Source organism: Scomber scombrus, chromosome 6 (genome assembly GCF_963691925.1).
Source record: "Scomber scombrus chromosome 6, fScoSco1.1, whole genome shotgun sequence".
Taxonomy (NCBI): Eukaryota; Metazoa; Chordata; class Actinopteri; order Scombriformes; family Scombridae; genus Scomber; species Scomber scombrus.
Window position 1 is genome coordinate 12,490,813 of NC_084975.1, and position 115,940 is coordinate 12,606,752.

Below are 115,940 nucleotides of genomic sequence, written 5' to 3' on the forward strand. Positions count from 1 at the left end.
TCTTAAACAGAGTACAAGGTTGAGGGGGCTGCTGAAATATTAAGCAGAAAGAATTGCATCAACACCACAGTGTAGGCTACTTCAAAGCTGATGACATTCCAGAAATATTCCCAAGCTTTTCCCCTTAATATTGCTCAAAATAGAGACTCTACTGAATTAACCTCATTTCAAATTCAATAATCTATCTGATAAGACATTAAATTGCTATAGTGCATCATCTAATTTGCATTCATCTTCCCTCTGTATGCAAGACAAAACACAATATTGCTTAAAATTACACAACTGTGCTGTGCTGTAAACTTAAATGGGCAGCTACAATCCAAGTTAGGGAATAAAATTTAATTCAAGTTATATATCCTGCGGGTGGGAGATAATATATCAACACAAAGCGAAAGAGGAAATGCACTGCAATGCTTGACAAGAACATTTCCTGCCTCCTCCTCCACTTTTCATTAATGCAGCTAAGTTTACAAACAACACATGCCCCAGTTTAGCGCCTTTGAGGTGTTTGTTGAGCATGTGTGCCATTTCCCCTGATGCCCTTCATCACACAGGGAGCTGGGTTGTGCAGGAAGGTGTGACCCAAAGTGTCACCCACGTGACTGCATGGTGCCAGGTGGACCGGGCATGTGATGTCAGCGCCAGGTGCCAGGTGGGCATCATCTCAATAATGCATCATGCCCAGCACTGGCACTGGCAGGCGCACCACTTTGAAGTGTTCCAGAAACATCTGTAGCTTGAGTTTTTAATCACCTTGCCTGTACCTCCCTGCTTCCCATCAATCCGTCTCCACTCCTTCACAGCCTACATCCCTCTTTCCCACTTCCCTGCGAAGAAATTAATGAGAAGCCGTCTTAGTTTGTCTTTGAGCTTGTGTGTTAGTGTGCGCTTGTGAACATGTTTATGTGCATATTTACAAACGTTTATCCACAGAGCCACAAGCTGCAAAATTCAATCAACAGGATAAACAAAATTCAGAACAGCTCCTTTCTTGTGGATGTTTGTGGAATATTCAGCAAGGCAAGAATTATCAAAGAGTTCTGCTAGATGACACAAATTTTCCATCGGCCAAATAGCAATCGGCTGTAACTGCAGGTTCCAGCACTCCACAGGATGTGAATACTAATAGTCTCCTCCCAAAAAACTGATCAAACTAAACAATGCTGTAATGAAGAGCTGGACATCAATCAAGCCATAGAATGGAGGGTATATTTAACTAAACTTTTTTTTTTAAGTCAAATCTGGATAATAATGATAATGAGATGAGTTGAGAAAAACCCTGAGAGAGATAGGTAAATAGAGGAAAGCATTTATGAAAAAGTGGAACATATATCTAACATGTGGCAAGAGTCCAATAAACTCCAGATGTGAGAGGGAGACCACACTGCATAATATCTCTACTATACTACCATATAATGAATAGCCAATTCAACAGGGGGCCTTAAACACATTACCTTACACTAAACGTGTACACATTCAACTCACTCACACACAAATTGACACTCTGCTAGTATTACAATGTTTCCACCCAGAACACTACAAACACATGCACATGAACTCTTGGCCCTTCAGGGTTGTACAAACTGGCAATTGCCAACTAGCTGCGTGCTGGAAGCTGTTGGCTGCCACTGGATTGGCCAGCATGGTGCGCTTGATTAATTAGCGTGTCATCCACATACAGAAGAGACTATTAGTGTTCATCTGCAAACATTTAGAAAACTGGAGAGGGGACGAATGAATGAAAGGGCAATGAAGGGCAATGACCTCTGCATGTTAGATATAAGAGTCACATTTTGCTTGTTCATCTTCCAGAGCTTGGGAAGAAGAATGAGAGAAAGGGGGCAGTAAATATTAGAAGAGAGGATAAAGGTATCAGGGACAAAAAGTGACAGCAGAAGAAAGACAGAATCTATTCATAATATACCTTTGCTCAGGTAACGCTGTTTCTTATGACACCCATTGTAGACATAAAGGATTTATGGTTGGGGGTAGGAAGGGCGTGCCCAAAGGAGACAATAGTACAGGTTACATTCACGATAATGTCTCATAGATCTCCGTAAACGGCACATGGCAGACAGTGAGGCGTCTGTTGGCTCTCCTTTTCATCTTTCAAGTGCATTTCATGTAGATGTAAGTGTGGCTGCTGAATGCATGTACAGAGATGTTCCTATAGACATAGATGGAGAAACAGAAAAGGTAACCAAATCCATGCACCCAACAAAGACGTTGCTGTGAGGGTAACACAAGAAGGATGGCTACATGTGCAGAGTATGAATGTGGCTTGTAGTCACATGCACATGAGGATAAAGTCTCATAATTATCCAGATGCAAGAGAACACTTGTGCATGTCTCCGAGGCTGTGTGTGGACTTTGGAGTGTGGTACACTTGAGCCCCTGCCACTTCTGTATGCGAATGGATGGGCTCTCACATGCACATACATATGTTTCACTGCCCAGCATGTTTATGTATCATGATCAGTGGTCGGCTGGTGTTCATTTCAAATGTCACTACTGTATGTAGGCTGTACAGTGACATGCCCATGAGAGAGGCTGTGAAGGGAATACTCACCAGGGGAAACCGGCTTCTCTCTCTCACACACACACAGCCCCACACACACAGATACTTGGGCAGAGAGCTGCAACTCCACTGCCCCCTGCTGGTTAGAAAAATGTTTTCACTCTATGCCCCCAACCTTCTCCACAGGTACATAATTGATATGGCTATGGAAACACTTGACTGTCCCTCTGCAATTACGACAATACACGCTTTCATCCAAATTTTGTCAGGCATAATCTCTGCAGAGAAACATACATCTCACACTGTCTCCCACGTCTCACCTCTCTCTACTGACATAATGAAATCACATCCACAGTCATCTGACCCAGTTTGCTTCTATTTCTTCTCAGTGGTGCTGCAGCCTTCAAGCTCTAGACAGCACAGTTTCTGTTAACAGTGAAATATGCTGGAGCCTAGAATAAAGATGGATTTCTGTACCCCATTATGAGTCTTAAGACAGAAAATTGGATCCCTGCACCGCACAGCAAAGAACCACTTCAACAAATCTGACTTTTTTTCTTCTTTTTTTTTTTTACATTGAAGCACTTAACAGAGAAAAGGAGCAGACAATGCAGCTGTAACTAAAGTGGTTAGCTTCAGAAGAAAACAGCAAAGACATATTTGTTATTTTTCATCCATATACACCTGTACACATACACACACATTCAGACACAAAACAAGCATTTCCTCTTTAATCATAGCTTTTTACCATTGCAAAGAACATAATTGCAGTATAAGAAGCAAACTGTTAGTAATCATGTAGAGGGTTTGGCTGTGGCGTGGGATAATTAGGTTGGCTGTGTGCGCCTCACTAATCACAGGGACATTTAATGGCAGCGTGGGGTGAAGGACTAAAACAACTACATTTAGCTGTAATAAATTCACTAATCACTCATTCAGCATGCACAATCCCTGTTGTCTCTCTGCCTCATTATCAGCTTGAGCTTTGAGAAACACAACAAATATGGAGTACAAGAATAGAACAGTATCCTCCTTTGTCATCACTCCATTGTGTGGGCTTCATTAAAATGTATCAGTGGCATCTTTTGCTGTTTACATTTGTATAAGCTATATTGAGCACCAGATGAGAATTACTTAACAGGTGGTCATTGCATTTTCCAAGCTTTGTCGTGCATTTACTGGAGTTGTTGCTGTTGCTGTTTACAGTGCTGTAAACTGCAGGCACTGCTGAATACAAGCTTTAAATATCTTAGTTATTTGACTAAGCAGTATTTATGTCTTTACACTTTTCCAATTTAAGCGCCAGTTAATCCCCCAACTGACCCTCAGTCATTCCTACTTTATATTCTGTTGATTCCTGAATAAACAAAAAAGAACACCATTTTAAAATCACAACTATTTGCCAATACCCATTTAGCTATTAAGAGCAGTTGCTTGTGGGTCTGACTGCATAGGTGACCTTTACCTTATTATCTGTCACACACTGGCTGAGTACCCTTGAAAATGACTCACACAAAGCAAGCCCTTCTCTCTAGCCAATTGGAAATCTGCTTCTGGCAATGTCATTGACTCAAGTCTCCAGGACCATGCTATGTGTGCAGACTAAATGATCTACTGGACTTACTTGAAAGAGAAATACATCATGTACATTAGGGTGCATGGAGCCTGTTTTTCCCAACGACACAAGCAGAAACACTAACCTTTTCACATCTCTCTCATGCATTGAGGGTAACCAGAAGAATGTGAGAGATTAGGGGGACCAAATCTGATGGGACACATACTGTTCCTGGAGGAGGCAGACTTTGAATGTATGGCAGCAGTAACTGTAAATGGTTTCAAAGCGATGACTGATCTCAGCGAAACCTGAGCTATCAGCTGTTATCTTATCACTTTTGCTGCATATCCATTCTCTTATTTTTCTCTTCATTCCAAATAATCAGCAGTGGAAGATATGTATATTTCACTCAAGAATGTCAAAATAAATGAATCTGTTAATGAAGAGTAAATTAACTAAATCAAATCAAGTCTGTAGTCCTCTACATTCTGAGTTCAGTGTAACCATTGATCAGAGATCATACTATATCATGTATGATGGACAGAAATCTAAAAAAATTGACCAAACCATTCCAAAAAAAGAAAAAAAAGAATGACTTCGAAAAAAGTCTGTATACTTTCAGAAGTTGGTATATTAAAGATCTCTTTGTGCCAATGGGTAATCATTGTGGTTCTTGTGATCCAAATGTGTAAAATGCGCTTGTGAGCAATCAGATGGAATTTATCAAGGAGCTTATAATATCACTGAAAAAATCATCCCGAGCTCTGAATGGCACCTAATGTATAGAGGAGAGAGATTCATTTTGTGCCAAATAACAGGGGTTATATGTGGCGTGTGGAGAATCTTATACTGATTCTCTCTTAGTCTGTTGCATGTAAAAGTAGATTTGATCACATCTATGGCCTTCTGACAACAATCGGAAATATTCTCTGTCACATTTGTTGGAAATATTTAGCAGCTCATACATATGAAATATATATGTTCGTATCAATGCTCTCCACTTTGAGGATGATGAATCTCTCCATGATACGTGTAACAATTCTAATTGGTAAATGAGTTACCTGAGAAGAAATGAAATGCCTCATTTGCAGATATCCAAAGAAATTATCCTCAGGGACATTAAACCTGTCTTGTAATCGTAGAAAGTAAAATACTGTAAAAGCAAATTATTTTCAAAAGGTACAAAGAAGATGAAAGCTGATTGTGTACCTCTCTTTCTCGCAGTGGGAGCTTCCTGTGCTGCTTAGGCTTCATTCATATGAGGCATATGAGCCCTTCAAGGAAATTCCCCTCCAGATGCTGTCTGTATTTCATTTCTGGCAAAGTCAGCCACTTGAGTGGAGAATGCAATGGTTGCAACAATATGACTGAAGCCATCCTTTTCTTTTAAGTCCAGAATGAATTAGTAGGTCTACATGTTAAAATCAGCGTGTTGCTTTGCAGCAATGAGCGGGCAAGCCTGTGGAGTCTGTCTGTGGCTGAAGCACATGGGACACAGAGTTAGAGGGTATAACCTTCTCTTCTATGCTAAACTGTAGTTGTCTAATCCGGTGTCAAAGATGTTTAATTAATATATATCAAAATTCCAAGATCTTTGCACATATCTAATATAAAGAGTGGAAGAATTACTCAAATTTGTTCCTGTGACAGTCTGATGCTGACAGCCTAGGGCAGGTTTCACTGTCCTAGGCATTTCAGCTTCAATCATTGAATCTCAGGTCAAACACAGAGTTCTGAAAAAGAAAACAAAAATAAATTTATTTATTTAACATGTTATTCAACAAATTACTCAGGCAATATTTGAGCAGCACTAGGCAAACATAATGGTTGTTATTCTTATAGTATAACAAACACTTTTACAGCGTACAAGCTGTGAGACATAATCTTCATTTAGTCATTTCAGCTACTTTTATGAATTTGTTTATTCATTATCATTATCGCTTAAAGATATAATTTGTCTTGACTTTAGAGTCAGTGTAAGCAGGACATTCATACTGAAGAACAATTAGTGTTAACTACAACCGTTGGTGTTTCCTCTACAAGACCAGTCAGCATGCATGGCAGGTTTATAGATGAACAAAGGCATGTAACAAAGTGGATATGTTTGAGAGGAGGTCTGCATGTGTCTTGTTCAAAGCACTCTTGTATGATATCAGCGTCCTGTTCAACAACACTGTCATGGCCAATGTCACATCACCTCTTTGTGGCAGCAGCAGTAAAAAGTGATTAGAAGAGAAAAGATTCACATGCTCTCCATTAATGTTTCCATGGTCTTCACTAGCTTAATAGTCTGCAGGTCAGGCTACAGAGTTCAAGTGGCCTGCAGCTCTGCAGAGAGCAGTAAAAACCCATTAATCATCAGATAAACAGACTGATGGCTTCTGGATGTCTGCTTTTGTGCTTTTAAAATGAACAAAACAAGTATTTCTGACAGTCAGAGGACAGAATGATAGTGGAAATCAGGTGTTTTGTTTAGCTCTTTATAAACTATGAGGTATCACGTTTTACAGTCTACAAAAGGAATCTATTAAATCCGTAGAATAGAAATGTGAACACAAATCACAACTAAATTACGGAGCTTAAATTACTTATCCCCACACCTTTGGCATTAAACATTAGTTAAAGTAACTGTATTATAGCTGTCACAGGAGCAGTGTGATAATAGCTTAAATTGCTTGCATAATTCCATGGAAATTAGGCTAATCTTTCTTTGAAAGATCCTCTAGGACCTAACAATTCAAGAAACAAATTGTGCTGCTTCTTCAGGCAATGTGCTATACATGCCACAATTCTGATAATAACAATTTGTACAGTGGCATTTAGGAGAGACTGGTGGTACAATAGTTCAGACTGGAGACTGTTCAAATGACACAAACAAGAACATACCATGATCTTGTTTGAACAGCAGCTTCAAAGTCACAGTGCAGTAACTTGCAGCAGCTTTTGTCTTTGTCTCAGAGGGAGGGATGGAGAGAGCCCGAGGGGGAGAAGTGGAGGTGAGGTGCAGGAGAAGAGATGGATGGAGAATAGGAAGGAGGCAACAGACGTGGACGATGCAGGGGTGGCTCAGGCTGTCGGGAGCGAACAACAGTGGCAGATGCATTACCAGCGACATCTCCATCCCCACTGACACTGGACTCTGTCTCTGCCACACACACACACATACACACGTGCACAAACACATGCGTCTAAGTTGATTGAAGCCAGCAGTTTGGCCCCTCACCAGGCACAGGGGGTAATGACTGTCACCTTCTTTCCCCATCAGCCCCCTGCCACACACACACACACACACACACACACACACACACACACACACACACACACACACACACACACACACACACACACACACACATATGTACACAGAGATACATATACACATATAACAGCTATTCTCTCTCCTACTTTCTCCTCCACTCTCCTGCTCTTTGAAATGTCAGGCTGGCAGGGGGTTGTGTGGGGTTCCTCCGGAGAGCAATAAAAGCTGATTGGAGTTAAAACAGTTGGTCAGGCCTCCCCGCCCCAGCATCTGTTGGATTACAGTCAGCCAACCTGTCATCTGTGAAATGAAGGCTAGTATGGGAGGAGAGGGGAAAGGCCACATGAGGGGACAGACAGACAGAGATAGAGAGATAGAGAGATGGATGCGTGAGACAGAGAGAGTAAGGGATGGGCACACAAATTGGTTTAGTAAAGGCTATGGTGTAAATTAATAGGACATAATGTGGAAAATGAAGTCCACTATTAGTTGAAGGAAAAACAAGCAAAGACAGACAGAGGGATCAAAGGCAAAAACAAGGATGGGTGAGGGGTTAGATGGAGGAAAGGACAGACATACCTGACCTTTAGATGAATCATTTCATCTCTCTGTCCTCTAGTATCACCGCCTCTGAACACTAGGGGTGAGGATCAATTCCTTTGACCCCCTCTGCCCCCCACAACCCCCTACCCCGCTTACCCCTCTGTCTCATCCCTCTCCCCTGATCTCTCTCCGTCACCCACTGCTGAACCCACCCACCGCCTCCACCTGCTATGTCCCCCTGAACCCACCCACCGCCTCCACCTGCTATGTCCCCCTGAGGGAATCATTTTCACTCTAACAACTTCAATTAACCTTACCCCTTCATGCACGCAAACACACACGCGCCCATGCACACCCACAGACACTGGATAGACTATGCTTGCACATCTCCACTCCCATATCAATCACAGGTGTTAAGGTCACTGGACTGGGAGACAGAAGCCTCACAGAGCTTCTCCAGTAACATGTTAAAGAATGTGAGGCTACCTGCCACAGTCTGGGAACGCAGTGTATACACTGTCCTTAGAAAAATAACAATGACACTGTCATAAATCCTCTGAAATAATTATAGCTGGGATGGCCTAAGGAAATATATTTTATTTCATGCTTGAAGAAATGGTAAATATCAGTTTCATTTCCTGCTCCAGGATTAACTTTTGGAGGTCATGGGTGGAGACACCTCAACGTTTGGAGGAGACATATATGTTCAGTGAAAGTATGGTAAAAAGAAAAGAGAATTCTACACACACACACACATACAAACACACACACACTGTCGAGATTCCTGGAATTACACCGTAGCCTTTTGACACCGAAACTGCAAGAATTAATCAAAATCTGCTGCACTGTGCTTGAATCTCAAAGAGACAAATGAAATAAGCATGAATTAGAGGGCCACTTTTACAGGAGACTTGGATCATTGTTTCTGAAGCCAGTGGGGGGGGGGGACTAATCTGATGCATACACACACAGTTTGCCAAATTTGCTGGTATAAAGCAAATCTGCAATTGAAAGATTGGTGAGTTTCCCAGTTGCACAACAGATTCCAAGGTCTTTGGTGTTCCATTAAAAACTCCTGTTTGTGTTTCTATGCGCATGCAAGCTCATGCACATGTGTGCATGTGTAGGGTGTTTAGTGTATACTTGCATGCATGCAGATGAAATTGTGTTTGTGTGTTTCCAAAAACCGAGAGGGAGGGGGGAGGTTAAATTCACACAGCTGTTCTTGAAATCAGACTTGTCTGGTGTGCGAATGCCTGCAGGCAGGAAACTCATATCTACCCTTCCACTCGTTTTCATCATCATTTAGCTACACTATAACAATGCCAGGCTGCTATTTAGGCAGTAAAGTCCAAAACTAACAAGTGCCAACACTGTTTTAATAAGCTGTAATGATGGGAGAAGGGATATCGTCAATCATAATACACATACACATAATGCAGTACACTCAGAGAGTAATGATACCATATTGACTCCAAACCTCTATTTATTCAGCTGGTTAGCTGCACTGGTGCTTATATTTTCAATAATAACTTCGAGACGAGGATGCAACCTGCCTGATCATGGCTTCAATTAGCGCTGGATAAGGACCAGGGGACTAGGGCTGATTTTACATCTGACTATAATAATATGCAATATTAAAGGATTAAGACTGCAGGAAAAAACAAAGTACACTCGATTTAATATACTTGTATAACACGCGTAAATGTATGCGAAGACACAACCTTCAATCCTGCAGGAAAACACACCCAATCAATCTACAACTGCCACATCCTTTCCCTGCAACCAGCGGAGCTCTCCCTGGGCTTATCAGTGCATAATTGCTGTTGATTGGTGTATTAGTGCTCTGGTTAATCTGCCTGTGGGTGGCTAATAAAGGAGCTCCATCAGGGATGTTATCAATTGTAGGCAGAAGGTGTGCATGGAGCGAGTCTGGAAGCTAAGAAAAGGAAGGAGAGGGAGGGCTGGGAGCAGGGAGAGAGGGGAGGAGGGGGATATGAAGGAAAGTAAAGTGAGGAGGAGAAATGACTGTGGGATGAAAGGGAAAGAGGAATAAAAATGTTTGATTCATGTTGAAAGACAGGGAAGGGCAAATCACCAAGAAACAACCAGACAGACAGGATTGTGGCTTTAAATGGCCTTGGTTCAGGATGTGGCCATCTGAGGTAAAGTAAGGTAACATCAGTAGGTTGGACGTTGTTCTGACAGAATTGTGAAAGTGATCTCAGTCTCCGGAGAATCCTTTGAAGATTGATGTGGGCTTGTTCCTTGGCCTCAGTTCTATTTCTAAACAGAGGCTGGAGGAAGAAGAGGCTGTGGCGAGGTGATTAGATTCCTCTCTATTAGGCAGCAGGCTGAGACAGGTGGGATATCACCCACACACCCACACGACACACCTCAGTCCCAATGCTCTGTGCAATAACAGTGTGTTGGCAACTGACCCTGTGGTGTGAGAGGGGAGAAGCTAACATGACAAACTAGTGTTTCTTTATACCGCTGGGGAGGCTGGCAGTGATTGAATTGGCACACGCTCCAGAGAACGTTGACAGTGGTGGTAGAAGATGAAGACAAAGACAAGTAATTCAGTAGCAAGGACAAGAACAAGTTGCTTAGAGTCTGGGAAAGTTTGGAGTACATCGCTGCAGGCAAACTGAGGACATTTAACAAAAGGAGATGAAGTAAGAGCTCACATACATCTAATGGGACCTCATCTGTCTCCAACAGTCTTTTATACTGTCATAGCATCTACACACATTTTAGTGAAGTTTTCATTATTTTTCAGGTCACGGGATATGTGATATATGTTCAAACTGAAGAGTTGGGATGACCATTTGAGGGGAACTGTCCTATATGGAAATATTTGCTAACTTTGATTTAATAAAGGAGGTTTAGCTTTTGAAATACATTGTTGAACATGTTTTCTTCAGATTTCACCATCACTAAGATAGCATGAAAAACTGTTGTTATATATGATGATGAATATTCCATCACTTAAAAAAATCTTGCATATGAACTGATCACATAATTATAAAAATAATTTTCTGCTGGACAGAAAGGTTTGTCATACAGATTGATCTTTGTGAGTTTAGTATGAGCAAAGAGTAATTGAATATACTGAATAACGACAACCTTCACTATCTGGTAATGGTTCATGATACTGAGAAAGAAAGTGCCTGTGCCTTTGAATTAAAATTCAAATCCAGGCAGTAATGTTATCTGAGAGAAAAAAAGGCCTGGAGGTTGCTCTGTTGCTTTTATGATAGCTCCTCCTGCTGGTGAGTTGCTTGTACTGAGCTATTAATTTTAACATGGACAGGAGATACAGAACAAATTGGAATTCATTTAAACCCTTCAACCAACCCTCAACCCTGTCATTGTGTTCTGTCAAAACTCTGCACAGATTTGTATGAAAGGACACGAAGCACAGATGGCTTAATCAATAGGCGGAGATGATAGTTTGAAGACTCCTGACTAGTTTTGATGACAAAAATAAAACATTTTCTGCAACACGTAACAGATTATAGTAAACTTTGTCATTTTTGGTAATCAGCACGACAGGCAAAACAATACTTAATGTAAGTTGAAAATGGCCAAATATTAGCTTGAAAATATAAAGACAATCAGTAAACACATTATTTATTTTATTTAAGTTTTTGGGGGGCATTTCATACATGTCATAATCTGAGTACATGCTTTAAAACTCCAGCTTTAATACGGCTGACTCTTATTGAAGCAGTCTATCACTCACAGTATCTGGGCTCCATCAAAGGAAATCTATCATTACGTTGCCTTTACATGACATTTAGTCCTATCTTTAAATTGTATGAATCAGTCACAATAAAAATTAAAGCCGCAAGCGGCGATGGCGGGCCCTCGCTCACCCATGCCACCGCGGAGGCCTGAGGCATGGCGGGGCTGTGGCGTGAAGCAGAAAGTGAGAAAAAACCTGGAAGGAGGCCAAAAATGCAATGTTTCGTTCATCCAGTAGGGGGCAGTCACAGGTAGTTACACATATGGTCTGGTGTGGTCTGGTGTGTTAAGGGCGGCCACTCATCAGTCATGTGAAGTTTGGAGTGAATTGGACAAAGCATGAAGGAGTTATGAGAGGTTGATGGTTCATCCACCAGGGGGCAGTAATGGGATGCATGCAGGTGTGTTCAGGGTCAGTCCCTCATCACACATGTGAAGTTTCGTGGAAATCGGACAATGTTGATGCAAAAAATGGCACTTCCTGTTTCCACTAGGGGGCGACATGATCGACACCCTTATCAGATGGAAGAGGTCTCCACACTGGACCTGTGTATCAATTTTCATGATGATACGTGTTCAATAAAGCCATCAAAAAGCCAAACGTATTTTCATGGCGAGGAATTGATGGTAGCCACGCCCCCACAGGGACGCCATTACTCGTAGCTTCACAGTGTTCATAATGTAGCTTCACCAACTGGTTCTGCATGTTTTAGAAGTGGAATGAGGTTGATGGGGTCAACTATGTATTTTTCATGAATTTAAGTTCACTTCCTGTTACCACCGGGGAGCACTATGAGTTACGTGGGAAGTTAATATATCGGGACGTTCAGGGCGGAGCCATCATCATGTCCAGCAAGTTTGAAGCTGATTGGATGAAGTATGTGGGCGTGAGAGCCACTCGTATGTACATGGCGAGCACGCCAAAGTTAGTTGAGCCCTGGCAGACACGCCCTTTGACCTACGGATGCGCAGAGCACAACTTAAGCTCAGCTAGGTCTGGAGATGTTGCGTACCTAATTTGAACTTGATCGGGCGAACGCTGTGGGAGGAGTTAATTTTAGGCGGGAAAAATCAAAACCAAAATGGCCGACTTCCTGTTGGGTTGAGGTCATGAGGTCAAGAGGCTTTTTTGCATATGTGGGTATAATACATATGTTTACCGAATTTTGTGAGCATAGGACAAAGTTAGCAAAATTCCCTATGGGCATTTTTGGACTTTGTAGGGGGCGCTATTCCGCCATTCTGCATCGACCATGTGCGACCACCCAAAAATATCGAATTTCGGATGAGGCCAGACGTCCGTGCAAAAGTATAAGCATTTTCGCATTTGGGAAAGGGGCGAAATTGGGGCACGAATTGTCGGAAGAATAATAATAATAATAATTAAAGCCGCAAGCGGCGATGGCGGGCCCTCGCTCACCCATGCCACCGCGGAGGTCTGAGGCATGGCGGGGCTGTGGCGTGAAGCAGAAAGTGAGAAAAAACCTGGAAGGAGGCCAAAAATGCAATGTTTCGTTCATCCAGTAGGGGGCAGTCACAGGTAGTTACACATATGGTCTGGTGTGGTCTGGTGTGTTCAGGGCGGCCACTCATCAGTCATGTGAAGTTTGGAGTGAATTGGACAAAGCATGAGGGAGTTATGAGCAGTTAATGGTTCATCCACCAAGGGGCAGTCAGCACATGTGGTGTGGTGCATTCAGGGGCGGCCCCTCATCACTCGTGAAGATGGAGCGAATCGGACAAAGCAAGAGGGAGTTATGAGCATTTGATGGTTCATCCACCAGGGGGCAGTAATGGGATGCGTGCAGGTGTGTTCAGGGTCAGTCCCTCATCACACATGTGAAGTTTCGTGGAAATGGGACAAAGCATGAGGGAGTTATGAGCAGTTGATGGTTCATCCACCAGGGGGCAGTAATGGGATGCATGCAGGTGTGTTCAGGGTCAGTCCCTCATCACACATGTGAAGTTTCGTGGAAATCGGACAATGTTGATGCAAAAAATGGCACTTCCTGTTTCCACTAGGGGGCGACATGAGCGACACCCCTATCAGATGGAAGAGGTCTCCACCCTGGACCTGTGTATCAATTTTCATGATGATACGTGTTCAATAAAGCCATCAAAAAGCCAAACGTATTTTCATGGCGAGGAATTGATGGTAGTCACGCCCCCACAGGGACGCCATTACTCGTAGCTTCACAGTGTTCATAATGTAGCTTCACCAACTGGTTCTGCATGTTTTAGAAGTGGAATGAAGTTGATGGGGTCAACTATGTATTTTTCATGAATTTAAATGGTAAATGAACTGTACTTATATAGCGCCTTTCTAGTTTTTTCAACCACTCAAAGCGCTTTACACTACAACTCATTCACCGCATTCACACACATTCATACACTGATGGCAGGCAGCTACCACGCAGGGTGCACATCAGGAGGAATCTAACCATTAACTCGCATTCATACACCGTTGGCACAGCAACGGGAGCAACTAGGGGTTAAGTGTCTTGCCCAAGGACACATCGACATGTAGACTGGAGGAGCCGGGAATCGAACCGCCAATCTTCCAATTGGAGGACGACCGCTCTACCTCCTGAGCCACAGCCGCCCCATTTAAGTTCACTTCCTGTTACCACCGGGGGGCGCTATGAGTTACGTGGGAAGTTAATATATCGGGACGTTCAGGGCGGAGCCATCATCATGTCCAGCAAGTTTGAAGCTGATTGGATGAAGTATGTGGGCGTGAGAGCCTCTCGTATGTACATGGCGAGCACGCCAAAGTTAGTTGAGCCCTGGCAGACACGCCCTTTGACCTACGGATGCGCAGAGCACAACTTAAGCTCAGCTAGGTCTGGAGATGTTGCGTACCTAATTTGAACTTGATCGGGCGAACGCTGTGGGAGGAGTTAATTTTAGGCGGGAAAAATCAAAACCAAAATGGCCGACTTCCTGTTGGGTTGAGGTCATGAGGTCAAGAGGCTTTTTTACATATGTGGGTATAAAACATATGTGTACCGAATTTTTTGAGCATAGGACAAAGTTAGCGAAATTCCCTATGGGCATTTTTGGACTTTGTAGGGGGCGCTATTCCGCCATTCTGCGTCGACCATGTGCGACCACCCAAAAATATTGAATTTCGGATGAGGCCGGACGTCCGTGCAAAAGTATAAGCATTTTCGCATTTGGGAAAGGGGCGAAATTGGGGCACGAAATGTCGGAAGAATAATAATAATAATAATAAACATTACAATTTCAATAGGGCTTTCGCCAGGCGACTTGCAGTCGCCGCTCGGGCCCTAAATAGAAACCATACATCCACCTGAGGACCTGGATTCAAAGCATCATGTCTCTAAATATGTGGCCTGCTGTGTCCTTTGGCAAGATGCTAAAAACTGAAAAGTGCCAGTGATGCTGTTCTGTGGCTGTAATATGACCTGCTTGTGAATAAAGACAAAACAAAAAGTGACATATTTATGATATATTCATTTTCAAAAACATATTTATAGGGATTAAACCCATTTTAAAGTATTGGCTTTAAAACTGAAAAGAGGGAACAGAGATTTCAGTGGGAGCTAAATCTTGTGTATTCATAAAGTACAAAATGAATGATTTTGGAGCTGTTTCAGAGCTATATTTGAAACTGAAAGCTGTTTTCCACTCCACACCTGAGATTCACTCCAAACTGAGCACAGCTATTTGCATAATGGAAACGTTAATCTGCTTGGATTTGCTTCTCAAAGGAGTTACAGACAAAACATTATAAACACAAAGCTGTTACACTTTACCATTTTGATTATTCAAGCATACTCATAGTCCCCTTCAAATCAAAAATATGTTATCTGTCCAGTGTGTAGAATGTGGTCATTTGTCTGACCTAAGACTACACTTCTTTGAACAAATTAGTTATTAGTTATTTTATTTAAAAGTGGCTGTTTTTCTGATGTTGGATGACTCATTATAAAATTCTAAATAATCACATAACTTTGCATACATCCGAACAGAGAATATTATAGAAGATGTAATTCCGATGAAGCCTACAGTATCTGGAGCTGGACATTCATGTTTTGATTCCTTGTGTAGGACCGATAGTTGACCCAGAGTTGTGAAAGAAAAAAAATCAAATGCTATGTTGTAATCCATATGCAAGTCCTGCGTCAGTTCAATCAGCCAAAGGAAATTTTCCAGATGAGTAATACAAACGGTTTGTTACGTTACACTGTTCAGGGTTGAGTAATGGACTTCTGTTGTGTTAACCAAAACCAGACAGGAGGTGGCACTAACAGGCTGTTGAATGATGACATAATAAACCCTCCTCTCGTGTTCTTTCTCAGGGAACATCATTTGAGCTCATGCTGCCTAAAACCAAGATACGTGTTTTAGTTGTATTTTAACATATACCACTTAATGGTGATTACATTAAAATAAAAATATATTCTGCTATTACATTATTGTTTATTTCCCCTGTCTTTTCTTATTGTACATCATATATTGGATATTAGTCATTAGGCTAATTAACATAAACATGAATATAGTAATATATTAATATAACATTAATATAGATTATAACACCAATTTGCATCCGAACTAAGTGAGTAAACACTGTTGGCCTACATGTTGGGAAGTAACTATTACACGTGGATTTTTACACTCCACAACAACCAAGAAAACTCACCATACATCCTGCAATGAAGTGTTGCTAAATAACAGCCTATAGAACAGATGTGGTTGACTATAAATTAATATGATAGAAATACAAAAGAGGTGATGTTGACATATTTCATCAGCATCTTACTAACCATCCCGGTCTACAAGCGTGGGCGGTCTGTCAATTAAGTTGAGGGTTGTTTTTTTTTGGCATTTTAATTAAGCTGTCACGTGTGCATTTATGGAGGAGGCTATAAAGCGTCTCCGGGATAATATTTTGATTCTAGGTCATAGCTGAAAGTTATTACCGAAAATATATTAAAATATAAAAAAATATTGATTACCACGATACTGCTCTATGAAGAGTATCACGTGTGTGAATACAGATTGCCGCACCTATCCTGTCTTGGACGTGACAGGAGCCACGCTCAGCCACAGACCCGCCCGATCTCACGTCACGGAGGAGGTTGTCTTTAAATACCGGGATACTCAACTTCCTAGGCACCACTTCTGCGGAAAAGCTGCACACAGGAGGAGCCGCCACATTCCAGCTCGTGTTTCTAGCCTTCTAACTAAAGCCTCAAGGTAAGACAACCCGTCTGGATAAAATATCAAACAATCCATCGTCCATAGACTGCTCCTCTGGCTTCTGCGATCTTACATTGTGAGTAGTTTTTTCAGTCTGCATTGATAAACGTGCGCTCAGAGAGGACTCCAACAACATGATGCGCATTTAAAGAGGATACGGAGTGGGGCGTGTCACTCAGTAATCAATAGCATTGATTGGTTGTGTCTGAGGCTATCATCGACTTCGGTTTTTTGAAAATTAATCTTATCAGGCCATGTGCCGCTTGTTGGGTGTGAAAATGAGCAACAGAGAGGAAACAGGATGTAGGCCTGTATAAGTTTTCTACTTGTTGCAAAAGCGATCATCATCATCATCATCGTCAAAATCATCGGTTAAATGAATGGGGTGAAAGAAAGAATGGATTGATGTTATGGACAGATGACAATTATTGAAACATTACAGTTTTATTCATACTGGGATCCGTGTGTATAAGATTTAAGCAGCTTATGCCATGATAATTTCTAAATAAGAAGTCAGAGCTGATCGTGGTTTGAATCTAACATCAGAGGGATTCTCATTGATGGAATATCCGCAGTGTTACACAAGTGGTTACGCAGGTCCTTTGCTGCCCGTGGTGGTCCAGGCAGCAGTCTTGAACCTGGTTCAGGAAACGCAGCACATTCTTGATGGAAATGATGTGGGTGCTGCAGGCATGTTATCATAGGTGTTTCACTGTTTTGCCAGACCTACACAGAAGTCACTTTTAGTATCATGTAAATGGGATCTTTGAAATATTGATCTACTATAACACTCTAATTAGGAAATGTAAGCTACTCAATCAGTCTAATGCTATTGGCACAGCATTGTGGATGAACTGCCAGCCACAGCCTGTTGGCAGCTGTTGGTGAAATTCATCTCGCATGCGTCTCTTTGAGTAGTGCAGAAGCAAGATATGTTCACAGTACTCTGCAAAATAGTCAAATGAAAGATCAAATGGTGAACTCCAGCCATGATACCTGACACCCCATCAGATCACAGCAAGGCCTTCACTGGCCTGCTGGTGACCACATGAAGTAAATGTTATAATGTACAAGGAAATATGATAATACAAGCATTCACATAGCAGGTTTAGTCGTCCAGTTGTGTGGCAGCTACCTACTTAAAATCTCAGATATTAATGTAATCCAAAACTTGACACCAAACACACATCTCTCTGTAACTATATCATATTAAGTTATTTCAGCTACTAATAATCCTCCTTGTAATCCTCATTCAATCATGCTACTAAGGAAGTTATAGTACATCCTATTTCAACAGTATAGGAGGGACTATCAGTGGTACTGTACCACCAAAGGCTCCTCTTGTTAGGCGTAAACGCAGCTCACCTCAGGGGTCAGATGTGGTATATAGTAATCTCCCAGCTCACCTCTGAGTGAAAGATAATTGGATAACAAGATATTCTGTATGACTGTCCCACTTACTATATCCTACTATTGTGTGCAAACTCACCACAGAGAGGTCTTAAATATCCTCAAGGCAGGTATTACAGTGTATTACTCCTGCTAGGCACAGCACTACATGCTTCTTTGCACCTCACAGTGGAGAACCAGCCTAGTCATGCTAGTAAAAGCCTTCTCATGTGTGCACATTCAGCCAGGCCTGCTCAAGCAGGAAACATAAATAGTAGTGTGTTGCGTCATCTGTGGATGGTCTGTGTTGCACAGAGACAGGCTGCAGTACTTTCCAGGCAGTGGTTGCCATGGAGACCCATAGAGGCGCAGTAAAGCAATAAGTATTATAGGAACCATTTATGGAAGTAATTATGATTAAGAGTGGTGGTCATGAAACAGTTTGACTAAACTCTTGTGGTTGTTAGAAGTTGTGTCTTGGTGTAATGAAAAGGGCATACATTCATTGCGTCATGGGTATGAAGTGAGTCACACATGGATTTCCATTTTATTGGTTCAGTCAGTGTGGCACAAGACAGCAGTCACGTACACCCTTGTGTGGGCCTGTTAGTACAAACTCATTCAAGCTGTGACATGCATTATGCAGCACTGTTGCTGTTCCGCTCTCACCTTCCCTCTTCCCCATTTATATTTTCTGTACCTGCTTACCTACTTTTTTCCATCACCTCTTCATTCTCCCTGTATTTTTCTTATTCTTCCCCCATGACTTTCACTCATTCTCCTCCCATGCCTCTTGATTTTCCGCAGATGACCACCAAGGAGAAACTGATCACCCATGTGATGAAGGAGGAGCCCACTGGCACCAGGAACAAGGTGACAGTGGTGGGTGTCGGTATGGTGGGCATGGCCTCCGCCATCAGCGTCCTGCTCAAGGTGAGACAAAAGAAAGAGAAATGTGAGACGTGAAGTGAGAAAGGAGTAATGTTTGGTTGTTATCAGTAAAGAAGCGATGAAAGGATTAGAAAAACCCTTGAAAACAGCTAAATTGGATATCCATGAAAGGGAACAGCATGTTAGAAGGATTTGCAAAAATGTCTCTGATCTAGGAGCCAAACTTGCAAAGTCTGCATTCATGCAGTGTGTAGTTAGGGTTAGTGGCAGAAAATGCTACGTATGATTTATAAGAGTAAAAAATCACTGTTTATTGCTTTCTTCTAGTCAATGTCTTCTAGTCAGTGCTTAAAGGCACCAGCATCCAGTAGCACAAACAATATGATTTCTACTGATTAGTACCTCCCTCTTTGTTTGAGGGAGTGCTAACAAGTAAAATCAACCTCTGTATGTTTGGTAGGAGTCAAACATTACATCCCTGTATGTTGCCCACAATTTACAAGCTGGGTCTCTGTCGGCTGAGGAACAACAGCATCACTGGGAAACCAGGTCACAAGTCTTAGAAATAACAATGCGGCTGAATAGTCAAGGCTTGAGATGAATGGTGCTGTTTCTCACCTTTTCATATCCCTGTTATTCACTGAAAGTAACAAAGAGGTTATTCACTTTCAGCAAGCCTCACTGTAACTCAGTCTTAATACTTTACTGTATAAAGTGTATGCAAGGAGACTAATGTTTGTACGCACTGTATATGTTAACCAGGACTTGTGCGATGAGCTGGCTCTGGTTGATGTGATGGAGGACAAGTTGAAGGGTGAGGTCATGGATCTGCAGCACGGATCCCTCTTCCTCAAGACACACAAGATTGTGGGCGACAAAGGTGAGAATGTACAAAAGTAACTGTAGTATATCACTTCTGAAAAATTGGGTTATTCTGCTGTGATTGTCCAGCACTACTGTCATAAAGAGTTTTTGTCTGTAGTTGTGACAAAATATCTTCTTTTTTTTTCATCAATTTACTAGACTACAGTGTGACAGCTCACTCCAAGGTGGTGGTGGTGACTGCTGGTGCCCGTCAGCAGGAGGGTGAGAGCCGTCTTAACCTGGTGCAGCGCAACGTCAACATCTTCAAGTTCATCATCCCCAACATCGTCAAGTACAGCCCCAACTGCATCATGCTGGTGGTCTCCAACCCAGGTTAGACAGACAGGGGTATGAATGGGTGAGGATGGATGGTAGTGTGAATGGATACTGGAGTAATCTGTGTAATCCATATGACGTAAATATAATTCTTCTATCTTCTCAGTGGACATCCTGACCTATGTGGCCTGGAAGCTCAGTGGCCTGCCCCGTCACCGTGTCATTGGCTCTGGCACCAACCTGGACTCTGCCCGTTTCCGTCACATCATGGGAGAGCAGCTCCACCTCCACCCTTCCAGCTGCCACGGCTGGATCATTGGCGAGCACGGAGACTCCAGTGGTATGCAACTCTGACTAAAAATCTAATCCGTTCTAGCCTTACACTACATACTTTGTTGGTCTGTGGAACATTGTGTAATACAACTACATCATTTACATGTCTTATGTTGCCTTTGTCTATAAGATTTGTGTTCAAGATGAACTAATTTATTACTATTCTTTGTTTGCTTCTCATAGTGCCTGTGTGGAGTGGTGTGAATGTTGCCGGAGTTTCTCTTCAGGCCCTCAACCCAAAAATGGGGACTGACGGTGATGCTGAGAAATGGAAGGACGTACACAAGCAGGTGGTTGCTGGGTGAGTACAGTTTCTTTCTCGGTATTCCATCAATGAGCTCTCACCTTCATCAATTTAATCTGGAAAGCAAGCAGCAATGTGTGCACAGGCCATCTGTCCAGTATTGAGGTGGGAGCTATAAACATGATGGTTTATTGACACAGATCTTGAGGGTTAAATGAACCATATTCATGCTTGCCTGTTAAAACAAAGAATAAAAACAGTCAGAGTTGGATCAAATGGAGCTGAGCATCCCTGGTGAGAAATTAGAATAGGGCTGTGAGCCAGAGGCAGGTATACAGTGTTTCACCACAGTACCATTATACAGTAGTGCTCATGACCTCATCTACACTCCTGGGTCTGACAGTATTAAATCCTGGTCAAAGACAGGTTCACCATGATGTATTCATGTTATCTAATCTGCAGAGCTGAAGGTCTGCTGTTGGATTTGATATTTGAGTTGTATCTTGTGAAAGTGAAGTGATGCAACAGGTTTTCACTTCTGTAAACTTACTGTACCAGTATTTCATTGTCAGCCAGCAGACATGTCTTATCTTGCAAAGAGACTAGGCAGGTCAGCCATGTACAACACAATACAGCACGTGCTTTATGGTTTAAGTTTGCAAAGGTTTCTGGTATGAAATAAAATATTTAAAAAGAGGGACAGAGACAGGGGGTAAAATGAACACTAGGATGTCTCAACAGAGAAGAAAGAACGTTATCAAAGGTACAAAGTAAGGATAGGCCTTATTTTAAATAGACATACAGTACATAACTTTTAAATGTATGAAATGGGGATACATCCATGGCTGTTCATGTTTCTCTATAGAGTTAGTTTGAAAACATTCTTACATAACTAAACATCTCCAGTCCAGATTGAGTTAAATTTTTCTCTGACTGTGTGTGCGCTGCAGAGCCTATGATGTTATCAAGCTGAAGGGCTACACTTCCTGGGCCATTGGTATGTCTGTGGCTGACCTGGTGGAAAGCATCATGAAGAACCTGCACAAAGTGCACCCAGTGTCCACACTGGTCAAGGTGAGAACTCTAGGACATGCATTTCACTGTCAGGCAAATCCAGGATGATTATATTCAACCTATTCACTAACTTACAAAAAATGGATATTTTTGTAACGTTTTCCTTGCTGTCTCCCTTGTGTCCTTTCTTTATCTGATAGGGCATGCATGGAGTGAAGGATGACGTCTTCCTGAGCGTCCCCTGTGTCCTGGGCAACAGCGGTCTGACAGATATCATTCACATGACACTGAAGCCCGAGGAGGAGAAGCAGTTGGTGCAGAGCGCTGAGACCCTGTGGGGTGTACAGAAGGAGCTCACCCTGTAAAGAGCACTCCTCTGAATTCCCCCGTCCGCTCTGAAACCACACAATACTGTGTGGTTAACTCCCTCCTACTGTACCGTCTGTGTCCTTCGCAGCAACAGGCTAATGAGACCACTTGAATATCTTAAAAAGCCAAGTGTTTGTAGCTAAACAAGTAGAAACTACACATTACCATCAGATATTCACATATGGGTGTCATTTTCCTTTGCTGCCTCCCATCCGCCTTCCTCCCTCCATGACTGAATTCTTGGAAACACAGCTCTTAACTTGAGCCTTTGAGCTCAGCCTGTGTTGGAGGGAAGGGGTATGTATGTATCTGTTGTCTCGTCTTTCCAAAAGATATAGGGCCTCTGAATATTGAGAGTAAATACCCTATACCGTTTGTCACTGTGTACTGTTGCTGCTTCTTCTGTACACTCCCTGTGCATAGTTTGTATTTATTCTGTGATTGTTGCCAGTTGGTTTTTTTCCACTTGGTAATCTCTGTTTATTTTATTTTTTTCGGAGTATAATGGAGACATTCCATTCTCTATGAGGAGGGCTTCCTATCCACCTACAGTCGTAACAACACTGCTGCATATCACTGGGCCAAACTCCTGTGATACCAAAGTACCTTATCATTTGAGAAAATCAATGCTACACCTACTTTTTTGGCAGTGAAGCTTTTGTAAACAAACTTACCGGTAACCACAAGTGCACTGACAAAACTGTTTAAAAGGCAAGGTTAAAGGGGTTTGTAATAAGGTGATCTGCCACAATTTCACATAGCAAAGAGATAACAGAGAGCCAATGGAAAGAGTCAGCTTGGATCATGACAGTCGGGTTATGAATCATAACAGAAGTTAACAATGAAGGTGTTGTTCGCACAACCAAGATACCCTTAAAAGGTTTTGTATTTATTTTTCTCCACCTGACTCCTGAAAAAGGACATCAAGTTCTGAGAAGAAAATATGGTATTACTTAAAGCTGTTAATACTGTTGATATATTGATGTCCCATCATCAGAAATGGTCTGTTAACCACCTGACTAACTAAGGCACTGTACCCGTCATGGCACGTGGATATTTATTTTTATTTGCTGTAACATCAAATAAACCTGCCAGGATAATGATACAAGACTGTCCTTTGTCCTTTCCTGTTTTTGCCATCCAGCCTAGCTAAAGGCAGTTTGTATGTATGTGTACAGAGCAGCTGAATCAGTACATACCTACACATCAACACAAAACAGATCAGAGGTTTTTATGCAGGTGAACAAAATGTGGTCACTAAATTCTATACATATCATGGCTAGGTGAGTTTTCTGTGATTTGATCTACCCTGCTGCTGCATGGCAGACAAACTAACTTAGTAAAGTGTCCATCCCATGATTATAAAAACGATATATTATAATTGACCTAGGCCAGTTCCCGTGACAGTCAGCACTGCTGACAGACTTCTGAATTCAATGACAAAGGCAAAAAAATGAGCCATTAAATCAGATTTATTTTATTATAACTGATTTACATAAATCTACAGATATAAAAGAACTGGTGGTCTATGGTTGAAATGAAAACAAGAAAAAAATAACAGTAGATATTCTATCATACAATTCAAAGTGCATTTAGTAAAAGGCTAATTTAAATGAGACCTGTTCGCAAATATTACATAAGTTAAGTTTTGATTAGTACAATAGTTCTTTTTGTACCCTCCAACAGTCGCGCTTTATACACACCCTTTTCCTTTATTTCACTGAAAACCTAAACTTCTCATCAGAGCTGAGAATGAGTAGACCGCACAAGGAAAACAGAAGAAAAAGAAAAATACAGAATTTCCTTTGTAACACCTTAGAATTAATTATGTCAAGACTGTCATCCACCTCAAACAGAGTAAAACAACTACTGTACATGATTGACTGGTTAACGCAGCCTAGAAGTCAAACTGGAGTGTGGACCTGAGCAGCTGACATACAATGAAAGATCCTCACACACACTAGCGTAAAGAGACACACAGGACAGGGAAAAACATAATGGACAAGTGCCATGGGAGCTTAAATCTAGCACCATAACAGACCCAAACGAGACAGTGAAGAAACAAGGTTTAGGTTAATCATCACTTCTACTGTATAAAAAGTGACTCAATGGCTATGTGACCCAGACCTTATACAGCAATAAATCATGAGACTGACCCCTAACCTTCCTGAAAGGTTGCCCTGGGTATTAATATCAGACCCTAACCTTTTCACCAGGAGGGGTGTGGACATACAGGGCCCTCTACAAAGCCCCACTTTACCGGCCCCTAACAATTTGTGCTTACTAGCCAAAAGACTTTGTCTGGCAAATGGATGGTTAACAGAACCTGTGGGCTATCCTCGAGTGCAGCATATACAGGTCAACACACTAGCTCACTCTGTACGCCAACCCAATCAAACCCTCAAACACTGTCACACAGAGGTCTCACGCCTCACTTTTACCAATATGACATGTGTGTTAAGCATATTTTTGTGTCAACCACAGTAACTGGTGCACAACATGGTGACTTTTTATATTATATTGGGGCAAAAAAGTAACGGTGTCATATGCGGGTCATGACTGTAACTGCAAACGCAAACTGATCTTATGTGTTACATCGTACTAGATTTTTACTAGAAATTTCCCTGTGTTAAACAACACAGTTCTTTATAAATGTTGTATTTTCAACTATTCTCCACCATTGCTATTCAGATTTCTGTCTCAGAAGAACAGATTTTTATTAAGAATTAAAAATGAGGTTGGATGTTTGAACTACAAGAAGACATTCAAAGGGAATAAAAGTAATGGGGAAGAGAAGAGAGCAAGAAAGCATGGAGATATGAATTATTCCAGGTAGTCAGTGTGGGTCAGTAGAGGTCACTAAGGCCAGCAGTCTTGCGGGCTTTCTGCATGAGGGCACGGAGCTGGAACTGCTTCCTGGACAGAAGGCGTACGTGCTGAAACAGAAGAGAAAAAGAGTCAACAACGCTTAAAACCACAGATGACTTAAGTGAATGTATGCTTGTGTTGCTGATGCAGTAGTTTGTAGTTGTGTTGAAATGGCCACCTTGAGAAAAACCTCCAGGTCTATGACGCCCCTGCGCAGGGCCTCTCCCAGGTAGAAGATAGTGTCCTCAATTGCATTTTCCTCAGCATACAGGTTCAGGATCTGCTTGTACAGTGGAGCTGTGGGCACAATGACGTCATCGATGTCATTGTTCTCCGATTGGTTCTCCATCTTCTCCAAGGCGTCACTTAGCTCCTCGTCCTTTCTCTTCAGCAACTCAATGTTCCTGTCAACCTCGTTCTAGTGGAAACATCATCACAGCAACACAAAATAAATCTTCTTATTAAAAAAGAAATAATGCTAAAAGAGACCTGATAAAAGTAGAGGACAGAAAAAAGAAAATGCAGATTTAACATGGGAAATTCTCACCACTTCCTGGTCCAGTCTTGAGACCATGTCCTCGAGTTTCTGATGTCCCTTCTTGAGGTCTTCCTCTGTTCGTTTCAGAGCATCCAGCTCTGCCTGAGCTCTGTCCATTTCCTCCTTCATCCTCCAGCGAAGTTTGTCACTTACAGCTGAAATCAGGGATGCACGGATGGTGTCCTCACCTATGGTACCATCTCTGCTTGGACCTTATAAAGAAAGATATTTTGAAGCGATGTGAGACAGTGGATAGTCAATGTCCTGTCCTCAACAAGGTATAAGGTACCTGTCTTCAAAATAAAAATCTGAAAAATCAGGTAAAATAAATGACAACTTAGACTAAATACAGATCTATACAGACTATCTGTTTTTGCGATAGGAATAAAAAGATTACAGTGTTTGAATTCTTAAAACACTAGAGATATGGGGCACTATTGAAATGTGAAATGTTAGCTAGTATTACAGGTGCCAAAAGAAGCCTCACAGAGACACCAGCTGCTTCAAGATCAAGTAAGTTAAATGTGAATAGATGAGTGACAAATTAAATTTAAAAAAACATCACGTGTAAAGGATTGGTTAGGACACCATAAACCACACGAAGAGCTTAGATGCCACTTGGTTTAGATTACCCAAGTCTCTGGAACTCTACTGAAGGGATTAACGCCATTCTTCCAAAGGATATTCCCTTGTTTGGGGTTTGATGACACTGGTAGGGAGCATTATCTATCCAACATCTACCAACAGTGTTCAGTTGTGTTGAGATCTGGTGACTGTGGAGATCAAACATCTGGTTCCTATCCTTATCACAGTTATTAAACTATTCAGTGACACCCCCCCATGCCCTGTATGGAAACATCTGTATTCACTACATTTCTACACTCATTTTGTTGTTAATGTTTTTTCTTTAATTTGTCATCCATCTGTAATTACCTGCCATTTGATGCAGTGGTTATAACTTAAATGATATACAAGATAACAAGTGTTATTGGATTGTCCCTACAGATGGCTGTGAGAATAAAGGGAGGATGCTTACGACACACAGAGTAACTAGAAATAAAGCACTGTACAGTATAGTAGTACAATCCATAGAAAATACCCACAATAAACCCTATTTTTGGAAAATGTATGATTCAGCGTATTTTTTGAGACTTTGACAGAGAAGAGCAGACTTAAGTGTAAGGTCATTTTAAGGTTATTTGTGATGGTATATTGGAATGGAATAAATTCAAACGTTCTTCTGATATTTTGTTCCCAGTATATATACAGCAATGGGGGGAAAAAACTATACCCTAAACCCAAAGCTGATAAATACCAGGTTATGTAATAGTAAATGTCTTCAGAGTCAAGACCACGGCACGGACAGTACAGTCTGGAGTCAGCACTACAAATGTCAGAGTTGATTCAGTCTTGAGATCTGAGCAGTCTACAGGCAAAGTCTACTAAATATAGGAGACCACTAAAGCTCCTCCAGCAGGCCAGTCCCTGACCAGCATTTCACTGCTGCTAACTGATGCTGGGACAGCACATGGGTCCCTGATCATAGCTCTGTCTTTGTGTGGAGTTACTGTTCCCATCCTAAATATAGTGCTGTGTGCTTCAGAGGTATAAGGCGTGCAGGGCTACAGGGGGGACTGTTGCTTTTCCTTCAAGTCTACTGTATCCTTTGGCCTTTAATGCTCCCAACTCTAGTTACACTATCGACCTTTCACTGGCAGCTCAGCGCGCCACCAAAGTCAGAGGGTGAGAGAGTTTGAGTCAGAAGGTCAAGTGTCTTAATACAGGGTTAACTAAAGGCCCTGGGATGATGTGCAGGTTTTGTTTTGTCTTGTCTGGGGTGAATTAACCATTGGCTTAATATTTAATCACTGTGTTGCAATATCACGATACACCAGAAACTGTTTAGTATTGGATGAAGCAAAACGCACACTGTATTTATTTGTTGGTTTACATGTGGATCTAAGAGAGACGTGTATGAAGAAGTGTAGACAGTAACAGCTTCTGAGTGAACAGATTCATCTGTATTTTCTGTTTGTGTTGTTTGTAGAAACATACATATTTAAACTATAAAATGCACCCATGAGACAGAGAAACAAAAAATGTAATACATACCCACAGTGGAGACTGGAGTCTGAGTGGGGTAGTGTGCAGGGCCAGCAGTGGCTGGGTAAGAGTTGCCAGTGGGATATTGGTAACCTGGATAGCCTCTGCAAATAGTTACACGATCAACAAACAGTTAATGCTTTATATTTCCCATTCTCAAACATTTCTATCTCTAACTTTACGCAACAAGCGCAAATGAACAGTCTTTCAGTCATGAATATATTCAATGAACATGCCACTGGGGAAACCACAAGAGTAAACATGCTAGGACAGGTCTATTGCGAAACTGTGGGTGTGTTATCCGGTGGAGAAAGTTGATGAACTGCTTGGTAAAAATTTTACCCTGGGTTTGGATTTGGTCCATAGGGCGAGACTGCAGGCATGCCAGGCATGTAGGAAGCTGAGGTAGAGAGAGATAGTTCACAATCAGGTCTGAGACCACATAGATCAAAAAATATTTTTTCTGTGATGTGCTAGAGTGGTACCTGAGCTCCACCTGGTGCTTAAGGATATAAATGCATCATTTAAAATAAGATGCAATGTTAAGGCAAATGCACCAATACACATCAGAAACAATATAAACTTCCCAGTGCAAATATATATTTTAAAGGGATCCTGACATTCTAATGTTAAACTAGCTCTAATCTCTGTTTTATAGATGACATGTTCAAACATCATAGCAAATCCACTTGGGATTAATGATTTTACTACTTGTAAATCTACTTGAAACATTTTAAAATACAAACTTCTACTAATCTACAATGGAAAAAAACACCACTACTTTTAAACATATATCCTTAGCATAACAAAATTATAGTGTTCACTTTTTTGTCAACTATTTAAAAGATGTGTTGATTCAACTTTATAGGCAATTTCAAAGCTTCTTGTGGTGCTTAATTGAATTGTTTTTTCCCCCTAATATTTAGAAAACTGGGTGGACAAACTATCTAAAACATCTTTTAATATACAAGAGATATTTCCAGTATGTTAAAACTTGTATTAACATCATTTGGCTTCATATGAAAAGAGTCTCTTGGTGAATTTATGTGACTCACGGTTAGGGGGTCCAGCAGCTTGAAAGGCTTGGTAAGGGTTTTGAGCGGTGGGACGAGAAAACACAGGAGGCTCCTCTCCAAATACCACAATCATCACCTGAATGAGACCATACAGGTCTGACTGAGGCTGTAAAAAATACAAAGAGTTTAAATATTTATTAAAAGCTACACTTACAATTGTCCTTTTTTGTATTAATTAGCACTCATATAAAAAAAGTGTCCAGAGCTATGATTATGTTGCATCAGCAAATGTAATCACTGCCTGAATTAAGATGTTTTGTATATCACTGACTCCAGTGAGAGGAGGTCAGAGTGGATGGGAAGTGTACAAGACTCTGCCAACAGAGACTCAGGTTTGCATCTTGAGTGCTGTCTGCGGTTAGGTTTAGGCTAGATTCAAAGTCAGTTTCTATACGTTTCCCTCAGCTTAAGACTGAAGACAAACTGTGAGCTTTCATTGTTATAGCTGGGGAGAAATAAATTAGAGTTGAAAAAATCCCTGCAATGTAGAACCAATCCAAAGTCTTTAGGGCAACCCTTCATAATGGAGCGGTGACATGCAGTTCACTACGGAGGAGAATCTGAGGAAATGTTGGTATTTTCAGTCAGGCTTGTCCTTAACATAATGTTAGAGAATTAGGCTTGTTAGTGGCTGTATTTGCTGCTGTTCAAGAAAGTATTTAGAAATCTCCACACAATCAATAGGTGGGGAGATTGTCTAGTATCGCAAGACTAGGTTTAGGCAACAAAATCACTTTTGTTAAGGTGAGAAGAGATTAAAAAAAGATTGTGTCATGTATCTATAAATGACAGGAACTTCTGTCTGTCTTTTATTCGCATATCTCTCGAACCGTTCATCCGATTGATTTCAAACGTGACAGGTGTCTTGCTACAGGCAGGAGTAAGTGCAGTGCCACGTTGACGTTGTTTGGATAAGAAATGTAAAAGATATAGATAAATATATCGGTAAAAGAAGCACACATTTGCTGTTGCCGCTCTAGCCGCTGGTCACTCCCCCTCTCACACAGCACACTGAGCACAGCGCAGGACAATAGTTAGAGAGGGTATAAGGCAGCTAAGCTTTGGCAGCTAAAATGTGAAATACACTTCAGACCCTCAAAAAAATAGATGAAAATGAAAACACTTTATATAGCCCAGGCTACTTTGTAGTAAAAACACACGCAGACATCCCAACTCTCCCAGAAGTTCCGGGAGTCTCCCGCATATTGATAGCGGCACCTTGACGCCCGCAAATGAGATATAATCCTGGAATCTGGATCGAGCAAGCAAGAGTGCGCTGTAGAGAGTGACTGCGCGTGTGTGTGTTTGTGTGACTATCAATGCAGTGCGTGTGGGGGCAAAGCGTCCTGATAGCTCTGTGTCGCAGATTATTAGACTAATCGCACCCCCCTAACGGACCGAATTTTGCTGTAGTTTCTATTAGATAGATCAGATATTTTGGTGGATTTTCACATTATGCTGAGAGAAAATGTAAATCAGCAGCATTACATTTCCAGCTAAACAAACATATTTGCTGTTGCACTTAAGTTAAATATGAAGTTCATTTCTAGGAGAGAGGGTGTGGTATACTGTATGTTAAAAATGTCACTGCTCCACTCAAACCTTTTATGAAAAGGGTTTTGCAAATATTTTATACTGTTTTCATTACTCCTGTTTAATCTATATTTTTACATTGCATGCTGTTTTCACACATAAGCAGTCAATAATTAATACTGATAAATTATAATATTTGACGACACCACACTCACGTGCTTCCACTCATGTAGATAAGGCAGGTAGATCTTGCCATTGGCATCAATATGTTTGCCAGTTTTGATCATCATGGCACTGGTAGGTTTGACAAAACATATGGGAGGGTTGTAGGGGTATGTGTCCAATAACCACAGACACACTGGGATGTTGTAGACATTGCCTACAGAAAAAAAATATGACTGTTTTAAGTCCCATCAATATCACCAACCCACTATTACACAGACAAGCGGTATGCTATTATAAGGCACTCTAATATACTGTTCATGAAACTACAGGGGATCTCTAAATTAAGTATGTCAATTATGACATATTGTAAATTTTACATTTACAGCCCTGCAACCTCATGCTGATATTTTGCAACATGGCAATGTATGTTAGTAGTCCCAACATCAAAGTTGAGACACTGTAGCTTGGGTTTGAAGCTCATTATGAAATATTCTATTAGAAAACATATTTTAGATTTAATTTACACCTTGATGTCAGAACAGTGGGGAAACTGGCAGATGAAGGAAATGGTGCAACATGCTTTTTAATGGAAAGATTGTTCTAAAATCATGTGCTTTGGTTCGAGCAGATTCCATCTCCACCTCCCCAAGTGACACACAACAAGTCATTTACTTACCACAGTACTATTGGGTGTTTGTTTCAAAAAGTGTGAGATAAAAAGAACAAGAGCTACAGAGGCCGGTGAAAGAGTGAAAGCGTAGGTGAGAAAAAAGCAAAAGGAAACAGAAACTGGCACTTAACCTATAATGTATCATATGTTTTCATAAACAACCATGAATAAACCAACAAATAAAAAAGTTACCTCTGTAGCTTACTGGAACTGTTCCTGTTAAACTCATCAGGTCTCTTGTGGAGCCATCGTTGAACACTGAAATACAAGAAAATCCCATGACAACTAGCACAACAAATTGTATTGGTTTAATATATCACAATAAATAATTGAGCCATGGCAAAAACAGCAGATCAAAATCATTCAGTTTACCATAAGCATCCATAACTGGCTTCAAGTCTTTGTACTGGGAGATCACATTGGTTATCTCACGAACAGTCAGGTCTCTGTATTTGTATTGCTGAACAATGACACAAAACAGAGCAGAGAGATGATTATGTATTTTAATATGCTGAAAGGTTGAAACACAATTGTGAACACACATCTCCCAGAAAATAAAGTGTTGACTTATTAACTGGTGTAATTAAGCAGCCAAAGTTCTTGCCTATGAAGTAAATTCAACATTACCCACAGTATGCAGCAGCTCACTTGCTGTGTGTACACATTGTTTCATGCCAATTGCTAAGAACACAATCTGGGATCCAAAAAGGTGTCCTCGTTACCAATTAATGATTACATTAATACGGATAGATATAGGTTTAAATACTTAACTTGTGAGGAAAAACAAGACACTTAGCATCACAAATAACAGGAAATGTCAACTTGCTAAAGCTAGCTAATAGCATCATGTTTGGTATCGGACATTAACGTTAGCTGGGGTAGTGACTAAGCGGTAAAATGGCATGTTCACCTTCAGCATTTTCTTTAGTTGTCCTTCATTGACAACTGCCATGGTTTCTGAATGTTTGTTTTAACCGTCCGCTTGAAAGATGAGTAAACAGCTGACTTTTTAATCCAGCAGGAGGGGCAGCTAACACAAGCTAACGCTAGCTAGCAGGACTTGCGTGAATGCTAGGCTAACGTTAGCCCAGCCTCGGGCCTGGCTACGGTGAAGAAAATGATTTGGTTTCTTTATCAAAACCCTTCAGTCAAACAGGATGAATGCCTCTACTATTCAACGCTATTCGATGAAATAATGGATAACAGACAAAAGGTACTTTAACGGTAGTTCAAATAAGCCTAAACACAAATCTACGATCGTCAACAAAAGAAATGTCCGGCATCCCACTTAATTTCTTCCGGTCCGCAGGTGACGTCACGTGCCAGGCGAATGTTTACCAAGGTATGGTCAGGGGAATTACTAAGAGGAACAAATCACTCTATTTACCTAATGGCCAACTATTTAGTAATGAAGATTTTCTTACACGAAAAGCATTCCCTATCAAATTGAAAGAATTTAGTTCAGTAATAAACTCCATTCCCAGCGGAATGATAGAATTAATGAAAAGCTATAAAAAACAGAATGTGCAACATACCACTGTTAACACTCTTTATATAAATGGTATTGACATCCTGTGTAGAAAATGCACAAATAAACATATCAGAGAATGTTTATATAATGCTAGGAAAATAACACCACGAGGGACATTTTTTTGGAATGCTATTTTTGTGGATATTAATTGGCACAAGGCGTGGCTTATTCCTTTAAAATTTTGTGTTACAAATAAAATCAGAGAATTACATTAAAAAATACTACATAACATATACCCATCTAACACATATATCTCAAAATTCCTTGACATCGATAACAAATGTACCTTTTGTAAATCTGAACCTGAAAGTGTAACTCACTTGTTTTATGGTTGCTCATATAGCAGTACATTTTGGAAAGAACTTGAGAGCTATATACTGTGCAAAACAAAACATAAAATCAACATTGAAGGGAAGAACATTATTAATTATTTCGAATTCAAAGAAAATAAATTATGTACTATTGTCAATCTTTATATTTTATTATGAACATTTCACATCCATAAATGTAAATTTCAAAACTCATCTCCATTATTAAAGTTGTTTTTGATTGAAGTTAATTATTATAGTGACCGGGACTGATAGTGGCCTAAAGTATTCCCAGAGAATCAACAGAAAAACTAGTAATATTTTTATTTTAATCTGTTCACTTCCTTTACACTAGTTTAAGGACAGCTTGTATCAAGACGAGGAATGTGTCAACTACACAGTCATGTGATATATTGACATTGTCACAGTAAAATTCTCAAAACTCAATAATCACTTACCGACTCTAACTGAGGTATTACTGTTTTTTTTGTTTTTTTTAAACGATTCCTCACAGCCCAGTGTAGCCCTTTATCTGACTGAGGATTTCACCCTTGATATAATTAAATATCAATTCGATATCCTTCAAGCCTGGAGAGAGAGAGAGAGAGAGAGAGAGAGAGAGAGAGAGAGAGAGAGAGAGAGAGAGAGAGAGAGAGCAGTTAACACCAACTCTCTGAACACACTAATAGCTGTACCCTAACAGTAATCCTAAAGTAACGGAAGGTAATCAAGTTACATTACTTTAATATTATGGTACTTGGATTACGTTACTGACAACCATCCCAAACCTGCTTGCCACAGAGATGAAGACATCCTGTCAGGAATTGAAGAATTGGCAGTAGATGTTCTACTGCAACAACTGGGAACAAGGTTGGTTTGGTTCAAGTCTTACTATTGCAGATACTGATCTTTATTGATTTGTGTTATTGATTGTTGATATTGACTGTACTTTTTGAACTGTCTTTCTTATTTTGCCCAAATTGTCCTTGTGATTTCAGTCAGGGCTCAAGAGCCAAAGCAACATGTGGACTCAGCAAAACTGCACACACTCCCTGATCTGTGGCTGAGGGACGGTGAAAAGTTTTTGTCTTTCAGGTACGTAGTTATGCACTTTATAATAATAATAAAGTAAAACAGTGTGTCTTCACAATCACATTGTTCACTTTGGACATATCAGGTGGAAAAATAAGAAAGTATTTCCTATCCTTCATTTATCAACAACAACAACAACAGCCTGGGCCTGCACCCCGTGTCAGAATGCGGCCTTCTCCCACGGGCTGCCCCGGATGCCGAGACATAACCTTTCCCACCTGTCACCCTTGCACCCGTGTCAGAACAAGAGTTTTTTAAGTAATCTGATTTCTCTCCCAAAAGTAAACAGATTACTTGTAATCCGATTACTCTCCCAAAGTAATCTCATTACCTTTATGTGTTGTAATACAGCTGATACAGTCTAATACTATTAAACTTTAATCTCACTGTATCTTTATGAAACCTTGTGACAATTAGCTGCAGTTGCACTTTTAGAGATTACGATAATGTATTTGGGAGGTTTGCTGTGCAGGTACAAAATAAGTATTACATCAGTGTGTCTTATATAACTGCAAATATCTGTGCCACATATGTATTTCTATGTCAATATAGAAAGGTAAATATGATGATCGAGCTCTGACATAGATACAAGGTATTCCAGCTCACTCTGGTCTCACAAAAACCACCAAACCGCCCAGATATTAGAAGTCAGAGGAGGATCACTTCCCAACCGTTTTTTCTCGAACATATTTTCAGTCACTAAATAAACAAGACTATTAATTAAACTTAAAGATTAAAAATCTACCCATGACTGAGCAAAGCTGTTATTTTGGCTGGCCTGGCTCAGTTGATGTATTGCTTTGGTTGATTTTGATAACTATCCTGAACCACCAGCTGTTTTTGCACCCTGTTATCATCATCATCATCATTGCCACATTATTTTAACACCTTCAGCGTTGTGAAAAAAAGAAAACAACAGACCGGGGTCCCCATGTTTCCCTTGGAATGAGTTGGCTTATTTGCCCAAAACAGAACTGACAACATGTTCATGTCTGCTATGTATTATAGTCTAATACAACAGCCTTGCAGTAAATTCTCACTTCATGAAGGTTCTGTTATTTAGCTTCACCTCATTGATATAATGGGGTGGACACAAGATTAGAAATCCCTGTCTGTATGTTGCAGTACACTTCAACAGTAGTAGAATCTGGCACCTTTAAAATGATCATAGATTTGAAACAACACTGAAAAAGTTTAAACAAAAACTGAATATTATCAACTTCATAAATGGAGGATTTGTTGACAGTAAAAAAAGTGAAAGACACAGACAGGATTTAAAATAAAAATCTTTATTGCGCTCTTGCCTTGATGACAACATCCAGTCGTGTGGGGACAGCCTTCTCAGTGGCGGCCCCAAAGCTGTGTAACAGCTTACCTTTCCAGGTTAGAGCTGCACAGTCTGTTGAGCACTTTAAGACACTGTTGAAAACCCATCTTTTCTCCTTGGCGTTCAGTCCCAGCTAGGCGAGAATCCTTGGCTTCTTACTTTTACTCTTTTTTAAATTGAGCTCTTACTATTCCTTTATTGTTTTATTTTTAAAATGTATTATTATATTTGTGTATGATTATATTGTATTTTAATAACTGTACAGCACTTTTGTTCAACTGAGGTTGTTTTTAAATGTGCTTTATAAAGAAAGCTTGACTTGACTTGACTTGACTTGACAGTCTCAGAATATGGGAAAACGGGTCCTTTTTCTTTTGTTTGCCAGTGATTTCATTTTTTATTATTCTAAATACGAAAGAAAATCTAATCATTTTTAAATTTCTTTTTTCCTTTTTAACCAGAAAAAAGAAAAACAACTCGTATTTCAATTTAATCTTTTGTATTTTAAAACCAAAATCAAATAACTACATGTTCCTGAAAAGAAAATCGAATGACCAAAAGATACACGGACCATTCCCGCACCCATTGTGGCAGACAACCACAACGCTGAGGCATGCACACAGAATGATCATCATCTTGTGCATGTATACTCTTTAATAGACAGGGTATTACCAGGCTACAAAATGAATCGGACCATTATCTGATTAAAATTATGGATTTCACTGGGTTTTAAAATTGTTGGAAACATTTGGGATAATATAAGTAGCTACACAACTGACCAAAATACATAACATAGGTCTTGTTGTTTTTAGACATTTTAAAGTGGAATAGTTTCATATTATAATTTCAACATACTGGCATTCAAATACCAAAGTAGTTTGTCAAGGGGCTTGAGGAAGCCCCCCCACTGGGGCGAGAAAACACAGGTGGATCATCTCCAAACAGCACAATCATCACCTGAATGAGACCATTCAAGTCCGACTGAGGCTGTAAAAAAAAGAAAAGAAAGAAAAGGACAAGTTTTATTAACCAAAATAATAAATGCAGAATTCCATTTGCAATGATCAACAGGGTGGACCAAAGCTCAAATATTATTGCATATACTGTGAGACCTGCATACCAAACCTGTCTCCTAGAAATGACATTCATATACAACTAAATTGTTTCCTCAATTACATATTAATATTTATGATAATTAATACTGATAGATTATAATATTTGAAGACGCAATACTTACGTGCTTCCACTCATGTAAATAAGGCAGGTAGATCTTGCCAATGGCATCAATATGTTTGCCAGTTTTGATCATCATGGCACTGGTAGGTTTGACAAAACATATGGGAGGGTTGTAGGGGTATGTGTCCAATAACCACAGGCACACTGGGATGTTGTAGACATTGCCTACAGAAAACACATACTATGTTAACATGACTGTTTTAAGTCTCATCATTGTCATCACCCCACTAATACAATTGACAAAACCTTTGTTTTTTTGAAGCAATCTCTTGTTTTTTGTTTACAAGACAACAGGGGATCTCTAAATGAAGTTAACCACAATTATGACATATTGTACAATTTCAATTTTACCTCATGCTGATATTTAGCAACATGGCAATGTATGTTAATAGTCCCAATCTCAAAGCTGAGACACTGTAGCTTGAGTTTGAAGCTCATTATGAAATATTCTGTTAGAAAATGTACACCTTGATGTCAGAACAGTGGGAAAACTGGCAGATGAAGGAAATGGTGCAACATACTTGTTATTGAAAAGATAGTTCTAGAAATCATGTGTCTTGGTTCAGGCAGATTCCATCTTTACCTCCCAAAAAAACACACAAAACTGCATTTTCTTACCTCAGTAGTTACAGTAGGTTAGTGTGGAAGTTTGTTTCAAAAAGTGCAAGATTAAGAAAATAAGAGCCAGAGAAGCCGCAAAAGAGAATAAAAACTGGCACTAAACTTTTTTTGTCCAACCCTTTCACATTCTGTTATGGAATAATATATCATATTTTTTCATAGACAACCTTGTTATTACATATACAGAGAAAAGCATTACCTCTGTAGCTCACTGGGATTGTTCCTGTTAAACTAATCAGGTCTCTTGTGGAGCCATCGTTGAACACTGAAATACAAAAAAATCCTATTACATCTAGCACAACAAATTGTATTGTATATATATGTAAGCATACAAACTATAACTGTGACAAGACAAAAGCAGAAGACCGAAATGATTCGGTTTACCATAAGCATCCATAACTGACTTCAAGTCTTTGTACTGGGAGATCACATTGGTTATCTCACAAACAGTCAGATCTATGTGTTTGTATCGCTGAACAATGACAAAAAAACAAAAGCAAAGACAGTGTATGTTAGTATGTTTAAAGGTTGAGACACAATTGTGGATCCTCATCTAGATTGTATTACTTTTAATTCTCTTTCTGTTTTTATTGTAGAAGTATCCTACTATCATGATTTTATTTATTTAATTTTGTTCTGCTTTTATTACTTATTGTTAATTTATATGCACAGTTTTTATTAATTTATTTGCTCGACATATATTTTTTCTTATATTTGGCACTTTTCTGTTGAACTCTCCTTCTCTTGTCGAAAATGATGATAAACCGCCCTTCAGCCGAGTCGAGTGCAATACATGGGATAAGTGCAATACTGTGTAGATCAGGAGTGACTGAGTACACTTTCCTCTGTTGTTGTATTTTCTGTTCACGTTCTTTGTTGGTGTATTATGTGTCTGTGTTTGCAGCCCTGGTAGTACTGCTGTCTACAACAAATTTCCCGCAAGGCACAATAAAGTTTATCCTTATCCTTATCTGACAGAAAAAAGGTTGACATATTAACTGGTTAACCACCTTTAGCATGCAGTGGCTCACTTGCTGTGTTTGTTTCCTGCTAGGTCCATAAAAACCCAATCTAGGATCGAAATATAAAATGGGTTCGCTTTTTTTTTTCTATAATTCTTCTATCACAACTTATACTTGACCACCACTTTCCCGGTATTTTTCGTCTTATCCTGTAAAAGGTTTGATGGCATCAGTAATGTTGGTATCAGGTTTAAAAGATTTTTTAGCAGTGACTGATTAACTGTTTAACTGTTAAGAGCCCCACAAAATGTTCGTATTTCTTTAAAGCAAAAAGTTACAATCATGTGACAGTTATATGAATATGACTGTAACTTTGTAATATGTAAGATGGCAACAGTCAGAGAGGCTTTACAACGGCTCTTGAAAATATGGCGTCACTATCGGAAAAACAAAACCTAGAATACAGCTGTGTACAAATCTAGAAATGGTGAACTTGTGAAAATGTTTACAGTTAATTGACATTTAATTGGTGTTAACTGGGTAAATTATCAACACAGCTATACTAAACTGCAAAGCGTTTAATGCACCTTTATTAAACCAAAATGTTTAAAATACTAAGCTTGTCAGGAAAAACAAGCCATTTATCATTACAAACTACAGGAAATGTCAACCTGCAAACACTAATGTCACGTTTGGTATAGAGGACATTAGTTAAGATAGGTTCTTAATGGTTAATTAGCAAGTTTACCATCAGCTTTTTCTTCAGGTTACCTTTGCTGACAACTGTCATTTTTGCCGTTTTTGAAACAGGATCAGCTTGAACTGAAAACAGAATATATACTCTTATATTCTGAGAACAGCACAGATATTTTTGGAGGAATTGTGTAATTGCACAATCTGACATTATTCCAGCAAATAAACATGAGTTATTACCTGTCTTAGATATTTCTCTAATATCCTGCATCATGCGTTCTGGATTCTCTCTCAAAGCAGAAATGGAATTTGTCACAAAATCAAAACACATGTGTAGCTGGACATTGACATCAGAGGACAGGTCAGGTTCTGGACAGTCAGACGTAGACTGGTAGCTCTGAAAACATTTAAAAAGAGAAACACAACATAAACTAGAGTCTTATACACAAAATAGTGTAGCCTATATATGTATTTGTGTGCCTGATCACCTGCAGGAAGTGAATATCATCTTCAGAGAGTGAGAGCTGCTTCAGTTCATCCTCTCTCTTCCTCAGCTCAGAGATGTCCTCTTCCAGCCAATCCACGAGCACCTCAGCTCGGCTCATTGCAGCTTTCTCCTGATCTTGAATTTGTTCCTTCACAGCACACCGCCTTTTATCCGCCTTCAGGACTGTCTCTGCATAGGCTTTCTCGTTTTGATCATCTGCTGCATCTGCAGAACACTGACAATAAAACAGAAAATTAGGAATAATATCATTACTTTGACTTTATTTTAAGGAATAGGACACTAGATATTATGTGCATTTAAGTCAGTTTAAAAACATACAAGACAGTTTACCTTCAGTGCTTTCATTTTCTGTCTTAACTGCTGGAGCTGCTTCTCCTTCTCCTGTATCCCCTGCTGGTATGTTTGTGTTTTCATTCCAAATTGTTTCTGAAAATAAAATCATGTTGTTCACTGTTGAATCAAGTGGTGCAAAAAACAGTGTTACATGTCACTGACCTAAGAAACAGTACAATATTGTTATTAAGAATTTGTTTATCAATGGTTAACCTCATCAGTGGAGAAAGTTTCGAGGAGCCCAGGATGTCTTCCATCCTGGGATGAAAATGTTTATTGAAGTTTGGCCAAGGAGAATCAAAGTATTATCAACACATCCGTCTGATGCATGATGCCACCCTGATTCTGAGGAAATTGTCCTCCGTGGATAGTCTTCAAGCCTTCACAGATGTGTGAATTGTGTGTGCAATTGGAACATTTATTTCCTATGCTGTGCACAGACACTTGCAGGGAAATGACACCTAATTTTTTTAAATTTTTTTTTTAAACTTACAACTTGAATGTAGGGAGGCAGTATCCTCTGACCTTGGGTGCTATCGTAATACCGTAACACTGTTATCAAAGTGACCTTACCTTCACTGTCTCAAGGAGAAAGACAGTATGTCTCTCTGCCAAGATGATAATGCAGCCTTTACTGTGAACTCAAGGCCCATGCTTGACCTTAAATATGGAAAATTCCCTAACACAGTATAGTGTGTCTTCCTGATTCTCCATGTAATCAATACACAACATGTAGAGCAGGTAGAGATTTTTGACAATCATGAAATTGAATTTGCAAAAATAAATATTCTTACTTGTTTCTCTTTCCTCTCTTCTTCAGCTGAAACAGTGTCATGACCTTTGTGCTCATCCATCACACAAAGTTGGCAAATGCATCGTTGATCACTTCGACAATAGACTTCCATCAGCTTGTCATGCTTAGTGCAGATCTTCTCTTGTAAGGAAGTAGAAACTTCCACCAGCTTGTGCCTTTTGAAAGCTGCAGACTCATAGTGGGGCTGCAGGTGAGTTGCACAGTAAGATGCCAGACACACCAGACTTAACAGCTTTCAGCTTCTTAACAGTGCATACATCACACTCCACATCTCCTGGACCGACTTCATCCCTCACAGGAGCAGAGGGCTGTGCCCCAAGTTTCCCTGCCAAATCAGCCAGCACTGTGTTCTTGTTCAGCACAGGTCTGCTGGGGAAAGTGTGTCTACACTGAGGACAGCTGTAAACACCACCCCGATTCTCCAGGTCCCAGCAGCCATTTATACAGTCCATACAGTAGCTGTGGCCACAATGAAGAGTCACAGGATTCTTCAGGATATTCAAGCATATCGAGCAGGATAAAGTATCTGGTTCTATGTAGCTTGCTGCCATCTTGGCGATAACAGTCTCTCTTTCATTTAGGTTGAAACCAAAACTCTGTAAAACTCTGAAATAAGGGAAGTTACTATCAAAGCAGACTACACGACACAGTGGGTGTTTTTCATTATGTTAGCGTCTTGCTTCCTCATGTGTCAGCTCCTCCCAGGAAGGATGTGAAAGAAGTGACTATGCAATGTGAGGATAGAGAAATTTAATTCACCAAACAGGATATTCTGTCCTTGCACAGCACCTCAACTGTCAAATATGTAGAAGTCAGCTATCAATATGTATTATAAACTCTACAGTTTTAACTTAAAATGTTTGTACAATAAATTCAAACGTTAAACTTACTTAATAATTTATACATAACTGGAAGGGAAACCCATGCAATACACAAGCCAGAGTGAGTGAGTGAAAGAGAGAAAGAGAGAGAGAGAGAGAGAGAGAGAGAGAGAGAGAGAGAGAGAGAGAGAGAGAGAGAGAGAGAGAGAGAGAGAGAGAGAGAGAGAGAGAGAGAGAGAGAGAGAGAGAGAGAGAGAGAGAGAGAGAGAGTGAGAGAGTGTAGTGGTGATCAAGCATGCTAGAGAGTTTAGGTTATTTCTGATTGTTTCAAGTTGCTTACTCTCTAAAGGACACACAATCCTGTGGGGAGGTGCCCGGATGAATGCAGAGCTTTAACCTGGCAGCAGCTGTGGCTTCTCTGCTGTCTGTATGGAGTTCAGCCCTGCCCTTGGTCAAGCAGACACAGAAACCTGCTGCTCTTTACATCCATGACACAGCTTGGATGTATAAAGAGAACTGTATACACTCTGTTCATTCTTATGAAAGTTGCTCAGCGGTGTGTGAAGCCAGAAGGGTCTATCTCCCGGCTTGTATTTGCCATAGGTGCATTTGATCAGTTGATTGTTTCTTTTTGCATTTCAAGCACTACCTGTGCCTGGGTATTTGCCTGAGGAACACCTTACAGTTTGCAACATCGCAAAAAATTGATACCTTCTAGGGAACTAGTGTTGTTGTTTTTTGTTTTGTACTCAGTTCTTACATTTGTTTGGGATTTTAGTGAATCTAAAATAAACAGTTCAAATGTCACACCATTTTCTGGTGGGAAATGCTACAAGTGGAGTTTCCCGCTGCTGGTCATTAGAAAGAATGTATATTTAAGGCACTTCCATATTGGCTTCACTTTTGATACCTTGAGCTACCTGCTTGAAATAATAAGAAAATACATGCAGAGAGCAAGGTTTCTACAGATACATACAGTGCCACACACTTCAATTGGGTCATAAGTGATTCTTTTTGTACGAGTCTGCATTTTTTTTTTTTTTTTTTTTTTTTTTTTTTTTTTTAAAGGAAAATCCAGCATAGTTTACCGTTAATGAAATAGGCCTATATATTAAATGTCACAATGCACTCTGTGGGAAATGTGTGTGGAACTGTCAAATGACTGCCAGTTTATTAATTTGACAATAAATCCAAGGTCTGAAGGTATGGCCCTGCATTCGGGTTTTGTGACTGAATTTAGAGAATGTTTTGAGCCTATCCAATTTATAAACAATGTGTGCATATACAGTCAGTATGCTCATATAAGTCTGATTTTTCTTGACCTTTTCTGTTAAGTTATTTAATATTTTACGTTTATCCTATGTCCTGTTACCATTTTATCAACACATTGAAAATGAAGTTATAGCCTACCTGTTATCTTCATTTTTATTATGACACCCAAGTGTTTTTTTTGCTATATTGTCTTAGTGTCACATGTTCTAAATGACAATTTCTATAAATAAGTATATGAGAGGAAAATGTGTGGGTGTGCTTCTCAATCACAAAAACAGAGCTGTCGATCAGTTTCATCCAGTGTCCGATTCAATTCAGCCACACAAGCGTAATGCCAATAGTTGGCCCGCAGATGGCGCCATTTTGACTATCAAATGCTTCGAGACAGTGAACTATTGTTTTATATTGACCTAGCGCCACAGACAGCTTTTTCTCCCCTATCACTAATGGAAACATGTTTTTTGTTTTCCCGGTTGGGAGTGCTTTCATATTTAATCTTTAAGCATGGCAGTGTGCTGAAAACATGACAATAGTTTGTCTGTGTGTCGTTGTGTATCAATTTAAAAAACGTGAGAGACTAAACGATGAGACAGTCTGAAGAAAGCGACAGAGGAAACGTGAAGACGCGAGCTTTAGGCAGAACGCGAGATTTCTTTGATCACCAAGGAAAAGAGGGCAGCGTTCGGTATCTTTGCATGTGTGTTTCTTCTCCAAGTCGTGTGTGTGCTGAACAGAGAGGATTTTACACGATGAACTTGCCGGAGATGCTCAGAAAACGCTCCCCCCCCCCCCCCCCCCCCCCCAAGATAAACGGGTTCTGTCCAGTATGCACCTCTGGGTGTCTCTGTTGGGTCTTCCCCCTGTGGTGGATCAGTGAAACTGTGATGCTGCTGCCCCTCAAGGTAACTTAAGACAAGAAGAGAGGGGTGGGCAGTGAAAGCGGATAATGAGCAATCAATGAACAAATATGAACTGTAAACATTACAAAGCACCCATTAAAACCTCCAGCAGATACAGGACCAGTTCCCCTTCAGAAGCTGTCCCTCTGCTGGTAGTTGAACTGTTGTGTTATCAAACTGGACTTTACATCTCACATTCCTCTTTTAATCCCAGCACTGGTCACTTTAATATATCACCAAACTGTACTTAACACTGTACATAATTTAATTATTTATGGCACATCACATTTCATTTTTTGCACTTGTCACCATTTCTCAGTCCATATTTCGTTTGTGCAGTCAATATTTCATTTAAAGTTCTATATCCCATTTCAAAACTATTATTATTCCATTCGGTAAATATATTTGAATTTTCTCCATTTAATTTTAGTACAACTTTATTTGCTTATTTCATGATTTCATTATTATTACCTGAATCTTGTTATATGTCTGTTCTTCTATGTTGCGTTTGTTGGAGTGAATGCCAGGACATTCTTTATGTTTGCATACTTGGCTAATAAAGAGGATCTGATTCTGAATGTGATTACGACTACAAGAAAAGTGTAAGGGAATAATAAGACCTCCAAACTAAATGAAAGAGAGATTTGGCCCTCAGTGTGAACCATAGCCATGGGTACATGTACAATACAAAACCAAAGATGAAAAAGATATTCAGTGTCTACACCGACATTTTTCTATTAAAAGTGCTTCCCACAATGACAAGCACAAACATGTTTAATGTGGCTCTTAATTCATAACACCAGCATTAGTTATTGTAACAACAAATTGTATTATATCAATATATGATCCTATTTTTTGGAATAGTTTTGACTATACTGTCTATGGGAAAAGCTGTGTGAAATGTAGGTTTTACCCTATGCATCTTTTTTTAATACAAAATAGTCACAATTTTCAACAGTAACATTATCAAACAAAACAACATTTTTTCCAATGATTAACAATTTTTCAACCTAATTGATGCTCATAATTGAGGAAATAGTACAAAAAAATAAAACTAATGTATATTAAACAGATTCTTCTCCACGGAGTCGGTCTGCACTGTGTGTGTCTGAAAATATTCTCTGGTCAAAAGTCCAAAGCATTTGTGGATAAGAACACAACGATTGTCTGTGAGTGTAGTTCAGATGACACTTTATGAACTGCTCATAAAGTAATACATGTTTATTAAAACACTGGCATTGAAAAGCAAAAGTAGACTGTCACAAACATATGAAAAACTTTTTTTTCACAACGGATGCAATACAGTCCGTATCATACACAGATGATTATGTTTTCCTTAGTTGCTGTTCGACATTTACAGTCCAAATGATTAAAAAATAAACTTAATTTTGGAAAATAAACTATTTGTCTGCAGTTATTAATTATCTATAAACATTTAAATGGATACCATCTGACACTGTGCACAGGATAAAACTTGTTATAGGCAACACAAACAAATACAGAGAACAAATAATTGTTAAAGTCCACAAAAGACTAACAATTTGTTTCATTTTCTTGCTGACCTTCTTCTCTGGCCAAAGACAAATACAAACTTCCGTCTGCCATTGAAAGTACTTCTGCTTGCCTGTGATACTGTTGCCAACCTAAAAAAAAAGAAAAAAAGAATCTTACGTTAGGAAAGGTAAAGAGTAATATCAGGCCAAAATATATGAGTACTGAACCTAGTTTCACACTTGATCAGGTGTGGCCTAGATATGAATCTTGGATGTCTTATCAACACCAGTCTCTATCTAGGACACCTGCTAGTGTTGTTGTTTTGGAAATGCAGAGACTTGCTTTCTGCCAGTCTGATTGTTACTTACAAGAGGCTTGTTGAAGCTCTGGATACTGCTTACATAATGGAGGAAATTCTCCAAATGTCGCAGCCATCACCTGCAGTAGGTTCACTAGGTCACACTCACCCTGAGAAGGGAATGGAAGAAGTCACACCAGTGTCACATGATTGTAAAGCTCTAAATGACACTGTGCTGCTCTAATAAAGTTTAGATTCTCTCACCTGTTTCCACTCCTGCAGGTACGGCAGCTTGACTTCACCATCGCTGGAGATAAACTTTCCTGTTACTATCCACATGTCAGGCGTAGGTCTGACGTAGCAGATGGGGGCAGTCTGGGGGTAGCTATCCTCAACCCACAGGCATATAGGGATGTTGTAGCTCCGGTCTTTTATGAGAACAGGGGAACATTTTTAATATCTTGAGAGATTCTGAGCGTTACTTGTTTTTAATTAGACTTAATTGGAATGTATATCAAAGCCAACTTTCATTGATAACAATATAAAATGCAAACAGGTTTACCTTTACCTTTAAACATGACAGGAATAGTTCCGCTTAGACGCATCAAGACCTTTGTGGTTCCGTCATTGTAAACTGTACAGAAATTCAAAAAATGACATTTAGAGTACTTGTATACATTTTCCACAGGATGAATAATTGCAGTAATACGTTTGGAGTTGTTGTTTTGCTTTTTACCATATTTATCCATCATGGGTTGAAGAGTTTTGAAGTGAGTCAGTGCCATATATATTTCATGGGCCACATATTTGCGAAGATATGTCTTCATAAAAGATAAAACAAACAAACAAGGACAATAAATTAAAAAAACACAACAGTGAAAAAATATAACCACCAGTATGTGTGTTTATTGCTGTTTAGGTTTAATTCAGAGAAAATATACATTTTTGATGATTATTCTTACCTTAGGGAGCATTTTCTTGATTGTTTCTTTGTAGTATGGCATGATTATGGATCATTTGAAAAGCAATACGTTAGAGCTTTGCATCTTCGATCACCAACAGTCAACAACCCTTGGCCTTCCTGCTGTCTTAGGTTTATGGATAACCTCTTCTCCTTTATGACCATGAAGAGCCAATAACACAACAGCCTCACAATTATGCAAACCCTGTGCCAAAAAGCCATGACTAGGTTACAGTACATGGCTTGAACAAACATGACAGGAGTAAACAGTGACTCAATAAACCAACATATTGCAGTTTCTATTTATAATGATTATCTATGAGTGGTAGAAGAGCCATGTTTTGTATTTTTTTGGAATTGTGCGACTGTCTAGTGAGTCTCTTCAAATAAGGAATCTGCTACTTCTATCTACATGTTTTTCTTGTCTTACTTCTTTGACATGTATTCAGCTTTGCAATAATATTCTCAGAGGGGTTAACCTTTGTTTGTGGTATTTTGTTTTTCTTTAAATAATTATCAATATCTATCAATTCATACCAAGACAAATATTTACTGCGACAGGAAAACATGAGAAAAATCAGCATTCAAAATGTAAATCCTTCACTAGGTTTATGAAAAAAAAAGAAAAGGGTCCGCCCTGTTCACGTGGGAAATCTAAAACATCCCATAAATGGCACTGCTGATGGTAAAACTGTTGTGTAAAAACAAGGTTTATGACCGTCCTTTGAACCATCATCACGGATGTATTTGCCCAGATTGCACAAACCAAAGGTTATGATACCACCCATTATGATACTGTTGTACAAACAGGGAAAATATTTGTCGAGAACAATTCTATGCTGTTCTGTACCGGTTGATTATTCATTTTCAGCAAATAATTTGGTATATTTCTTAATATGTCACCATGTATGCTTGGTTATTTACCCACATATGCTTAAACATGATACACAAAACAGCCAGTAGGTGGCAGCAAATTTCAAATTTGAGAGGAAAGTTTGACAGTAATGGAACCAAGACAGTTTCATCTTGACATCTTTATTCCTGTCCTGCAATACATTTGCCTTTTTTTTTTTAAAGAGTAAATACAACTTAAATAGCTAAACAGTTGACATTTTCACAAATTCTTTCCACACCTCCATTCCACAGTTTTCAAGGGAGAAACAAGCCCTTGAGCCCACTGTATCCTTGTGCAAAACTCCCAATGGTCCATACAGTCTTTGTCATGCTTGCCAGGTTTTCTGACATGTATACTTATGGTTTTGCTGGCTGAGTATCCTTGTGGCAACATGACACCGATATTCTGATGCAATGGGAATTTAATGCATAGATTTGTGGAATCGTTGTATTATTACGGATGTACTGTATAAAGATTGACAGGGAGAGGACAAGAATACTATCAGGACTGTACTTACATGTTACAAACTTCACACTTTTTTTTCCATTAAGTGGTTTGAGTACAATGGGTGAAAAATAAAATGTTAGGAGCAATACAGTCACACGTAGGACCTAGGATCAACTCCAAAAGTATGGGAATCCTGCATTATTTCAAGATTGTAAATTTTAAACACAAGGCTTCTTAAAAACAATATCTAAAGACACATTCACAGTTCGTATCCTTCCTCCAAGCAGAGGAATGAACGGTTAACTGATTTAAACAACTTGACCACTATCATCCACACAGTAACTAGACTGATCATAATTCTTTGAGTCATGTTATGAGTGAAAAGAAGAGTCACTTTAACTGTACAAAATCAACTGGGTCAGAAATAAAAACTTGCTTTTGACGTTTTTCACTGAAGAGGTCCGAGATGTCTTTGAGGTTTGCATCTGAAGCATGTTGCCAAAACCTGCCTGTAGTGTCTGGAACATCCATTATAATACATGACAAATTCTGCACACTCTAATTTGGGGGACTTAAAAAGGTACACATTCTAGTAATTAACAACATGTTTCAATGTAATGTCAAGATTTTTTTAAAGGATATTCACCACCAGACCACCTAAATTGAACATTTAAGTAAGGCAAATTGGTTTAAACAGGGTTTTGTCCTAAGAACTGTTACTAACTTTTGGTGTGTTTCAGTCATGTTAAACAGGATCACATTCAGACACACGTCATTACAGATAAACCCTTAAAAAAAGAGAAAAAAATCAAGTGTAGTGTTTTGGGGGTTCGTCTTGCCATTCAAATTCTGTACAGCGCATATTTAAATTCAACACGCCTTTGTATTTCTTAAGTTGCACACGAACAAACAAAACAATGAGGCAAAACAACAAAAAACTGTCTCAGGTAGAGCTTGCTGCATACACGAGGTACAAACTAGCTAACATATAAGGCAAAGTAAACACAGAGCAGTCTTTTTCATTTTAGGCAGCAAATCAATGCAGTTGTGGAGAGCGCAAACTAGTCCGTATGGAGACACAAAGCACTGCACCCCCATAACCCCAATATCCATCACCTATTACACACAATATTCCCACATTTACAGTAAATATGACATGATTAGCACCTGACCTGTTATTGTTCCGTTGAAGAGCAGAAGTGGCAGAGAAAGAGGAGCTGTTTGAGGATAGTATGGTGTGTGGGAAAACTGAAGTTTGACTATTCTGAGGCAGGACTTGTGCGTTACACTCTGGTGATATCCCTAACCCTCGTTTCCAGGACTATTTCATGCGACCTTCCTGAACCCTGATTCCTGAGCCTTAGTAACTATGAGGAACGATTCTTGCAACCTAAAAACAAGCTGTAATCACCATGTAGTAAATAACAATTATACACCTTAACGTTGCTGAAATGAAAGCAGGGAAAAGCAACTGGTGTCTAAAACCGTTAACTGTCGTTGTATAAGTATCCTACAGGCAATCACTCCAGCTTTAGCAACTGAGAGGATGACAACAGCTACATTTTCATGCACTGTACCCCTTCTTCCTAAACCAAAGTAAAATAAAGTAGTCATTAGGTGTTTTTCCCCCCAATACTTTGTATAAAGTGGACAGTAAAGAATCCTATTGCACCAGCACCTATGTACACTAGCCATTACTATTATTATTCCACAAAGACAACTCTTAGTAAAGAAACATCTGCAAGAAGAAAAGGCAGCTGAATTCTGGAGAAAACAGGTTCATCCATCTTTATATTCTCCTTTCTGCAGATCAATGGGAATCCCAACTACATCAGGCAGGTCGTGAAAAATGTCAAACCAGGTGCCATCTGAAATGAACACCCTTGTTCACATAGTGCTCAGCGACTTTCAAATCCTCCAATCACAAAAGATGTTCCACATCAGAAAACAAAATCAGATTTTTTTTTACTGCTAGGCTAACTGTTAAACAACAACAAGAAATTATAATCATTCCCATGTCAGCTTCCAATCCCAAATGCAGGTAGAGTGGGATGGATGGGGGGGTGGGGGGGTTATTTATGTGAGAGGTGTTGGGGCAACTAAATGTCCATTCCAGTCCATTCCATTTAAGTCAAGTCGGTCCTTCCAGTGGGACGCCAGGGGAGAGTGGAATTAGGCTTTCAAGGTGGGAGGAGGTCAGAGACGCCCCCTTTAAGACCAGTGTTGAGACTGAAAACAATAAGTTAGCAGGAAACTTGTGGAGCTACCCAGCGAGACCGCACTGGAGTTGACAAGAGTCATTAGTGGTGTTGCTCACAGGTCAACGTGGACCAAAAAAAGGGGGCCGGACCAGGCTAGTTCAGCTAGCCACTTAGGCAACAGTCCAAATCCTCCTTTCCATAAAGTCTATGGTTCAGTCAGCTCTGGTGGTTTCCTTGAGAGCTTTTTCTTACATCATCCTCTTTTTGAAAAAAGTTTATATGTCATCATTGAGTAGTTTTATCTTTCTATCTCGAAGTCCATGCTGTCACTACGCGCTGTAGCATTTCTCCTCAACGTGCAACGGTGAACTGTGGGGTGAAAAGTCAAAAAGGGGGAGAGATGTTAGCGCAGTTTTGTTGTATCTTATAAAAATGAAATATGGGAAGAGTAGAAGAGATGATTTCCAGTTTTACTTTAAATAAAATGTCATGTGTCCATAAAAATACATTAAAGTTTCAGCATTACCATCTCACCTGCATCATGACACCACACAGCGACAGCTCATACAGTCCTGACCACTCTCATCGGGCGGGTTCAGCTTCCTCAGCTTATGTTGTCTGATTTCCCTGACCAGTGTGTAGAAGGCGTCCTCTACTCCCTGTAAACATACAGGAAGGTTAAAGAACAACCTGGGCACTCACAATGGTCAGTTATAAGTAGAGTGCACCAAATGCACATCTAATAAATGGTAGCTAAGCCTACAGGTTTGTAGCTAAACCTATTGAGGCTTGGCAATATTACCATATTCCAACCCTGATCATTTCAGTTACTGTTAATCAAGAAATCATAATGACTGCAGTTTTTCCTCTATAACTGTGCTGACCTGCTGGGCCACTACACCAATGAGAACCCCTACCAGGCCAAAAGAAAATTATCCATTCATTAACGCCAAATATCCATTCATTTAGAAATCAAGTGTTTGAGAGCCTCTGTGCAGTGCTGTTCTGAAACACGAGTCAACCTGTTGTTGCCTGGGAAACTCGTGTAGCTCCTTTAAGGAATAGGGCAGGGCGTAATGTGTGAGTAAATGTGTGTGTTTGAGCAAGCAGCAGAAAAGTGACGTGAATGCGAATTGAGCAGAAGAAAAGGTTAGCGATAAGTTGTCAATCCGGCAGTAAATGTAAAGTCCAGACTACAGTGTGTCAGTTAATTCATTCTGCAGCTTCTCAATACGAAGCAAACTCTCATCAGCTGTCTCTTGGAAAAGTGAAGAGAGTTAGACCCAAAGTTTGCAACAATGGGTTGGCCTAACCTGACCAGGCTCACTTAAGGTGGACTGACCTTCTCTCCCGAGTTTTGCTCAGCACATCCCCCCTCCCACCTCCTGGCTATGAGTCATTGCCTGCGGCATAATAAAATGTTCCCAGCAACACAAATCACATCATACTGCGGGGCATTCACAGTTCCTCATGTGCATGGATACACGTGCAAAATGTACAATTACAGAGTCTGTACAAGGGGGCAGGGTTTTGTGCTCGGAGAAATCAGAGGAAAAATTAAGACATCAGTGGAATATGTCAGGTGATTAAAGGTAAGGGGAAGAAGGGGGATATTGTGCATGTACAAAAATGTGAGTATACACTTCTTGTCCACTACCTACCTGTCGTGTCTTGGCAGAGGTCTCAATGTAAGGGATGCCGTAGGAGCGGGCGAGTTCATGGGCTTGCCTTGTGTCCACTGTGCGTGCCGGGAGGTCACATTTGTTTCCCACAAGCACCATTGGAACATCATCTGAGTCCTTTACACGTTTAATCTGTTCTCTGTAAGTTGAAAAACCCCCCAACAAAAAAAAGAAAGAAAAAAAAGAGAAAATGGTCAACATAATGATATAATTTGTAAATCTGTTTCCTTAACCTGTCCCAACACTGCATTTCGTCATGGTGACGTGTCTCTTATCTGGGATCTGCTTCATAAACAGCAGCAGCCCTGCCACTGGAGAGCAAACCACCCTGGGAGCTCTAGGACCCTGAGGAAGAGCCAGGGCCCGCCGGTGCTGGGCTGTGCTGCACTGCTGAAAGAGGGAGGGGGAGGGATGGACAACAGGCAGGCGGCAAACAGCATTACATCATCACTACAGCAGCCAGTGCCAAACGCCAGGCAGCCAGGGGGAAACTGAGCGAGAGGAGTGGGTCAGATCAATCTATCAGCTCAGCTCTTCTTCTCCCTCAACGACAGTACAGCAGGATGCATCCACCACAGTGAGCCAAGCCCATCTGCAGTCAACACTGCTAATGGTGTTTGTGCCCACTTTTGCTCAAGTCTTGATGACATGGTACCCGGTTTAGACTACAGACTAGTTATGTGCTGTAAAGGCAGGTATTTCAAGTCTAATAGGTTTATTAAAGTGCCAATAAACAACAAGTGCAGATATAATCTTCCTGGTGCATTCTTGTGTATGGTTCAGTATGAACCATGTAGTGCCATATGCTCTTTAGTGCCAGTCAAAAAGCCTCAAACTCTCTTTGCCTCTAAAACAGACAGCAGATCTTTAAATAACTGGACAGCTCTAACCGACCCACCACCCCCAGCATCCAGCATAAGATCATGCATCCTTTCACAAGTTGCATGATGATTTTACAGTTATGCCAGCAGTGGTATTAAACCAGGCACCTAAAAAAAAGGCTGGGCTGCGATGGCAGCGAGCCAAATAATTGTGTGTGTAATATACTCAATAACCCTGTAAAACCGTAGAGGAGGTGGGAAACTTAATATGCAGCCTCTTTTACTTGCCATGTGCAAGACTGGCAAGTGGGTGTCTAATGTGATGAGAAAGACAAAATGTGGCAAAGAGAGAGAACAGTCATCTCCGGTTGAAATAACCCCCCCTCCCTTTCTCTCTCTCTTTCTCCTTCTCTGTCCTTGGGAGTGCTACCTCTCCCCCGCTCCCCTAATTGAGTCAGGATCGATTTCATTGGCATCGTGCTGCAATCCTCCAGTTGGGGGCTAAGCTTTCTTTAGCCGTGTTAAACGCTACAGCATGACATCACCCAACTACTGCAGAGAGCTGGCACACACACACACACACACACACACACACACACACACACACACACACACACACACACACACACACACACACACACACACACACACACACACACACACACACACACACACACACACACACACACACACACACACACACACACACACACACACACACACACACACACACACACACACATATATACACACATGCCTCTCCCTCCAGACCCCTGGGAGTCCCTGTAACACATACTGCATATACAAGTACACACACACACACACACCTTAGAAGAACATAAATGATTTTGTGTCTGAACTCCACCCCTGACTGGCCATTCGACCTGACCAGAAAATACACATGCTCCCATCAGCATCAACAGATCCCATAATGCTCAATATCAGTGCCATGATGGGTGATATTCCTGTTCTCTTTCTTTGCCTCAGACCTGTACTGGTGGATGTCCTCAAAGGACTTGGTGTTGTTGATGGCGAAGACACAGAGGAAGCCCTCTCCTGTCCTCATGTACTGGTCCCTCATGGCACTGTACTCCTCCTGACCTGCAGTGTCCAGGATATCTAGCAGGCAGGTCTCCCCGTCAATCACCACCTGTTTCCTGTAGGAATCCTGCAGGAAAAAAAGAGGGAGAAGACACAAGGCAAATGTAAGAGAGAGAGAAATCTGTGACAAAAAACAGACGCAAAACACAATGTTCAGGTGGGATTTGACAGTCGGCCAGCAGAGGCAACTGAGTCCATCATTGTGGGATGTCACATCCTTGGCCTCGGTCACTCAATGCGACGCAGCAAGCAGGCTTGCGTTTGCACACACAAACACACAATGACACACAGATGTAATATTGATTGATAAGCTGATATCCGTCACTAATTCCCTATCCACTTACAGGTCAGACTAACACTGAGAGATCAGAGGAGCAGGGTATCGGAGCCAATGTTTAGCCTTCCAACACGCAGCCACAAAAACATGGGAGTGCCTTCCCTTTGTTTGTTAGAGCATAGGGGCCAGGAATGCAAATACACAAAAAGGACATTGTCTGGCCAGAGGCAGGCGTGGTGAGAAAGAGAGAGCGAGAGAGAGAGAGAGAGAGAGAGAGAGAGAGAGAGAGAGAGAGAGAGAGAGAGAGAGAGAGAGAGAGAGAGAGAGAGAGGAGACAGAGGGAGAAAAAGAGAAAAGAGTAAAAAACTCTCACTGGCTTCCTCTACCCTTTGCAAAGTCTGCAATGTCTCTCAGTGTCTTGTTTTCATGACAACAAAAAAAAATTACAAAGAGGGGCGGAGTGAATGTTTCTTTTTAAAACAAAACTAGGAATTTCTGACCATTTGGGAGGATTGCCACAGCATTTGATTAAACTAAATTAACTTAGTTTTGTCAGAACTGTCGTAATAGGGCACAGACAACATTTTTCAGCAGTGACTGACTGTGGACATTTGTATTTAACATGTACAACAATGCTTGCATGCACTTCTGCCGTGTAAGTTTAGCAGTGGTGTACAACCACTCCATTGAGCAGGGTGCTCAATGCTTCTCTACCTTCCTACCAACACCCAAGATACCTCCCTGCAGAATAATCTGTAAAACATGCAGAGGAGAGTCATACCTCTATGGTGGGGTCATATTCATCCACAAAGTGGTTCTGGATGAGCTGGATGGTGAGTGCACTTTTGCCAACGCCTCCAGCTCCCACCACCACCAGCTTATACTCCGTCATCTTTGCCGCTGCTGCTCACCACACACACCAATGCTGGAAAGAAGAAAAGGGGAGAGAGAAAGGTTAGCGCTCTGCTTAAACCTGGTAATGTCCGTGCATGTTTTTTGTCAAACATGGAAGCTTTGACAAGCTTCTCTCTGCTGCTTCTGGATGGCTGTAATGTAGTTTATAACCAGTGGCGCACACAAAATGTACAGCTATTAACAGTATTGTCCAGTGGTGAGAAACACCAGTGGTTTGTGTGTGTGTAGTGGGTGTGTAGTGGGTGCTGAGGTTGAGACCCTCAAAGGGGAATGTTAAAAATGTGCTGAAGGTACTCAATGTTCCAATCCTGTCCCGCTCAGTGTGAGCAGCAGAGTGTGTGTGTGTGAGAGTGTGTGTGTGTGCGTATGAGAGGGAGGGCGAAGGAGAAAAAGGAGGGGCATGACACCGGCAGACTGATCCTCATCACTCAGGCTTCACGTTACTGATGGCTACCTTTGAATCCATGGTGATAGACACCGAAGCATATGGCAGAAATCAGAAAATCACCAAAAGAACAAAAACAGAAGCATAAACAGAAAGGCTAAAAAACATTTAATAAAAAGATGTTGAGGAGGTCAAAAGTTAAATATCTTCAGCCTTTTCTTTCTCCTTTTCCACCATGAGCTAAATCAATTCACTATCATAACAAAGCTGGGCCGCTTCTACGAACTGTTTCTTGATGCTCTGCCTTGGTTCTTCCATAGGGATCAATCCATAGCAACAGATCGAGAGGCCTAGAAGAGGATTTTATGACTCCAGGTGTGCCTTCAGTTGCCCCCAATGGACCCATTCGTTGCATCGAATAGGTCTAGTCGATGCAACAGAGCTACCCTGATCATAAATCAAAGCATGTTATTAAAGAAACATGTGGGTCTCTTGAGAAAACATGAGTTATATCCATTTTATGTTGGAATAAAAGGTACACAGGTACGCACTACCTTTACAAGAATACCCACTCTTGATCTAGTGGGTATTTGACAACAGAACAGGAAAAGCAAAGTATTACTAACACTGAGAGTTAAAAGTACTGACTTGGAAGCTATATTGTCAAAAAATATACTAGAACATTTGGAAAGCCTACAAGACATTGTTGCCTTTGGAAATGTATTTGAAATTCATAACTAAAACGACATTTATGAAAAACAGCCTGTTAAATCCATTTAGCTTTAAATATTTTCTACAACTCAGGTGGAGGGTTATACATTTCCACCCCATCTAACAATTGTTAGAGCAGCAGATGGCAGCAGAATGGATGAACAGAGCATTGAGACACAAAGATTAACTGACCAATGATTTTGTTAGTCTATAACGTTGGAGAACTGGTGAGTATGTATTGTAGATTTGGTGAAAAGCTTGTGTCATTTGTGCCATTACAGAGGTAACCCTTGAGTCAGCTGGAACCACACACGTAAATCCATGCATCAACACGACACAAGCCAATACAAAAGACACACACACACACACACACACACACACACACACACACACACACACACACACACACACACACACACACACACACACACACACACACACACACACACACACACACACACACACACACACACACACACACACACACACACACACACACACACACACACACACACACACACACACACACAGAGAGAGAGAGAGAGAGGTCCCCTGACATCACCACCACCACAACACTGCTGGCCAGTGAAATTCCAGGCCTGTTGAATCAACGGGGAGAAAAAGCAGTCATATGGGTGTTGCCACTGCATACAGTGGTAACGTGTGACTCAGCTTTACTGCAAATTTACCGCAAAGTTACTAAATTCATGACCTGAGAATGACCTGACACCAGCCCAGTATTTGACAAGATGGCACATGATGAGTCAGAGAGTTAGAAAGACAAGAGGCTAGCAGAGATTTCACAAGATGAAATAAAATACAAGCCAGGGCTAGTGTGACCAAACGGGCCTCCAGCAGTCTTCACCACAGGTGAAGACTGCTGGAGGCCCGTGGCAACCGTAGGAACCTCCTGTGATTATATCCTCAGTTCAATATCGTATTGACAACAATGAGTGGCTAGGTGACGTCATGACGGCGATGTCATCTTTTAAACCAGAGCTCAGAGGAAAATCACTGGGGATTCCTGTGTAACGCAGTGATTGGGAGTGGCAATTTAGTTTCACTTTCTGTTTGACAGTAGTGAACTCGCTTCCAGACGTTCTTACAGTTCCCCATCAACGACGATGTAATTTACAATAAAACCACTTGGATTCAGCTGCTGGCTTGACAGCAATACCGGATATAAGTGTTGAATTGACTGTCAACACAAGCATTCAGTAATGACATCAGAATCTTATTACACCCTTTTAGGCATTGTTATCAACATCTGTCCCACTTGGGGAAGACTCAAATTTATCTTCCTCAAAACTAGTCTCAGACCATGCAGTTCAAACTGAAACAAGGTCACACATTTCCGCCTGCTCATCGACAGTGTCTCACTTTGCTGTAGCAGAAAATCACTAACCTGCCCCACCTGCTGCAGTGTGTAATCAATCTGTCAGGATTTCATGAGCACTACAGGTCACATATGCTGTTTTTACCTTCTCCGGGGCACCAACTGTCATCCCTTACATAAAAATCCACAACATGTAGCTCTGTTATTCAAGCTCCTCTCGCACTGATCAGCAGTGAACACCAGCGCTTTGGCTAGCCTGAGCCCAACACATGCACGCCCTCTCTCTAGTGGTTCATCTCCCATGGGAACACACACACACACGATTTTTACAGAAAGAGAGGAGTAACAGGTGACATGCACACAGTGTCTGGACAGTTTCATTAAATGACAGCACAACGTTCAACCAAAAGTACCTTTATAAAGTTAATTCAGTGGGGGAGGGGAGAGTCAAAAGTAAGTGTGCTCCTATATTTGTCTCTGGGTGTGGTGTTGTATTAATAGAAGCTGCATTACCTCTGCAAGAACCTCTGTGTTATTTGTGTCTGAGCTGTGTGTGACTGTGCTGATGTGGGGCCAGACTAAGATTAGCCAAGAGTAAGACTGGCTCACTGATGTCAATGATTGACAGAAAGACAGACTTGCTAACTGAGGACACAGTCATTTACCTGCTCACACACACACACACACACACACACACACACACACACACACACACACACACACACACACACACACACACACACACACACACACACACACACACACACACACACACACACACACACACACACACACACACACACACACACACACACACACACACACACACACACACACGCGCGATCCAATAAGCCATTGCTCGGCCTTAATGGAACAGGTAGCTATGACCGCCATCCCCAATATCAACAATGGCCTCCTTGTAAAAACACCCTTACTGCTGTAACTCTCAAGCACAACAGGAAGGGAATTATCCTGACCCCTGAATCTTGTGGCCAAACATTTTGCTTCCTTTTCCCTCACCGTAAATAAATCAACCTGGTACACACAGTGCAGCTCACCCTGGCTGTAGTACAGAGGCCATGGCAGAGCCGCGGAGCAAGTCTCACTCCTTAGAGCCTCCTCTAACCAAATAAACAGCAGCTGTGCGAAGAAGAGACTCGTACAGAGCACACAGACGCTGGAACACCTTTGGTCACTGTAGGCTGCAAGCTGAAGACGGGGCAAAGGCTCACCAGAGCTAATCTAATAAATGTAATGTAACAATTGGTAGAAACAGCATAGACACTAAAAAAAAAGTTAAAATGTGGTCAGGTCTTTGAGATTAGATGAAGTAGACTTTTGATCCAGTTTACTGTAACAGGGGATAACGTGTGCCATAATAGATGATGGCTGCAGCCTGCAACTAATTTTTATTATTATTATTATTTATTCAGCTGCTTAATGTGTAACTTTTAAGACTCACACTTAAATGTACATTTTTCATTTTATATCTAATTGCTTAGTCCATAACATGTCATGAAATTGTGAAAAACGCCAGTAAAAAGTCTTCAAATAAGACTCGATCTTACATGTGTATTGGCGTATATATTGCAGCCGCTAAGTAACAAGAAACTGCAGCACAGAAACCCCCAAGATACTGTGTGTTTGAGGTCATTTAGAAATGCCACCATTTTGAGAGAGCACATTTTTCAACTCTAAAATTTCTCGCTAGCAGGCATATTTTGTTCGCAAGTCTTACATTACCTCAATTAATCCTAATACTAGAGTGGAAAAATTAACATTTTGTCCGCTCAATCATCGTGGTGTTATTTACAGTCCAGGCAGCCAGATGGGTGCTGACCAAATGGGCTGAAACTAGTCAGCGATTTTTCCTGATGGATATTTGTTCTCCTCCTCCTGTTTTCCGTCTGTGACCTTCTACCCTGATTCACTCTACTATAACTTGCCACACGTACATCACAGCACAATGCTTCATCTTATCCATTGTCAGCTACAAGAAACAGGTCTGTCATAGTATTAGTAATGTTTACTGCTAAATCTGATGTCCCCAGTCTCACTAGCATACACACATCCAACCCAAACATTACTTATATATAAGCGGGGCTGCAACCAACATTTTGTGTTATTGATTAAGCTGCCAATTTTTTAGATTAATCATTCAGTCAAGAAAACTCTGGAAAACAGTAAAAGTAAAAATTCCCAGAACACAGAACAAAATGGCTTGTTTGATCCATTTGACAGCGAATCATTATCAAAATTAGAGCTGCAATGATTAACCAATTAGTCAATCAACAGAAAATTATTTTCTTTATCCATTAATCAACTAATTGTTATTTCTTTAAAATGCCATAAAATTTTGAAAAATGTCTGTTATAGTTTCAAACAGCCCAAGGTAACGTTATCAGATTGCTTGTTGTTTTCAACCAAAAGTCGAAAACCCCAAAAGATTAAAATACTTATTAAATACTCATACATGTAAGAAGCTGGGAAAAGTGAATATTTGGTTTTTTCTTCTTAATGAATTTTTATTGACTAATTCTTGCAGCTTTAATACTAATATTCTCTCGTTCCAGCTTCTTAAATGTGAATATTTCCTGATTTCTTCCGGTTTTTTATGTTAAATTGAATTTCTTTGTGTTTTTGAATCCTGGTTGGAACAAAAGAAGACATTGGAGATTGCAGCTTTGGATTAATTAATTAATTAATTAATTAATAGAGAAAATAATAATCAACAGATTAGTCAATATTAAAATAGTTATTGTGAGTTGCAGCCCTAATCAAAATAGTTGAAGATTTGTAATATTGTTGATGAATTTGCATGCTAATAATGTACAGGAACAGGAACTGACGAGTAGAAAAGATGGGAAATGTAGGACGCACAAATAAAAATGAAAGACGTTGACGTGCACCCTCACAAACACTCACAGCTCTCCTGATTTTTTAAAAACGGTTGGGTACTGCGTTTTTCCACATAACCAGATTTCATGTGTCCACCTGCCAAACCATTGAAATTTACAGCCTAAAATGCAAATTCAGCACACCTGTGCCTGCTACCAGGAGACTGGAGGAAGGAAAACAGACAGCCGTGCCATCTCCTCTCAAACTAGGCCATGTCAGCAGCTGATTAATAATCCACATATACATATGGAGATGAATAGCAATCTTCATCATTGACAGAGATGCTGTCACTTTCTCAGAGCCTCTTGCTGTCAGCGCCGGCTTGTACCGAGCTGGTCTTTGTGTAGATAAAGAGGTAGGACAAAAAACATATCCACTGGAGATGACAATCACTGGTGTCTTTTTACATATTTCATCCACAAGTACGGACAAAGCAAAAGGACGTTCTGTCCAAGTTTTTCTGTTCAGTACACACTGATGGTTATCCTGCCCATACGGCGGTGCCACCGCCCCACATCCTCTTCTGCAGTCCTGATTTTCATATTGTACAGCAATTACTGTCAGTGCCTGGTTAACCTGTGCTACAGTCCTTATGTGGCTCAGACATGCAAGAGTTGGCCACACTGACACATGTACACACATCCACACATGCTCCATCTTTTCATTTATACACTATTTGTACATTTCTGACTAAATTAACAATCACATAGAAAAGGGACTCCAGTGTTTGCACTAGGTTGACTGCTTTAGGGTGGCAGGATGGGCTGCCAGGGAGGGGGATAGGGACCTGATCCAACAGCTAAAGGAGTCATATTTTACAAGTCTTCACATATTTTATTTTATTTCCAAGTGATCCACTCAGACCAATTATTTATGCAGAGTCAATGTCATGAGAGGAAAGAAACTAACCCAACCGGAAATGACAGTGTTTCAGGTGGAGGGCTCTCAGTGTCAACCGTTTCCCAGTCAACGACACAGACGTTGACTCATGATTCAGAATAGCGCCGCACAGAGGCTCCCAAATGCAAAGGATTATTGATTTCCCACTGAATGGATATTTGGCGTTTTTTGGCATTAAAAGGCAAAAAAAAAGATTTTTTTCAGGGAAGGCAAGGGTTCTTGTTGGCCGTCAGACTTGCAAAATTTATAGAGAAACACTGGGCTCCTATACTAGCATAACAAATAAATTCAAAGAAGGATAGAGTTGGATTTCCTCCATCACTGTTCACATAAATGATGCTAGCCTGGCTGTGACTGTAGTGTTGCGGTGACCTATGCCTGCTCCAAAATCTTTGCATGGTTGTTGCCTTTTTGATCAAGGAGAACTATACAATATGTCTGTGTTTAGGGTTATTTATAGTTCGCCACCTCCAGCCTGCAAAATTAACAGTTCGTTTTGAAACCCTAGAGCCCCGCCTGGACCATGAGGATAATCTTACATGACAGATTACGGAGGGTGCGAGCACAAAGCACAGAGAGGGGTGATGGGAGGAGTGGCTGAGGGAAAGGGCCACTCTTACTATATGCCAAGGGCACAGCAAACCACAGGAGGGAGGGTCGACCTGGAAACTGAAAAATAAAGAAAGAAATCAATAATACAAAATGTCAACACCCTCTGAGCCTCGCTTTTTTCCTCGCCAATTCAGCTGTAATGCTCTGATCACTACAGTCAATGAACATTTCTTTGACTTTTCCACTTTTTTGACTCCAGACCGGGAAAACTATTTCATCACTTCAATAGAACACATGAACGGTCATCTTCCTCAACATGCATTCTGCTCTCCATTAAAGTGCTTAATTGGTTAAAGAATCCATACTGGCAGAGCCACAAGCCCACTGCAGAGATAATAGATTTTTAATGGAGAGATGATGGTAAGGAGACCCTCTCTGGGGAGGTATCACGGTCGAATACGGAGACTCCACGACCCATCCTAGTGCCTCAATAGCCCACCGCACCCTCCCACTGCTCTCCAATGACATCATCCTTCTAAACAGCATCCAAACATAAGTGTTGACAGGCAGATGAGCACTCACTATTATGCTCTCTGAGGCCAATGCAACACAAGTGCATGCAGACTTCAGGCAATTCTTAACTGTAAAGTAAATCTAATTGTTAGACGATACATTTAAAATATTAATTCAATAATTTTCTAAGGCATTCCTCCTTAAGGGAGTGCAAGCCAGAGAAAATAGTAAAACATGAATGAAACCATAATTTCACTCCAAGAGAAAATTCTTGAGTAAACAATCCCCCCTCCCAACATTTTCTCCCTCACAAACATTTATGCAAAGGAGCTTCTGCATGCATCAGTGTGTTTGTGTGGACACTTAAACAAGCCGCTCTTAAAAGACACTGGAGTCCAGATGACCTTTTCCCTACTGGGTCATCCTTTTAGACTGGCGAGCAGGGTGAGACTGTGGAAGCAGCAGCAGAGATGAAAAAGGCCAGATGACCTCCACACAAAGGACTGCCAGTTAGAGGAGCCATGAGGTTCACCATCAGACACCAAACACCCCCAAAACTCATCAGTGATCTGTCTTGGGGTCAGAAGAAATGGGTTTTAGTTTATAAAAGCACTCTTCTCAGGGCCCCCATCAACCTGCAGAGTATCTCGCCTAATGTGCAATCAGTTTGCAGAATTACTAACTTTAATTAGGAACACATACAGTGTAGTCAAGAATATGACAATGCTTCCTTAATATCAAAAAAGGCCAGAAACATCTGAAATCCTCACACCTACACATTTAACAAGTTTAATCCCTGCAGATGAACGCAGTCTTAAGCGTCACTCTTATATCTGGCGTGCTGCTGGGCTACAGCTGTTCACAGAAAGGGACAACACATATGCATCACACCTCTATCACAGGCCGGACTAGTTCCAGCTGTTTTCCAGCTGCCTTAATTCTTGCCTTGACTCTGTCAAATTCACACAACAGACCCTGGACCTCCTTCATGGACTCAAATGTACTCCAGCCTGCATAAACATGGAAAAACTATAAAGTTTTTACATGTTATTCATCCATTATGCTTTGGTCAGCAGCAGTCATGTTGTAAATAGAAAGTTTGGATAGGAACATATGCCAAAAAATACACCAATAAGCACAAAGATTAGCCACTCTTTGTTAAAGTGTAGTAGACTCTAACTTTGTTTGACGCCACTTTGGATAATGAATGAACTCTGATGTAGATTTATGTCATCTTGCGATGTCTAAATTGTGTCTCCTCCTGCCTTTCAGCCCCTGTGGTCATAATTTGAGAGGCTGCTTATTAGACATTAGTGATATATTTGTCATATTTCCCCTTCCCAACCTTTTAAACAGTTTTGACAGCGTCCAGAGAAGAAAATATTCCCGGTCAGATATCTAAACAGCCTCGTAAAGGAATCCAACTTCCGCAGTGATACATTCAGCTTTGACTCAGTGACGGGGCGTCACCCTGCTTGTCTGTGTGGCCGCTATCGGCAGCAGCAACCTCATACTCTCGTCTAGATTGTCTTTACAATGGAAAAAAAGAGATAATTTCCCCACGAAAACAACGTCTTCATAAATGCCTCCGCTTTCTCTTTTAAAGGTGAGATTAGGAGGAAATCAACTACTGCTCCTTACCCAAGTTTTAACACCCAAACTCAAGGGAGGCAGATATTCAAAATAGATAATTGTTTCGGGAGAAAAAACGGACCCAATCTAAGGCACACATCTATATAAACCGTGTAGCCGTGCAAACACGTAGCTACAAGTAAAATACAGCAGGCGTGAGTTACAGAGCTCGACAGATAATAGCTCGCCGGGCGTGAATTGAAATGTAATGAAAGCTACAGCTATCCTTTTTTAACTGTGGACCGCAATCTCCAGCGGTGTCCAAAAGCAATGAAAGCGTTTTAAAGCGGACCTATTATTAGACAAAAAACAGTCACAGCCGACATATTTCGGACACAGGAATGTGCTTTGCATACTTACAACAAGCAGAGCTCTAATTAGCGACAAGAGCGACGTTTGGTCCAACCGGAGGAGAAGAAGAAGAAGAAGAAGAAGAAAAAAAAACCTTTCAACTCTAATCAGAGAAAAACAAAATGTTCTTGGTCTGATTCCCGCGGTCTTCGGATATCTGCACCTTATTATTCTCCCCCAGAAACTGTTGAGCTTTTTTAGTGGCTAAAATGCAGCAAGCGGCACCGAGGCGTTCATTGGTTCTGGGTGAAACGAGCCCGCGTTGAACAATGTGCTTCCACAGACAGAGGAGAGGAGAGGGGATGAGGAGTGTGTGTGGAGCCCACGCCCAGCTCTATCACACATAGATCCGCCCCGGCTGCCATCCATGTTACTGACTGCTGCCTTCACGTGCTGTAGGAAAAACAAAGAAAACATCTCACATTTTTGTGTACCACAGCTTTATAACACGTCACATTTCATATTCATCGTTGTCTCTGTATCACAGGCAGGGTTGGGAAGGTTACTTTGGAAATGTAATACATTACAGATTACTAGTCGTCACCCTATTAAAAATGTAATAAGTAATGTTAATATTTCAATTACTGAATCAAAGTAATGTAACTTATTACATTTGATTGATGAAAAAATTAGGGAAAACCCTCCTCTTGAGCAAAATCTTAAAGGTCTGACTTCAGATTTAACCCCCTTTAACCCTCATCAACATTTTCATAAGTAACTGTAATTTAATTGCACATTTTTTTCTCAGTAACTGTAACGGATTACAGTTAAGTTTATTTTATAATTAAATTACGTGTAACTAGTTGCTGGTTAGTTACATGTAACTAGTTATTCCCCAGTACTGCATATTCATCATTTTTCTCTGTATCACAAGGTTGATTGGACTTCTTAAGAGGCAAGAAGAAATGCCCATTTTATGTATTTCATCTATAAAGCTCTATTCTTAAAGCTTCCTCATATCTCTTATTTCATTTAAATCTGGTAACTGCAGCACACCATCCAGTAACATAAACACACGTGACGTAGGCCTACCCAACTTGCAGGAACTGATCATATCCCACAATCCTCCACCCGCACCCTCAGATCCAGCAGCTTGCTCCTCTGGGCCCCTAGTACTAAGCACCGCACCATGGGAGATTGAGCCTTCTGCTCTGCTGCACAACACTTGTGGAACAGCTTTCATGGAACAGTTTTTCTCTTTCAAAAGAGATATCAATCTCAATGAGCCTTCCTGATAAGATTGATTAAATGTTAGTGTTTTAAATGACCTAAATGGTGTTTCAAAGAAACTTTTCTTCAAAACTGAAATAATTGTCAATTGTTATAATATATAGTAATATTATTATATATTTCATATTCATATTGTTATTTCAAATTATTTTTTTTATTGTACAGTCAAGTTTCAAGGTATTTAATCAACAACATATGTTTCAATCAACCTTAAAACCCCCAACATGTCATGTCATGAAATGCCCCAAATTACCAGAAATATTACAGAGGATATGACGCAGCATCCTCTGGGTCTTGAGGACCAGATAGCCTACAGTAGTTATTACTTGGTCTGGATTATAGATAATTGACCATTTTATGCAGTCAATCTTTCAGTCTTTCAATCTTTGTTTGACATAAAGAAACTGACAAAATGACAAAATTGACTGTTTCCTTTTTAGTAGGCTGAAAGAAAATATATGCCATATGGCTGCTGCTTATTTGCTCTTCTTCATTATGCCACTGCATCGGAAAGTAACTCTGGCTCTTAAAAGAACATTCTTCAAACATTTGTTATGGCAGGACAGTATAGGCTACAAATCTCAAGTTACTACAACATGAATTGAATAGCTCATATCTTAAAGCAACATAGGTTTTAACGAGTATTTGAAGGCAGCACTAGACCACTTTGAGTGGGTGACGGGTTTAGTTGTAGACAAATTTACAACAAAATGTGCTAATACATCTTTGCTAATAACAGTAGCAATATTCGACAACGATATAATTATCGTATCATAATATAGGCTAATATTAATAATAAACATTATTATACTGTGTAGTTTCTGAGTGTGCTGCCTTCAAAAACAGAGGGATATGGATCATTACGTTACGAAACATTTTAATATGAATGTGAAAATACCAATTTAAAAAGTATTTATTACAACGTGTCAGGCATTAGTCTTGTGAATCTGGTGTATTTTATAGCCTGAAAGCTTTCCTATCAGCGCTAACTAATACAGTGCCAGTACACTACATATCCCAGACACCAACGGGCCTCTCAGTGCCGTATCCAGGAAGTCGCCGGTGGTTGTCATGCAAACTTTTGCTTGTCAGAGTGCTTTGAGTCTGAAAAAAATGCCTGGACTATCTTTTTAGACTGCAGTTTCTTGCAACAGGTCAAATATATTTAAAGTAAAACAATTACGTAATGTTCCGTTTGAAGTACACGTCGTTAGCATGAATTTATAGTGGAATAGTAATGAATTTGTTGAACTTTGCAGTAAATGCAGGTTTGTTAGCGTGATATTTGGTAAGCTAGCGTTATATTTTATTTCCACTATTCGACCCAGTTGTTAAATATTTGCGTCTTTATTTTTAGGTAGCTTTGAGAAATGAGTAGCTATCATGGCTCTGTGCCCCAAGAGATCCGACCTGGTACAGCAAGGGTCCTGGTGACTGAGCTGAGTGGATCAGGCAACATCAACCCAACTCCTGCCATGAAACCCTGTGAAGACTCTGACACTGCAGTGGAGCTTTACCTCTCTCCACAAAAGCTGGTCAGTCTGCAGAAGTGCCTAAGGATACAGTTAGTGTTCATCCGACTGATACAACCTGTTCTCCCTTGTTTGTGTGAATCATGTGGTTAGTCTATGTGCATAATTAGCAGGTACTCTAACTATTATCTGAGATTAGTTGTTTTCATTTTGGTGTACTTTACAGCAGTGGTTTAGGCATTTATGTGGCTTTGTTTCAAGTTGTGTGTGAACCAGGGTTGAAGAATAACATTACACATGCCAACATTTTGGCCTGCCTGATTCTGGATTTGTGAGGTGTATATAGATATGTGGGAGTTTTTAAAAATCTGATAACGATATAGTGGCAAACACCAATGTTTTTAAACACACTATGGAACAAGGGAATACGTTTGTTTGTGTTGTTTGAACTCATGTTTCAAGGTGAAGTTGATAAAACGGATTCATTTCACATCACAGGTCACACCAAGGGCTTCACAGAATTTATGGTATATGTTTGTGACTAATATTACTGTCAATGATTAAACTATTATGTTGGATTTGGTCGATAATTGATGAGATATTGTTCAGTATTAAACAGTACAAGTAAGCTGGTGTACTCTACTTTAGTTCATTTCTGTCCCTCACAGAAATCCCTGTGTGGAACTTCGGACCTCTCCCAGGTGACCTCGCTGGAGATCTGCGTAGACACACAAGAAAACCCACTGGGTAACTTTGGTAAGATATACAGTAAATCAAGTGTCCACACACATTTTAAATTATGGCTTACTATTTCAAAACATACAGCACAGGTGCAAAGTATATATTCTTGTATGTATTTTTTATATCCAGTGTTCTTTATGTGGACATACACTCAGAAACTCCTATTATATGTAAATTTAGATTTAAAAGCTGAAAGCCTTACATAAAAACTTTTACACTCTTTGTAGTGGTGATGTTTAACAGGTATGTATAATGAAGACGTAGACTGTCATGAACAGAATTAGATAAGATCCAAATAAAGACATCAGATATGACGCACACAATGTATCAGAGCAAGATTTCCTGTCGGGTGTGCCAACTTAAGTGCAAGATGGGTGAGCCCATAATAATAGAGGAACATCTTCATTATGTTCACCTTTGTCCTCTGAAAATCCTAGATTTCACAACTAGTGCAGGCATGTCTATACATGAGCAGGTACTTTTCCTTTTGGCCATTCTAGGTTGAACACCTGATGAGGTACATTTAAAATCAAACCAACTGGCCAGTTTAAGACCCAGTCAAGTAACCACCCAACTCAACTGTGACATGAAATAGAGAGAAATGGCTTATCTGATCATTTTGTAGGTGCCTACCTGCCCAAGCTGGTGCAGCTCAAAATGAACAACAGCACGATCTTGTCAGTAAGGTAAGTGTAAAGTTATATAACTGTCATCCTCTTGTTTTCTTCCTGGTTTGTCTTGAAAAGCAACCTGTTCTCAGAAGCGTATGCATGTGCACACACACAAACAAACACACAGTGGTTTACTTAAGTCACTTATGGGGTATTTACATTAATTTCCTGGAGACATACCCTAACCGTAACCACTATTTGCTTAACTCTAACCGCTAATCCTCACCCTAATCTTAACCGCTGATTCAAAAATCAGTGTTTTACCAATTGGGAACATGCCTTTTGCCCCAATTGCACAAGCTGTCCTCAGGTCTTAAGTCTAGTATGTGTCCCTGAAAGTGACTTAAGTCATTCCCAGACACACACACAAACACACAAATGACATATTATGTTGACATTACCGAATGAAATATTATAGACATGCAGCAACTCCAGAAACAAAAAAGTAAAATCCACCCCATTTCATATTTAGCTAATGTTTTGAGGTAAAGCAAGCAGGTCCAGGTCTTTCCATAAGTGATGGTGGACCCATGGGAATTACTGTCCTGCTTCACACTGGTCACATGTGTACAAGAAGGCACTCTTTAGAGGAGAGGCATTTGAAGCTACAAAAAGACAGCGTTTAGAAGCAGAAGCAATTGAAGCTACAAAAAGACAGCGTTTAGAAGCACAAGAAAAGATCAGAAGTCACTACTAGGATCTCTACCTGATTCAAAAGTGTGGTGTGTTTACAGTGCAGGTGTTGAGCTCTGCTCTGCATCTTCCAAGGTTTTCCAACTGGGACTTGCAATATAAGGTTTCTATATAGAAGGTGCATGTTGCTGCTTGTAAACCAGACACCAACAGATCTGCCGTTCAGTACTGTCTTGAGATAGATACATGTTGAGAACCGGTTCACCCACCTGTATCACAATAGGACACAGAGGGATTTGTGGTATCTCAGTTTTCACATTTCTGCATTTGGACAGTCCCAGAAAAAGACAGAAATATGCACAGTCTCTCTTGTCCTTTGATTGCAGCTGTGTCATCAAAATCGGATAGAAGAAATGCAATAAACATTCAGGAAGGGACATACGCACCAACACACACATTGTAAATTGACCTTATAATGGGACAGGTGTACAATAGTTACCCGAGAGACGGTTGGGTGGACAAGACAGTACAAACAGAATGATAGGGAGATGTCTGCTCCACCCTGAGAGCAACAGAGCAGAGTCAGCCGGACGTGCACTGCCTCTGATAGCATTTCCTGCTCTGGGCTGAGGGAGCTGTAGTGCAGTGGGTGTTACAGGGTGGGAGATATATTTGTTGAGACTTTGCTGGTAGGGTCGGCACAGGGGTGTGCTGTAGAGACAAATGGAAGGCAGAAGAGAGGCCTGCATATTGGGGAAGAAAGAGTAGAATCTAGCTTTAGTGGCCAAGGGACAGGGTAGCCTTTCCCATGATTCATGGGCCCCCCCCAAAAAAAAATAAATATTGTGCTTTTTTTGTCTCCCTTAGAGACCTGGGAACCACCCTGTTCCACCTGCAGGTGCTATGGATGTCTCGCTGCTGCCTACAAGACCTAGATGGCATTTCAACTCTCTCCTCTCTCAAGGTAGAGTTTATTGGTAACATATTGCTTCATAAAAAAGCAAAAAAATTCAACAGCTAAACTTACCTTCCTTATTTTTTAAAAGTCTTAAAGGGTATATTGATCAAAACAAAGAAATTCAATTAATTCTCATTTACATTTTTTAAAATCAGCCCTCAGATGTGTAAATGTGTAATTTTCACCACATTCCACTGGTGAAAATGTCTACAAAAGTTTAGTCCAAGTGATATCATTTCAATAGCACATGCTTTCCCACCTCTGATATACAGCTATATGACATATTATTAAAATGTAAGTAATGATATAATATCTATATCTGTCTCTCTCACTCACTTACAGGTAACGTTCTGTGTGTTTAACATATTCCCATTCTGTATCCACAGTATTGATCTATGTTAGACTAAATATCTGTTTTTTAATGAATTTTCAGAAGGCTAGTATTTCTTTCCCTCCATCTCTTAATGTTTGTCCTCCACTCTGTACTACGCTGTATGTTTCAGGAGTTGTACTTGGCCTATAACAGTGTGTCAGACCTGAGTCAGGTTGGCATGCTGGAGAACCTGCAGCTGTTAGATCTGGAGGGAAATGATGTTGACGACCTGGTCCAGGTTCAGTACCTGGGGTTGTGTAACAAACTCCGGACCCTCACCCTGGGGGGGAACCCTGTGTGTATACGCCCAAACCCCACTGCAACCCAGGTAGGTTAATGCTGTGCTTATGTTATTATAAGAATACTTCTGAATTTAATACATTAATCACCACCTGCGAAAAATGATGACGCTTGAATAAAGCTTCACAGATCAGGTTTAACTCTAAATGTTGGCTTTTTTTTTTCAACAGACCTATCTGTCTGTCCTTGTTCATCCTCTGTGATTCAGCAGACACAGTTATTTTATAAATAAGCATTGTTCCAAAGAGAGTGGAGAGCAATTGAAGACATCAGGGAGAGCCAGAATGAGCTGCAAAAGTCATGTATCTGCCTGTGCTCTACTTAAGACAAACAGTTGTCTTTAATCAGCAATTTTGTGATCATACTGGGTTGATAATGCAAGTTGAACATATGGAGATTTGTGTGTTTATCGGTTCTCTGTGTGTGTCCCTTATACATTTACATAGTGTGAGCATGACAGCAGAATACACTTGCAATCTGGGATCCACGCCACTTAAAGCAGCCAGTGGTGCAAGGGTCAGAGCCACAGCAACCTGGCAGTAGAAATAACAAAATAGAGAACGGTTGGAGCTGAATAAAGCTTGAGCAAGAATCTTGGCAGAGTTACTGAAAAGGAAGTGTTGTATTCAGTTGATGTTGTAAAAGCTAACTTGCAAATGGAACTTGTGGTACTGATACACATATCATTTAACAGCGGGTTTTCCTGTCCTGTGCTAGCACTCTGTCAGCCCTCATGGCTTTGCCAGTTAATGACTGAAATATAATTAGTGTGTCCTGAGTATCTGTATGATCTCACTGCTCTGTATCTAGCTTCTCAACACATCACATAGCACAGTGGGAGAGCAAGAGGCATCAAAATAATCAAACATAGCAGCCATATAACTGGCACACTCTTCCGTGGAGACATCATGACACAGATATGGCATTTTATTATTACATTAAATTCCCAATTTTGATTTTAAAACATGAATTAATCAATTAATTAAGTGATTAATTCATTTAAATACCCAGTGCATGTGGCAGCACTTTAATGACCAAGTGTAGCTTCGTATACGTGGTAGAAGCTGCATTTCCACCTTGTGCTGATTTGAGACAGAGTGTGCTGTGAGTTTTTGGGCCACTGTGAATGTGTTTATTTACACCCACCAGCAGAGCATTAATTAGGAAACTGGGGCAATGAGGAGAGATGCTGAGCTGAATATGCATTAGGCCTGCGCTTTGTAGTGACTGAGGGGTTCTTGGGTTTGCTCTCTTGCCAAAACTCTCTTGCCAAACTATCACTCCTCTTGCCCTCCCTCTGTCACACACACACACAAACGCACACATCCACTCACTTCCTCTCACCCAGGCCTCATTCTCCTCATCTTTTCTCTTTCATTTCCTCTTTGCCAGCTCTTCAATCTCTTTCTCATTCACTGCATCTGTGTGGTTTGGTGAAGGGCAGGATTGCCCAGCTCTAATTTTACCGTTCAGTAGCTCAGGGATTTACTGGACAAACTCTGCTCTTTCTCTCTGTGTGTAAAAAAAGTCCAAACCTCAATGCAAAGTACCTATCATAGCCTTTAGTAGCATTAGTTATTAACCTGCTTCACTTTATGTCTTCTGCCTCCTTGTTTACAACTTAAGTTTCACAGATACATCAAGGCGTCATCATGGTTAAGACTAAGTGCAAAAGGAGAGCATTAAAGTTAGCTAAATGTATTATCCTAATGCGATGCTGTAGATTGCTTCGCTAGTAAGCTCTTTACACACTAAGCAGTGCTCCACCTTTTGGATGCATTAATCAGTACAGTAGAGCTGTAATGGTATTTAGGTATAGCTATAATGGTATATAATTTAGATTAGAAGGGGACTGATTCCATCTTTTGGAGCCAACTGGAGTACCGAGCACATTATTAATTGGATCGGTTGATGTCAAGCGTAGATCTGACTCTTTTATAATCATTATCAGCGGGACATAAACTGATAGCACATGTCAAAGATGTCGTCACCATTTCTTTTTTGCTCTCTCTTTTATTTCCATCTTCTACCCAGACGACTGACTATAGTTATCGGGCTGCAGTGAGGGAGTTGGTCCCTCAGCTAAGTTACCTAGACGATGTAAGGGTGGAGGACGATGGGCTGGGCTCCAGCAGCAACATGGGAGAAGACTGGGCCATTCTCCGAAACTCCATCCGAGACTGCAACTCCTCTCAGGCTGCTACTGAGGACGGTGCGTGTGTGTATGTTGATTAGAGTGTGCCGATCAGTCGACCAGTTAATAACAGCTGTGTATTTAATGGGCCACTCATTTTTGTCTTGGTAGAGGAGACAGCAGACAGTGCATGTCCTTATAGCAGACCCAGTTCTGCCAGACGCCCATCTTCCAGCATCTTGCCCCTCTCATCAGCAGGCTCCAGACCCCTCACTGGCTCCAGACCCATGTCAGTGACCAGGCCTGGAGTTCTCTCCCCTTCTGGATCCAGACCTGGCTCTGCAGACTCAGACTTAGCAGCAGTGGAAGCAGACACCAGCATCCTGACACATGGTTAGTGGCCAGTGGCTGTTCTTCACACTGATATTTCTACAGTGAGATCTTCTACATCCAAGCCACAATGTCTTAGCTTATTTAGTGTTATGAACTAGTCACTCCTGCTACTTGCGTTTTTAGTTTCCTTAGTTTTGTAGTGAGTTGTAATGCCAGTTCCTTTTTTTCTGATTAGCATCACCCTGTGCAGAAGAACATTCTGAGCTGCAATATTTACTCAACAGTGCCACCAAGCGGACTGTTGTGTCATGAAACATTTTGATTCACTGAAGTCCTTATTTCTAATATGTTGATTTTTGTAGGGGCCGGCAAGATCCTGTTCTGTGGAAACCCTGTCCAGGCTATTCGAGCAAGGCGAGAAAAGTTGAGGGTAGGTTCTGTGCCTTTGAAGAAACAAAATGTCTTCAATTAAATGAAAGAACATTTTGTTCTTGGCAAAACAGGTCTCTGTTTATCAGTTATCAAATAAATCTACACCAATATATAATTTCTTACATGAGGTTTCCCACACAGAGCAGCATTTAATGTCTACTGAAAGGAACAACAAGCTTTATGGGCTCTGACAGGCCATTATGGCTGTCTGGCACCACCAGCTCATCTCTTTAATGCCATGTCAGTATAAACAGAGGGAGCTAATTATTAGTGGTAGGACAGAAACCTGAGAGGACACGCACATTGGTGGGAGGACACAGGGGATGGAGATGTGTGAAGGGTGCAGCAGTGTCAGAGGGACTTGACAGATGGGGCTCTCACTGCCAATGCCATGTGATCTGTCATACAAGCATATACACATCGCTGCTGTCTTCCTCTTACCTCTTACCTCTCCTGTGCAGTCTGTCCCTCTTGTGTTTCCCACTCTGTCTGACCACTACCCAAGTATCTATTCATAATTGATGGGCCTCTATTCTTCTGTGATGTTTCCTAGCTTCCTCTTCTGCACCTCTAAGTCATTTTCCCTCTCTTCTGTCTTTCAGACGGCACCCACCAGGTCTACTTTCACACCCCGTGACCTGCCCATCCATGTACCAGAACACACATATGACCTTGAGGAGACTAATGTGAAAGAGCGTAGTGATTTGTTTGCTGAACTTAGAGCTTGGAGGGAGCAGCACAGCAGGTACTAACTATGTACCCACCTCACTCTCCTTTTGTTTAGCTGGATGCTAAATGGCTATTTTAACCAGTAACCAGTAATGTGGCTGGGGTTGACATACTGTATAGCTATCAAGGATTGGACCTTTAAATGTGTGATACAGTGTGTCTTAACACCCAGTTATAACTTCTGATGTCTTCTAGTGTGTTTCTGGCTATAACTGTCAACCAGGCTTCCTCTGCACAGATGTTTACCTGCGTTGTTTTCCAGGCGTCTCCAGGAAATAAAGAGAGAAAGATTACCGCAAGTACTGGCTATTCAGCATAATGATGAGGAAGGTGGTGAGGAAGAGGATGATGAAGAGGAATGTTTTGGTGGTATTGGGAATGACAGTAGTGATGAAGAAAACAGTGAGGACAAACAGGGTGACACCTCACCAGATTCATCTTTCCAGTCTCTTTCACCAGGTGAATACTCACCAAATGAACATTTTACTAATAAAATAAATACATCTAATGATACCTTGTTAATCTAAGTTGAAAACAAAGGCATAAATTGTACTGCATAATGGGAAGCATGGATTTGCTGAGATTAGGAACTTATTTTAACTATATCTAATTTCTTCAGTTTGATGATTTTGTTTTTGTTTTCAGACCTGCTTAACAGAGAAGCCTTATCCCCTGATGTGGCTCGACTGTCCTTGTCTCCAGACACCACACTTTCTCCTTCTCCCCCTCTCAGTGCCACAGAAGCTTCTGGTAATCGGAAGCTACCCGGAATCCGTGCACGGAGGCTTCGACTCAGCCAGGCCACTTCAGAACGCTTGCCTTATACCAGCAGTGTAGGGCGCCCCCCTGGGATTTGTACAAGTACAGCAGACGCAGACCTGACACTCAAGAGCGTCCAGCAGGTGAAGAGGACCAAAGTGCCTCTACTACCATCGCCTGCACATACACCTCACCCACCTACAACCATGGAGGGTGGAGTGCACATGGATTCATGGTATGAAATGATTAAGTGTTACTTTTATATATCAAGTATGTGTTTTTAAAGTTAAAACATAATAGATTTAACTCTGTTTTTGCCATTTGAGGCTCCTTTATAACATATGTTGTTAGAATTGAGTGTCTTAATTCTAAAATGCAATGCATTTCAGAACATTACCAAATGTATAATTTTATTCATTTATAATTTACAGTAATTCTTTAGTTAATTGTGGCTGAATAGCTGGTAACTAGCACTGTGTAACAGTTTTGGGTGACCTCAATGTTCATGCTGAGTCATTCTAAAGAAAGGATCCCTGTCTTTCAGTGCGAAGATGGACGTACTTAGTGTAAAGGCTGGCAACAAGCATCAGATGTCCAAACTCCTGGACAGACCAGCAATTACTCGCCCTCACACAGCCAGGGCAGCTCTACAGAAACATCACCAGCACTCCATTTTCCAACCCTGCAGAGAGAGTTCACACCCAGACTGACACCAGAATGGGCTCACGTTGGGCGGGACGACCAGTGATCAGTAGTGTGAAAGTATTATACATTTAGAAAAAGAGTGATAGTATGGAAGACATTGAGGGGATCGTCCCCATTCTCCTCTGAGGTCTTTTGGGATTAGTTTTGTTTTGCAATAAACTTCTCATTTATTTAAAGAAGATCCAGGAGATACTGAAAGCTTTCTCAGTATTGTTAAGGCTTTGATTCAAATGCAGAACTGCCAAAACACACTAAGACATCCAGTGGACTCATTGTGCCTTAACATGAGAAACAGCGTGATTAATTCAAAATCTCTATACTGAGATACACCTTTTACTATTACTAAGTTGCTTGTTTTCTGCTGGCTGTTTTATTTGGATGGAAATTAAATGGGGACGTAATTAATACCTCATACTTGTTTTCCTCAGGTGGAAATATTGAATTATTATAACTTAAGTGATACCCTTTGTTTACACAATTAAAAAACCTTAATTTTTATTAAAGCTGAGCTGTACAGTAAATAATATGAAATAGTAAGGTTTACTCAAACGTTTTTGCTGGTGATTGCCCTGATGTTCATTGTGTGATAATCTGACTTTGCCATTAGAGGGCACTATCTGTAAACACTGACTCAATCGCTTTAAACAATCCTTCAAACCGACCACCTTGAAACTCAAAGACTCATTCCTTTTCGTGCCTGCTTGGCCACATCCAAGGCAGCATTTACATTAAAGTGAGTGTGATTTACAATATAAATATATAAAGCATACAAGCTTTGGCCTTGCACACTGCTACAGTAGAGAGAGTTTCACAGTGCTGCACAGCACGAGTAATGGACTGAAACAAATCAAATCCATCTAGTGTTTATGTGTTCTAACTGTGACATATCCTGTTGTTTTCTGGGTGCAGAGGAGAATTGCTCATCCCTTGCAGTTTAAAGGACAACTTCAGATTGATTTTTTTGTCCTAAGACACACTTGCAATTTGCAGTGTCTGGATGGCTGAAGACCATAGAGAGCCACATCTGATACTTAAGTAGTTCTTAAGGACACATAGTCTTGTGGCTAGTGGTCTGTCTTGAAATATCAACACTGATCTTATCATGGATTTCAACCTAACATTTACAAACATGCCCAGTCTTTTTGTATGAATACCTGAACACACACTGAGACACACATAAGAAATCACTTCCAGTTTTTCTGTCATCCATGCTTCAGTTCTTTCCACGGACACATGATTTACGAGAACTGATAATACTCAACACTCACAGTGTTGTGTTAAGACATGGCACATTAAGACACAAGAATGTTTGATGTGTGAACATCTGCGAGCACATAGCCACTCAATCATGAGACAACTGTTATGTAACATGTTAATGCATTTCTTGTCTCCAGTTTCCACTGACTCCTTCCATCAACTAACTGCACCTACTTTGATCATCTTCTCACACAGCTGGTTCATTTGTGGGAGTGTTTGGCTCTCTCGCTCCCTGTCAGGTGTTTTCAGACAAAGTCCCATCTCACGGGTGCTATTACATCTCAAGACATAGATGGAGGAGAATGGAATGAAAGTAGGGGTCTTTTATGGTGGAAAAATGGGATAGTGTCCACATACTCTCTCTGAATAGTCTTGTAATTTCTCTGAAAGGGATCATTCTCACAGCTGGTCAGGACTAGGGACCTAATCTGGCCTGTGAGAAGCTTTCCTCCTCTCTTCAGTTTTTACCAGATGCTGTGACAAACCAAGAGGGCCTGGTTTTTATCTATAGCTTTCAGACAGTAAATATTGTGAAAAAAGCTGAAATTCTAAAAAACAAAACTCCAACAAAAAATAACCAAACTACAGTAAGGCTGATAAATAGCAAAACATTTTCAGTACAGTAATGATTTTTCTTTAATGATTTTGAATTAGGAAATACATCCTGGTACAATTCTAGGAGGCTTGCCTCTGCAGTCTTTTATCCAATAAAACATCACAGTGGAAAAGCCAGGGCCCGTGGAGATGGTCTTTTTTTTAAAACCAAAAATCAAATTAAAAAGACAATTATAGCCCTGCAGTGCCACTGCTTCATAAATTTGCTTTGTAAACCCTGTTCCTGAGAGTTGATTATAAAAAAAAATGCTAAAATGGCAAATATAACAGATCACATAAAGTATAAAAGAACTAAATGAATCCTTCTCACACACATACCAGGGTTAACAAAATGCATACATTTCTGACTCACTGAAGTATTGAAAACTTTGTCAGCACATGCTATGAATACAAGTAGAAATGATTAGATCAGATAAGTTTCATCTAAAAAAAATTGCCCAAAGGGCCTCATATAATAATCTTCCTGCATGTAACAGTAACGTGCATTCAAATTGTACTGTACTGTACTGCTGCATCAAACAACACAGGTGTGAATTAAGCACAGGGAAATCAATCAATCAGACATTATTTGTATTGCACCTTTCATACAAATGCAATATAACACATTTCATTTGTATCATGCTCTACATGATAAAAAAAAAAAAACTATACTTTGTAAAAATGGCAATGTAAAAATTCAGAATAGCCAAATAAAATAAAAAAACAAAAAAACAATGTGAAAATCATGTTTTTCTTGTATTGCCTTAGAAAACCTCTATATTTTGACTTGAGACGAGTCACTTTTCCTACCAGGCGTTGTTGCTGGAAATACCTACGATATGAGTTCAGGCAAGCCCAGGAGAAGCTGTTTGTGCAGTACTGTATGCAAGACCGCAGGATCCTGCCGGAAGGAACATTCCATTCACTGCAAGATCTTTAGGCTGCATAACTCATTGTGTTTTGACAACTTTACAACCAAATGCAGACATGTAGTTCATAATGGTATACAGAGGGTATACAAATAATCACAAATACTTATATTTACAACTGTCTGAATTGAGTCCAATTTTCTTTTCGACACATGTGCTAATAAATTTGCATGCTAAGAAAATACAGCTTGGGTATGCAGGTATAAACATTTTTCTTGTGTTAATAATATACAGTACCTGGCATACCAAGCTCACCTTTCACATTGTCAAGCCCCTCAGCACCATACAATTTAATGACATTTTGTGTTTTAGTGATCTACTGCACATTGTATGGAGAGGTGATATCTGCAAGATAAAAAAGATGGAGTAACTATATCAGCAATGATTCCTCAAGACAGTCCTCTGACTCATGTTTTTGCAATTCTGAATTGATACACCGGAGCTAATACTTCATTTTCCGCTCATTCTGTTTCAAGGTCATGTTTTCAGTAACTAGGAGCAGCAAGAGGCACCAGGGATTACCTGTAGCCAAAGAGGAAGAGAAGAAATGTTGTGAGACTGGGATAGAAACCTGTTTTCTGGCCTACTAATTTTGCATGCATCAATTTTACAGTGTCTTGGCATGCTTCTAAGGGCTTAATAATGTGCTTAATAATCTATTCCAACAGAACAAAGCAACTAGCAGCTGTTGTAGTTTTCTGCTCAGTGATTCCTTTTCAGATGTCTCTTCCCCAGGATGTCTCATGGTAGAGCAGTAAATTTAATTTGTGTGATGAATACAAACTTTAGTTTTGCACATTGGTAAACCACATGCCACTGCATGAACATGATTCAGTAGTTAAGGAAATGTTTGGCTCAGAAAGATAAAGGTGAAACACTTGAGGCAGTATCAATTAAGAATAGTCTACTTACATGTATCTAGGCAAAGCATCTGAACAGTATATATTGGCTACATTTTATTATTGACTTGTTTTGGCCAACAAATCTCATCAGTTACTACATAGATGTTTTCTCCCGCTTATGATTCACGCACAGCATAAACTTTTTATTAAAGACAGTTTCATGTGGTGAAAAGGTTATAGCAGAAGTGATTACGACCCTACATTTCCAGAACCTCATCTCCATCACTGTGCTGAAACACATGTTCAAACGCATTATACATTCTGCAGGGAACATTTTCTGCATCAGTGTAACATGTTGCCAGAAATAAATATCTGTGGTATCTAAGAATGATGGCCTCAGTGTCAGATAAAATCTGTTTTAGTATGGAGACTGCAAGAAGGTTACATTTCAAAGAGTAGCCCATTTAAAATCGTGACAGTGTAGTCAAGTGTAAACTATCTGCTTCACCTACAGGTTAACTGTGATATGGAAGCTTTACTGCTCTCATAGTTTAGGATCAGCTCCAACATGCTGAGTGTGGGGGACTTCTGAAAGGCATGTGTTGACACAGGTTAAAGAGCATTTAATTATAGTAGGTAAGGACCTAATTCCCAAGTCACCACCCCCCAAAATGTTAGTGTATGCTGTTGCCATGGAATTAGCTACAATCCCAGCATCTATCTATGTCTGTAGATATACTGTAGGCTTATTGTCAGTGTTGGGGAGTAACTAGTTATGTGTAACGGCGTTACTGTAATCCGTTACAGTTACTGAAAAAAATGTGTAGTTAAATTACAGTTACTTGAAAATGTTGATGATTACAAAGGGGATTACATCTGAAGTCAGATTTTGCTCAGGAGAAGTGTTTTTTTCTCTAATTAAAAAAAAAATTAAACATGTTAATGAATACATATATTGCAGTTTTTAATTCTTTGAAAACGTTTTTTGTTTTGTTTTTTTGTTTAATATTTTGTGAATAAATCATGACATCGACCTTATTTGGAGCACACATGTGCTTAAATGGTGTCACAGTACCAAATAAGCCAATGCCAGACTTTTACATTTTTTCATAAAATATCTTTATTTTATATTCCAAAATCTACACGAATTTATATACATTTTCAAATGAGAGATACATTTTGCTTTATAAGAAATGATCTCCCTTATACATCATGTCAGTATTCATGAATAACACCTGAAGTTAGATTTTGATGGGCTTTATGGGTACACTTACCCTAACAGCTGAAAAAAATCATTAGAAAACTAGAAAAGTAATCAAAAAAATAATCCAGTGTAATTAGTTACATTACTTATTACATTTTAAATAGGGTAACTAGTAATATGTAACCTATTACATTTCCAAACTCCCAACCCTGTTTATTGTTCATATTCAGCTATAATTCTTATATTTTATAATTAATATTTAATCTCCTCTAAATCTTTTTGGAAAATATTGACCGGAAGCGTTACTGTTTCTACTTCCTTGGATGGCTGACATTAGCGGACTCTTGACGACGGGAATCAGAAGCACTTGGCTGTCCGTCGTGTGAAGCCCGACCGCAACATCACTTGTAAGTAGTTTTCAGCGTGTGTTTTATTTTCTAGCAGTCTATCGTGAAATGAAAATGTGTTTTGAACATATGGTCGGGATGCGGCAGCTCTGTCCGCTGCACCTGCATACTGATGATGACAGGCTGGCGATAAAATGCGACACCAAACTTTTTCACTCAGTCTCTTCTCTGTAAACTTGGAGTCAGATTGAAAAACTTGCTGTTTGTGAGTTAACTTGTCTCGGGTAGATGTAACACTAGTGGTCTAATAATGCCAATATTGTCAAATAGTAACCGTTAGTTGACTGAATTAGCTTAGTCACATCAAAGTCTGCTCAAAATTGAATAAACGTCGTCATAGATTCAGCCGAAACTTAACTAGGTGAACGACTCACTTTTACAGACACTAATAACAAGCTAGCGTCAAATGAAAATGCTAAATTATCATAGTGTAATATCAACAAACGACACAAATAGTTACCATTGGCATTTCAAAGGTCCCAGGGTCTGGGGCTACTTGTTAAACATGTTTGCATTGAGTCTGCACAGAGATTGGTATTTTTGTGCAGCAACAGTAATAACAGTATCAACATCTCTCGCAATTTTCTTTAGTGTCTTTTCTTTCTCTCTTCCTGTGGTCCACTCAAGTAATCTTAAAGAAAATCAGCCGTGTCATAAAATCCAAGGTAAAAGTAGATGTATTTAGTTTTACTGTCCAATTTGTACAATACGCCTAAATAGTTTTTTCACAGTACGATTATTGATCAACCATTTAACTGTAAATGGACATATTATTTATGGACAGATTTGATTTAAATGCTATCTATCCCTATCTGTCTGTTTGTTTAGTTTTAGGTCTGACAACACGTCTCTGCCTGCTCTTGTTTGTCCCTGTAGGTCTATTATTCATCTATTGTTTGTACTTCTTCTACTTCTGTTGTTTTGTACCTCTTTATTGTTACTTCCTTGTTTTTTCTTTTGTTTGTTTTTAGTACAATGCTGTTTTCTTCCGTTTTCTTCACCTTTCCCACTTCACTGATTGACAAACAAGTGAATAGCTCAACTATGTAAATTGTAGTTGTGGCCTCACTCACCACATTTCATACATATTTTATTTTGGTTTTGAAAAGTGGCAGCTTTAATGTTTTTGCAGTCAGTGTGTGTGGTCTTCCTTGACAGATGAGTTTGTTTAATCCTTGATGGCTTCTATCAGGTAATATTTGTATCAAGAACTGATTGAGATTAAGGCTGAGATAAGATGCTATTCTGCAGTATTTTTTAAAATTTTGGTTAATTCACCACCATCTCCCTCAGTCCATTTAAACTCATCATTAATGCAACACTCCTGATGATAGATTATATTTATATATTTAAATTAATTTTGATTTAGCATATGTTTATCTTGAAGTATTTTCTTCGCATATCATAGTCAAATGACGTAAAATGAGAAGTGGGACAAAAAGTTGACTGTAAAGTAGTAATGTATTAAGTTGCTTGACCTTTTTCTCCCATCTATACTATGAGATCCCTGTGTGGTGACTCATCTGGCCAGCTGCTTGACACAAGAGAACACAAAGGCTTGTCAACCAGCTGAGAATCACACTCACCCACACCAAAACACCCACTCACAATCACAAACACACAATCTTCATCTTACAGATATTAAGTCACTGCCATACCACCCTCTTCTTACTCCTTAAGCTATTGTATTGACTCACAGGAACACTGGTGTAGTTCAGATCCATCACAGATCAAGCTGAGAGAGTCGGATACTTACATTAAGCCCTTATTACAGTTGTTAGTTTTTTTTTGCTCTTTTAATTAATTGCACTCACAATTTATGGCAACAATCATCATCTGATCTGAACAGCGGTAGAGGAAAAACACATCTACTACAGTACATTGTTATCTTCTGACACTGTTACCAAGTCTTGAATCACATATTTCATTTATATTATACTTTAAAATGTAAATAAAGTTCGGATTGTACATATGAGTTAGGTATTAAAGTGAAATGAATAGGCAAGTACAGTTTAGTTGAATGAATCGGAACCCTTTTGTTTACTGTAAGTCATTGTTCTGAAAAAACTTGTAAACTAGGCTGCTTTTGGTGTCATTATATGTTCAGTCTCAACCTGCACGTTGCATGATCAATCTGCAAAAATATCCAGAGAATCTGCTGTAAGCCCGGAGCCACACTGTGTCTTTATCTGTTGACAAGCAGATGCAGGATTGCTAATCCTCAGGTAGTCCTCTCCATTACCTTTTTAAAAAATAAATCAATGGCGGAGGCTTACTCTTGTCATTGCTGTCCATGTGTTGGATACGGCTGGCTTTGTCACCTTCCCTTGCTGTAGCTCATCAGCTATCCTGTCACATTCACACCGTAGAGAGGTAATTGGGCCCTTTTCACTTGGTAAATGCTTGTCTGAGAATGAGGCCTGCCTGCCACAGCTGAAGTAGGGTAATTTACCGGCACTGAGGCGATGCATTACAAGGCAGATGATTGTGTTCAAGTGTACAGTACATTGCTGAGAAAGTGATAGATGTGTGATTTCGGTCTGAGTAATAACCTGCCGCCTAACACTGGTAGACTGTATTGTTTCACTGGTTTGCCGGGAATTTGCTTTGAAAGCCTTGCTGTAATTTAGTTTACTCCTCTGGATAGATGCCAGAGTGCATCGTGATAACATTATACAGTACAGCATTCATAGGGAGGTTGATTTTAAGTAGTCCAGCAGACTAAAGTTAAGACCGAAATAAGTGCCAACATCACTGCTGTAAACTGTAATAAAAGCAATATTGAGACTTTGATGTAAATAACAGTTCCCCACACACAAAACTATCTAAAATCAATTGTGGGGCTTGTTTAGGATGAAGGTTTAAACAGCTGAATGAATATAGAACAAGGAGCCATGGGCTATTGTTTTGCTGTGAGATAATACTTATCTGCGGAGTAGTGGATCTCAAACTGAGTGGGACCAGCCCAAGGGTCATAGCATGATTTTAGGGGTGGCAAAATTAATATGGGATAGGAGAAAATAACTTCCACTGTGAATGCGTATCGTCAAGTTGTTCAGTCCTGTGCTGATATTGAATCAAATGAATCACCCTGAAAAAGGGATGTCTGCACACCTGCTTTTGCAGATGATTAGCTCTGCAGGCTTCTTGACCTCTAGTGCACAGCAGGATTTGTGTTTGTAGGCAGGCGTAAAACAGTTGGGATGAAAGTCAGCACCTCTAAATCTAAAGCCCACAGTACTGTTCCAACCTTCCAGTTGTTAGAGAGGTACTGCTCCAAATGGAGGCAATGTCTGAGTCCTGTCCTGGGTGTTTAATTGACAGATAGTTGTTGTACCATCCTTTATCAACAGACACTGAAAACGCAGACTGATTCATTACTTTGCCTCACCCTTTTTACAAACATGTGTTTCTTATTGTTGAATTTCAAGATTACTCATGTAAGAATTTTTAATCAAGACCATCTGCTGATTGGTTGACGGGAGCAGCCCACTGTGATTACTCACAGGATGGCAACCACTCCTGTAAAATGCGTTAGACCACATGAACCAGCATTGTGTGTGTGTGTGTGTGTGTGTGTGTGTGTGTGTGTGTGTGTGTGTGTGTGTGTGTGTGTGTGTGTGTGTGTGTGTGTGTGTGTGTGTGTGTGTGTGTGTGTGTGTGTGTGTGTGTGTGTGTGTGTGTGTGTGTGTGTGTGTGTGTGTGTGTGTGTGTGTGTGTGTGTGTGTGTGTGTGTGTGTGTGTGTTAATATTGCATCAGTCATCAAACAATTATCAAACCACTAATGAGCATGCCTAATTCTTGGGATGCTGACATGCAAATGATGTAGATTCAGATTCTCGTCGAGTCCGTTGTTGTACTTTATTTGTGCAGCATTCAACCAAATGGACCCAGCCTTCAGCTAGTTTAGGATGCACCGAAAAAAATGTCAGTATGGATTTAAGAAACATGTTAATAATAAATAAACTTTATATCTGTACTGCGTTTGTCTTGTCAGCCGAAAACTATTAAAAGCCTAACGTGGAAATTGATAGATAACCTTTTAGTATAGCAGCTGGATAAAGAGCTTTACCATTAGTGTCACACTGTGCTGCTCAGCATTGTTCCTCTTAGAAAAGAGAAATAGGCTGAAGCCAAATTGTTGGTATAAAGTTGCTGTGAAGATGGGACTGTGAGTAAGATAAGGAGGAAACAATTTGTTCCTGTGTGCATGCTCACAGCCCTGCGATGAATTTGGGCCTGGTGACCTGTTCACTGCCTGTCCCCTCTGTGACTTTGCACAACTTCCAAACAACTATCCATTTTTTTCTGTCCTTGTCTTTCTTTTTCTTTATGTCCTTGTCTTTCTTTTTCTCCTCTTTATCACCCCCCACCCCCTAACACCACACTTTTTTTTCTCTTCTCTTCCCTTCTCACTCTATGCACAGGGAGTGGTGTTTGGGGCAGTCATGTGACTTTTTGTCTGAACACAATTGCCGGTGTTTGCCATTGGACGATTTCTTTGAAAGAGCGTTGGTTTCCAGGGTGACGGGGAATGGCGGCACCACTTCACTTTTCTCTGCAGTTGCCCCCCCTCCCTTCTGCATTGCTCTCAGCCTGTCTTTCTGTGTGTCTCTGTCTCTTCCACAGGCTGTGGTGGATCAGGTAGCTGGCGAGCACGACACACAGACAGTGACAGGGTTGTCTCACTCTTCCTCTTCTCCCTCTTCTCCTTTTTCATCAGGCAGGCAGTCACAGAGACGATTAGAGTGCAGCAGGTGAGTGAAACAGATTGTTTAAGTTTTTAAAAAAAATCAGAGTTTACACTTTTTTTTATTTCTTTATTAGTTGGACACATGGCTAAATGTCTTTTCAGTTATGTAAAATGTATATAAAGTAAACAGAAAAGCCAACACAGCTAATTAAACTATGACAATTTACATTAAAGTCCGGGTTCCTTTTTTGACAGATGCTCTTATCAGTTTTCGGTCAATCATTTGATATGTTTAGGAAAATTCTTGATCAACACTGCTACAATGTGTTATTAGACTAAGTGATTTCAAACTGATGATGAGCCATCAAAAATTGAACACAGTTATGATGGCATACTATCATCACTACCTACCTTCTTGTGTGTCTGGGACAAACACACATACCATGCATTTGTAATGTCATGGCATTAAACTCAAATAATCATAGTTGGCTTGGCATGACCTTTTAAATGTACAACAGGACAAACTGTATTGAAAACCATAAGGAGATAACAAAGTCAAGTTTCTCTGCTGTAATGAGAGCTGTAGGCCTAGTTCTTTTTTTATGTTCCATGAAAGATTCAACAGCTGCGTGCGCTCTCTGCTACGCTTGGCTCATGGCAGCAAAAACACAGTATGGGTTGTGTGTTGGGAACCGGGCCACTCTGGGTGGATTTTTTGGCATGGTAACCGTCAAGTGGTGCCCTCTCCACTCTCCTTCTCGGGTTCCACCAACCAGGTGGTCGCGTCTGTGTTTGGTTACTGTGGCAACACTAAAAACAGGGCTCCCTGCCCCTCCCTCAGGTGCACTCTATCTGATGACCTGAAGGATCCTCACTTGCTCACCCACACGCTAGCTGACAGTTGACCCCTCGCATAGATGAGGGACACATGTAAGAGGAGCGTGTGAGTAGCTGAAGTGACTGATTTTAGTGAGAATGATGTAGTCACATGTGTTAGGCTGGTTAGATTAGCTGATTTTTGTTGCTTATACAACCACAGAATGTAAATAATGCAGATTGCACTAAGTGGTCTCCATGTATACTTTTCTTCACTAAGTTTTCTTCCCCTCAGGCTATACTCTTCTCTCTTTGTAAACAATCAGGCCATTTATGTCAGGCCATTGACCTCAGACCACCTCAAGCAGGTGAACAGTCTGGAGTCTCGATGAAGCCCATGTGTTATGTCGGGTCACTCAGCAGGGCTTGTTATAACAACCAAGAGCCAAGTTATATTTGAGGCCGCAAAGTGGGCCATTAAGTCAGTCATGTTACCGAGCATTTCAAGTCTGTTGCTACCCGCAGGCAAAAAGATTAGATATAAAGCTGCTCAGTCAGGTGATATGAAAATTAAGCCTTTGTTATGGATACGGTTTTGAGGCATTTCAATTGCTTGTCTGAATTGAGTGTTTGGAGAGTCATAAAGTGAGCAGGAAGCTGGGCTGAAGTGGGTGTCGTTGATCCAAAGTCTGTTACCGTGCAGCTGATGCAACTAGGAGGAAACCGGTGCTGAGGCCTTGCTGTTGCTTCCGACGGGCTGCCATGATGTCACCGCTGCTGACCCGACAATCCTCACATTCCTGCTGATACGGTTATGCAGACGTGGACGGGAATATGTGGGAGATATGCACAGACTTGCACACATATGGCCTTTGTCTAAGAGCTGATTAGTAATCTGGCGCACACACAAACACACACACATACGTCATTAATTCAGCCTCACACACATGCCCACTCCAGCACACACTCAAACCCTCTACCACCCGATGAAGACGGTGATGGCTCACCGGCCTTGTTAAAATTCAACAAGTATTTAAGTGTCTGTGCTTGAAGTTATGGTGAATCAGTTTTGCATATTTCCTCTGCTTCAAACTAAAATGTCCGTAGGTATGATTAGAGAGATCCAGCTCCATTATACACTTGTGTCATCATGTCTGGTGCATTTATCCCGAACTGCTCAGTCCAGGATTTTTGATTCGGTACGCCTCAGTGTGATGTCCTAAAACTCTGACCCCAAAACTGAAATACATACGGAACCGTGAATGTTGTGTACTGTTACACCCTTAGTGCTACAGTGCATGATTCAAGCTACAAAAGACTTTCTTGCTACAACACAGCTACAGCCTCGCTTTGATCCGATAAAACCACAGAAGGAAAGAGATGACAGGCCTTGTGCGGTGAAGGCTTTTAACTGCTGTTGTTCCTGCAGGTGTATGGATAGTCCTTTCCCCTAGACACTCCGAGGAATAGACCAGTATTGTAAACAATGTTTGGAATAAATGGACAGAAGATTGAGTGTGACATCTTGGTCTATATGGAGGACCAAAGGAAAAAAAAACATTTACTGTGGACTTGACAAGCAGATGTAAGAAAACATTATTAAACAAACAGGCTACAGCCTGAGGCGTGTAGAGAAAGGTGCAGACAGACAGACCGGGCGTCAGTGAATGTGTCCGGGGGCCTCTCCCTCGCTCTGTGTGGGGCTTACAAAGCTTTTGTTCACCTCCGACCCCTGACCTGCAACCACCTGATAGCACCCCTGTCCCCAACCCACATTTCCTGTCCATCCAGCGCCCCCCCCCCGCGCAGTTCACCTCCAACACAGGCTTATATACCTTGTCTTGCTTTGCTGTCTCTCTCTATGTTTGTTTGCGTGTTCTCTTAGTGCACACGGTGTGCATTGACCTGGGTTGTAGTCTTTGGGGTTGGCTCCCCTTCTGTCCCGAGGAATCCTCAGCTCAGCCAGGACATGAGGCTTTGACTCTCTTTTGTTCCCTGGCTCAGTGAGAGCCTCTTTGCATGGGAGAGTGACATGGAAATGAAAAAGATAGTGGAGCTGAGTCTGATTAGCAAAAAGAGAAGGGCAGCGAGTAGACCAATGGGCCCATCATCATTGTCACATCCAACTTTGTGCATGAGTGAAAAGTTGAGGGCCTCACAGTCCCACTACAGTCCCATCTTTCCTCCCATACCGATCAGGATGGCTGTAGCCTATTTCCATTTACTGATAGGAACAGCACCAAGCAGCACAGTGTGACGCTAATGGTACAGCTTTATCTCAAGAGACACAGAGAGAGACTATATATCTAGAAGTGGGATGAAAATGAACCAGCTTAGCTAGAGGGGACGAAGGAAGAAGATGAGAGATTTTAAGGGAGCTGTTTAGCTACTTCTAACAGGACAACTTGAAAGCAGAGGACAATGCTGCAGCTTATGATTCAGGTCCAAATTGATTTCACCTCTAAAAATAGCTTTCCATACAACACCTAAAAAATGCAACACGAGGCTGTGCGAGAGGTAGAAGTGTTCTTTGGTGGTAACTTAGTCCTGAGCCAGCCTGGACTGGTTCTGAGTAAAAAGCGAGAAAAAAGGATGAAGAGAGGGTGCCGATGTGCCGCCAAAGTCCTGACAACTTGGATGCTGCTAAAAGCCAACAGAGATTCTCTTATGTGCTTTTAAGTGTCCAAAGAGAAAAATAAGGCCATCATCTTTCCTAGGAATGTTAGTTTACCAGAAGTGTTGATCAAATTGACCACTTCCTGTCGTTTTTATTTTGGACTCCTCTGTCATCTCTTTGTCCTCTGGTTCACCTTGGCAATGTATTTTCAATACAGCTGCGGTTATTTGTAACAAGATATATAGTGACACGCATTTACTTCCAAAACATTAATCATCTTCCGAGCCAGGTTTCTGGGAAGAAAACAAAAGTCTTTGTCTGTTCTTGGTGGGGGATGTTCTATATTTACGTCTCAACAGTGCAATTACCTTCACTGGTGAAAGCCATCTTGCCTGTCATAATGATACACAAGGCATAGCTGCACTACTGGAGCAATACTGTCAGCCTGACCATAATAAGACACCAATGCTATACTTAGGCGTGTTTGGCACAAACAGAGCATTACTACCTTGCTTTGCTTGCCATTAGTATGAAAACCGATGTCAACAGAAGTTCAGGATTTCGTAAGTTGTTTTGGCTTCTGAAAATAGAGCTGTTCTCATTTACTTCACTGTCCAGGCTTAAGTCTTTACCGACCTGCTGTCCACCTGTTGAGGGCTGCTTTTAGTGAAAGGCTGAATAAATAGAGAGAGGAGAAGGGGTGGGGGTCTCAACAGGGAAAAAGGGAAGGGGGCGAGCCATAGCCGCAACTTAATGCTATTCATTCCTGGTGCATAATGGCCAACAAAGACACCATCAGCATGTATTCCCCTCTCTCTGCTACCCTCCACAGAACCTATTGAACTGCTGCCAGGCCCAACCAGTCTATTTTTCAGTCCCAGAGCCATCTCCTCGTCTCGTCTTAGCTGAGATATAGCTGGCTCACCACTCTTTGGACAGATTTATACCCATCACTTGTTAAGGTATTAACGTAGTAGAAGGTTATGATCTAAAGCAGTCAAAGAGCCAGCTATGCAGGCTGCAGAAAGTTATGAGAATTTTCAACCTTTGTGCGTTGGGGATAAATGGTAAAGAAGTACAAAATGGGAAAGGATTTCTTCTGAAAGCGCAGGTTTTAAAGCCTTTTAGGCCTCCTCTTTGTTTTCTTTCGCTTCTTTGCTGAATGCAGAGGGAGGGTTGGAGGAGGAGGACGAAAAGGGGTTGCAAGAATGTTTGAGTCACGCTGAAAAAGAGGGATGATATGTGGGGTTTGACAGGGTAGGGTGGGATGAGGGGAGGCACAGCAGTGGGAGGTGCCCTCAGGAATGCCTGGAAGGTGTCAGCGAAGTCTGCGAGGCTTTGGACTGATAATCCTCCACGTCAAATTACAATGCCCTCACCCACAGCTCTGATTTCAGACCTGTTGTGTTTGTCTTTAGTCTCACAAACCATTTAACAGGACTCACTGCTTGTTAACCTCTGCTTAGTCATGTGTTAGTAAAAAAAGAAACAACCCTAAATGAACTTGGTGTGGATCTGACGATGGACTGTTCGATCTGTTCGGGTCCATAAAGTGTACTTACTTCTCTGCTCCTTTTTAAAATGTCACTCCTTCTTGGCACCTCAGCCTTTTCTCACCACGGCCCTTAGTACCTTAGCAATGCCTCAGGAGACTCTCCCCCGACTTTCCCCTTTTTATTCTAGAGTGTGGTTTAAGTGATTTGTCAGACAACACAGCTTTTAGATGTGCCAAAAGCTTGGCACTTTAGACTGAACAGTGAAACAGTTCACATTAAAGTGAACCGGCTCTCTGTGGGCCTGTGTGACTCAGCCTGGCTAAAAGCTATGGCATTCTTCACTGTGGTCTTTTGTTTGCATGATTTAATTCATCGAATTAATGCAATTAATCCAAGACATCTATTTTTAGAACGTCTGCTTTATACAATGTGCACACTGGTTATTAGGCGCTGTGACTGCATGTCCTCATTAGTCTGTTCAGAATACAGTCTGACGTCAGATAAAGGCAAAGTAAAAACAAAGAAGAAATAGGTATTGTCGATGGCCTGCTCTTGCTAAATTCACATTTGAGTTCTATAATTAAAATGGTTTTCTGCTAATTTTATGACTATTGTCTGGTTTGATTTTAAACGTTTTAAATTTTTGCCACATAACTTTAAGACATTTTATTCCCACTGGGAAAATTGGTAAACAAATGAAGGTAACAGGAGATGATTAAACATTCAGACAAATAAAGTAGCATTATTTGTAGAAGAAATTGACCAGAAGGATGTTTAAAATTTGGGTTGAGATTAGAACCTGACTTAGAGTAGCTCATCACAGATATATCAGTGTTGTTGTATATTATGGCCAAGGAGTAGCAAGAAATACTAGCACAGGAGTGCCAATATATGCTTAAAATAATTTAGAAATAGTGACATTAGAATGAATCCACCAGATTACACTGACAAGTTTATATAAAATATATATATATATATCTCGTTTTGTACACAACATTCTGACTGATGCATTGTTATTTTACAGTACACTTGTCTGTCCCCTCAGGAGGTCTATTTTGTTATCAGGTCCAGTATCAGTGGTGAGTCTTGAGTTTCAGCTTTGGGTGTGTGGGAGGGGAGGGGGAGGGGGGAAGAAGAAGGGAAAAAAAGAGGCTAATAATGGATCAAATGAAAAATTGAGGGAGATGTGTAGCTAGAGAGAGTCAGAGGTGTTAATAGAAAAACAGGGTGAGGGACCAATCCACATTCTGCCTGACACATTGTTCACGCATGTCCCAGCTCTGTGTTTGTGTGTGTGGGAGGGGGTTATGGAGGTAAGGGTTCAGGGATTGCATTAATATTGATGCGTGAATATTGAATAATTGAATGTCGAATCTTATTTCTGTAATGGGTCAGGCTTTTGTTTTGTCCACGTTTTGCTCTCTGGACTGGAGTGGTCAGATTTAGGCTGCATTGTGCCCTCATTTTCCCACAGGGCGTTGTCCAACTCAAACACAGACACATGCACACAAACTCTGCCATTGCACCTTGTCTGCCGGACTATGACCTCATTCCAGGAAAAGGAAGCAAAAATCACCTGACGGACTCATTTGTGTAATCAGCTGTTCATGTGACCACAGGCCAGAGGATGGATGTTCACTGCCTCAGGTTATAGATCATGCAAACAGTGTACGACACATACTGTATGTAAATACACATGCATGCAAAGAGATTCAGGTATATTTGACCCTATCTCTAAGTTTTCTTGCCAACAATCCCTTGTGTCATTGGTGGATATAGAATGCAGAGAGAATAAGTGAGAAAACTGATACAGAGAGAGGACGACAAAGCCGAAAACACGCTTTCAACTACCTGAAAAGGGGGAGGCACCTGATCTGTCAGCACAGCAAGAAAGGGCTGGCAGAAAGAGAGAGAGAGAGAGAGACAGAGAGAGAGAGAGAGAGATAGAGAGAGGAGTGACTGAGAGGGTGTGTTTCTGTGTGGGTGAGAGACACAGAGAGAAGGAGGAGGGGTGGAGACAGGCGGAGAGAAAGAGAGAACTCTTCACAGTCTCTCAGATCTTGGCTGTGGTGAGGACACGCAGAAGTGAATTCCTGAGGCAACCAGTGAAGAGAAGGTGGCAAGAGAGAGCAAAGGAGGAGAAGTCGCGACATCCTTTTAAATTTCTGACTGCCTCTGACCTCCACTGGACTCGCACGCTCCTATCACATAGACACACACACAGGCTCACCCACTGCCTCGCACACCAGCTGCAGAACTGGCTCTGCTGCTCTGTGAGAAGTAAAGGATTTCCCCAAGTGAGGCATAGAGAAGATCCTCTCACTCTGTGAGTATAAGAGCTTCTTCTGAGAGATTGTTTGAATGTCAGCGTTGGGAAGTTTCTCTGAAGTCAGCCGTTCTGTCACTGGCTTTGCTACAGCCTGTGTTTCAGCGTGCTTGTTTGTGAAGTTTAAGAAGCTATTATCATTAATGAGTGTGTATTTTTTTTCTCTATAACAGAGAAACAAAGTGAATCTTGTGTTATGTCTTTGAGGAGCTGAGCTGTGTCTTTACATGTACCTGTTGACACAAGACCCGCCACCCAAGTATTGCTGTATGAAACCAAAAGACTCAAACCTGTTTGGGTGAAACTTCACTCTTTGTGCACTCATGTGTTTTTTTTATTGTTTTTTTTTACTACTTTGTGGGGTTTTTTTGTGTTTGGAGTACTCCCTGCGTGAGTCAGAACCGGCTTCCGTGCGCATATTTTTGTGAGCAAACATTTACTGTTAGAACTACGAGACAAGTGCAGACTACCTCCTACACAGGTCTCCGTCACCCAGGCTGCTCCTTTTATCGCTGTAGAATTAAAGATTAATTTATGGAGGGCACAGGCAGAGTTCAGCTTACTCGCCACTCGTTCCTGCTGCATTTAACTGTTAACGTGCTACACATCTCAAACGCAGACATAGTGCAAGTCTAATGCATCGAACCACTCTGAGCCTATTTAAACATTAACTCATCATTATGCATGGTGAGTGTCTCATTTAACATTTCTCAGCATGGTATGTGTCAGATAGAGGAACTCGGAACTCATTAGCAAGCTGTATTTGTTATCCAATCAGGGCTATCGATTAGATACCCCCCCACCACACCACCCCTTCGGGAGGTGATTATTTTTTTCCTGACTGACTGTTGGAGTTACACAGATATACCTCATGTGTTATCTCTGTTCACATGTTTCACAGAGTGAACTTGGGTCCAGAGAGATAACGTCAGCATAATAGATGGTTGTAGGAGAAGGAACCAAATGGGCAACTTTGACTGAAGCCTTTTGTCACGGCTTTAATTAGGCTCCCAGTCATTTATTAATTAATTTCACCTCTAGTTATCCAGTTTGATTGTTACCATTGTTATTGGTCCTAGTTGACCTTTGCTGATTTAAGTGTATCAGATGATGACACTGACTCTGCTAACCACAAGCTCCTTGAAAAACCAGAGGTCTTAAGCATGGTATGTTTTCAGATTTAGACCATGTTTGCTTTAGATCCTTGATGTCCAGAGCACAGAGGTGAAAATAATGTGCTGCTAGTTGTCTGCTTTCTCTGAAGTGCCATAGATATTAAACATAAAGCAACTATTAGATAGCAGGATAAAAGATGTGGCTGCCAGCAGTTTGAATGAATTGCGAAACTTTCAACTTTTTCCCCAGCCATGTTTAGTCAGCGTTTTTGTCCTTCCTTTCCTTTTGTTTCTCCCTCTCTGCCGAAATATTTTTTATTTTTTATCACATAAATGAGCCTGTTTAGCATGGAGAGAGTGGAGTGTCCTCTGAGAGTCGTCGTGCCTTGTTCTCTGCAATGTTATTTTTACTGCTCTTTCACCGCTTGACTACACAGATGGACTCTCCTCCTCATCTAGAATGACATAGTCAGTCTGTCTGTCTGTCTGTCTGTGTTTCTGTCAGTGTCTCTAATTCAGCTCGCGTAGCAAGGAAAGCAAGCCTGTCCATACACAGTGAGATATCACTTGGGATTTCTGGTGGGAATTTTCAAAGTCATTCTTCATGCTGTGAAGTGACTTAATTTCTTGCATCCTTATCAGGAGTGTTTCCCAACTCCTGCAGATTCACGCAGGGCCAGAGGTAATTGGAAACGCTATGACAGCATGCCGGTGAAATAATATGTTTGCATTTTTTGGGGGTTATGATTATTTTTGTAAAGGTGGTTTGAACCACTTTCTCCCACCGTCTCTCTCTCTCTCTCTCTCTCTTTGTAGCTGTCTTTCTTTCTATGTCTTGCTCCGTCTACCTCTGTTCCTCCCTCTTGTTCTTTCCGTGCGTCCTTTCCCAGTCTGTACAATGTGACGGAAGGTAGTGCTGTGCTGTGCTCATGTCGGATCCATTAGGGATGAAAGCACACTGCAGTGATAAAAGATTGATCCAGTCCTCTTTGCATCACATTCACATCCCTCACACCCTGCTCCCTCATCCTTCCTCACACCCCGATTTTCCAATCCAAGCCAACCCAGTTTTAAATTTTTCAAATCATCTCTACTCCTTTTTAAATAAAGTTTACTATGGCAAACGTTTCCCCACTGGATTTGATCATGAGGAATATTCTATTTTTCTTGTACTCAGGCCTGTTATACAAGGTTGCAAGCTCTCGGTGATATAAAAAATATTCCTTTTGTATTCATTTTTCTGGGCAGTATATTTTTTTGAAGCTCCTCAATCACTCCCCAGGTGTTTTTGCTGTACCAGGAACGGGTAATATGTGTTTGGCATCCAGCCCAGCCCACACAACCCTCACTTCACCTGTTGTATCCAAGAAGGCAAAGACAAACGCAACAGACCTGTAGTTTGTCAGCTGGGAGGCTATAATTACGGAGAGGAAGGAGGGGATTTGGAGAAGGAATTTCACTGCAGTGCTGCTTTTAGATCTTGAGACATGAAACTTTTAAGAGCACCTGAAAACACATTTTTGTGTTGTAAAACTTCTGGACCCATCAGAAACAAGTGTATAAGTCTTTTGATCCCGACTGGTGGCTTGAGAAACTTATCCCCAAAGGGAAGGTTTGTTGCCAACCGCTGGGCTATGTACTTGTTTTGTCCTCGGACAACCTTTTTTAAGGAACGTTGCTCGAAAAGGTCTGGGTATGGTCATCGAGCAGCGTACGATACCTTAGCCTAAATCCCTCTTGATTCATCCAACAGGTCAGAGGTTAGATTAAACCACCTATTTTCAGAATGACCTTACAGAGCTTTGTCCACCCAAGGACATGTTCCCAAGTGAGTCCAGCTGACCATAAAGTTCATCTGAGTGAATGCTGTCATGTCCTGTCAGGCTGAACTTTTCATTTTCCTTCGCGGGTGTTTGCTCTGTCACGTCACCAAACCCATATCTTCACATTCCCTTTTTGGTTGTAGTTGCTCAGAAGAACTGGCAGGTTTTAGTTGCTGGGGTTATGGACATCTATGTCTTTTTGTCTCTCTGTCCATGACTCCCAGTTCTACTGTGCATAGTGATTGTAGCACTGTAAACATCTCTGCCAACCCCCTGGGATGGTCAGGTGACTATGTGTGTGTGTGTGAGAAAGAGAGAGAGTGAGTGAGTAGCAGGTTGCTCCCTTGCTCAACCAGCTCTTTGGGCAGTAAATAACATGGTGCCTCAGCCCAGGGCCCAGGACAGGGCCAGCAAGGGGGTCAAGACGCCAACAAAAAAGAGAAAATGTCTGCCTCGGGGCTCGAGATACTAAGTCAACAGACAAGAGGGAGGCAGGTGGATTTGACAGACTTGTCCCTCACGCTGAAAGGCTTGATGTTAAACCTGTCATCGAATATAGATGTGTGTAATCAAACATATTAGAGGCAGAACAAGCAAACGTGGCTCAAGGGTAGACCACAGTGAATTTTCTATTTTTAATCAAGCCCTTTTCAGTCATTAAACACAAATTGCCAGTCTGTCCATTCTTTAGTATGTGGCTCAAATACGCTCAAAGCAGGTCAATCTGTATTGCTTAAAATGAATTTGAGTGTGTAGTCTAGACTTCCAGGCTTCCCACCACCCAGTGTCAAAGAGGCCAAAACGGATACATTTTTTCATCCATAGAGATGAACAGATAAGCCAGATTCTCGCCTTCATGCTACCCTCTTCTCTGCGGTTTAAGGTGCCATGTTTGACTCAGACATGTGTTCCAACGTGCAGGTTTCCTGAGTTGCCCGGATACCTTTTGGAAACCTGAAACTCCCTCAAATATGGGACATGGACTGATTATAAAAGACCCCGTTACATGCTTTCATCATAAACCAAGGTGTACAGAGTGCTTAATGCCTGATGTCCCGCTCTTAAGAAAGCCCTGTTATCTCTGTAGCACTTACCATAGCAGGAGTTGGTGTTTGTATCCGTCTGCTTTCCATTGAGTATTTTCCCTTTAACAAAACAAACACTCATCTTTGTGCTGCCTTTTCCAGCCTCCTCTTCATCACCCTTCCCCCTCCTCCTTCTTTGTCATTCCCAGGGGTTTTATCTGACTTATCTCTCGTATGTAAACTTAACAACAGCAGCCTTGTCAGCATTAGGCTGTGTGTATGTTTGTGTATCCATACTAAATATCACCCTGGTGATCTGGAGTCAGAGGCTCCTCAGACAGATATACCATCACGGCCCCAAAGGTGCTCCTAAGATACAGGGAATAAACCATAAATCAGCAGCCTACCTTTTCTTAGCTCATCTTGACTGTCCATACACCCTCCCCCCCTCACTGCATTGATAGGCGTGATCGTTACTCCTCCTCAGAGTAATGACAGGGAGAGAGTTGTGTGTGACACCTCCCTGTCCAACTATAAATCAGGCCTATTGAGAGGCCCACCCTAATCCACAGGCAACACAAACAGATTCCACCCTTTACGATGTCACTAGTTTAAATAGGTACATTGAGTATCAAACCTCAGTACCATTTTGGTACTGACTACAAACTGCAATTCAAAAACCACCAAGTTTCAAAAGCTTGTATTGAACTGTCAGATTTGTAATCTCATTTATGTACTCTTTGTTTAGATACTTTGTGATTTAAAATCAAAGTTTGCCCAGTTTGGGAAAATATTTAACATTTGAGAAATCTGGCTTCTTTTTTTCACATAAGTAAGATATTGAAAATAGTTATTTCTCTTGTTCTTGAATCTTACTCCTTTACCCAAGTTTTCCGACTTCCCAACATTTTAAACTCCCCTCACTCAAACCCCACAAGCTTCAATGCTTGGCTGTGATGCTGTAATCATATTATTATATATTAGATATTAGTTATACTCTGCCTTAGACAACTTTTTTATGAAGTCAAATACTCTAAAACCTCTCATTGATTCCCTGGGGAGAAAAGATTAACTCCTGACCACCATTGGTAATAATGTATTGCATTAACCAGTCATGTTAACTCTGCTCCAGTCTCCGTTCTAATTATATGTTTGACTTTTAAGAAGTTAATTATTTAGAATATGGCTGCGAAGCCTGACTTAGAGGTGAGCAGTGGAATTTGAAATGGAGAAAAGTATGTTCACAGTACAAAAGCTTTATGATCAAATTCAATTAAAAAATGGTTAATAGTTGTATGACATTCTACAGTGCTTTTCTATTTAACCCCCCCCCTCCTTCCCACAGTACAGACCTTTATCGCAGCATACACAGCAACAATTTTGTGGTATGAATCACTTTTATGGTTACGAAAAGAAAACATCGTATCTGTCTCTTGGAGGAATTTACACTGCCTTGTGATAGGTATACTTATGTACGATAGGTCTACACATGCTCTGTGGTTTTGTTTACCTGTATCTCTTCTCTCCAAGGACCAGGTATGTTGGAAATATAAATATTGTGTGGGTGTGAGGAGCGATGTTCTGCATAGCTAGTTGACCTTTGCAGTGGTGTAGCATTTTAATCTTCGCAGTCTGTGGCTTTTTCTTTAGACTCCCTGGCTAAGAGCGTCACAGTCAGGAACTCAGGCTTTCAGTTTGAAAGCTGACTCCAGTCAAACCCAGCAAGTGAATGGATTGCATTAGTAGTAGTTTTTGAACTGCCCTAGTAATGTTTGTGACCTCTGACTGACGTCTTGGGAGGAAACTGGGTGGAATTCCACACTTTCATCTGTGAAAACATTAATTCAGCAGACAGATCCATGTTTTCCTTTTGTTGGAGTTATATATTTTTGTTGTAATATTACCACTCCAACCCTGCAAAAGAATGTGCACCTGCTCTGTCTTGGATTGATAACTGCCCTGAGATTGAACTGAGTCTCCTTTTATATCGGGATGTGACAGAATGATCTCTGTGTAGATGAAGTAGGCGTGAGCCTTTGAGCTTTCTTGTATGCCGTTTTTCTTTCCAACACCACAATGAGATTTTTTTCCTGGGGCATGCTGGTGGCAATATATTCCAATATTCCCTTTTAGCTCAGATAAGGACTAGCAAGTGTATATTGCATCATGGATTGTGTTGAATTAAAATATGATGAGTGACTAACACCAGTTGTTAAAATATCCTTCCTTCAACACCTCTACTGTACAGAAATGATTGAATTATTGACCACTGTATTTAAAGATTCACTCTAGACATGAACTCTTACTTGATTAATGATTATGTTTGTTTGTTTTTACTTCAACATAAAAACGTTCAATTACCTTTCTTTTCTGTTCCTGATACTACTAAAAAGTGCAAATGCTAGTCACAAGATTTCTTCTACTTGACTGAAATGTCAACTCTCACTTTATGTGGACTGGAGGCTTTAAGTTTCCACAACTCACCTTTTTAAAAGTAGTTCTGATGTCACAAAATCTTTTTTGTACATAACACGCATTAAAGTCTGATACACGGTGAGCACAGAAAATGGCCATCAAACTCTGCACATGCATCATTCTGCACATTGAAGGTCAAACATCCAAGAGAATTAACAAAAAAACCTTTTTGAGTGAAAGTTTTTGTCTTTTCTTTGCTTGGTAAGACAATGTATTTATAGCAACTTGTCTGTGACTCAGATAAGAGCAGATAACAGCTAAGCTTACACAATCTTTATCTGGTATGCTTTTAGCCCTAAAATGAGTTTTTTAAAGTATGATTTGAGTCCTTATTTGTGCTTCAAGAATGTAAGATGGCAAAAAAACAGTAAACACAAAAACCAGGAGTGAATAATTGATATGTGGAAACATGGAAGCCTCCTTTTTAAATTACTAATGAGTTCAGCTTCAAACTTGTGACACTGGAGGCCACGGCATTCCTTACTCCTCAATGACACACGGCTGCACACATGCAGGAAGTGAGAGTGAAGCACCCGCATATGCACCTGCAAAAAAACTCAACTATAAATACGTTGTCACAGTAAATTTAAAGCTACTAATTTCTACTTGAGTACAATGTGAATTGAATCCTTTAAAGTGGGTTTACTTGTACAGTTGTATGTTGCTTTAGATCCAAATTAAGCATGAAGCACTCAGTTTGAGCCAGTCTGTCTGCCGTCTGTACTTCAGCTGTGCAACATATTATTTTGGTTATGTGATAACTGCATCTGTGTCTCTCTATATATGTATGCATGTATGTGTGCATGTACTCACTGCACTCCCAAATTGTGCATGATGTGTTATCTAGCGTGTACGAGTTTGGCTGGGAACAGAGCGATGTCCTCCTTCCCTGGCAAGCACTGCTGAGTCAGGTCGAGAGTATATAATTACACATGGGTGCCCATCAGCAGTCTGAGAGCCTTCTTCCCCGGCTCACCCAACAATACAAACTCCTGTGCTCACAGGGCTCAGCCTGCAGGCAGCCAAACCACTCATCCTGAGCTGAGCTCTCTGTGGAGGCCAGCTTTGCCCGGCCTTCCACAGACTATGTGCAATCCTGCATTATCATTCTCACCATTAGCTGCTGGCTCTGTGGGCGGATCCATGAGTCAGCGCAAACAAATTCCTCATCTCTAATGTACTCGCCTCCGCTCTGTTTCCGGGGTTGAAGCGAACAAGTGAATGACTACTACCAAAGCAGGTATGAGTAAGTCTTTTTCTCGGTTAGATGAATAATGCAATAGTGTTTTATTGTGGCCAGAGCTGTGTAAACTATTGTGGGCGCATGCTCATGGGAGCGTACCTTATTTCCTCTTTGTGATATTCAAAAGTGTGTCAGGGTTACTTTTATATTTTTGACGCAGAACATTATAAACAACACATTCTAAAAGTTTTCAAGAAGATGAAATAAACATTCGCTCTCACACACCTTCTCCCCCTTTCCGCCCCGGTCATGCAGGTCAGGGTGTCTGTGAGCGCTGCCTGTGATTCATGATGACTGGCTATTTCACACTTAAGTGCTGTTTTACACAGTGTGACTGTAGTGCTACTGACAGGCACAGGTGATGGCCAGATTCTCAATGGCCATGCGGAGGCCTACTTCAGATCAACCGGAGCAGTCGACCTCAACCTTTCTACCCTCCTCAATCATTGATTACATGCATAGCGATTACATAGCTATATTTATTCCTACAGTACCTTCAGCAACTTCATATTAGATCTAGCAGTTAATAGTTGAATAAACATGTTTGTCCAGTTGCAACCTTACAATAATGAGTGTCCGTTATTAAACATTACATACTGCTTGCAATATTTGCCCTTGATTTGGAGGCAAAGGTGTCCCCTGTTTTAATGAACCTCTGATCCACTCTCACTGATATTTCACACTTGGTGAATCTAATCATTATAATGGAGAAGACTGCAGCCACAGATCGCTGTTTGCAAGTATGATGACTAAAGCTTATTAGTGCCGTTTCTGATTTGCGCTGAGTCATTAGCATGTCAATAGAGAAAAGACAGATGCAAAGGGGGGACATTTTCAAAAAGCTAATAGGTCACAAACATTTGGATTTCGTTCAGAGAAATATTTACCAAATGAACGTGCTGTGTAAAAAAAGAAAAAGAAAAAAAAGAAAAATGTATTATTCATCAGGTGTGTTGAAGCTTTAGTCAAGCTCCGTTAGCGAGGAACCAGGCAACTGTTCATTCTAATTAATGAGCGGTGTCTGGAGAGCCAGGCCCTCCACTGCGTTCTCATGCAAGCACACACACACACACAGTCGGCGTCATATTAGAAAACACAATTTTACACATGTATACACTTACGCCTGCATACAAATGAAATGTTATCTTAAGAGACACAAACAAAAACACAAAATGACCCAGTTTTCTTTTCAAATGCACGGCTGTAGAAGTTGTGCATGCACCACAGTGAACAGACCGCAGTGTGATGTTTTGGTGACACCTCCCAGACAAATGAATCCATCCAGCTGCGACTCTATTATTTTTCCAGCACTTTACTGCCTTGTCACATACTATAAAAGCAAATTATCTCTCGTGTGAGAGATATGTCAGTGTTGGAAAGTTATTAAGCTGTAATATCGGCCTATAGAAGCCCTCAGATGTTGGATCTAGTTTCCTCACATAACCAGTGGACCACTCCCTGCTCTCTGACCACAGGCACTGGAGCCCTGCTGATAATGACTTTGGTTGTGTTTTGGAAGCTACTGGTGACTTGTGGCTAAATTTGAGTCTGGAACAAGACTTGTCTGTCAGAGATACAATGACTGTGATATAAAGCTAGGCTGGAACTGTCAGTGTTATTATATAAAACGTCTCCTCAAAATATCTGCGAAATGTGCGCACAGACTTAATTGGTTCTTGCTTGCGCAGGTGTTTTATGAGGGGATGCAGTTCAATCTTAGATGTAACTTTTACTTTTGATAAGATACAAGTGAACAGAGAGTGAAAAATTTAAATGTAAAATAAAGTGACAATTCTAAAAAGTTTTGTTCATTTATTTGGCATATAGGGAAGCTTTCCAGAGCTTGGAGCTGCGACTTAAAAAACGTCCTCATGGTTACTAATAATAATGCTGATGGTTTATTGACCCAGTTCGTTGTTTCCTGCACCACCTGGATTCTACTTTCCAAATTTAAAATAGGCAATGCTAGAGCCAAAACAAATAAGGTGGTGTTATGTGCTTTGACATTACAAAAGCCTAAAACTCCTGCAGATTGTCTTGAAAGAGATATTGTGTCCGTGTGTGTCTCTGTTTGTTACAATAGAAATGTTTCTTGCTGTGTGAAGAAGTGACTGAGAATAACCATGTGATTCGTTTCAAGATTTACACAGAGAACCAGTTATAATTGCTGAAACAAAAGGGTCATGTTAAACCATTATGAATAATTATTGTGCTATTCTCAACAACGGGCATGTTGTGGACTTCTGCTGTGTGTTTTTGGTCCCAATGGCCTTTGAGCGCATTTTGTGCTCACTCGTTAGACTGACACAGTAGATGATGATGAAGAATGAGTGGGAGGAATAGAGAATGCAAATCAGGAAACAAGGGAGGACAAAAGCAAGTATGCGGTTTTTTTTTGTCTTCCTTTTATTAGTTTTCTCAGCGCGAACATGTGGGCACGGCAGAATGGCAGTAAAAGCTGGCGCAGCGCTGCAGACGACCCAGCCGTGCCAGAGGCCACAAAAGAGGCAACACTGTCTGCTGAGTGTGGAACCGTAACAACAATAGTGTCTCTGCAGTACAGATGAGACCAGGCTGCCCGGTGCCAGCGTGTTACTGGCTCTTTGAGTGTTTGTCTGTCTCTGCCAACCTGGAGCAGAGTGGCACAGAGGGGAGAGCTTCACTGTTCATTGTCCTCTAACAGCAGTGTCTAACTTATTATGTACACTTTAACCAGCGTGGGCTAGGTTTCATTTTTTCTGCTGATATGGATAGGGATTTTGACAAATAGTACAACTGTTTGTATACACTTGTTTTGTGTGCGTGTGTGTGTCCATCTGTGGTTCAGATCTGGTGTAGTGTGTGTGTGTGTGTGTGTGTGTGTGACCTTTACTCCTGCTATTGTTTCTAAGGCTTCTGTGGCTGCAGAGATAGCGTAGTAATCACTACAGAGCTGAACCTCTCATAAAGATAGAACTAAATGGCATGTCTGTTCACAGATACACTCACATGTGCAGGCTTGTACACCAACGCACGAACATACCCCACCCCATTGGACTAGCATGACACGGCCCTCTGTATATCTTACACACATACGCACACACACCCAGTAAGCATACTTTTCATGTAGCCTCAGGGCTCAAGTGTTGAGCAGCTACAGTACATTAATAACTGTGCTTGACATTTTTCTGACGACCTTTCTGCTTTTGCACGTTTCTCAATGCTGCTCATGACTAACAGAAACTTTTGCAAAGGAAATTGAGTGTTAAGGGAGTGTCTGTACAGATGCATAAATACTTATGCATCTTATTTTTGTTCGCAAGTGTCTGTCCGTGTACTGTGTGCATTTTTTGGATTCTTGTGTAAGAAAAAAAGTAAATACAGTGGAGAACGGGTGTGTCCCATGTCTCATGCAAGATTCTTGCGTTAGACGTGAGTTTTTAAAAAAAAATGTTTTTTAAAATTTTTTAAGAAATTAAATCATATCACAAAGTGGAAGCCCAATAAGAAAAGTTGTCCAAATGTTTCATTCATTTTGGCATACGGAAGATTGTTTGTGCCCAGCTCGTCCGACTAGGCCCATCAATTCACAGCCTGACGCCGTTGCTCACACAGAGCGGCACACAGATGAGGCGAATCATGCCCAGTGTGTCTGCAAGGCTGTGATGCTAACCACTTCTGCCTTGAGTTGAATTCACAGAGGAGCTAGGATGCTGTTATTGAAGAGAGACAGACAGCAGCACAGACAGGGTGATGAAAGACACAAAGCGGGTTAGCTGGATGGGTGAGAGATGATGAGAGGGGAGAGGAGGAATGGCACATGGATCCAATCACTGCTCCTTTCTCTACCACTCTGTCTCCCTTTTTATCTGTCTATCTGTCAGCATTTTTTTTCACATTTATTCTCCCCCATTCTCATTTGCTTATGGCCTGTCTTCCTTGCTGTCTCTCTTTCTTTCCCTTTCATCATCATACAGTATGACTAGTTTGTTTTTATTCATTCAATTCAACAGAGCTTCTCAAGTAGCTTTTTTTTTGTGGATGCTCATGCGTCTGAGCTTAGAGTGGCAGATAGATTTCAGATTGCTTGTGGCTAGTGCCAAAGCGTTTGTACATTTACTAGATTTCTTCCTCTGAGGAAGTTTCAACTGAAACTATGTCCTGTGCTTTTCGGTGGGGCTGGAGTGAAAGTAGAGGTGGAATGGGGATTTTTTTTTTTCCTTTTTTGGGGGCTGGGAGTGACCTGAGGTTAAGGAGTGTAATTTTAAGGTGTGAAGTCAATTTTGGTTGCTTCAGTTGCTGAGTGTGATGGGTTGAATCTGACATGTTCAAAACAGTCTGCGGCCAATGTTTGCATGTTGCTTTTTGTCAGCTTTTGCAGGTTGACTCTGAAACCAAACATTCTGCAGTTGGCTTATTCATATCCATGTTGTAGATAGTAAATGGGTAGACTGCCAAACTATTGAGCGTCTGCAGTATTTTAAACATCGTTACAGTACTCATCTTTGTTGTTGAGAGCTCATGCTTAATGAATCTGGGACTGCATTTCACAAACCGTGTAAACGTGCCTTTCCTTCATTTGTATTTCAATGAGAACTGACACGGTATTCAAGGAGTCAGGTCAGGCGGATGTCTGGTTCTCAGTGCTGTTGTGCCGGTGACAGAAAGAACAGACAGCAACCTGAGACTCACAGGCCTGTTTGTTTCCTGTTAGTGCAGATTATCACATTTCAGCAGCCAGGAGGGACAACAACCAAGCATCATGGGAAGGTGAGATTCTTAGCTGGGAGATGTTTGTGAGCTTGTGTTCTCATTTAATGTGATTGTTACGGTACATAGAAATCTTGGACGGATATGAAAACCTTTAGGTTAGGTATTGTCTGTGAGATTGTTTGCATGTAAATGACAGCAAATCCAGTTAGGTAAGTCCTAATTTTCCTATACATGCAGGCATTCATTTGACAAACATGTCAAGAGCTTTTTTACAGCTCATAAGCCATGTAAAAAATGCTTTTACAAAGAGGAAAATTTGGTTTGGGCCAGGTGCTTTTCTCTGACACAGCCTGTAAGGTGGCATTCCACTGCACGCAACTGCACATTTAAAATGTTACTTCCTGTTCAGCTCTGCGCGTTTAAAAAACAACAACAATGGCCTCACAGCTTAAGTAAATGATTGTCTACTCACATTGTGACTCAACCGGGATTTATTATGTATTGCAACACAGCACACTTAGTGCCCTCTCAATGAAAAATATTGACATTTCATCTGTGTTGAAATTTCTGGTGTTTCATTTTGAAAGCACTCCCTTTTCATATCCAGTTTCTTTCCAGATTAAATCACCTGGCTCGGATCCCTCCAAAGAATTTCTAGCATATGTGATCATCCATCTCTATCTCCTTCTTGTTTCCTGTGATCCCGTCCTGCGGGTTCAATCCGTCAGCTGTGCCGTCATTCCCTCCGTATGCGGTGTCGTGTTGAGCTGGTCTGTGTGATGTTGTTGCCACATCAGATAGGCTGTTGCTCCCCAGCAGAGTTTGTGTTTGGCTTCTAAACAGCAAAGGAGTAATGGTGGCGCAGGGCAGCCAGGTCAGCAGCAAAGGAGAAGGCGGGTGGGCGGGGTGAGGGCTTTGTTAATAAAGGCAGGAATTCTTCCGGCTGGCAGATGAAGTCAGTGCATTCCTCCAAAGCAGCTCCCTATAGGTAGCCAGTGGAGCACAGCCAGGCAATGAATGAGGGGCAAGATAATGGTGGGGCTCAGAATTAAAACACATCCCATTGAGAACCGGAGAGACAGACAGAAAGAGAACACCATCTGTCTTTTACCCACCTAGGCTACAAAGATTCATTTACCGTGCCAGGTTCTATAGATAATCCCACCGCTGCCTGAGGCATTTTCCCTTTTTATGAGGACTGCAGTGCTTTATTACCTTGTTTTGAAGCTTAGCTGTAAAAGTACAGGCACACAGAGGGAGGACTGAAGATAATGATATTCATTTAGGTTAAACCTGCTGCCCAGACGTGTGCTTGGCTACCTGCTGAACTGCTCTCTGAAGCCTGTTGAGACCCAGTTCTGGTCCTGCTGAGTGAGATTAAATTGAGGGACACAGCACACACTTATTCTATCTCCCCTGCTATGTTTCTATGTACTTCTACCCGCACAAACAGCCTCTTCCAAACATAGACACACTTGAGTTGCTTCACTTTCCCTGTCCGTTCTCCTCGGCAGTAAGCTATCATAACGTCTTTGAAGGAGGGCAGCAGAGCGTTTAATTGGGTTACAGATTGGCATTTATGCTCCCGGGTCCACAAGATACTGCCAGAACTCTTAACTAACCACCAGGATCTTAACAAAATGCTACACTGCTCTGCCCCTCGGCTGCTGGTCTGTTGGAAATTTACTATTCATGAATGCCAATGGTGTTTTGTTAAGTGGAGCACATTTTTGACGTCAGTAATGTTTGCTGTACAAAATGCTATTTCAACAAAGTGACTAACAAGTGCGTTCTGTTTACATTAGCAACAGCTTGTGTCATATGTTGGGGGTAGGATTACATCATGATCTACTACTCGGTGACGACAGAAAAATGTGTTGTCGTGTTTTTACACACTGTATGTTACCCCCAGCTTCTGCTTCTTTATCAACAAATGTCTATTCCCATAACTAACCTGTCTGTCAATGCTGTTTGTCTCTTACAGAGTCAGTGCCATGCAGCGTTGAGCTGAGTAAAGCTGTGCTGAAGTGAATCTTACTTGAAGACCATCTTACCCTTCACCTTGTCCTGCCAGGTCCCAGATGGAGCTCAAAGTGTGGGTGGACGGAGTGGTGCGAGTGGTATGCGGCCTTTCAGAGGAGACATCATGCCAAGATGTTGTCATTGCTCTGGCCCAGGCAATAGGTGAGGACATCAAGCTTTGAAATCATTGCGTCATTATTTTGGGATTCTGGCTTTATCAATGTTTGTCTCAGCTTGACAGTTTATCTTAAGACCTAATTAGATAACAGCACTGCAATAGGAATTTGATGCACACAAAACTAAGAGCCCTTGTTCACTCCAGGGTTGCAGCAATCCGGCTTCGCTCTCACCTTTTCATTCACCACTAACCTAAATGATGTGCTCCACCAGATTTTAGGGGGTCATTTTGGAATTGAGCTGGCTCTCTGTCCCTGTATCCTTCAGCTTTATTCAAGCCATACGCTGCAGCAGTACTGAACAACATAATTCCAGATATAGCGCACTCCTCCTTCCATGAGTGAGCTGCCTGCCAAGTCATTAGGGAGGGTTTGTCCTAATTTCAAGGTCCTTGTGGAAACCTCAGTTTATTTGAACATTTCTTACATGTTGTGTGAGTCTTATGCAGCAGCCTTTTATTCCAATTCTCAGAGGCAGAGATTTAGAGGTATCAGCATCATCATCATGCCGTCTAATATTATTTGTTCACTTAGCATTACTTGCGTAGAACCAGTGGGAGGAGTCAAATCCACTGCTTTAGTTACACTGAAGGAGAAAAAAAGCTCTTGCAAGTAACTCATGAACACTCTACATTCAATTTTATATAATTCATTTTTTGGGAAAGACCAGGGGTGTCAAGCACCTTCTTAATCTTTGTGTTGGTATTTGTTGTATTATTTGTGTATAGTTCCATTTCTTTACACTCATTCTGTTCTCTTTCCCCAGGTCAGACAGGCCGTTATGTTCTGATCCAGCGTCTTAGGGATACGGAGAGGCAGCTGCTAGCCACCGAGAAGCCTCTGGAGTCGCTAGCTAAGTTAGGCCAACATGGCAGTGAAGTTCAGTTCTTCCTGCGTCGTACTGGCCCTAGTAGCAGTGATGGACCTGGCTCACAACAAGACAGACCAAGCCCTCCCCCACTGCCCAAGCATCCTGAGCCAGAGGCTTCAAAACGCAGCCAGCCTAAGAAATCTCTCACCTTTAACCTGGGGCCATCCACCTCTCCCAGATCCAAAGCCAAACAGTTTAAGAGGTCTCCTCGGGACTCCCCAGAGCACAGAGCCTCCCCTTCCCCTTCTCCCAGCCCTGTATCCCCTCATGTGCCATCTCCCTCTCCCTCACCTCCTATGGGCCCGTCCAAAGAGGATGTCTTTAGGAAGGTTCTCCAGCAGCAAGAGAGAATGAGGGCCATTGAGACTCAGCTAGAAACGCTAGAGATGGAGTCTCATGCCCGGGATCATCCCTACCCATCTCCTTGCCCTTCACCAGTCTCTGATGCCCGCTTGCAAGAGGAGATAGACGTTCTGGAGCAAGTAATGCGGAGGAACCAAGCCGAGCTTGCCCACGAGCAGTACTGGGAGGAGGAGCTTCAAGCTGAGGTAGAGAGGGAGCGAGGAATGAGGAGGAAGCTGGGAGAGCTCCATGCCAAATTAGACGACTGTGGAAGGCGGCTTCACGAGTTCTCGGTTCGTTCCGCTCAGCTGGAGCAAGAGATCCAGCGGGAGAGCCAGGCAGAAGGGAAAGCCAACGGGCCTGAGGAGTCCCTCGATGCTGTCAAGATAGAGCTCCAGAGCCAGGAGAAGAACACAACAGAGTTGGAGGAGCATCTATCTGAGACTGACAAGGCTCTGGGGAAAGCAGAGTCTCTGCTGCAGGTAAGGAGAGAGGTCACAGTTCTGGAGAAAGGGCTGTAAATTCACATCAGCCTATGTATTGTCATTTAAGGGTGTACCACAGACCCTCTGCTACCTAAACTGTACACTACATCCCTCTCCTACCTGCACACTGCAGCAGACACATCAGTGCAGAGACACTAAATATAAAAGGAAACATGATTTATTGTAGCATTTAGACATATAAATAATACAAGGAATTATGATGACATTACTTCTGTATACTCAGTCCTATATACTAATCCTACCTTCTATGAAAATGTTGTATTGTCTGAAGAACTATTTAGAGTCTTGCTGAACCGGTTTGGCAGGTATCACTTTGTATGCTCTGTTGTTCTGAACTCGTGATTACTAATGGTGTTTACATCACATTGACAGTATCTACATATTCTTGTACCTGTGTATGGAAAAAATGAGATTAAAGAGGATTGTTTTGTAGCACAAAAGCCCTTTTTTTATTGGAACAACTCAGCCTCAAGGTATTGCAGTTTGTGGTGTCGTTTGTTTACCTTTGCTGGTTGTCATAGATGCGGCTGTATCAATAAAAGCCTAACCCAGTTTGAAGTGAAACTCGAGTTTCCTCATAATCCACATGAAACCCGACACTTAGGTATCCACTTCATGGAGCAGACACAGACTAGTACAGAATATTAAGTTCCTCTCTTATTAGTAGTAAGGTTGATGGTATTGTTTTGAATGTTTTTTCACAAGGAAATGAGGCACACTGAAATAATTTATAATCCAGTGTTTATGACGTGTTTATTAGTGAACACCATCAGGACCGAAAGTCCATTGAGTCCCAGTCCCAAGTAATAGAGAACTGGTTGCAAAACTGATTAAAGCAAGAGGATAAGTTAATTTGCTGTTCAGTCTGATGTCTGAATCTGAGAGTGAACTCAGCAGATTCAGTGCCTGGTTGATGGGACAGAGATTTACTGTGTGTCACAGACAATCACTGCTATCTGCCAATTATATAGAAAGCACAGAACAGGGGTATTAGTCTTTTGTTTTTATTTTTTTATACATACTGGTGTTATATGCATCATCTTGCCATAACATGTGCCCAACAGTACTGTGAATGATTATAATCCTGAAGTAACCGCAGAGACAGTGTGCCACCCAGGCAGTTATTGCCTAACACAAATAAGATGTTTTTATTTCCTTTAATTGACATGTTAACAATGGCAACATGATACAGCATAATAAAGCTTAATCTGTTGTTCTGGGAAGGGGCATATGTCAGACTGTGTCAGTCATTAGTCAGCTGATCGGTTGAGGCTGCAAGCGGAGTGTTTAGATATTGGTGGTGATGAGAACAGCGTTCCTGTCATTAGGCTAATGGAGGCAGACCTGCAGGTGTGAACTGCTTCAGCAGGCTGCCTCAGTCCAACAACTATTACACACACATAGAGACACACAGACACACAGGAGCTGGGTTTGGGGGCTGTATCATACAGCTGCTACTTCCTGTGTCTGTGTGCAGACACATTGATTAAGCACAAATGGGTAGTCGATTAAAACTGATTGACTGGCCTGTTTGTGTGCATCGAAGTTTAATCAGTGGGCGCAAAGGTGATGCCACTGTCTCAATGCAGGATCTCTGAACTTCACATTTTCAATAATTGGAGCTGATGAGTATCTGTCCCTCTGGTATCTGCTTAATTAAAAACAACCTTGAAATGCAGCAAGCAAATGAGTGGTTATGTATCCATCTATAAGTATGCCTGCTGGAAACTGATGAAATCCGAAAACTGCAGATTTTAGCTGTTGGACTACAGTGATGATTCACAGTGGCTGAATAGTCTGAGGATGAATGATGAGTGATAGTGTCCCCCAGTGCTATGAGACTAGACCTGTAGGCTAAGTAGACTTGACTAGAGAACTCTGCTGCCCCCATATGGCGAAAAGTTTGTGGCATTGACATTAGTAATGTGACTACAAGGCAAGATACAGTGGTCATGTCCTTTTAAAAACAAACATTCTTCTTTTTATGTCTTAATATAGCAGTTGACTTTAAAATCTTTGCAGGATTATATCTGCTGTTAACAGGCAAACAATTCAGTGAATTCTAAAAAAAAAAAAAAAAAGGCCTTTGTTTTCATCACTGATCTATGTGTTTTCCATCTCAGGCCAAACAGGAGGAGCTGGAGGACTTGAATAAGGAGCTGCGGCAGTGTAACCTGCAGCAGTTTATTCAACAGACAGGTGCCCTGCCGGCACACACTCACTCACGCACAGAGCTTCAGGAGCAACTGGAGCAGTTAGAGCTGGCACATCTTCTGCAGGATGGATACAGGAATGGAAGTAAGGACATGAACAAAAGTAAATATCGAAGCTCATGCTCAGCATTTTATACCAGGCTGTTAAACAGTTCTGTGTTGCCCTCTAAACATGTTTTATTTTCTTCTGCCTATAAGGCCGCAGTGTAACTCCAGTGGAATCACCGCCTCGCCCCACTGCTAAACAGTTCCTGGGACATCCACGCAACCTGCAAAACCCTCTAGTGTCCAGTCTCAACCCTGAGGGTGTGTATGTGTGAGACCCTGCTGCTTCCCAAGTCCATCCTGCTCTGCTCCTCTCCTGTCCTGGTCCCAGAGCTGCTTGCCCCCATACTTTTTTTCTACCCCAGCTTGATGGGGTTTAAGGCTACCGCTGCTGTTTTTGATGTCGGGTAGTGGAAGCATCTGTATGGTGGAGGGCCCTGCTACTTCTCAACTGCTTCCCTGTGCTCTACCTCTAACAGCTTAAAAGACTTATCTCCTGCGCCTAACCCTCAGTCTTTTTCTGATTCCCCGTCCTAACGTTTTTGTTTGTTTTTGCAGTTGATTAAATCTACTGTTTTCACATTCCTTCTTCCATTTTCTGACATATCCTGTACGCTTTAATTCTCTGGGTCTAACTATGTTCTCTGTACTCCCAGCCCTCCTCCTCCCTCACTGTTTGTTTCTGGACTAATAGTAGCTGCGTTGGTTTTACTTTCATGCATCTGGGAACTTGCTCTTAATCCCCCCCTCCTTTGTAATACAGAGTAGCCTTCCCACCCTCAAGTCAACAATTGTCTACCGACAGCTGCTTTTCACTGTATTACCGTGCAACACATCGATCGCACTGGGAATGACTGTAACAGACATTCTGATTGTTGTGCTGTTTTAGTACTGTGATATGGAGAGATATGAGACCAACTTCATTTCAGTTTGCCTTTTTATGTATGGATACTATTCTTATGTAAGCGGGTGTATCTATACAATGCCTTGTACTTTGGTGATGCTTGACTTCCAAAGAGCAAGAGCCTTTCAAGGAGGGCTCTGCAAAATGTTTTGCACTTGCCCATTCTCTTCCTGTGTGAAGCCCTGGTCCTTGTTTGTCTACAGAGAAATGCATCTTTCTGTTGTCATTCTGCTCTGCTTGTAGTCAGTGCAATTTATTTGAGGAGCTTGTAGCGTTTTTTTCACAACCTATTTTTGTAAAGCTCCATACTAAAAGAAAGAGCACATTTCAAAAGTAGTGCCACAGGGCTGTGGTTTATTAAGATATCTTTATTTTTCTTTTCCTCCTTTTGGGATGGATGCGCCTGGTTTTTTTTCTGTCATCACACCAAACATTTGACCTGTCATAACTTGCACTGTGCTTCAGTGTACTGTAGATTTAGGAAGGATTTACTTAACTACAACCTAACAACAAACATCAAGGGAACAAGGAAAGCTGTTGTCTTATCCACAATTGACCACCTAAACCACTTAAACCAATATTTACTGTATCATAGCACTTAACATTTCATTATATGTCTCTATGTTATGCCGACAGGTCAAAGTGAAGTGTGTTTGAGCGTACACTCTCCTTACTGTCTGCAGTGTGGTGTTTTCTTTGTGGGGCTATACAACTGCTCCTTGCTGTGGAGTGTATAGATATCTCTGTGCTTGTTATAAAAAACATGCTTGAATCAAATTCTATCCCAAAATGCACAACCTCTATGGCTAAAGGAATCAATCTAATAACAGCTTGTTTTTTATCAGCATGTGTGGGAGTGTGTGTGTTGATTGACCCAGGTCATCTCCTGCAGTGTCTTAGCTGAAAAGTGTTTTCCAAACAAAGGGATCATCATCCCTACTTATTTTTGTGTGTCTTGCAGTCCTGACATCCCGAGAGTCGTCATGGAGATAAAACAATGGACCACAGGGCCACAGGACACTTGTTCACTGTTCTGTCACCGTCACCTCTTATTTAACCCTTCTCTTTGTAACTCTTGTTGTTATTATCATGATATACATACTGTATATATATATATATAAGACAAATATATTTACAGTTTTGCTACTGTAAACACTACAAAGTATCTGTATGAAATGTAAAATAATTTAGGAACCTTTTACCTAGAGCAATTATTACTATTACTATGTATTTAAGTATAATAAAAATGTGCATTGTGTTTTAGATAATATTTGTGCAGTCATTGTATTTTTAATACAGATGTTATGGAATTGCATTTTATTATAATCCTCCTGTTTTTAATTTACACAGTAACTACAACTGAAGGTGGCCTGCAGTACATAATTAACATTCCAGTGTGCACTCTTAAAGTTCCATGAAGCTTCTATGTGAAATGCATTATGAATATATTATAGGTACTGAAATATGCATGCTTTGCCGCATTGCATGTGGTACAATGGGTCCTATGATGCTATACGACCATATCTTGGCGTTTCAAAGACGATATTCACAGGTGGCTGATTGAAAGTTCACAAAGTGTATCCTTGGGTGCACAGGGAAACGTGGCAAACATCCTGGCATCACAGCTGCTGCTGTTATGGGTGATGTAACACATTATATCTACGAGATGTGAGCGTACAGGCAAAAGAGCACTGCAGACCTGTCAGAATTTACAGAGGTTGACTAGCATTATATTAGTCATAAATCATGGAGAACTCACGGTCAAAGTGCGTTCTTTCTATCAACAAAACAATTTATATTTTGTCATCTGTGATTTAAAAGAAAACAACTTGGCATGATTGGATAAACACACAGTTGCACAACTATCAGCTTCTGCGCAACACTTCTGTCCTCCACCCCTTTCCTGTTTGTTTACCCTGGAAAGTAAATATGCTGGCTGTCACACACTGAGTGACGTGAGCTTCTCCAGTGCTCTGGCTAACCCCGGACTGAAACCCCGTGGATTTCTATAAATACTCTCATCTGCTGACATTTGCCAGGTAAAATCCTGAGTGATGTGCATCTTTTCTGTTCACTTCCATATCTGCGTGAAATGACATCAAGTAACAGTGAAATTTTAATTTAAAAATGTCCACTTCATGACATTGTTAACTTCTGACTATGTGTTTAGAATTAAGAAGTGCATGAGACAGACAGTTTAGATATTAAGATTACTTAGAATTGGATTATAGTAGGAAGATTTAGAGCTGTCTGTCTTGGCAGGGGTTAGATAAGCTCCTCAAAGCCGGACAAGTTTACAACTTGGTGAAACACTGATGCCTACCTGTGGACCTGAGAGGTAATACACAAACACTTCAAGTCGGAACTCAGTGTCCCTTTGAAATTCCCACCAGCTGCTACATTCACAATGAAACTGAAGGAATAATTAATGTCAGGTAATGTAATGTCTGAAATAAAGAGGACTGTTCGATTTAGAGGTTTTATTTTACTAGGTAGTGTTAAATCATGTTTTTCTCAAGATATCCTACATGCAAAGTGACATGTATCCAGCTTCACCCACTAAATGTCTAAACCTAAAACTCCAATCTCATAAACAGCACATTAACAGATTATGCTGATGTTCCAGGACACCATGCTGAGGGAATTATTTTTGCTCACACAATGGCACTGCACATGAACTGAATCCAAATCTACTTTAGAAAATTCAGATGAATGTAAAACATGACTGTTCAACCACTTTTCAATACTGATTTATAACAGCAGGTAGCAGACCGTTGTCTGGAAAGGAACCTCCTCCATGAGGATGAGAGTGAGCATCTGCACGTCCACAATATGAATGATGAATGGGCCACAAGTTAATGAATCTGACATATTGCACTTATCTATTCCTCTGTGTCACAATGAATCATCATGCACCAAAGGGAGTAAAACATCATCCCAATGCATTAACATGTTGAAACAGAAAGTAAGATACGTAATCTTGCAAGTCATTAGAGTACAAACTTTACTTCTCATTTAAGGGATACTTTTTTTTTTTTTTTACAGACATACATGGTACTCACTGTGTAGGACAGTACTCATTTTCGGACACGTAACTCAAATTAGAGCAGCTATATGATTTAGTTAATAAAAGGACAATTGCTTGTACTAGTTTAAAAGTGTCGAAATACAGCTATACTATCCTCTACATACATTTTGTTCTAAAAACCAAGTTCAGTGTCATTATAGCAATGCTCATTTTGCATAAGGGCCCCCTGGAACCTCTTCAAGAACCCCCGGAGGGCCCCTGACCTCAAATTGGGAACTACCGTTCATGAGGATGATTATCTTGTCTGAACCACTCAGATGAAACAGAAACTGAAACAAAACACTCACCAAAAGTCTTGACAGTAGGTGGCATTAGAGAGGTCGGCTCTATGGGAGTCAATGAAAAAGCTACTGGTCCTATATAAAGTACAGCATATGAACATAGGAGGAAGTAGGCTACAGTACACATAGAGACCACTGGGAGGGAGGGAGGGGGGGTCATGTTGAGCAGGCCTGTCCCAGCAAACGTGCACAGGCCATTGCTCTTGTAGAGGGCTGTCTGTCCTGTCTGGCTGTGGCTGGTCTTGATTTTGGACGATCCAAAAAGATGAGATGTATTCCCAAAACCAGGTTAGCCGCTGTCACACGCACAGTGGAACTGGCAACGGGCACAATGTGCGTTAGTCAGTGGCTTACCTGCTTTTAGATCTCAACCCTTGCCCCAGAAGAAATAAGCACACACAATCTGTGAAGGAACAGGCAAAGACTGTGTAATGGAGCAGTAATAAATGAAGACATAATCAACATGATAGGTGTAGATTATTGTTGCTATGTTTTA

The 115,940-nt window shown here is 40.9% G+C and overlaps 7 protein-coding genes across 13 annotated transcripts; 3 read left to right on the plus strand and 4 right to left on the minus strand.

The window, feature by feature from the left end:
- The first annotated feature begins 16,743 nt into the window (after window positions 1-16,743).
- On the plus strand, window positions 16,744-23,341 carry ldha (lactate dehydrogenase A4). Its single transcript, XM_062420356.1, has 8 exons — window positions 16,744-16,848; window positions 19,048-19,173; window positions 19,894-20,011; window positions 20,155-20,328; window positions 20,438-20,611; window positions 20,788-20,905; window positions 21,799-21,922; window positions 22,063-23,341. The coding sequence occupies exons 2-8, from the start codon at window positions 19,048-19,050 to the stop codon at window positions 22,225-22,227; spliced, it is 999 nt and encodes a 332-aa protein (XP_062276340.1). The 5' UTR covers window positions 16,744-16,848; the 3' UTR covers window positions 22,228-23,341.
- Window positions 23,342-23,685: 344 nt separating this feature from the next.
- tsg101a (tumor susceptibility 101a) lies at window positions 23,686-32,476 on the minus strand. The gene is made up of 10 exons (XM_062421375.1): window positions 32,095-32,476; window positions 31,557-31,644; window positions 31,377-31,442; window positions 30,565-30,728; window positions 28,796-28,922; window positions 28,083-28,140; window positions 27,750-27,844; window positions 25,647-25,849; window positions 25,278-25,517; window positions 23,686-25,167 (listed from the first exon to the last, which is right to left on the minus strand). Exons 1-10 carry the CDS (start codon window positions 32,134-32,136, stop codon window positions 25,078-25,080), a joined length of 1,173 nt encoding a protein of 390 aa, XP_062277359.1. The 5' UTR covers window positions 32,137-32,476; the 3' UTR covers window positions 23,686-25,077.
- Window positions 32,477-35,981: 3,505 nt separating this feature from the next.
- Window positions 35,982-39,876, minus strand: LOC133981779 (uncharacterized). The gene is made up of 8 exons (XM_062420631.1): window positions 39,793-39,876; window positions 39,443-39,676; window positions 39,195-39,351; window positions 39,010-39,083; window positions 37,684-37,771; window positions 37,499-37,564; window positions 36,680-36,843; window positions 35,982-36,429 (listed from the first exon to the last, which is right to left on the minus strand). Exons 1-8 carry the CDS (start codon window positions 39,874-39,876, stop codon window positions 36,304-36,306), a joined length of 993 nt encoding a protein of 330 aa, XP_062276615.1. The 3' UTR covers window positions 35,982-36,303.
- A 5,154-nt stretch (window positions 39,877-45,030) lies between these two features.
- Window positions 45,031-46,508, minus strand: zgc:123278 (uncharacterized protein LOC641569 homolog). Its single transcript, XM_062421382.1, has 6 exons — window positions 46,356-46,508; window positions 46,130-46,214; window positions 45,962-46,027; window positions 45,658-45,821; window positions 45,464-45,563; window positions 45,031-45,244 (listed from the first exon to the last, which is right to left on the minus strand). Exons 1-6 carry the CDS (start codon window positions 46,395-46,397, stop codon window positions 45,135-45,137), a joined length of 567 nt encoding a protein of 188 aa, XP_062277366.1. The 5' UTR covers window positions 46,398-46,508; the 3' UTR covers window positions 45,031-45,134.
- An 865-nt stretch (window positions 46,509-47,373) lies between these two features.
- hrasb (HRas proto-oncogene, GTPase b) lies at window positions 47,374-64,254 on the minus strand. 5 transcript variants are annotated; one of them, XM_062421378.1, is made up of 7 exons: window positions 63,981-64,254; window positions 62,393-62,561; window positions 54,560-54,703; window positions 53,390-53,568; window positions 51,559-51,718; window positions 50,432-50,556; window positions 47,374-50,266 (listed from the first exon to the last, which is right to left on the minus strand). In XM_062421378.1, the coding sequence occupies exons 3-6, from the start codon at window positions 54,668-54,670 to the stop codon at window positions 50,437-50,439; spliced, it is 570 nt and encodes a 189-aa protein (XP_062277362.1). In that variant the 5' UTR covers window positions 54,671-54,703; window positions 62,393-62,561; window positions 63,981-64,254; the 3' UTR covers window positions 47,374-50,266; window positions 50,432-50,436. The 5 variants fall into 5 exon arrangements, with proteins under 5 accessions (XP_062277362.1, XP_062277364.1, XP_062277361.1 ...); XM_062421380.1 differs by lacking the exon at window positions 62,393-62,561 and having other exon boundaries at window positions 64,135-64,254; XM_062421377.1 differs by lacking the exon at window positions 62,393-62,561.
- Window positions 64,255-66,571: 2,317 nt separating this feature from the next.
- lrrc56 (leucine rich repeat containing 56) lies at window positions 66,572-75,466 on the plus strand. Its single transcript, XM_062420632.1, has 12 exons — window positions 66,572-66,736; window positions 67,342-67,429; window positions 68,040-68,100; window positions 69,586-69,682; window positions 70,180-70,377; window positions 72,384-72,561; window positions 72,655-72,876; window positions 73,179-73,246; window positions 73,851-73,993; window positions 74,240-74,343; window positions 74,623-74,971; window positions 75,281-75,466. The coding sequence occupies exons 1-12, from the start codon at window positions 66,572-66,574 to the stop codon at window positions 75,444-75,446; spliced, it is 1,839 nt and encodes a 612-aa protein (XP_062276616.1). The 3' UTR covers window positions 75,447-75,466.
- Window positions 75,467-80,595: 5,129 nt separating this feature from the next.
- On the plus strand, window positions 80,596-113,315 carry rassf7a (Ras association domain family member 7a). 3 transcript variants are annotated; one of them, XM_062421362.1, is made up of 7 exons: window positions 80,596-80,674; window positions 85,305-85,432; window positions 106,981-107,180; window positions 107,961-108,889; window positions 111,037-111,211; window positions 111,325-111,432; window positions 113,037-113,315. In XM_062421362.1, exons 3-7 carry the CDS (start codon window positions 107,078-107,080, stop codon window positions 113,066-113,068), a joined length of 1,347 nt encoding a protein of 448 aa, XP_062277346.1. In that variant the 5' UTR covers window positions 80,596-80,674; window positions 85,305-85,432; window positions 106,981-107,077; the 3' UTR covers window positions 113,069-113,315. The 3 variants fall into 3 exon arrangements, with proteins under 3 accessions (XP_062277346.1, XP_062277347.1, XP_062277348.1); XM_062421363.1 differs by having other exon boundaries at window positions 80,623-80,674; window positions 85,399-85,432; XM_062421364.1 differs by having other exon boundaries at window positions 80,641-80,674; window positions 85,403-85,432.
- The last annotated feature ends 2,625 nt before the right edge of the window (window positions 113,316-115,940 follow it).

Coding starts and splice junctions, on each gene's coding strand:
- ldha (XM_062420356.1), top strand. CDS start 19,048: ATGACCACCAAGGAGAAACTGATCACCCATGTGATGAAGGAGGAGCCC. Junction 20,012..20,154: donor CAAGATTGTGGGCGACAAAG/GTGAGAATGTAC, acceptor TCAATTTACTAG/ACTACAGTGTGACAGCTCAC. Junction 20,906..21,798: donor CACAAGCAGGTGGTTGCTGG/GTGAGTACAGTT, acceptor TGTGCGCTGCAG/AGCCTATGATGTTATCAAGC.
- tsg101a (XM_062421375.1), bottom strand. CDS start 32,136: ATGGCAGTTGTCAATGAAGGACAACTAAAGAAAATGCTGAAG. Junction 28,923..30,564: donor ATCTACATGAGTGGAAGCAC/GTGAGTGTGGTG, acceptor TATTTTTTACAG/CCTCAGTCAGACCTGTATGG. Junction 27,845..28,082: donor GGACCAAATCCAAACCCAGG/GTAAAATTTTTA, acceptor AACTATTTGCAG/AGGCTATCCAGGTTACCAAT.
- LOC133981779 (XM_062420631.1), bottom strand. CDS start 39,876: ATGAAAACACAAACATACCAGCAGGGGATACAGGAGAAGGAGAAGCAG. Junction 37,565..37,683: donor GTCAGTTATGGATGCTTATG/GTAAACCGAATC, acceptor TTTGTATTTCAG/TGTTCAACGATGGCTCCACA. Junction 36,430..36,679: donor ATTTACATGAGTGGAAGCAC/GTAAGTATTGCG, acceptor TTTTTTTTACAG/CCTCAGTCGGACTTGAATGG.
- zgc:123278 (XM_062421382.1), bottom strand. CDS start 46,397: ATGCCATACTACAAAGAAACAATCAAGAAAATGCTCCCTAAG. Junction 45,822..45,961: donor TATTCCTGTCATGTTTAAAG/GTAAAGGTAAAC, acceptor TTCTCATAAAAG/ACCGGAGCTACAACATCCCT. Junction 45,564..45,657: donor ACCTGCAGGAGTGGAAACAG/GTGAGAGAATCT, acceptor TTCCCTTCTCAG/GGTGAGTGTGACCTAGTGAA.
- hrasb (XM_062421380.1), bottom strand. CDS start 54,670: ATGACGGAGTATAAGCTGGTGGTGGTGGGAGCTGGAGGCGTTGGCAAA. Junction 51,719..53,389: donor GAGGACATCCACCAGTACAG/GTCTGAGGCAAA, acceptor TTCAACTTACAG/AGAACAGATTAAACGTGTAA. Junction 50,557..51,558: donor CCTCTGCCAAGACACGACAG/GTAGGTAGTGGA, acceptor GTATGTTTACAG/GGAGTAGAGGACGCCTTCTA.
- lrrc56 (XM_062420632.1), top strand. CDS start 66,572: ATGAGTAGCTATCATGGCTCTGTGCCCCAAGAGATCCGACCTGGTACA. Junction 72,562..72,654: donor TCAGGCTGCTACTGAGGACG/GTGCGTGTGTGT, acceptor TTGTCTTGGTAG/AGGAGACAGCAGACAGTGCA. Junction 73,994..74,239: donor TGGAGGGAGCAGCACAGCAG/GTACTAACTATG, acceptor GTTGTTTTCCAG/GCGTCTCCAGGAAATAAAGA.
- rassf7a (XM_062421362.1), top strand. CDS start 107,078: ATGGAGCTCAAAGTGTGGGTGGACGGAGTGGTGCGAGTGGTATGCGGC. Junction 107,181..107,960: donor TGCTCTGGCCCAGGCAATAG/GTGAGGACATCA, acceptor CTCTTTCCCCAG/GTCAGACAGGCCGTTATGTT. Junction 111,212..111,324: donor GGATGGATACAGGAATGGAA/GTAAGGACATGA, acceptor TCTGCCTATAAG/GCCGCAGTGTAACTCCAGTG.